This window comes from Nematostella vectensis, chromosome 8, assembly GCF_932526225.1.
Source record: "Nematostella vectensis chromosome 8, jaNemVect1.1, whole genome shotgun sequence".
Taxonomy (NCBI): Eukaryota; Metazoa; Cnidaria; class Anthozoa; order Actiniaria; family Edwardsiidae; genus Nematostella; species Nematostella vectensis.
This window is the reverse complement of record NC_064041.1, coordinates 9,110,336-9,222,354: the sequence shown is the minus strand read 5'-3', so window position 1 is coordinate 9,222,354 and position 112,019 is coordinate 9,110,336. Positions and strand designations below refer to the sequence as shown.

The 112,019-nt window shown below is 42.3% G+C and overlaps 6 protein-coding genes and 1 long non-coding RNA gene across 7 annotated transcripts; 6 read left to right on the top strand and 1 right to left on the bottom strand.

Moving 5' to 3' along the window:
* Positions 1 to 10,443: 10,443 nt before the first annotated feature.
* On the top strand, positions 10,444 to 16,068 carry LOC125570304 (fibrillin-1-like). Its single transcript, XM_048731849.1, has 7 exons — positions 10,444 to 10,577; positions 11,696 to 11,943; positions 13,252 to 13,369; positions 13,441 to 13,563; positions 14,911 to 15,033; positions 15,714 to 15,839; positions 16,055 to 16,068. Exons 1-7 carry the CDS (start codon positions 10,517 to 10,519, stop codon positions 16,066 to 16,068), a joined length of 813 nt encoding a protein of 270 aa, XP_048587806.1. The 5' UTR covers positions 10,444 to 10,516.
* A 20,529-nt stretch (positions 16,069 to 36,597) lies between these two features.
* LOC125570303 (transcription initiation factor IIB-like) lies at positions 36,598 to 37,524 on the bottom strand. Its single transcript, XM_048731848.1, has one exon. It carries the CDS (start codon positions 37,522 to 37,524, stop codon positions 36,598 to 36,600), a length of 927 nt encoding a protein of 308 aa, XP_048587805.1.
* Positions 37,525 to 43,228: 5,704 nt separating this feature from the next.
* Positions 43,229 to 44,886, top strand: LOC125570295. Its single transcript, XR_007312650.1, has 3 exons — positions 43,229 to 43,254; positions 44,574 to 44,691; positions 44,763 to 44,886. It is a non-coding gene; the product is annotated as an uncharacterized LOC125570295 (long non-coding RNA).
* A 1,281-nt stretch (positions 44,887 to 46,167) lies between these two features.
* LOC125570302 (EGF-like repeat and discoidin I-like domain-containing protein 3) lies at positions 46,168 to 50,040 on the top strand. The gene is made up of 6 exons (XM_048731847.1): positions 46,168 to 46,183; positions 46,284 to 46,409; positions 47,169 to 47,291; positions 48,044 to 48,130; positions 48,557 to 48,861; positions 49,900 to 50,040. Exons 1-6 carry the CDS (start codon positions 46,168 to 46,170, stop codon positions 50,038 to 50,040), a joined length of 798 nt encoding a protein of 265 aa, XP_048587804.1.
* A 5,026-nt stretch (positions 50,041 to 55,066) lies between these two features.
* On the top strand, positions 55,067 to 82,584 carry LOC125570293. The gene is made up of 2 exons (XM_048731831.1): positions 55,067 to 55,825; positions 82,226 to 82,584. The coding sequence occupies exon 1, from the start codon at positions 55,114 to 55,116 to the stop codon at positions 55,810 to 55,812; it is 699 nt and encodes a 232-aa protein (XP_048587788.1). The 5' UTR covers positions 55,067 to 55,113; the 3' UTR covers positions 55,813 to 55,825; positions 82,226 to 82,584.
* Positions 71,478 to 76,637, top strand: LOC116603119 (EGF-like repeat and discoidin I-like domain-containing protein 3). Its single transcript, XM_048731846.1, has 6 exons — positions 71,478 to 71,538; positions 72,398 to 72,645; positions 74,108 to 74,225; positions 74,302 to 74,427; positions 75,113 to 75,405; positions 76,497 to 76,637. The coding sequence occupies exons 1-6, from the start codon at positions 71,478 to 71,480 to the stop codon at positions 76,635 to 76,637; spliced, it is 987 nt and encodes a 328-aa protein (XP_048587803.1).
* A 6,061-nt stretch (positions 82,585 to 88,645) lies between the features above and the next one.
* LOC5519377 lies at positions 88,646 to 103,672 on the top strand. The gene is made up of 9 exons (XM_048731845.1): positions 88,646 to 88,782; positions 89,236 to 89,243; positions 89,453 to 89,800; positions 98,053 to 98,300; positions 99,655 to 99,772; positions 99,844 to 99,966; positions 101,331 to 101,456; positions 102,561 to 102,683; positions 103,001 to 103,672. The coding sequence occupies exons 1-9, from the start codon at positions 88,646 to 88,648 to the stop codon at positions 103,261 to 103,263; spliced, it is 1,494 nt and encodes a 497-aa protein (XP_048587802.1). The 3' UTR covers positions 103,264 to 103,672.
* Positions 103,673 to 112,019: the final 8,347 nt, after the last annotated feature.

Here is a 112,019-nt window from a genome sequence, read left to right as displayed (position 1 = left end):
AATACAATACAATCAATTAAATGTAATTAGCGAGTGCTTGCATAATATCAGAATAAAGTACTCCCTACTATTACAATAAACAAAGTTTGTTCATGTACAGCAGTCATTCTATTGGCATTTAAGTCGAGATGAAAAAAAAAAAGAAATGGTATGGTATTATGCGTATTTTAGATGGTTGATGCTTGGTGTCCCAGCTATTACAAATAAACAACGTTGACAGCCCTAATTAGATTTCTTGCCTGATATCAGGATTAAGTGCCCAAACTATTTAAAATAAACAAAGTGGTGGTTCTAATCGCGTGCTATTTTCCTAATCATTTAGTGAATTATATTACGTCTGGATGAGAATTGATGCGCCCTGACAGATTTCACATATTTTTTGCCCTTCTATGGTAAGGTCACGGCAGTAAGGGTCAAATATATTTTTTTAGATTCTTTTTACCGGGTGCTATTATTGGCAGGTACTTAATTGTTTAGTTATGAACCCGCTTTTATAAAAGTGGGAACGGTATATATTTTTTTATTTCACACTATTAGCGAGTCTTAATGGATATCGATAAGCCTTCATTACAAGAGTTACTAGAACTATTACCGAGTCCTGATGGTGACAGTCAGGACCCCATCGAAGAAGATGGAGAGCAGTATCTCCAAGAGCTATTAGCCTTACTCTTTTACTTACTCCCACCATGTAGTGATGATGATGGGGCTGGTGATTCACCATCAGAGTTAGAGCCGGACTTTTTCGAGGATGTGTTAGGCGCTCAGGATGAATTTGTAGCCCAAAATCAAGATGAGACCCCGGTGACTTACTCATCCCTTGGGGAGTTATTTAACGATTGTTATGGCAACGAAACAGCGCAAGCGGGTGGAAGTCAACGCTTTGTGAGTGGTGATGTGGACAGTGACTCTTTACAGGGGTATTCTCTACAACAAGTCTCTACGCGGCATAGCCGCAAATTCAACACCGACTTAACCGACTACTTTCTAACCATCAAACTGCCTGAGAGAGACGACCTTGAAAAGGCGCTTGAGGACTTAGAGCGCGTGCTTCAGCGACTCCTCGATGATGTTTTAGGAGATTTATCCCCGCAAGATTTCGCCCGCATCACGTTGGACGCGCCAGGCCTAACAAACCCGATCTCCCTACCCTATATGCCACGACAATATCTCACGCCTAAGCGCCTAATCGATGTGATGGAAACTGTGGCTCAGTCAAATGCAAATTTTGTACTGCACGGTCGCTTTTCTGTGCGCGTGTACCACACCCAAATGCCACGTGGTGGTAGCTGGAAGGTCCACAGCGGGTCCCTGGGGATCGCAGATTTGGAGACGTGGTTGCGGGAAAATGGGACGATTGTAAGAATAAAGAATACAGATGAAATGTGTGCCGCTAGAGCTATCGTGATGGGGTTGGCACACAAAACAGAGGATATACAGACATATCGACGGTTGTACCATACCGGGGATGGTGGGCGTTATCTGCTCGAGCAGGGCCGGCGTGCCAGGGCGCTCCACGAGGCCGCGGGGGTCCCTATTCGTAAATTCGGTCTCGAAGAACTGGCGGAATTCTAAAAGCTTTTCGCGGGTCAAGGTATTGAGATTAACGGGATCCCCCAGCAGTACCTTAACGTCGTTGTATACTCCGGTGACTTGGTGGACCCCAAGCATCACCTATGGCTATATCATACCGGTGACCACTACCAGTATGTGACCAAGGTACCGTGGCTACTGGGGCGCGCATATTTCTGTTTAAAGTGTAAGAAACCCTATTCAAACCGTGAGGCGCATAGCTGCGTGGAGCTGTATCGGAGTTGTGGCCGGGAGGGATGCTCACCTACCCCTACTTCTAGAGGAGATGCCCCCCGTTGGGATTGGATGTATTGTGGGGTATGCAATAAGTATTTCCGGACATTGACTTGTTACCAAAATCATAAGGAGATCCGGGGGAGGCGGGATAAAAAATTGGACGTTTTGTCAGCGGTACTATAAATGCAATGACTGCGGAAAGTCTGTTGACAAGTCAGCGCAGAGGAAAAGTGGTGATGAGCATGTTTGTGGGGAGTACCGCTGCAATATCTGTAAGCAGTTGGTACCCCAAGACCACCAATGTTTTGTGACGGTGGGGGAGGCGGTTGTACCAGCGCACAACGACGAAGACATGGATTCTCTCCTTATTTTTTATTTCGAGGCTATGCCTTTAACAAACAAGCATACGTCGAACTATGTAGCGGTTCAGAAACTCTGTAGACTTTGTAAAGACGCCCCAATGGATGTGATGGAGTGTATGAAGTGTGGCCAGCGAAAGCATGGTTTCCGGATTGTGGCCGAATTCTGCTCCTGGCTTTTTTCAGGGGCAAACCAAGGCTACACATGTCTTGCCCATAATTTCAAAGGGTACGACTGATTCCTTGTGCTGGAGTGGGTGTTTGTCAACGGGTACAAGCCCACTGTTATCTTTAACGGAGGAAAGACATTGTACATGAACTTTCCCGCATACAAAGTGGACACACTAAATTTTATGCCTGTGGATTGAACAAGATGCCAAAAACGTTTGGTTTCGAGCACATTGCATGCAAAGGTACTTTTCCACACCTCTTCAATACCCCCCGACCACCAAGATTACGTTGAAACCATCCCCCCTTTGGAATATTACGACCTCCCTGGAATGAAGGATGAGGCAGCACAGGCGCTAAGGACTTGGCACGCTGGCGAGGTGTCCAGGGGCGCCGTGTTCGACTTCCAACAGCAACTAGCAAGTTACTGCCACAAGGATGTCGAGGTGTTGACAAGGGCAGTGTAGCCTACGACCGGGAATTTCGTGAAGCTGGGGGGATCCCCGCGTTCAAGTCAGCTATCACTTTACCTTCCTTGTGCATGAAGATTTTGCGTTTGAACCACCTACCCGAGCAGAGTGTAGCAGTGATCCCACCCAGAGGTTACCGAGGGAACGATGTTCATTCATTAAAGCGCTACAATGGCTCGAGTGCAAGACACATGAGGATGGGGTGTTCATCCAGCATGCAGGGAACGGTGGTGAGGTCAAGATCGGGCGTTACAAAGTGGATGATTTCGCGCAAGAGACCAACACTTGTTATCAATACCATGGGTGCCTGTTTTACGGTTGCGCAATTTGTTATGACCCTGACACCAGGAACCCGCTGAACCATGTCCTAATGAGAGGCTTGCGCGAGCGTACTCGCGATATCTCCTTACACCTCAGCGATCTAGGTTTTAATCTGGTGGAGGAATCGGAGTGTCAATTTGACAAGCGACTGGCTAGCGAGGCTCACCTACAAGCTGTAGTGAGTGACGTTGAATGTAGCAAAGTACTTGAGGCGCGTAATGCTTTTTTCGGGGGTCGTACGAATGCTATCCAACTTCGCTGTGATGTTTCCGAGGAACCCGCTGGGACAATTATTGAGTACAAAGACTTTTGTTTACTTTATCCGCACGTCAATTCTCGCGAATTATCCAAAAGGCCACCCGCATGTCATCATTTGTGACTTTGGGCCGGTAACAGGGTATAAGGGGTTGCTCAAAGTACGGTTCCTGCCACCACGCGACCTCTACTTCCCAGTCCTCCCAATGAGGATTAATGACAAACTGATGTCTGTTTGTTGTCCACGTTGCGCTGAAGAGGAACGCCAGGATAGGGGCTGCGACCACACCGATAACGATCGAACAGCCGTGGGTACTTGGACCCATGTGGAGCTGGCCAAAGCCTTGGAGAAACGTTACCGTGTCCTCAAAGTATATGAGGTATGGCACTGGGAGGAATGGGGCCAGCTGTTCGGGGGGTACATCGCACAGTTCTTAAAAAACAAGCAAGAGGCCTCTGGCTGGCCTGCATGGTGCCGGACCGACGATGACCGGGAGCGCTACTTAAAAATTACCTGGAGCACGAGGGTATAAGGCTGGACCCCCAGCGTATCAATCGGAACGAGGGACGTCGGTGCGTTAATAAAATGGCGCTGAACAGTATGTGGGGGAAGTTCGGGGAGCGAGACAACCCCCGGCGTACCGAGTACATTATAGTAGGGCGGAGAAAGCTTTCAAAACCGCTAACAAAGACGAACGGTCATAAACAATCCCCAAAGGTCTCAAAGAAATCGTCCAAACAACGCAATGGTAGCTACTATGATCCCTCGGACCCGGCGGCCTATGGTGGCGTGGATAAATTGGCGCGGGCCATACGTAACAAGGGGTTAACTCGTCAGCAAGCCGAGTTATGGTTACGCTCGCAACCCACCTACACGCTCCACCGCCCTTACCGTCGACAATACAAACGCCAGCGTATCGCCACGATTTTTGCGGCGGTTGAACCCCGATGAGGAGTCCTTGGTGCCGGATATTCCAACGTTTGGCATGCCACCATGGTACGGGTCAGCAGAAGAAGCAAACCAGGAGTATGCTGTCTACGACTATATGGGATGGTCCCAATGCGCCGTTCTTCCTCGTTTGTCTCGACTGAGAATGCGCCTGGCCCAAAAGGAAAACCGTTCCAAGACTACTATTTATACTCGGGCACACAACAGAGTGCGTTGTACCCGGGGGTAACAACTCTGGCAACTTGATGCGGGTCTTCACACCAAAAGGCGACGATGGTGACATGCACGAAGAAAACTTCCTCAACCCCTTCTATTTCAAAATACGGTTCTCTTTTCTCGACACTTTTAGAATTCAAATTGCCGACGATAGTGGAAACATCATCAAGTTCCAATCGGGCGCTGTAAAAGTGGCCTTGCATATCAGGCCCCAAAAGAGGTGACTGTATTATTTAAAAGTTGGTCCCCTGAGCCCTCGCACCTCATTACTACGTACATACCCGGACACACGACATCTCCCCCAACACCTGAGATGGTGAAGGCACCCAACTGGTTAAAGCAAGTCGCTATGAGGTTGCAAGAGAATATAGCCAAGGAGTTACGTGAAGACATGGCTCAGGGAGGGCCAGATCAGAAAGGAATGGGAAGATTTCGGGGAGCGCCCGTAACACAAGGAGGAAGGGGAAGATTCCGTGGCTCTCAACTCACCCAAAGTGGCCGCGGGGTCTTTCGAGGTGCTCCTGTGACCCAGGGTGGCCGTGAGGTTCAATGGTCATTGGCGCTTAATGGTTCACCCCCATTTCTAGGGATACCCATGCCAGCGCAGCGCGGTGGTGGAGGTGGCGGGAGTGCCCCAAGGGGGATTGGCAATACTTTGAGCACTGCCTACCAGCCCTCACTTATCCGCATTCAACCTCCCTCTCCCTCACGCAAAAGACCAGGAACCACTGGGCCGTCTACTACCAAGAAAAGAAGAAAGAGATAAAAAGCCACCGCTATAACCGGCAGGCACCATTCAACATCAATACCATACACTGTCAGGAGCTCCGCAGCATGGCCGTCTCCGAAGCCACTGTTTACAAAACCTCCAAAATAGGTTATGGCAGAGAACTAGACTTATTTTCTTTACCCGATACCGACGTCACAGCCGCCAATGGGAAATACCTGAAGTACCCCCAAAAACCCAGGAGGGTGAAAAATACACGTTCATTATTCCGGCATCATCCAATAACATCGACCTGAAAAAGACGTTCATTTCCATGATTTTCAAAATCACAAAGGCCGACGACAGCAACATAGATAACAACCAATCAGTCGGTCTGGTCAACTACCCCGTTGGGAGCCTTTTCAAACAGATGAAGTATGGGTAAATGGTGTGCTTGTGGAGGCTCAGGGGGACCTTTATCCCTACAAAGCCTATTTCCAAGCCCTACTGAACTTCTCGAAAAGCGCCCACGAGACCTACCTGGCTGGTAGCATGTAGCACAAGGACACCGCAGGGCACATGAATATCCATGCGACCAGCGGGGCGGAAGCTGATAACCAGGGACTGAAAAAACGGGGAGCGCTAACCAACGCCGCACGGGCAACCAAAGGCGTGGGTATTGTTGGAAATGTGCACTCTGACCTGTTCTCCAGCGACCGGAATTTAATACCTGATGTAGAGCTCAAATTGGAATTCTTCCTAAGCGGGCCTAAATTCGCACTGATGTCAACTGCCCAAGACGAGAAAATAAAGATACATGAACTGGCCCTCAATTTCTACCACGTCGACCCAGCCGTGTCTACCGGCCTGGAAATCGAGAGAGGACTCAACACGGGGTACACAGCCGAGTACCTGATCGTGAGCACCACGATCCAGCCGCTGGTTATCCCTATAGGGTCGAACACCTTCCAAAAGTTCGACTTGTTTTTAAACAAAATTGGCGGCTGTGTTTGGAGGGGTACTGCCCAGTGACAAGCTGGGCAAGCAAAAAAGAAAAAGCGTTGGGGACACGGCCTACATCGTTAACACTGATCCTAGCAATAAACCTGGTATGCATTGGCTGGGTGTCTACAAGACTCCTGACCATCTTGAGTTTTTCGACAGTTTTGCTTTTAACCCCCGCACTTATGGGGGTGGTATCCAACAATTTTGTCTCCAGCACAATATTATCGTGAAGAACAATCGTCGCGTCCAAGCCCTAACATCATAGACCGCCATTGTCTTTTTTACCTCTATCACCGCTCAAGGGGGATCCCTATGCACAGAATTGTAGAACTCTACTCCAACGAAACACGAATGAACGACCGGTTAGTCACCCAATTTACAGATGCACACAAGCCCTACGACCATAGAGGGGGGACAAACTACATCCGCTACACTTAGCAACAGTGTGCCAAAAAAACAAAAAGACGTAATCAAATGTTTATGCCCAGGATAATAAGGTGCAAGAAACAATTTGTAACCATTAGCAGAAAGAGAGTAAAGCAACCTTAAACACTGCGTGTCTAAACCATTCCTTGCGGTCTATCATTGATGACCCAAGGTTTCGCACACCCTGTAGCATTCTTGTCGCCGGCCCAAGCCAATCCGGAAAAACCACCTTTGTTCACAGCCTACTAGAACAAAAAAAAAAACAGCATTTGACCGAACACCCCAGAAAATAGTCTATTGCTATGGCGCTCACCAACCTCTACTGGAAGCCCTGAAACAAACACTTGGTGTCGTGCTCCAAAGGGGGCTCCCCGAGTCCATAGAAAAACTCTTTGGACCGCAAGAAAACCCTGGAGTCCTCATCATCGACGACCTCATGGGCGACCTAAATCGCATGAGCGACATATTCACCAAAACATCCCACCACCATGACATCACTGCTATCCTGATCCTGCAAAATTTGTTTTCACCGCAAAAAGAAGCGCGCACCATTTCGTTAAACGCCCACTATATTGTAGTCTTTAACAACCCACGAGATCAGTTAGGCTGCCTTAACCTTGCTGCCCAGGCATTCCCCAGTAGGGTAGGTTTTGTCATGGATGCTTTCAGACAGGCGACGAGCGCCCCCTACGGGTACCTCCTTTTCGAGTTTCATAAAAATACCCGTCCGGAGTGCCGACTACGCTCCCACGTACTTCCTAGCGACCAGCGTAGTTACGTCTACGTACCAGTGGAAGACGTGGATCACATTTGCGTGTTCACGGATAAATACACACCAACCATCTAGGAACACCGTCATTCAGGGGTACCAACGGCACGTGAAAAGAGCGCCTGAAAATGTCTAACATTCGTATCCGGGGGAAAATACGACGCTTACCATACCAGTACTACTACAAACGTCGGGGGATAAACGCCCCACAGGCAGCGCTAGAGCGCGATGGGTAGCAGAGCGCGAGTTCGCTACCAGAGCGAACCTCACACCCCCTGAACGACCCTCCGGCCTGAGCGACGACGATACCGATGAAGAAACCAGCACGTCCGCTACCACCGCCACCACATCCCCGCAAGCACAGTAGAACAACCGCGGGAACAACTAAACCTACCCCCTATCCCCATAACGCCATTGAACAGCAGGCCTGATACAGGTACCGTCAAAGAAAGATTTAGCACAAACCCCCACCGCGAACACTCAGGTGTACGGATCTACCGAGCATTCCTTCACTCTCGCACTTCACTGTACACGGTACCCGACGCTGTGCCAGAAGTGAACCTTAGTGATTTTTTTGCAACCGTTGCTGGGTATGGCAGTAGCAGTGTTGGGGGTAATGATAGCAATGATAGTGCGCAACTGCCAACTACCCCAAGCATCCCATCGATGTCTCCTCGCAACCTCGGATGCACCCCACTACGTAACAATGGTAGCAGAGGAAGACCCCGACGCAAGTACCGCCGTTTGTCCCGTGTATGCGTCACCGAACACCTTGATGGGGAGGTGGTGACCAAATGCACCACCCGCCGGCGCACCACCTGACTCCAAACGGGCGATCTTTAAAAAGTATGAAAGACACAGGGCACTCGCAACTATGGACCGCCCACAAAAATGTGGACGCCACCGAGCGCCTCCCAGAAGGGGTCGGGGAAATTGAAAAGGGCTTCAACAATCTCTGCGCAAAATTGACCCCCTGAATCCAGGGACCGGTAGTAGCGTAGTCATTTTAGAGGTTTAGACAGGGTATGCCAAGAGCGCCTAGTAGACGTCTTTCGTACACCCCACACTTGTGTCCGACGATCCCGCCTTGCCCGTAAAACTTGTACCACGCAGAGACCACAGCCTTCAACCTCTCGTGTTTGATAGCCCTCGGGGCTCGATCCTGAAAAGCCAGCCCATGGACGTGTCTCTCCACGTTTGTCACACTACGACGCTGCCACGGTCTGAGATCGTGCATGCATCCTGATAGGGAGAATAAAATGGTGACCAAGGACCTCTTGGTGGTGGTGACAAAAACCCATCTTCTTTGTTTAAAACCCCTGCCCAATTTGGAACCCGTCCAGAACCAGCACAACAGTCACTTTCTCGATAGCAGTTTTTTTACCCTCAGGACTAGCCACAAACGTCCACTCAGGACCCGCCATAGTTTCACTAATCTTGGCAATGACCTCCTGCGGTCCGTTCAGCCTCTTTACTGTGCCGATCACGGAGAAACGTGCGAAGAGGTACTACAAGGGACCGCCAAATTACATAGGCACCTACACGTAGACCGAAACAAAGACAGAGACCGCCAAAAACACCACTCAGTAAACTCACAATAAAATGCTTGTACATTACCACTACAACCGCTGCACTGGGACAACAACTGGGAGCACCAGCCCTTGGCATGGCTATTTTATTAGCTAAACCATCCACCCGTATTACAGAGATATGACAACACCGTTAACAAGTGAAAAAGCACCTTTTTATTCCTGTCAACGCATCACACAACGATGCCGCTATGACCTTATACTACCCCCTGGATGATAAACACACAGCACTACGTCAACGCGGCCCGTTTAGCGGAACCCTGAGCGTAACAAGAAATTTGCCACCAATGCATTCCTTTCCTCCCCTAGACACCAGGGCAACTCATATACCGATCATTGATACGCACGCATTCCTTTCCCCCCTAGGTCCCAGCCCACACATACCGATACTTGACACCGGAAATCCTTTAAGCTAGGTGTGGCACATTCACCACATTCTACGCATTCCTTCCCTCCCCTATACCCACACCCCTTACTACTTATCTGTCCCCCCGGCTTTTGAATGCAATTCCAAAAGGACTTAGAAAAATCGAGGGTACCGCGCATTCAAGCGCAGTATAGATGAACTAGATCTTTCTGGCGTTTTATTGCCGATATTTTTATACCTTTGACATCCGTAATAATGTAAATAGTTAATTCCCAAAATTTTACACCATAGAAACTGTACATAGAATTTTATACTTATATATTTACATATTTATCTTTTATCTATTTTTATATATTTTATGTTCGTGAATTATCTGAAAACTAGCTTGTAGCTACGTATAATTTCACGTTAATAAAGTATTTATCTATCTAATCACAGCTAAAACGGAACAAGATCAATCTATGACAACAGCTTCAAGAAATTGGCTTTATTACAGATATATTGGGTAAACAAATTAAAAATAATATTCGATACACGAACATTTCGTCTGGTTTGTCCGTGATTTTCGTAATAATATCAATCGCGCGTTAAATAGGAGCACATTCTGCCGTGCTCCATAAAGTATTCTGAAAGACTTAAAGGCGCATTGTCACCAGTTAACTTCCGTCTGACAACTTCAGTCTGATTAAATATTGATTTATTTTGTCTGATATCTGGATATGATTAGAACAGAATAAAGCAAGATAAATTTCTTTCAAGCCATCTCAAGCTATGGTTAATGTTTAGAATAAGCGATTAATTATTGATAAAAGCGTTATAAACAATTATTGTTGAGCAAAACAATAATATTGAGGTCAGGAAGAAGCTATCACAGATAAAGTCTAAGAAGAAGTGATATGACTTTACCAATCTATTATCATACAAAATATAACCCTTTTGCGCCATTTTGTGATTGCATTGAACTGTCTGTGTACAACCCCTCTTTGTACAACTGATTAATTATTGATAACAGCCACATATGCAATTATTGTTTAGCGACACAAGTTTGCTTAGTGTATCAATATTGAAGTCAGGGTTAAGCTATCACAGATAAGTCGAAGAAGAAATGATATGACTTTACCAATATCGATTCTCCTTCTTGGTCTCGTGGCAAGAATGTGCCACACTCAAGGTAACCACACCAAACCTTTTCTAGACGAAAAACAAGGAAACGAATCCTTTAGAAAATGACCAAATTATCGATAATTAGATAAGGACTATATTAAATGGTGACTATAGGCTTTTCAATTTAAAGTGGACGTTCTGCCCTGAACGTCTTGCTTTTTAAATTCCCAGAGGGCACTGGGTGGTTTATTATCGAATACACCACTAGGGAAACAAAGCAACGCGTAAAGGAACTTTTATGAAAATTTTTTGCCAATGGAACACGAAAATCTGAAACTTTTAATCACTTTTTTGATAAATACTGCGAAAAAAAGTAGTTTTTCTAAAACATTTTACCAAAGAACTGTTATTTATTTATCCGTATTTTTTATTAAGACCGAAAAGTCATACAAACCAAAAAATCGAAGATCAAGTATTTTGATCAATTCCACATTTTTCAATTGCATATAATGCTTTCTTCTTTTCAATATTTCGGGGGCTTGAGAAATCACTTTTTTTCGGCAGCATAAAATTGCCTATGTTATTGGCTTGAAGTTCTTTGCAATTGCAACATTTATGAGATTCACTCAGCTACGTGAATACAAATAATTAATGTGACTCTTTCCAAGTCGAATGAAAGAAAGAAAATAAAGCACCCGAAAGACATGGCGTTTGGCCAAATTTCTTTTTTTGTCTCGTCGTAAGAGATAGATGGTTTATTTCAAAATCTCTTAGTTTCCAGTTTTTTTAGCCAAGTGGTTTGGAGCCCTTCAAAAGTCTCAGATGATATAAGCTAGTAGTATGTAAATTTGTCCCTACATTAACAACAATACCAGCGGCGTAGCCAGGATTTTTAACAGGAGGGTGTCCAAAAGGCCCTTTCAAGGCATTTTCTTCTGTAATTTAAATAATGTCTCATACATTTACAGTGGCTACGACCCATCTTTTAACATTTGAACCATGGAGATCAAAGCACTTAGAGAGTCTTACGCTTATTTTGTTATGCTTAAGACTCTTAATGAGAAGGCTTATTGAAGAATTTGGCTTTTAAAGGGATGTAGGGAGGCACTTTTAGGAAGAGCCTTACAGTAGATATCACGCGAGAAATGGTTTGCGCTTTTACTCACTTTGCCAATCCTTTTTCAGACCCCTGCCGCAACATGCATTTCCCTTCTCCAGTAGAGGACTACGCCCTCTTTAACCACACCCTTCAGAATATAACTGATATATCAGTGTGGAACTGCCAAGTAAAGTGCTATGTGAACCAAGCATGTCGTGCTGTGAACTATAAGAAAGGCGCGAATCTCGGGAGCTGTGAACTGCTGTCTGCCAAAGCTGGATCCTTCCCTATAGATCTGCTAAAGTTCCCAGGAATCGACTACTACGGCCCCAATGTATGTCCAAACAACCTCATACGCGCTTGATGTAAAGTGGTTGTTACAGAAACTTATAAGCTCTGGAATGTTTACCGTAATTTTCTGGGGGAGCGAAGCATTTACCCATTTAAGCAAAGTATTTAATTGGCCCTTTGATACAAATCCATTTGAGGCAAAAGCTGGCACTAGATAAGCAATGCCTTAATTTTTTAACCCTTTAACTACAACTTCATTTTAACCTTATCCAGACTTTGGGGGGGATGGGAGGGGGGGGGCTCTTTAAGCCCCCCTTCCCCCCCTCCGGGAAAATTGCTATAACTTCTGAACTATGGCAGCTGAGTAGCTTGAACTTGGCGACTTTTCCTAAAAACTATCTGCGGACGTTTTTTGATGCCATTGACATGCTTAGGAGACGCTCCATGTTACCATGGCAACCTTTTATTCACACAGTTTTTCAAAAACTAAAAAGTAGTGAATTTTTCATATTTTGGTCCTGTTTCTCACATTTAAATGCCTCTTTTGATTTCCAAATTTAAATAAGTGACAAGTTTCACAACAGCGCTAAAATGTTTTTACTTCGGATATCTGGGGGGAGGGGTGGATAAATTTAGCACTTTCAAAGCTGTTGTAAAAAATGTCACAAGATTTACAAGATGACACTTTAAAAGCTAATGTTGTGCATCTATCATTACTATGAGCAGTAATACATGCATGCAAATCGTTTTTTATTTCGCAAAAATCATAAGGATCCAAGATGGCGGACCCGGAAATTCTTACCAAAAAATGACAACAAATGTTTTCATGGCTTTTTTGCATTTTAAAACCGTTAAAAGGTTGATTTTGACATATCTGAATGATGCAAAATGATTTCAAACCGATATTTTATAATTTAGGCAAAATTTGAAAGAATATCTAAACACCGATTTGTTACCTCATTTTTACGTCATAATTGATTCGACCACACCCAAAATAAGGCGTTGCGATTCCTTGCACGGTGGCGATTATTGTCTGTAAGTTTGATGGTCATAGCCTAAGCAGTTCACGAAAAACGGAGGGGGCCCTGTTAGCCCCCCCCCCCCCCTAGTTACAGACAGCTCAAAATAGCCCAGTCTGAATAGGGTAGGCGCTTCATTGCAAACCGTCCTAATAAAGGCACAGTTTACGATCTGCTTAAATTTGATTAATTGATTATCTGTATATTAAAACGCCCCACCGTTGACGCTGCATCTATGCTAAGTCTACGAAGTTTATTCTGGAGTCACCACATTTATACGATAGCTAGGCTAAGGCTAGTAGAAATGCTGTGGGTTTTTTTCTTTTTCTTAGGAGGTTTGCGTTCCAAATCCTTGTCCCTCGGCCAACATGACCTGCGTTGAGTTAAAGGGGAATCCAAGATACAGATGTGAGTGTCCACAGGGATACATCGGTTCCGCATGTGAAACAGGTAAAAGCCTTATTCAGAGATTATAGAATATATAGAACATCATTAAAGCTATTTTTGTGCTTCTTTCGTAGATGTTGATGAGTGTTATCCTGGACATTACAATTGTCACCAGGACGCTACTTGTGCAAACACAATTGGCTCTTTCGCATGCACATGTAAACCTGGATATACAGGAAACGGAGTAAGCTGCGAAGGTAATGAACCACCAACCGATATTAGTAATAATAATACTGTTCATTCGCAAAATGTAATTTAAGTAAAGAACGCTAAAAGTTTCAACTGTTCAACGCGAAGTGCAACAAAATATTTAACGCCAAAGGTATTACGCATGATGTAATAAGTTAATCTATTGACTAAAAGCTAAAAGTAAACTAGTTTACTTTTCTTTCAGTCAAAAGAATATTTTAGTTTTGTCACATTTAGCGTTTAAGGTTGTTGCCTTTCGTGTATGATTACATTTTGCGTTGAAAAGTTATTACATTTTGTGTTAGAAGTACATTTTCCCTGAAAGTTATAACATTTCGCGTATAGATTACATTTTAAAGTGAAATTCATTACACTTTGTTTTAAGATTACATTTTGCGTGAAAATTTTTACATTTTGCGTTAAGATTACAGTTTGAAGAAAAACACGTAAAATCTACTACCTAGAAACGAAAAACAAAAAGGCAAACAAACCACATACAAGAGCAGTGTATATTCCACCATTAAACTTGTGTTTGATATTATCATAGGTTACTTCAGTTATATATAAGAATGAGACTGTCGTTGGTATTTTTGCTGTAAATCTTGACGTTTGGTGATAAAACTTGTAGTTTATAATGAAAGCGTAAACAGCGAATTCGGCTTTCTCTTCTACTTCCCCGCAACAAAATCACTGCAAGTAGACAAAAATAGCTTTGAAAACACATAAAAACATAGTACCTACCGAAGAGAGCACCGCTATATTTTATCATTCCCAAGTTTTCGTATTTTGAGCAGGATTTGTGCCGTTTTTATTAAACAATCAAAACTCGTAGTTTTCTATTTCTATGCTTCTCGACGACAAGATTTTCACCAAAAACAAGACGAGTTTCCTTCATGTTATGTGACCGTGTTTTATTTCCCAAGTCACAGGAAAACCCCTATAAAAATATTTATTTTAGATAAATTCCGGCAGGACTCACTGACCTCATCCGACATGTTCTACAATTTGTGGGTTGCACTTCGCTGGCTTCTATTTGCTGATTACTGATTGGATATTCGTGCGCGCGTTGGATCTTTGAATTACTATAGCATGTTCGAAACTCATACATTAAGTACAGTTTCAGACGATATAGGTTTGATCGACAGACTCCACCAATTATCACTTGCGATTATAAGATATTGATAAACTTATTACCCATATATTACTGCAAGAACTGCTCCTGCTAGAAGCGCGATGCGGAGCTTCATAGGTATAGCGAAATTTCATAGTTCGAAATATTCTTGACTTTGTGCTTGTGCTTGACTGATTGCGCTATGGGTAACACAATCATAATTTAGCTTGTGTTTCTTTCTTAGATATTGATGAATGCTCTTCTGGAAGCAACAATTGTCACCAGGACGCTTCTTGTGCAAACACCATTGGGTCCTTCGCATGCACATGTAAACCTGGGTATACAGGAGACGGAATAAACTGTGCAGGTAACGAAAACCATCAACCGATATCAGCATTGACATTGTTACTTTGCAAAATGTAATTTAAGTAAGGAACGCTAAAATTTACAACTTTTCAACGCGAATTGCAACAAAATATTCAAAGCCAAAGGTATTACTCATAATGTAAGAACTTTATCTATTGACTAAAAGCTAAAAGTTGATTTCGCTTTAAGATTACATTTTGCGTTGACAGTTATTACATTTCGCGTTAAGATTACATTTTGCGCGAAAGTTATTGCCTTTTGCGGTGTAATAGCATTTCTATAGCATGTTCGTAGCTCATATATTGAGTTCGGTTTAAGACGAAATCTCCAACAATTAACCCAGGCGATTATGAAATATTGGTAAAGTTATTTCCCAGTATCTATATCATCGAGCTCAATAACTGCTTCTTCTTAAATGGCTAATTTAGACAGCACAATTTAGTTGTATGCAACACCTCTACAACACGACTCGTAGAGTGTAAATCAACCTAACTCCGCTGCGACGCTCGACTACGGAAGTCGTAGTGTGTAATTCAGGGCTAAGACATGTCGTAGACAGGTTGTCTACGACTAAATCGTCCTGTCTAAATCCGCCTTTAGAGAAGCAAGCGCGGTGAGGAGCTTCATAAAAATAGAGATTGCGCTATGGGTAACACAATCGAGCTTGTTGTTCTTACTTAGATATTGATGAATGCTCTTCTGGAAGCAACAATTGTCACCGGGACCGCGCTACATGTGCAGACACCATTGGCTCTTTCGCATGCACATGTAAACCTGGGTATACAGGAGACGGTGTAAACTGTGCAGGTAAAGAAAACCATCAATCGTTATCAGCATTGACATTGTTAATTCGCAAAATGTAATTTAATTCAAAATATCGCTAAGTGTAACAACTGTCACATTTTTTCAATTACAAATAAAATTAAAATTTTATTACATCTTGCTGTGTAACAGCATTGCTCTAGCATGTTCGAAGCTGATACATTAATTTCATTTTAAGACAAAATAAAATTTATTGACAGACTCCAACACTTAACACGAGCGATTATCAAATATTGGTAAAATTATTACAGTATTTTTATCACCGACTGCAATAACTGCTTCTTTTAGAAGGGAAAGCTCATAGGTATAAAGAAATTTCATAGTTCCCAATATTCATGACTGTGTACTTGTGCTTGACAGATTGCGCTATGGGTATGGAATCGGGCGCTATAAGTGACTCTGCAATCACTGCATCGAGCTATTGGAATACACTACCGCCTAAACATGGCCGCCTTAATCGCGCAAGCGTCTGGGCGTCAGCAACTCAGAACCCTGGAGAGTACCTCCAAATCGACCTGGGGCGTGTGACAACAGTCACCAAGGTGGCCACTCAAGGAAACCCGAATTGGCCTGATAGGTGGACGAAGAGCTACAAGATTGGCTACAGCACCGATCTATCCACCTGGAAAGTGTACCGCGAGGGAGAACAAGAAAAGGTACGAGTCGGGGGCTGATCTAGCTTTTTGCTAAGGGAAAAGTAAAGACACCATCATATACTTACGTATTGTAACCCCCCCCCCCCCCCCCCCCCACGGGGGGCGTACTCAACCTAGGTTTGGGTATGGGGGTGCTGCTGGGGTTTTTAAAACCTTACCCTGTTTAAGACAAAAATTCTAAAAAAACATTCCCGTGTTTAGGACAACACCCTTGATTTTAGGACCCTGTTTAGGACAAAAAAACGGACAAACTTAATTGATTTATAACTTCTTTATTGAGTAAAAACACATACTTAAGACACGTTTCTTCAAGCCTAAAACTCCAATTACTAAGTCTAGGCCTTATGCGTAAAAGGTAACCTAGGTGGGGTATATGTTTCAAGAGCTCCGGTACAATTAAATTTTGACTTTGACCTCCCAGCTTGTGATTCTGTGAAGGGAACTTGAGACACACGTGACGCGCAACAATATCCCTTCAGGACAATGCTTTTTCGCGGCAGTCTTTTATCGCAAAATCGATCGCAGAACCAAGCACCCAGTTTGCACGTGACAGCAAGCAAAGTAATAAAATCGGTAACCTGTTTAGGACAGCCTTGCTTTAAATTATGTACCCTGTTCAGGTCAGAGAGGCCTGAAAGATATACCCTGTTTAGGACAGAGAGGCCTGAATTATATACCCTGTTCAGGACAGAGAGGTCAAAAACCATACCCTGTCCAGCGGGGTACGTCTATTTTAGATTTTATTTAGACATCTATCATATTCCGCTAGATTCACTTATCTTGGAAATCAAATTTCTATTTTTCATGCAAGTTATATGGAAGCAATACTTTTATATTAAAAAAAATCTCGAAATCTGCCCGATATTTTTTTTAAATTCACAGTAACACCTAACAATACTCCAGCTTGAAGCACCCGAATTGTTGGCTTTAAACTGACCTGTCAAACTTCGCGATTGATGAATCTTTATTTTTTGCCAAAATTTTCGTCGCAATCTTTGAAAAAAAAATGCACTCTTGCCTACAAAGATCCATCCCCGAATTTACGCCCCCTGCTAAGTCCACACCCTAAGGCAACTGTGTGAGAGGGAAGAGGACCAGCGTTACACAAGAATAAATTCCAGATAGATATTTTCAAGGGCACAAAACGGACCTGTTCCTCAAAATATTTGTTCCGCCGCCCGCAAATTTGTGGAGTCGAACTAGTCGTGCTTGGAACTTTCAACTCTATGATAGTCAACTCTAAGACACATTTCACAGTATCTCGTGCCCATTGTACAATAAGAGTCGAGCACTTGCCTTGCAAATTAAACAACTAAGGGATGTGTTGGGTTTGGTTTTGACTGATGTTTTGTTCTCTATTCCAGGTCTTTCCCGGAAACACAAACAGGAACACTGTTGTCTACGGAGTGTTGGCACAGCCCATTGTTGCACGTGGTATCCGGATCATCGCGGTTACTTTTGAATGGCGGCCTGCTTTGAGGGTGGAGGTCTACGAATGCATGTGAACATCCCCTCTTCCCCCCCACGGGAAAGGGTCGTAGCAGGGGTTGGGGTACTGGGGGCATGTCTTCCCCCCCTTCTATATTTTCAAAAATTACAAGGAAATGACCAATAGAGGCGTGGCTGAGCCCCCCCCCCCGCCCCCCCTCAGTATTTAGAGTCGTGCTACGGCCCTTCTATCGAAATGCTTGTTAAAACTTCATAAGGAGAGTGCTGGGGATAGATGACGGGAATAACTACAACACGGATAATAAGCCATTTTCATCGGTGACTATGAAAATATTGAGAGTCGCTTTAATGGCCATGATCAGGGAGTAGGATGAAAGCTTCTTATAAACATGCACAGAAATTTATTTATTAAATGGCGGGATTAAAATACCCTTATTTTCTTTGTCATTTTTTTTGTAGAGTTAAGATTGATTAATTTAATTAATTGAGGTATCTGCAAATTGTATTTATTCGCTAGATGTACTACCTTAAAACTTTGTCGCCCTTTAACACCGCATGATGTGATAAATTAAGCCAAATATGTAATCTTGACGCAAAATCTAATGAATTTCAATGCAAAATGTAGTCTTGGAGCGAACTTGGGGCAAATGTTTAACGCGAAATATTATAACGCAAAGGGTAATAACTTTATCTTATATGAAGATTGACGCACTACCTAAAATCAAAGATAGAATACATTCAATATCTGAGCCATACACTTATTTCAATCAAAGTTGTCAGTGCAAATGACGTACGGCACACCGTGACGTTAGAATGTCACGAAAGTTCGATTGATATTTTAAGTCACGTGATCAGTTTACACGCTTGTAGTTGAAACTCGTTTAGTCATTGCCGACTCTTGTATTTATTGCAGGAATAAAAATAATAAAGAAATATAATCACAAAAGTTATTCAAATTTTTCTACATTCAGCAGACGACTCCCGTGGTATTTTTAATAGCAGAATATTTTCAAATAGGTGTATATAGATTTGTTTTCGTTTTTGTTGTTGAAAATGTCAAATATTGTCTAAGGCACTGACTCCCTCGTAGAGAGCCATGGACACACTAGACCCCTATATTGAATATCAGGGGGTTCATGGTCAGAATTGTCAGAAAACAGATGAGGTCAGGGAATTTTAAGAGGACCGCAATTGATTCAGGAATACTGAAAATATGCTTATATGCTTTTAGTGCTCTTAGTTTTTAAAGTTAGCTTCGACCACACCAATGTACTATCTCTTAGGGTTAAGAATTGCTATTGATTATAATCTCTATTAGGAATAACACGAAGACGATGAAAACGCAAATAAAAGTAATCCCAAAATTTACAAGAAACCAATGTTTATTACATTATGCGGCAAACAACAAGATGTAAATGCCAAAGCGCGTGGGTAGGGTGAGTAAAAATGCTCATGCGCCGTGAAGGGGTGGTGGTTACTTAAAATTGCCAGATTCGGAATCGACATGGCGCGCGGGTAATACCAAAGTGTCCCTTTTTTATCTTATGCTCTCTTGTTGACATATGATGTTTCGTTTAGGAGATAAGAATATAGGTATGACATCGGGATAATTTTGCTTAAAGTGACGTCACCGATGACGTCACGCATCACGTGACCATATCTTTGCACCTTCCTTGACATATACATGACACCTACCAAGTTTGGTTGTTATACAATATTTCTTTCACGAGATATAATTGTTTATTTATATTTTGATGACGTCAGCATATCTGGCTTCTAGTGACGTCATTGATGAGGTCACAATCACGTGACAATATTTGAACACCCCCTTGACACCAACATGACACCTACCGAGTTTCATATCAATATTTGGGTTACCTTAAAACCTGCTCGGTCAATCTTTTAGAGGCCTGGGTCTAAGGACTTTATAGGATTAGTAAGAAAATTATTTCACCAAGAAAGCAAGTTTTGCTTAATAATTATTTCCGGGAGTCTCAAATTGACAGGAATCAGTATTTTTCACCATGTTTTCTGGAGATCGGGGAGCGGGAAAACTTAAGCTCTTCTAAATATGGGCATCTATGTTAATATAAGACAATACATACGAAGGACACTCCGTGGGGAATATGTTTGATATGGGTTGTGAAACAATGTCTCTCTTAAGAGATATGAATGATTTTGCTTTTAAACACGTTTTTGCTTTAAGTGACGTCATCGATGACGTCACACAACACGTGATCATATTGTCGCACCACCCTTGACACCAACATGACACCTACCAAGTTTGGTTGCAATACGATGTTTCCTTCGTGAAATATAAATATTTTTTTTATTTTGATGACGTCGTCATATTTTGCTTCTAGTGACCTCATCGATGACGTCACAAGGCAGGTGACCACAGTTTTGCACCTCCCTTGACAAATACATGACACCTGCCAAGTTTTGTTGTCATACGATGCTTTTTGGGGACGGACGGACGGACATCGCGTCACCAAAACTCGAGTCGATGGGTTACCAATATTTGTTACCACATTTTTCGTATATACCACTTTTTCTTAGGGAAGGGGCTCCGCTCACGCGGCGCTTCGCTAAAAAATAACTTGCTCTCATCTGCAAACGCTGATCCGGCTTTCACGCGCAATGGTTTTAGCAACTGGAAGCACGCAATGGACGCGAAAAAGGGATTTCGTAAACATTAGACCTCCCATTCTCACCTCGAGGCGGTTGAACGTTTCGTTTCAGCCCCTACGACACCCCTTGGCGATGTTGGCGAGTTATGAGATCGAATGTGAGATATTTGGCTCCCCAGGCCTTGCCTTTGCGGGATGAATGGAACACAGACACAGCAAGCGAGGAAAACTCGATTTTCTACCAACAGCCAAAATTGCGATCCCAAGAAAATCAGTGGCTGGAAAGGAAAGACGACAAGTACACTGCTCCAGTAATACAGAACGAGATCCTCCAAGCCTTGGAACTTGGCAAGCTACGAGATATATGACAAAATATCCAAGATGCTGTTTTCTACACCATCATGGCCGATGAAACAGCAGATATCTCAGGCAAGGAACAGCTAGTTATTTGTATCCGTTGGGTAGATGACAATTTTATAGTGCACGAATACTTCATAGGGATGTATCCCCTAGAGAAAACGACGGCAGATGTTGTTGGGGTGCTAAAGGGTGTGCTGGCTACCATGCACCTCAACATACAAAACGCACGAGGGCAGTGTTATGGTGATGCTGTGACCATGTCTGGACAAAGAACAGGGGTGGCTACCCAGATAAAAGCTTTAAATGGCAAGTGTTTGTACACTCATTGCTGTGGCCACGCATTGAATTTGGCGGTCGGCGATGCTGCAAAATCTGTAAAATGCATCAAAGACTCACTTGAGACAGTCGAAAGATCGGAGCGATGGTGCTTTCGATCTTTTCTGGTCTTGCCTACTACAACGAAAAAATGCAGAATTTTCGAGTATCGAGGACCCAACCCTTCCCAGACAGAGACGAGTACCAGCAAGGCAAAAGATTGGTAGACAAGGAACCAACTATTACCCAGCTTCCGCAAAGGACCACTACAGGCAGATATATTTTTCCACCATTGACGTGGCCACAGAATGCATAACCTCGAGGTTCAATGAGACTGATTTTCAAATCTATGTGAATATCCAAGAGGTACTTTTAAAATATGTGAAAAGAGGAAGCTATGGCGAGGAGCTAGCTCAAGTGGTGTCAATGTATGGTGACTCAGATGTTTACTCGTATAAACTGGAGAGTCAGCTTTCCCTCATGCCGCAAACTACAGAGTCGATGGAATTTGACAAATCTAGATTTGATATTCATAATCTGCTAACACTCCTAGAAAATGTCGGTGAAGAGCGGAAGTTCTTGTTATCTGATATCTGCACACTTGGAAAGATTATACTTGTTATGCCGGCAACGAATGCCGTGAGCGAGCGATCATTTTCGGCACTCAAAAGAATCACGACCTATCTCCGTTAGTAGTAGGATTTTGGCGCAGCTGGCGCAACTTTTTGATCTCCCCAAATTTCATTCCAAAAGTGGCGCAAAAGTCTCCGCGCACCTCCGCCAAGCCTCGCGACCTGCGCATGCGCGAGTTTGCCAGAGATCTCTTGCACGACCAAGCCCACCTGTCAATCACTTTGTCAAAAACCTGTCAATCACTTTGTCAAGAACCTGTCAATCACTTTGTAAAAAACCTGTCAATCACTTTGTCACGTGATAGCCAAGCCCACCTGTCAATCACTTTGTCACGTGATAGCCAAGCCCACCTGTCAATCACTTTGTCAAGAACCTGTCAATCACTTTGTAAAAAACCTGTCAATCACTTTGTCACGTGATAGCCAAGCCCACCTGTCAATCACTTTGTCACGTGATAGCCAAGCCCACCTGTCAATCACTTTGTCACGTGTCGCATCTAGGGGGAGCTCGAGGGGGCTAGCCTCTCAGCTTCACATCTAAAAAAGCTTTTGAAAAGTGGTTTAAAGACATGGCTGGTTTGATAGAAATGGAGAACCTGAAGGTGAAAGATCTGAAAGCCCTCGCCAAGGAGCGGGGTATCCCAAGATATTACTGGATGCGGAGAGACGAGCTCGTCGGGGCGCTGACCAGCACTTCACCACCACCACCACCCCGACGGGTTCCTTTACCCAAACTTGTCAAAGGGCTGCCACGACCACCCCGCATTACCCCGTCCAACACGTCGGAGAGTATTCTCGACGGCCCGATACCTGAGATTAATGTCCCTATTCTAAAACCCTCCCAACCCCCACGGAGTTCCCGCGTCCAATCACTCAAGCATTTTGCAAACAGGGCGGCCAACTTGATCAAGAGCGAGTTAGACAAGTTTGCGGATTGGATACTATCTTATGTCCCTGAGCCCATCAAAAAGACCGTCAAAGAGGCTGCAGATAAACGGGTCGAACGTCTGAAGGAGAGGATTAAGCGTCTACACGAGGAGGTGGAAGATCGCTTCACACCCAAGGAACAACAGACGGCGTTGAAGGGGTATCTTAAAACCCACGGAATAGCCGGGCAGAGAGGTTACGACCCCAAGACATTCATCGCCAGAATCAAACCGAAAGTCTTAGAGCTCATCAGTCAACAAAAAAAGCCTATCAAAGTGAAGTTTATCTTTACTTGCGGGTTTATAAAAGAGGATCCGGCTACAGCTCAGATCGAAGAAGAACTGGGATATTTTCATACAGAAAAGCCCGAGATTGTGACAGAGTCGACTGATCTCTCTGATTTGTTCGATACGATGACAAATTATTTACTCGGATTAGTTGAGCTGTTCCAGAAGCAAGGCTCCGGATGGCAGTTTGACCAAGTGGAATACTTTGACATCAACATAGACCCCTTTGAACCGCTTTCTGGGTCTTCCTATTTTCCGCTGCCGCCGAAACTAGCGTCTAAGAAGGCGATCATCAATGTTAAGAACGAGAATGATCACGAATGTTTCAAGTGGGCAGTAACCTCTGCTGTGTATCCTAGGGAGAAAGATCCTCAAAGGTTCAGTAGACAAATGATAGAGGACTCTGAGAAATTCGACTGGTCAGGGATAGAGTTCCCCGTCTCACTAAAACAGATTGACAAGTTCGAGAAACAGAACCAGTATACGGTTAATGTGTTTGGATACGAAACCAAAATATATCCATTGAGAATCAGTGAGAAGGATCCAGATAATGCAATCAACTTACTTCTCATCTCGGATGATGAGACGAATCATTACTGCTGGATAAAGAATATGATGAGATTAGTATCTACTCAAATTGATGAGTTTCATCATACTCGTTTTTTATGCTGTAGATGTCTGAACTCGTTTCGGTGCAAACAATCATTAGAAAAACATTCTGAATGCTGCGGCAATCATGAAGCGGTTGGAATAGAGATGCCTAAGATAGATAAGGATGGAAATCTACCCCACATTAAATTCAAAAACTACAACAGAAAAATGCGCGTCCCCTTTGTTGTCTATGCCGACTTTGAGAGCTTCACAGAGAATATAGACACTTGCTCCCCAGATGGGAGTAAAAGCTTCACTAAGCAATACCAGAAACACAAACCGTCTGGTTTCTGCTATCTCATCAAGTGTTTCGACGGAGATATATCCCCACCCGAGCTTGTACGGTACACAGCTGAATCTCCAGACGAAGATATCCCACAGCTTTTCGTAGAGTCTTTGGAGTCAGACATTAAGAAAATTTACGATAAGTTCAGGTTCCCTAAGAAGGTGAAAATGACTCCGAAGGACAAAATCGCCTATAACGACGCCACTCACTGCCACATCTGTGAGGGTGAATTAGGGGGAGACAAGGTTTTGGACCATTGCCACCTCACCGGAAAGTACAGAGGTGCTGCTCACAACGCATGCAACTTAGATCACAAAATTCCAAAGTTCTTTCCTGTTATCTTTCACAATCTGTCTGGGTACGACAGCCATCTATTTATCAAGAACCTTGGTACATCGGAAGGTAAAATAAACTGTATACCTAATAACGAGGAAAAGTATATTTCTTTCACAAAACAGATTGTAGTCGACAGTTTCACGAACAAGGAGGGCAACAAGATTGATGTTAAACGTGATATCAGATTTATCGACAGTTTCAGGTTTATGTCGGCCAGTCTCGACAGTCTAGTGGGTAATATGTCAAGGGAGTGCTTCAAAAACCTGGCGGAGTACTATGAGGGGGAGGAGCTCCAGCTGTTGTTGAGGAAGGGTGTTTTCCCTTACGACTGGTTCGACGGCTTTAGCAAGCTCGACGCAACACAGCTCCCACAGAGAGAGGCATTCCACTCCAAACTCAACGACACCGACATATCGGAGGAGGATCACCTGCACGCGCGGAGAGTGTGGGAGGTCTTTGGGATGGGGACCATGAGGGATTACCACAATCTGTACCTAGAGTCGGATGTGTTGCTTTTAGCTGACGTTTTCGAGAACTTTAGGGACGTTTGTCTCAAGAATTACGGTCTGGACCCCGCTTGGTACTACACAGCGCCAGGGTTGGCTTGGGATGCAGCGTTGAAGACCACCAAGGTGAGGCTAGAGCTTCTGACGGACTACGACATGTTGCTCATGATTGAGAAGGGCATCCGTGGGGGTGTCTCCATGATAAGCAACAGACATGGGGAGGCAAATAACCCTTACATGAAGGAGTATGACCCTGACCTACCCACAAAATATATCACCTACCTTGATGCTAACAATTTGTATGGCTGGGCGATGAGCAACCCTTTACCGACTCACGGTTTCAGGTGGATGGGTGACCAAGAGCTGTCAGGTTGGAGAGACCGCCCATGCATTCTGGAGGTTGACTTGGAGTACCCTCACCACCTACATGACTTACACAACGATTACCCACTAGCCCCGGAATCTATCGGGCTAGGCAATGTGGACAAGTTGGTCCCCAACCTTAACGACAAGACAAAGTACGTTATCCACCATGAGACTCTGAGACTTTATGTGAGTTTTGGGCTAAAAGTCACTAAGATTCACAGGGGTGTCACTTTTGAGGAGTCTGCTTGGCTGGAGCCCTACATTGACTTGAACACCGATCTGAGAGCCAAGGCGACAAACGATTTTGAGAAAGATTTTTTCAAGTTAATGAACAACTCCGTCTTTGGTAAGACTATGGAGAACATTAGGAACAGGGTGGACATTCGGTTGGTGACGGACGAGAAGCAGGCTAAGAAGCTCATATCAAAGCCGAACTATCAACATCGCACCATCTTTTGCGAGAATCTAGCCGCCATCCACATGAAGAAGACAAAGCTGATCTTCAACAAGCCTGTCTACTTGGGCATGTCCATTCTGGACCTGAGTAAGACGCTCATGTACGATTTCCACTACAACTTCGTCAAGCCCAAGTACGGTGAGGATGCAAAGCTCTTATTCACTGATACTGACAGCCTGATGTATGAGATCGAGACGAAAGACTTTTACGAGGACATCAGCGGGGATGTGAGGTCCATGTTCGACACCAGCAACTTTCCGAAGGGTCACCCATCTGGTATTGAGGTGGGTGTGAACAAGAAAGTCATCGGAATGTTTAAAGATGAGGCTGGGGGCCAGCAAATCACAGAATTTGTAGGACTGAGGGCCAAACTTTACTCGTACAAGATGGATGAAGGTAAAGAAGAAAAGAAATGCAAGGGCGTCAAGAGAGCAGTCGTCAAGAAGAGCATCGGTTTCGATGACTACAAGGATTGCTTATTTGGTAAGAAACCTCAGATGAGACTTATGAATGTCATCAGAAGTCATAAGCATGATGTTTACACTGAAACGGTGAACAAGGTCGCTCTATCTCATGAGGATGATAAACGGGTCATCTGTGATGATGGTATTCACACCTTCGCTCACGGTCATTTCAGAACGCTATTAGGTGGTGGCTCAGTATCTTCAGGGACGACTTGAAGTTCTTCCCTAACGAACGACCTCCTTGGAGCACCTTCGGAGAGGTAATACAACACAGGCTGCCCAACCGAAACAACACTGCGTGATAGATCAAACACTTTCAAACTCCAAATGGGGTCTGTGGCTCGTCTGCGTTCACCTCCTTCCTCTTCTCCAGGAGCTAATAGATATCTAACTCTAACCCCCGGTGGTAGTCTAACTTCATCAAGTCCAACAGGCCGCTTATACGTTGGAGGATCAATATCAACCTCTTTCAAACCAATAGATTTTGCAGGCTCTTTGCCAGTGATTCTTATGGGTTGACTATTCAGAGTTTTCAAAACATCTGGCAATCGTTTCACCCAAACTCTAGATCGATCATCACTAATCATTTCTTGAGCATACTGATGAGAAAACAACCTCTCCGCCAGTGTTCTATTGGCGCGTTCGACAAAAGCCTGTGCGCGATGGTTCCCAGCCTCGCTTCGCTGGATGGTGACACCCTTCTTTTTCATAATCTTCGTTACCTCTCCCCTAAATTCTGTCCCCGGATCGACAATCACCGTATGAGGCCATTTAAGTTTTCTGGAGTATATCTTTTCAAACCCTTTAGCAATTCCACTCGAATCCTTGGTAGTCAGTGCTTCTGCATCTTTATATCTCGAGGCAATATCAATCACAACCAACGCGTAACGGTAGGTTTTTCTGCCTACGTTATCGTGGGGCATAAACAACAGATCGGCTTGGTGAATCTGATTAGGTTTATTCACAGTCCAATGCGGTCTGGGGACATACTTTGGAGCTGGGAGATAGATCTGCCACAACGCCTGTTTTTCAAGCCACCTCTTAGCCTCGGCTTCACTGACTTTAGCGACACTAGCTAACTTAGAAATGGCTGAATACCCTTTCCAGTATCCATCGGTGGAATAGTATATTTTTGATAACCTGCTTTCGTTACTCATTTAAAGATTATCTCTCTTTTCTTAAAATAAAAGATGGCACAAGCGATATCAGAAAAAATTAACCCAAACAGGATCCCACGGGAACCCTTCGGCCTGAAAGCGGAATCGTCGCTGAATCGGATTACATTCAATCCCTCATCGGCAAGTCCTGGAGAAACCCTCTATATAAATATTCCAAAACTTGCTGAAAATGTAGTGATTGTTCCAGGTAGTGTATCCTTACTATTTGACTTAAACGTCACAGGACACGCGAATAGTACTCTCGTCAACAACGTTGGCCGGAACCTAGTGTCAAGGCTCAAGATTCTTTTCGGTGGAGAAACACTACAGGATACTCAAAGATACGATCTCTTCCAAACCTATCACGACTTATACTTACAAGCTGAAGATCGTGAGGATAGAATAAAACAAGGTATCTCCTCTGAAAACATGAGGAAGCTCAGGACAAATGCAGGTGACAAAGCGACATCAGATGCTAAGGAAGTAGCTCTTGCAGCAGTTCACAACACCAAGTACTGCATTCCACTCGACCATCCTATTCTCGGCGAGCATGGGGTCTTTTATCCAAAGGCGTTACCTCATCCGCTAATCTTTGAAATTACTCTAGCCCCAGTTTCCGACGTCGTTGTTTATGCTGACACGGTCAAGACTCCAACGTACACAATCACAAACCTCGAGTTGGAATATGCTTGCATCTCGAGTGAATACTTGGCTAGTGAGGCGTTGTCGGCTTATCAGGTTGGTAGAGGATTCTTTTACGAGAACGTCATTCTCCACAAAACGTTCACCATCTCCAAACCTAATGATGGTGTCATAAACGAGCACATTAATCTGCCGAGGAGGTCAATGACAGGGATATTGTGCCTGTTCACAGAGAGCTACACCGGAGGAGCAAGGGATTCCGAAAAGTTTGTCAATCCAAGCATCACATCGATCAACATTAATGTGGATGGCATGCCAAACCGTCTCTACTCCAAGGGGATGACACCGCCGGACCTCTGGGAGTCGGTAAAGAAACGTTTCGGTAGAGAGGGTGTTAAGCAAAAGGATTTTTACGCTAATAACAAATTTGCTCTGTGGGTCGACTTGAGGGCACACCCGGATAACAGCATTCACGGAGGAGGTCTGGTCTTGAACAACACGCGGGACGGAGTAAAACTCGAGATGAAACGAAAAGTTGGAGGAACGGGAAACATCACCTGCTACATGTTTGTAGTAGCCGACGCGTTGATGGAGGTTATGAACTCGGATTTGAGAGCAATCATGTATTAAAAAAGACTTGTGTGATAATACAAAAAAGAATGGAAGAATTACGGGAGAAAGTTCCTTTTCATTGTATTATCACAGGACCTACTAATTGTGGGAAGACAAAGTACCTCACGGAACAGCTTCGAGGGCCGTTCCGGCATGTGTTTGAATACATTGTGTTGATTTGTCCGACTTATGCGAAAAATAAGTCCTATCGTGGATTTGCTCACGGGGATAAACGTTTCTTGGTATTATCACCGGATTCTAGTAACACCGATGAGATTAACGAGTTACTAACAGATTGTGCGGTGCTGTTTTCTGGTACAAATACGTTACTCGTTTTGGATGACTGTGCTGTATCGAAAGATCTAAAGCAACGCTCGAACAAGTTTATCAATCTAGCGTTCTCAGGTAGACACGAAGGATTATCAGTGTGGGTATTGACGCAACAATTAACATCCATAGCAAAGCCCTTCCGTGATAACGTCGCCTGTGTGGTTACATTCCATAATCCATCTCAAATCGGTACCAAAACACTGTTTGAAGATTATGGGGGTGACTTAGACGTCGAGACTCGTAAAAAGTTCGTAGAACTGCTGAAAACTGAAAAGTATTCCAGACTCTGTTTCTGCCTACGGCATCCATTCCAACGTTATTTGGAGATTCCTGCGACGCGGTGAGCTCGAGGGGCTGACCCCTCGAAGTGGTTTAAAAACATCTTGGTCTACTTACAAAATAAGATGACAAGCATTGAGGATTATATGGAAGAGGAGCCTAAGTCTAAGGGGAGCTCGAAGGGTGAGCCTCTCGAAGACGATGTTGAAGTCAAACGAGAATCGCTGGCTATTCTCGCATCTCTTGGGACTACGAAGGAATTTCTTGGTGTGGACATGAGTTTAGGGGATATCAAGAAGCTCTCGGCGAAAGACGTCGAAAAGTACTTTGTTCGCTACCAGACTGTCTTAGGCAAACAAGTTACTGATGGATTAGTAGAATCAGCACTTCAAGTGGTGTCTCAAGTCATTTCCTACGTGGTTCCTGTAGATGACACCGAAGCGCTTAGCAAAGACTTACAGAACGACGAGTTGGTTAAACGCGAATTGTCAAACTTTGCAGGTCTCTTGGTATTGAAGGGAGGAAGGATGGTAGCACTTGCTAGTGCCCTCTTTCGGGTCGCTAAGCATGTTAAACTAACACCTTCACAGGAGACTTCCAACAAACTTCAAGAAGTTCCAAGCACAACTGAGCAAACTCTTGAGCACACCTGAGCACACCTGAGCAAGCTCTTGAGCACACCTAAGCAAGCTCTTGAGCACACCTGAGCAACCTCTTAAGCATGATGTGATTTAAAGATTCTTTATTCAGTGAGTAAAGAATCATGTCTGACGAAAATCAAGAGGTTGAGCAAATCACAAAGGACCCTCCCCCCAGGAAGAAGAGTGCCGCTAAGGAGAAAGATCCTATAAAAGTCGCTTCTGGTAAGAGAGTTGCCGAATATAATAGGAGGTGTAGAGAAGCGCTCGCTAGGGAGATGAAACGCGAGGCGGAGGCGAGTTCAGAAGACGCTGCACGGGTAGAGACACCCCACCAAGAGGGAGCTCGAGGGGATAGCCTCTCGGACGCTTGGATTCCAGAGCTATCGTTTACAACTGTACTGGCTCTAGTCGGAATAGGGCTCACCGCATTGGATATGTATATGCGTTTTTACAAAAAGACGCCTAAGATCAACGCCAACGAGGCCGAAACTCTTGGGAGACCCACCTCCCACCTAGGGGGAGCTCGAGGGGCTAACCTCCCGAACGCGGCGCCGAAAATAGGAATGTTGTGATTTAAAGATTATCTGAATCTGTAATAAATAAAATCATGTCAACTGAAAACAAACTTGTGAAAACGATCACCGACTCAGCAGTCATCATCGGATTAGCCGCCGGTATTGGTTATGTTGTTAAAAAGGCTATGAAAGAGTCATTCATCAACGACCCTTCGTCAAGTGTTACAAACTACGCTAAATGGGTTGCTGTCCTGTCCGGTAGTATGTATCTGAAAGATTATCTGGAAACACAAAAGATTTTGCCAAAACCGCTGTAGGCGACTTAAAGATCTTATAGATTGATTAATAAATGGCGAGTATAGCATTTATGATTGGTGGAGCTATTCTTAATGCGACGGCATTCGTTGGAGGGAGTTACCTAGCGAGATACTTATCTTCTGACGCTACTCATGTTGATAAAGAAAAAATAAGACACGATAAAGCGCTTGAAAAGTATCAACAAGCAATGGGTGATTGGCAGAAAAAAAGACAGGAATACCAGGATTGGTTGGAGGAAGAATATAATAATAAACTTCGTGCAGACCAGAATGATGAGGAGACCGATCAGGCTTTCAAACTATACGCTCAAACACATCCAGATTTTGATTTGAAAGAGCCTGAGCTCTCAGATTACTACAGACCGAGTAGCAACCAAAAGATGGGAGAGATGGCATATGTTGGAGGTGGAATGTTAGCCCTTGGCTATGTAGCGAGCAGGTGGATATGAGCCGGCACGACTTAAAGATTTCTTATTTTCAAACAAAATAAGAAATGGATATAGATTTTGATCCCACAACAGAAGAAGGTAGAGAAGATTTGAATACTACTGTAGACGAAGATTATGACTCTCTTATTCCAAACGATGGTGAGGGAAGAGAATCATGGAATGAAAGGATTTCAAACAGATTTGGTAGAGGTGCAAGCTATGTGAGTAGGAGGTTGGCCGACTTATGGAAAACACGAAACCCCGGGAGGGCTGTCCCCGAGTACATGAAGTTACAGAATATGGGAGGTTCTCCTTCAACGGACACACTTAGGGTAAACCTTTTGTTATCGAAATATCCAGATCTTGATGAAAATTTAGTTCAGATTTCAACGGATGAGAGAGGAAAACAATTCATTTCCTTCTATTCTGCGAGAAAAGGTGGTTGGACTAGACCAGAAAGGTTGTATAATGAGGATGGAACGGTGCGGAAGAGTGTTGACGACAAAATCAGATCCGGAAAGTACAAGCAAATTCAGATTCAACTCGATGAACTAGACGCTACAGGTAATACACTCAGAGAAGAAGAAGAGAGAAACACCGAGCAAATGAGAAAAAATAATGAGGAACGAAGTGAAACAACTAACCAAGAAAGACTAAGAGCTATAGATCGTAAAAATGAAGAGCTCAGCGAAAGAAATTCTGTCATAGATGAGACTTTGGAAGAGAATCAATTGGAGAGAGAAAATCTCGAAGAGAGAATGTCGTTGAAAGATCGTGTTAAAGCGATTTTTAAGAAATACGGATTTACAGTCGCTGCTGTCGTTACCGCTGTGGGTGTTGTTATCGGTGTTATCGTCTCTAACCTGAAGACGGGTTTGACAAATGTCGCAAAAGGCGTTGGAGACGGTCTGAAAACAATAGGCAAAAAATTAGGAGAAATACTCCCAGGAATGGTTGGTGCTATAGCTAGTTTCATATTTAGAACGGCAGGTGAAGTTGTTGGCTTTTTAGCTAAAAACGCATGGCTTCTCATCGTCGCTGTCGTCCTGTATTCCGTAGAACGATTTAAAAGGAGACGGAAATCATAACAAATGGTATTACTCTACATTGAAGGAAACGTTGGTGACTTTACTGTCTATTTAGAACAACCTATTGAAAAGCCGCGGTTTATCGCGCTGCGAGGATGTGCGTTTCATAATCGTTGTAACAGTCTCTCAAGCGAGGGAACGGTCTCCGACGGTGAGAACATTATCCTTAGGATCCCCGCGGGGCAGTATACGATCGAGACGCTAAAACGTCAAATAGATGGGGGTATGCGTCTTGGTGAAAAGTCAGTCTCTATTAGAGACTCGTCACTCGAAGTTCATCGGAACGTCGTGTTGAATGAGCCGCTCGCCTGCCTGTTAGGGCTCAAGACCAGGGAGCTGGAAGCAAACACTCGCCATGAGATAAAGATGATAGGTCACGAGGCTATTTTTATCCACTGCGATCTTGTGAACGCGTCTGACTCCCTCCAACAAGGGGCGCCCTCACAAATCCTAGCAAGTGTAGAGCTTGATGAAGGAAAGATATACCTCAATCCAAGCGATCCGGTACGGGTTAGCACCACATCAGTCGGTTACGTGAGTAGTCTCCGTCTTAGTATAAAGGGCGGTGACGGAAACACAATAGAGCGCGGTCTCTACCCGATACGTCTAATTTTAGAAATCACTTAAAGAATAAACTCTCCCCATAATAAAGCTATGGAAGAGTACAACTCAATCTACCCGAACGTACCCCGAGGGGTCAGCCCCTCGGGTGATAACTTCAGACTCCAAAAGACCCACGATGTTTTGGGAAGTTTGGAGCAAGAAGTTAAACATTACGAGAACGTGAGGAAAAAGTATAAACGAGGGCAGAGCGTGTTTTCAAAGTTAAGTGTGGTCTTAGGACTCTTATCCGTCATTCTTGGGTCTAGTGGTTTGGGGACTTCTCTGTCGGGTTTTGGTATCGTCGTCGGAGTTCCGTTGGGTGCTTTGGCCGGTGTTTTCGGTCTTACGTCTGTAGGCTGTGCGGCGGTTTCTAAACGGCTGTCGCAAAAAGTCTCCAAGCACGACCAAACAGCGGCGATGGCAAAGGCAAAAGTAAATAGCATACGCGACCTGGTCTCTAAAGCTTTAAAAGACAACAAAATATCAGACGAAGAGTTCTCTTTAATCTTGAACGAGGTGGATAAGTTTGAGGCTCTAAAGCTCCAGATCCGTCAAAAGTCGGTAAGGGAGGACGAAAAAAACGTAAACATTACCAAGCTGAGGGAAACAGTAAGAGAAGAGATTTTGAAAGACCTGGCGAGTCGACCCGCTCGGTGAAATTTCTGTACGAGAGAACTCCCGTCGGATGGATCTATGAATTGAGATGCGTAAAGGACTGATTTAAAAACATCTTATATGTCATATAAGATGAAGTTTACAGAATTTGTGAAAAGGTACCCTTACTATTCACGCTTTAGGTTCTCTGCCGACGAGCACGGCAATGTGCAATTCGTTTTCAATGGGGACGAATACGATCCATTCGACAAGAATGGGAATCTAGTCAAGACGTTATACCACTTCCCCGGTGACAGCTGGAAACCCGAGAATATCCAGGATTTTCTAGTCGCCGACGACACACAAGCATACAAGGAAACGATCCAGCAACTGTTTGGGTTCCCAAAACAATACAGACTAGACGCGCGTGCAGAGTACAAGATATCGCCGTGGGACGAAAACCCTACGAGAAATAATTACGTCTCTTTCGATGTTTTTATAACACCAAAGCTGAAGACACACTTTGTTTTTAGGGACATATTCACCGACAGCTTGCTAGTATTCAGAGCAGCAAAGGAGGCTAGTAGGTGGCTCGACGCCCCGAACCTCAGTTATTGGAGTCAAGCCTTAAATTTTGCTATGTTTTGCGCGACTGCTGGATGTGGTGTGACGCGTGACATGATTGACGACTCTCAAGTGGGGTCATTCTACAGATTTCACATCATTTTCACTATCAGACGAATATTAAACGAGCTACAATGCCCTCTTCCAAAAGATAGGCTCTTTAGTTGGAATAAAAACTTCTACAGCGAAGCAGCTTACCAAAAATTAAGGACAGAGTTCCGAACTGGCGGCGATTTCCGGTTCCTTGGACCGATAAATCATGGGTTGGGAAATGTTTATAACTATGATTATCACGGCTTGTCATCTTCTAACGACGAGTATAAGCCTTATGGCACCATTGATCAATTACACGACGAATGGGACGCTGCCAAAAGCGACCACGAACACATGAATCACTTTGAGATTGAGTACCTGAAAGACCTTAGAACTGGGTTTCAGTATGAGTGGTTCTTTCCGGAAAAATCACTGGGGTTAACCAAAGCTGGGTTGTCTAGGATAAACCAGAGCATCGAAGCCTTTGTTTACTGTATTCTAGGCGCGCAAGTTCAGACCCGGTCGTCGATCGTCGGTGATAGCGGTTCAGCTCAGGAAACGAAACAGGTCTTCACGAAACTCTTTGAAAGCGCGGTGGTGGAAAACAGTATATCGAAGAGTATACAACGGTATCAGTTTGCTTTACAACAGGCGAGACAAAAACTAGACTTGGCTTTCGCCCTCGGCTGTTGGTTAAGTCCATCGTATCTTGTGATAAATAACAACACTTCGATCGCTGGCTATAATAACAAGTTACAAAAAGCCACCACAGATATGAAACTGGGGCTGAATCCGATAAATAACGAGATAAAAACGATCCCAAAACATAATATGGGTCATTCAAAGATTGTGTTACCTCATACCGAGTCAGTCACGGCTCACAAACCGGAACCGGAGGCGAAAACTAACCCAAAGCCGGACGTGATTAAACCCACGAACACGCAGCATGAAAATAACCTTGTCACGATCACAGTCTTCACGGCTGGTTTAGCTTGGTATCTATTCCGGTAACATGCGGGGTGCATGTGAGCGGATGTGACGCACCGCAAGAAGACAATACCTGTTCACGCGCATACCAGACCACCCTGGCGACCGCGAACTCTCAATGTAAATACAAAACCTATTTTCAGAATCGCTAGTTGTCAGGGTGATTAGGAATGTATGTGTTTTGTAACGTGAGACGCGTTACAAAACTGAGTGTGTCAATGTTAATTTCCGTTACACGTTCTGCAATGATGCTTTTGTCTATTGTGTTCGCATATTTGAGACCCTCCGCATAACTTACAAAAGGGTCTCTGTTTGCCGTGTTCACACATCCCTTTCCCCTTGCATTCTTTACAGACATATCTTGCTCGTCTGTGCTCACAAATGCTACCGCCGTTACATTCTCTGCACCGCGTTTTTCTCCGGTTGTGAGGGCAGATTTGCGATCCGTGACAATCTTTGCAATAATATTTCACTCTACCATGAAGACACTTATAATCCGTTGTTCGCTTTACGGGGGATACTTTCGAGTCTTTCACCGTTTGGTTCTCCATTTCTATCAAACCGGTCATGTCCTTAAATCACTTTTCAATCCAACACGCGATACCCGCCTTCTAGCCGGTCAGCGTCTACCTGGCGAAGCATTCTCCCAACATTTCCTTCTCTTGCTCATCCATACACCAATCCCAAAACCTGTCCGGATGCCAAGCTACTGGCATTAGTTCGTCCTCCAGCTTTCTACGGAATCTCATCTTGTGTAGCTTCTCCGGGAGCTCCTCGTGCACAAGACCCCACCCCCACGCCGCACGTATCACCGCGAGAATCTCGTGTAGACCTAAGAACCGTGCGCGGCCCATAGACCAAACGAGATCGGTCGCGCCCCACTCCAAGCACAACCTCACAGCATCAATGTTACCGGATTCGATGGCCGGTCTTATAGCATAGTTCGGGTCAAACTCCCAGAAGTTTTCTCTAAGCAACTTTAGAACCTCGACGTGGCCATTGTATGCCGCCTCAGCGGTGGCCCAACCGACATCGACATCGGCACCTAGATCTATCAACAACTCAACAACCCCCACCTGACCTTCCCCCACCGCAGTACCCATAGCTTCGATCATAGCCTCTTCGTCGTCACAATACTCGTCCATCACCTTCAAAACCTCTACGTGCCCGCCTTTCGCTGCCATGGACGCTGGATACACGAAGTCACAGGCGCCCAACTCACAACACATCTTAACGATCTCGGCGTGCCCATTCTCCGCCGCGCTCGCCATGGTCTCGTCGAAATCCGACGCGCCCCACTCTTTACATAACCTCACGGCCTCGACGCACCCCTCCGCCGCCGCGCGCGCCATGGCGGTGTCAAAGTCTGCGGCTCCCCACCTCGCTAAGGTGGCGGCTTGATCCTCCACGGTGAGATTTGTAAGACCTCCAGCACTTTGCATATCCATTTTGTTATTACATCCACGTCTTTAAACCACTTTTTTCGAATTTTTTTAAAACGTGTTAATTCACATCTACTCCGAACTGACAGTTTTTGTGGAAATCCTGATTTCTCTGGAAATCAGGAAACATCATACCACGCCAGGCGTACCCAGGACTGTGGCCACTTCTCTCGCTTTCCTACTGATGGTTAACTCGGAGACGCCCGTTCTTTCGGAGAATTTTTTAAGTGTAATATCGACCCCCTTTAGCCGTACCCAGTAATAGGTTAAAGCGACCGCAAAGGATTGTGGGCGAGCGCGATTCAACTCAGACGAGCGGTTCTTAGATCTGTAGTAGAGCTGGACCACCTCTCCCTTCTGTGCGGGGGACGCTGAGAATCTATCCATCACATCGCGAATGTGGTCCACAACGGTGGGAGACGTTCCGTGTAGTAAGTAATCTTTAGGCATGTTAATACTGAAGATTTTCAGACCCTTAAGGCAACTCTTCTTGCTCAATCCAAAAGTTTCCATCAAGGTTTTCGGTGTCTGACACTTACCAGACATCTTGTAGGCGTAGTAAATACACGCAAAGACGATCGCCTTCCGTGGGTCGCCGCGAAAAATCTGGCCTTTCGTCACCTGAGTGTATATCTCGTTAGCTTTGGCTACAATTACCCCGCTAAAACCCATGCCCTCCACATCCTTGTCAATATTTCTATCCTCAGACCTACGTACCTGGACCCGACTTGGATCCGAAGACCGTTTGCCGTCGGAATGTCCGTAAAAACCCCATTCCCTTTCGTGCGCGATCACGCGCTGCATCTGTTCCCCGCACTCTAAGCAACTAGTGACCCCGTCTTCTGTGACTAGGTCGTCATGATTGCAAAGGGTGTTACCACTATCCCCGTCTCCCAAGGAGGCTCTACTAGTCTCGTATTCGGTGAGGGCTCGGTCAAACAGTGCAAATTCCAGCATGAGGGTGGGGATGTCAACCCTGGGTACAGGTCCGCCGGGGATATTGTATGGTGGTGGTGACCGATCTTCAGCCGTACGTTGAACTGTTCGTTCCTCCATTTTATTAAACTGTTCATGTCTTTAAGCCACTTTTCAAAGGCATTCTAGATGTGAAGCCGAGAGGCTAGCCCCTCGAGCTCTCTCTAGGTGTGATGTGTGTGGTTGCTAAGACCTCCGAAGGGGTCCGCGTGGGGGCGGTGCGGTCTAAAGTCTCCACACCTCATTCGTGGACTAGTATCTCACCCATCTTTTTTCGCCATACCGTGGCATGGAGACTAACATTGCTAGAACACCAAGGACAATTGTCGCCGCTCCGGCCACAAACCCAACGGGGTCGAAGCTTCCGTATTCTGAGTCTTCATAGTAATCAGCGTCACAACAGCAGTGTTCAGGCTCCGCATCCGCAGTGTTACTCACATTCACCTCCAGCACCGAACAACCGCCGGCTGTAGCCGCATCGTTTTTAATCTTCACCTCCGTCTTTAATGTCATTTTATCTAGGACCCCACACGTCTTTAGACCAGAATAGCCCCGAGCTCCCCCTAGATGCGACACGTGACAAAGTGATTGACAGGTTTTTGACAAAATGATTGACAGGTGGGCTTGGCTACCACGTGACAAAGTGATTGACAGGTTTTTTACAAAGTGATTGACAGGTTCTTGACAAAGTGATTGACAGGTTTTTGACAAAGTGATTGACAGGTTTTTTTACAAAGTGATTGACAGGTTGGCGTGGTAGTCACGTGACAAAGTGATTGACAGGTTCTTGACAAAGTGATTGACAGGTGGGCTTGGTCGTGCAAGAGATCTCTGGCAAACTCGCGCATGCGCAGGTCGCGAGGCTTGGCGGAGGTGCGCGGAGACTTTTGCGCCACTTTTGGAATGAAATTTGGGGAGATCAAAAAGTTGCGCCAGCTGCGCCAAAATCCTACTACTCCGTTCTACAACGTGCGAATCCAGGCTAAATCACCTAATGATGCTTCATGTACACACGGACATGACAGACAGGATTGACCAGTCAAAGAAGAAATAATATGGCTTTACCAATATCGATTCTTCTTCTTGGTCTCGTGGCAAGAACCGTGCAAGAACACTCAAGGTAACCACACCAAACCTTTTCTAGACGAAAAATAAGGAAACGAATCCTTTAGAAAATTACCAAATAATCGATAATTAGATAAGGACTAAAGCGGTGACTATAGGCTTTTCAACGTAAAGTGAATGTTCTGCCCTGAACGTCTTGCTTTTTAAGTTCCCAGAAAGCACTTAGAAGAGTTGTTTATTATCGAAATCACCACTAGGGAAACATAGCAATGCGTAAACAAGGAACTTTATGAAAATTTTTGCCAAACCTTTTCTAGACGAAAAAAGGAGACGAATCCTTTAGAAATCCTTCCGTCATCAGATTGTCAATAACTAGTGATGGTGACTTTAGGCTTTTCAATGTAAAGGGAACGTTCTGCTCTGTATGTTTTACTTTGCAAATTCCCAGAGGGCACTAGAAAAGTATGCGTAACTATTAAAAACACTGCAAGAGAAGCACAGCTACCCGAGAAAGAACTTGTCCTCGCCATGGGAGTTACGGCAATCCAAAATTTTTAATTAGTTCCTCGATATTGCGTAAAGAGAGTGGCTTTCTTATAAATTGCTTTCATTTTCAATCGTATTTGAGAGTTTTCTCTTTTCAATATTATAAGATTTTTCGGAGGCTTATCATAGCAGCATAACATTGATTTTGCTCTTATTAATGTTTATAAGACTTACTCAGCCAACACATAAACACATAAACACATGAACACATAAATAATGTAACTCTTTTGAAGTCAGAAGAAGAAATAAATAAAATAAAAAATCCAAAAGAGATAACGTTCAGCTAAATACCGTTATAGGCCTCTGTGTTCTAATTTTTTTAACTCGAAAAGGGGAGCGTAAGAGATAGATGGTTTATTTCAATTCTCCTTTTCCATGTTTTTTTTTTTTTTTTTTTTTTTGATCTAGAAGTTTGGGGCCCTTCAAAAGTATCAGATGCGTGATCCGTGATCGGACCCCAATTTGCTTGTGACACGTGATTGAGCACACTTCTTTTGCGTGAATCGTGATTTCAAACCTCGAAATTCGTGAAACGTGACGACCGGTCTATTATCATACAAAATATAACCCCTTTGCGCCATTTTGTGATTGTATTGCATTGTCTGTGTAATTAGTTTCTATCGCTATTTGTTGATATTTGAATTTTTCCCCTATCATTTCGCAGCGATTTTCAACTCATTATTTCCGTGATTCGTGAAAACACCTTTATCTAACTCAGTGATCCACGAAAGTGCGAAAACTTGGTTCGTGATTCGTGATTGCTACCCCCCTGTTTCTACGATTGATTAATTATTGATAAATGCTTTTTATACAATTATTGTTGAGTAAAACAAGTTTGCTTAGTGTATCCATATTGAAGTCAGGGTTAAGAAGCTGTCACGGATAAGTCAAAGAAGAAATGCTATGACTTTACCAATATCGATTCTTCTTCTTGGTCTCGTGGCAAGAATTTGCAACACTCAAGGTAATATTTTCGGCAAACCTTTTCTAGACGAAAAACGAGGAAACGAATTAACAAATTATCGATAATTAGATAAGGACTAAAATGGTGACTATAGGCTTTTCAATGTAAAGTCAATGTCCTGCCCTGAACGTCTTGCTTTTTAAGTTCCCAGATTGTACTAGAAGAGTGGTTTATTATCGAAATCACCACTAGGGAAACATAGCAATGCGTAAACAAGGAACTTTATGAAAATTTTTGCCAAACCTTTTCTAGACGAAAAAAGGAGACGAATCCTTTAGAAATCCTTCCGTCATCAGATTGTCAATAACTAGTGATGGTGACTTTAGGCTTTTCAATGTAAGGGAACGTTCTGCTCTGTATGTTTTACTTTGCAAATTCCCAGAGGGCACTAGAAAAGTATGCGTAACTATTAAAAACACTGCAAGAGAAGCACAGCTACCCGAGAAAGAACTTGTCCTCGCCATGGGAGTTACGGCAATCCAAAACTTTTAATTAGTTCCTCGATATTGCGTAAAGAGAGTGGCTTTCTTAGAAATTGCTTTCATTTTCAATCGCATTTAAGAGTTTTCTCTTTTCAATATTATAAGATTTTTCGGAGGCTTATCATAAACAAGGAACTTTATGAAATTTATTTTACCAAACCCTTTCTAGACGAAAAAACAAGGAAACGAATCCTTTAGAAATCCTTTCGTCATCAGATTATCAATAACTAGTGATGGTGACTTTAGGCTTTTCAATGTAAAGTGAACGTTCTGCTCTGTATGTTTTACTTTGTAAATTCCCAGATGGCACTAGAAAAGTATGCGTAGCTATTGAAAATACTGCAAGAGAAGCACAGCTACCCGAAAAAGAACTTGTCCTCGCCATGGGAGTTACGGCAATCTGAAACATTTAATTAGTTTCTCGATACAATATTGGAAAAAAGAGTGGCTTTCATAGAAATTGCTTTTATTTTCAATCGTTTTTGAGAGTTTGCTCTTTTCAATATTATAAGATTTTTCGGAGGCTTAACATAGCAGCATAACATTGATTTTGCTCTTGTTAATGTTTACAAGACTTACTCAGCACAGTGAACACATAAATAATGTAACTCTTTTGAAGTCAGAAGAAGAAATAAATACAATAAAAAATCCAAAAGAGATAACGTTCAGCTAAATACCGTTATAGGCCTCTGTGTTCTATTTTTTTTTTAACTCGAAAAGGGGAGCGTAAGAGATAGATGGTTTATTTCAATTCTCCTTTTCCGTGTTTTTTTGTTTGTTTTTTTTTTTGAGCTAGAAGTTTGGGGCCCTTCAAAAGTATCAGATGCGTGATCCGTGATCGGATCTCAATTTGCTCGTGACCCGTGATTGAGCACACTTCTTTTGCGTGAATCGTGATTTCAAACCTCGAAATTCGTGAAACGTGACGACCGATCTATTATCATACAAAATATAACCCCTTTGCGCCATTTTGTGATTGCATTGCATTGTCTGTGTAATTAGTTTCTATCGCTATTTTGTTGATATTTAATTTTTTTCCCTATCATTTCGACGCTATTTTCAACTCATTATTTCCGTGATTCGTGGAAACACCTTTATCTAACTCAGTGATCCAAGAAAGTGCGAAAACTTGGTTCGTGATTCGTGATTGCTACCCACCTGTTTAAACAACTGATTAAATATTGATAAAAGCTTTTTATACAATTATTGTTGAGTAAAACAAGTTTGCTTAGTGTATCCATATTGAAGTCAGGGTTAAGAAGCTGTCACGGATAAGTTAAAGAAGAAATGCTATGACTTTACCAATACCGATTCTTCTTCTTGGTCTCGTGGCAAGAATTTGCAACACTCAAGGTAATATTTTCGGCAAAACTTTTCTAGACGAAAAACGAGGAAACGAATCCTTTAGAAAGTTAACAAATTATCGATAATTAGATAAGGACTAAAATGGTGACTATAGGCTTTTCAATGTAAAGTGAATGTTCTGCCCTGAACGTCTTGCTTTTTAAGTTCCCAGATTGCACTAGAAGAGTGGTTTAAACTATGTGTAATTAAGGAACTTGATGAAAGTTTTTTTTGCCAAACCTTTTCTAGACGAAAAACAAGGAAACGAATCCTTTAGAAATACTTCCGTCATCAGATTATCAATAACTAGTGATGGTGACTTTAGGCTTTTCAATGTAAAGGGAACGTTCTGTTCTCTATGTTTTTCTTTGCAAATTCCCAGAGGGCACTAGAAGAGTAGATTAAATGCGAAACTTTTGAAAATACTGCAAGAGAAGCACTGCTACCCAAGAAAAAACTTGTCCTCGTCATGGTTACGGCAATATGAAACTTTTAATTAGTTTCTCGATACAATATTGGGAAAAAGAGTGGCTTTCTTAGAAATTGCTTTTCTTTTCAATCGCATTTGAGAGTTTTCTTTTTTCAATATTATAAGATTTTTAGGAGGCTTATCATAGCAGCATAACATTGATTTTGCTCTTTGTAATGTTTACAAGACTTACTCAACTCAGTGAACACATAATTAATGTCACTCTTTTGAAGTCAGAAAAAAAAGAAAGAAAATAAAGAATCCGGAAGACATGACGTTCAGCTAAATACCGTTATAGGCCTCTGTGTTCTATTTTTTTTTAACTCGAAAGGGGAGCGTAAGAGATAGATGGTTTATTTTAATTCTCCGTTTCCCTGTTTTTTTTTGGATCTGGAAGTTTGGGGACCTTCAAAAATATCAGATGCTATAAACTACTAGTTTTAGATGGTGTAAATTTCTCGCTACATTATTAATAACTTTTGGTATTCTTTTTTACATTTTAACTTGGAAAGTGTTACGCTTATTTTGTTGTGCTTCTAAGGGGAAAAGGGGCTTAATAGACAGAGAGGAATATTCTGGCTTAGAAAGGGGCTTAAAAGAGATGGAGGGAAGCACCTTTAGAATAGAGTCTTGCGGTGGGAATAAAATAGGAATAGCTTTTTGCTTGTACTCAATTTGTCAATCCTTTTTCAGATCCCTGCCGCAACATGCATTTTCCTTCTCCACTAGAGGACCACGCCCTCTTTAACCACACCCTTCAGAATATAACTGACATATCAGTGTGGAACTGCCAAGTAAAGTGCTATGTGAACCAAGCATGTCGTGCTGTGAACTATAAGAAAGGCGCGAATCTCGGGAGCTGTGAACTGCTGTCCGCCATAGCTGGATCCTTCCCTAAAGATCTGCTTAGGTTCCCAGGAATCGACTACTACGGCCCCAATGTATGTCTAAACAACCTCATACGCGCTTGATGTAAAGTGGTTGTTACAGATACTTATAACCTCTGGGATGTTTACTGTAATTTTCTGTAGGGCGAAGCATTTACCCATTTAAGCAAAGCATTTAATAGGCCCTTTGATACAAATTCATTTGAGGCAAAATATGGCGCTAGATAAGCAATGCCTTACTTTTTTTTAACCCTTCACCTACAACTTCATTTTTAAACCTTTTCAGGGAAAATTGCTATAACTTCTGAACCATAGCAGCTAAGTAGCTAAAACTTGGCGACTTTTCCTAAAAACTATCTGCGGACGTTTTTTTGATGCCATTGACATGCCTAGGAGACGCTCCATGTTACCATGGCAACCGTTTATTCACACAGTTTTCCAAAAACTGAAAAGTAGTGAATTTTTCATATTTTGGTCCTGTTTCTCACATTCAAATGCCTCTTTTGATTTCCAAATTTAATTAGGTGACAAGTTTCACAACAGTGCTAAATGTTTTTTACTTCGGATATTTGGGGGGAGGGTTGGGTAAATTTAGCACTCTCAAAGCTGTTGTAAAAATGTCACTAGATTTACAAGATGACACTTTAAAAGCTAATGTTATGCATTTATCATTACTATGAGCAGTAATATATATTCATGCAAATTGTTTTTTCTGTGATAATTCAAAAGTTTTTTTATTTCGCAAAAATCATAAGGATCCAAGATGGCGGACCCAAGATGGCGGACCCAAGATTCCAAAATGGCGGACCCGGAAATTCTTACCAAAAAAATGACAACAAATGTTTTCATGTCTTTTCTTGCATTTTAAAACCGTTAAAAGGTTGATTTTGACGTATCTGAATGATGCAAAATGATTTCAAACCGATATTTTAGAATTTAGGCAAAATTTGAAAGAATATCTAGACACCGATTTGTGACCTCATTTTGACGTCATAATTGATTCGACCACACCCAAAATAAAGCGTTGCGATTCCTTGCACGGTGGCGATTATTGTATGTAAGTTTGATGGTCATAGCCTAAGCGGTTCATGAATAACGGAGGGGGCCCTGTTAGCCCACCCCCCCTAGTTACAGACAGCTCAAAATAGCCCAGTCTGAATAGGGTAGGCGCTTCATTGCAAACCGTCCTAATAAAGGCACAGTTTTACGATCTGCTTAAATTTGATTAATTGATTATCTGTATATTAAAACGCCCCACCGTTGACGCTGCATCTATGCTAAGTCTACGAAGTTTATTCTGGAGTCACCACATTTATACGATAGCTAGGCTAAGGCTAGTAGAAATGCTGTGGTTTTTTTTTTCTTTTTCTTAGGAGGTTTGCGTTCCAAATCCTTGTCCCTCGGCCAACATGACCTGCGTTGAGTTAAAGGGGAATCCAAGATACAGATGTGAGTGTCCACAGGGATACATCGGTTCCGCATGTGAAACAGGTAAAAGCGGTATTCAGAGATTATAGAATATATAGAACATCATTAAAGCTATTTTTGTGCTTCTTTCGTAGATGTTGATGAGTGTTATCCTGGACATTACAATTGTCACCAGGACGCTACTTGTGCAAACACAATTGGCTCTTTCGCATGCACATGTAAACCTGGGTATACAGGAAACGGAGTAAGCTGCGAAGGTAATGAACCACCAACCGATATTAGTAATAATATTACTGTTAATTCGCAAAATGTAATTTAAGTAAAGAACGCTAAAAGTTTCAACTGTTCAACGCGAAGTGCAACAAAATATTTAACGCCAAAGGTATTACGCATGATGTAATAAGTTTATCTATTGACTAAAAGCTAAAAGTAAACTAGTTTACTTTTCTTTCAGTCAATAGAATATTTTAGTTTTATCACATTTAGCGTTTAAGGTTGTTGCCTTTCGTGTATTATTACATTTTGCGTTGAAAGTTATTACATTTTGTGTTAGAAGTACATTTTCCCTGAAAGTTTTCGCGTATAGATTACATTTTAAAGTGAAATTCATGACACTTCGTTTTAAGATTACATTTTGCGTGAAAATTTTTACATTTTGCGTTAAGATTACAGTTTGAAGAAAAACACGTAAAATCTACTACCTAGAAACGAAAAACAAAAAGGCAAACAAACCACATACAAGAGCAGTGTATATTCCACCATTAAACTTGTGTTTGATATTATCATAGGTTACTTCAGTTATATATAAGAATGAGACTGTCGTTGGTATTTTTGCTGTAAATCTTGACGTTTGGTGATAAAACTTGTAGTTTAGAAGGAAAGCGTAAACAGCGAATTCGGCATTCTCTTCTACTTCCCCGCAACAAAATCACTGCAAGTAGACAAAAATAGCTTTGAAAACACATAAACACATAGTACCTACCGAAGAGAGCACCGCTATATTTTATCATTCCCAAGTTTTCGTATTTTGAGCAGGATTTGTGCCGTTTTTATTAAACAATCAAAACTCGTAGTTATCTAGTTCTATGCTTCTCGACGACAAGATTTTCACCAAAAACAAGACGAGTTTCCTTCATGTTAGATGACCGTGTTTTATTTCCTAAGTCACAGGAAAACCCCTATAAAAGTATTTATTTTAGATAAATTCCGGCAGGACTCACTGACCTCATCCGACATGTTCTACAATTTGTGGGTTGCACTTCGCTGGCTTCTATTTGCTGATTTCTGATTGGATATTCGTGCGCGCGTCGGATCTATGAACTACTATAGCATGATCGAAACTCATACATTAAGTACAGTTTTAGACGATATAAGTTTGATCGACAGACTCCAGCAATTATCACTTATCGAAACTCATACATTAAGTACAGTTTCAGACGATATAAGTTTGATCGACAGCAATTATCACTTGCGATTATAAGATATTGATAAACTTATTGCCCATATATTACTGCAAGAACTGCTTCTGTTAGAAGCGCGATGCGGAGCTTCATAGGTATAGAGAAATTTCATAGTTCGAAATATTGTTGACTTTGTACTTGTGCTTGACAGATTGAACTATAGGTAACACAATCGAGCTTGTTGTTCTTACTTAGATATTGATGAATGCTCTTCTGGAAGCAACAATTGTCACCTGGACCAGGCTTCTTGTGCAAACACCATTGGCTCCTTCGCATGCACATGTACACCTGGGTATACAGGAGACGGAATAAACTGTGCAGGTAACGAAAACCATTAACCGATATCAGCATTGACATTGTTACTTTGCAAAATGTAATTTAAGTAAGGAACGCTAAAATTTACAACTTTTCAACGCGAATTGCAACAAAATATTCAACGCCAAAGGTATTACTCATAATGTAAGAACTTTATCTATTGACTAAAGGCTAAAAGTTGATTTCGCTGTAAGATTACATTTTGCGTTGACAGTTATTACATTTCGCGTTAAGATTACATTTTGCGCGAAAGTTATTGCATTTTGCGGTGTAATAGCATTTCTATAGCATGTTCGTAGCTCATATATTAAGTTCGGTTTAAGACGAAATTGATCGACAGTCTCCAACAATTAACTCAGGCGATTATGAAATATTGGTAAAGTTATTTCCCAGTATCTATATCATCGACTGCAATAACTGCTTCTTCTTAAATGGCTAATTTAAACAAAACGATTTAGTTGTATGCAACACCTCTACAACACGAGTCGTAGAGTGTAAATCAGCCTACTACTCCGCTGCGACGCTCGACTACGGAAGTCGCAGTGTGTAATTCAGGGCTAAGACATGTCGTAGACAGGCTGTATACAACTAAATCGTCCTGTCTAAATCGTCCTGTCTAAATCCGCCTTTAGAAAAGCAATCGCGGTGAGGAGCTTCATAAATATAGAGAAATTTCGTAGTTCGAAATATTCTTGACTTTGTACTTGTGCTTGCCAGATTGCGCTATGGGTAACACAATCGAAATTGTGGGTTTTTTTTACTTAGATATTGATGAATGCTCTTCTGGAAGCAACAATTGTCACCAGGACGCTACTTGTGCAAACACCATTGGGTCCTTCGCATGCACATGTAAACCTGGGTATACAGAAGACGGAATAAACTGTGCAGGTAACGAAAACCATCAACCGATATCAGCATTGACATTGTTACTTTGCAAAATGTAATTTAAGTAAGGAACGCTAAAATTTACAACTTTTCAACGCGAATTGCAACAAAATATTCAACGCCAAAGGTATTACTCATAATGTAAGAACTTTATCTATTGACTAAAAGCTAAAAGTTGATTTCGCTTTAAGATTACATTTTGCGTTGACAGTTATTACATTTCGCGTTAAGATTACATTTTGCGCGAAAGTTATTGCATTTTGCGGTGTAATAACATTTCTATAGCATGTTCGTAGCTCATATATTAAGTTCGGTTTAAGACGAAATTGATCGACAGTCTCCAACAATTAACTCAGGCGATTATGAAATATTGGTAAAGTTATTTCCCAGTATCTATATCATCGAGCTCAATAACTGCTTCTTCTGAAATGGCTAATTTAGACAGCACGATTTAGTTGTATGCAACACCTCTACAACACGAGTCGTAGAGTGTAAATCAGCCTACTACTCCGCTGCGACGCTCGACTACGGAAGTCGTAGTGTGTAATTCAGAGCAACCTGTCGTAGACAGGTTGTATACGACTAAATCGTCCTGTCTAAATCGTCCTGTCTAAATCCGCCTTTAGAGAAGCAAGCGCGGTGAGGAGCTTCATAAATATAGAAAAATTTCATAGTTCGAAATATTGTTGACTTTGTACTTGTGCTTGACAGATTGCGCTATGGGTAACACAATCGAGCTTGTTGTTCTTACTTAGATATTGATGAATGCTCTTCTGGAAGCAACTATTGTCACCGGGACCGCGCTACATGTGTGAACACCATTGGGTCCTTCGCATGCACATGTAAACCTGGGTATACCGGAGACGGTGTAAACTGTGCAGGAAACGAAAACCATCAACCGTTATCAGCATTGACATTGTTAATTCGCAAAATGTAATTTAATTCAAAATATCGCTAGTGTAACAACTGTCACGTTTTTTGAATTACAAATAAAATTAAAATTTTATTACCTCTTGCTGTGTAACAGCATTGCTCTAGCATGTTCGAAGCTGATACATTAAGTTCAGTTTAAGACAAAATAAAATTGATTGACAGACTCCAACACTTAACACGAGCGATTCTCAAATATTGGTAAAATTATTACAGTATCTTTATCACCGACTGCAATAACTGCTTCTTTTAGAAGGGCAAGCGCGGTGCGGAGCTTCATAGGTATAAAGAAATTTCATAGTTCGCAATATTCATGACTGTGTACTTGTGCTTGACAGATTGCGCTATAGGTATGGAATCGGGCGTTATAAGTGACTCTGCAATCATTGCATCGAGCTATTTTACAATCGGAATTTTTACACTACCGCCTGCAAATGGCCGCCTTAATAACGAAAAAGCCTGGGCGTCAGCATCTCAGAGCGCTGAAGAGTACCTTCAAATCGACCTGGGGCGTGAGACAACAGTCACCAAGGTGGCCACTCAAGGACACCCGGATTGGTATGAGTGGACGAAGAGCTACAAGATCGGCTACAGCACCGATCTATTCACCTGGAAACTGTACCGAGAGGGAGAACAAGAAAAGGTACGAGTCGGGGGCTGATCTAGCTTTTTGCTAAGGGAAAAGTAAAGACACCATCATATACTTACTATTGCAACCATAATTTAAAAAGAAGCCAAGAAACTTGTATTTTAAGGTGGCGCGGCGGAGGTTGTTGTGGCTAAACAGCTTTTACCAAGTTCCCTATAGAAGACTCATTTTTGTCGCGATTTGTTTAGATTTTATTGAAACATCTATGCTTTATCAGATTCCGCTAGATTCACTTTTCTTGCAAGTAAAATTTCTATTTTTCATGCAAGTTAAATGGAAGCAATATTTATATTAAAATAAAAATCTCGAACTAACACCTAACAATTCTCCAAAGCACACGAATTTTTGGCTTAAAACTGACCTGTCAAACTTCGCGATTGATTAATATTTATATTTTCGCCAAAATTGCCGTCGCAATCTTTGAAAAAAAAATAAGTGCACTCTTACAAAGATCCATCCCCGAATTTACGCTCCCTGCTAAGTCCACACCCTAAGGCAACTTGTGAGAGAGGGGCAAGAGGACCAGTGTTACACAAGAATAAATTCCAGATAGTCAATTTGAGAGTATTTTTGTATTATAATCTGAAAACTAGGGAAATTATTTCTTTTCAACATTTGACCACAAGCCGTGCATCTTTTAAACTATTACCTGACCCTATGGCTAAAATAGTCGAGTGTGCGTTTATGAGAAATTAAAATCAAAAGTTGAGTATCTGGACGCTCTTCAAACGAAGCCCACGCCAGCGCCATACATGGTAATCGACGAGCTGCCTTCTGAGGAGGCTAGATATTTTCAAGGGCACAAAACAGACCTATTTATCCTCAAAATATTTGTTCCGCCGCCCGCAAATTTGTGGAGTCGGGCTTGGAACTTTCAACTCTATGATTGTTATCTCTTTCAACTCTAAGAAACATTTTACAGCATCTCGTACCCATAAATGTACAATGAGAGTCGAGCACTTGCCTTGCAAATTAAACAATAAAAGGATGTGTTGGGTTTGGCTTTGATTGATGTTTTGTTCTCTATTCCAGGTCTTCCCCGGAAACACAGACAGGAACACTGTTGTCTATGGAGTGTTGGCACAGCCCATTGTTGCACGTGGTATCCGGATCATCGTGGTAACTTTCCAGCACTGGCCTGCTTTGAGGGTGGAGGTCTACGAATGCATGTGAACATCCCTGCCTGTTATACAAGATAAATCTAGCTGTGACAGTTAACAACAAATAGTTCACCGATTCGACTTCTTGTGTCTTTCGGACCGACTCGCAAAATATCACGTTAAATTTACTCTTGCGCCTTGAAAATCAATTACCAATACCAGGATCAGTTGAAGTAAATTTATATCTCCTTAGTAGTAAGATATATGTGAATTCGTACTGTACTCGACTTCGATCAAGCGCTCGATCAACGATTTCATGTTTAAACGCTAAGATAACAGTTTCCCTCGGAACGTCGATTTGGCGAGTGTTTTGCCAGACTCCATGGTAAGTGGCAAATCAAAAGTGGCGTCACTAACCGACAAGCCGCTCAGCCAATAGAAGCCAGGGGAAGAGGTTCGGGGAAGGGATGCGCCACTATCGAAATGAGTGGGTGATAACTACGACGGATTATTTCCATTGGTGACTATGAAAATATTGAGAGTCGCTTTAATGGGCATGATCAGGGAGTAGGATGAAAGCTTTTTATAACCATGCACAGAAAGTATTTTATTCGGTGGCGGGAGTGAAATGTCTTGTTCTCATTTTCTTGTATAATCAAGACTGATTGATTGAGTTATAAGCAGATTTGCATTGATTTGCTAGATGTACTAAGTTTTATACGACGATAAAGCATAGCTCTGATTAATGCCGGGTGCACACTAGTGACATAACGACATGAGCGCGCTCATTTTTAGCTTAGTATGTTCAAGTGTGAATGGTTTGACATTTTGACAAAAGGCCGAGATAACGATAGAAAATTACGACATAATAAAAAAACTGTGTACACCAGGCATAAGTGAGCTCTTCCCAACACTAGCTTGTAAAGTAAGAAAACAGTTAAATTAGTTTGGCGCTATAGGCGGCCCGAATAGGATTGTGGGTTGCCTGTGTTATGATGCTAGTGAGTTATGAGGCTAGGTTACCCATGTATAGTGTGGAACCAACCTCGTCCTCAGGGTCTTGTGAGTATTTTTCAATGAAACGTGCTACCCAAGCTTCTCGCTTCAAGCTTCAATCACGTCCCTGCCTCAATAAATTTTAAAACAAGTCAGAAGAAAAAGTACCAAGGAGGGATATTACTGTATACAGCAAGAAATTATGCCTACAACGCACAGATTCACACGCCAACCAATCGGCGCAAATGACAATCGAATTCGCCGTTCCATGATGTGTTCCTACTAGCCAACTAGCCCGACTTCATGCTGAACTGAGCGTCTAGTTGTTGCATGAAACAAATATCTGTTGAGTATACGGCAGCGTGTAAATCCTTTAATAAACTTATTGCACCAGAACAGTGCTCTAGATCTTATCTAGATTGGTCACTTTCGATTTATAGCCGCTCTCGAATACACAACGCACTCGTGGACTTTCCTCGCCAAAACGTCGTTATCCTTCTCGACTTTTCTTGAAACAGGGGACTTGGAAGTTTAAAGGGTCGGTAAAACATCCAGAGAATTAGAGAATGTTTAATACCCGGGCTGGGAAAGGGGAGAAAAGATATCGACTCAGGACGACCCAAGCTCTTATCTGCCTTCTCCACTTAATGTTAGAAGCCCTAGATAAGGGGAACTGTGCCGTAAGGCTATTTTTCGCGGACTTTTGTCAGGGTTTCGATCTGATCTACCACAAAAACCTTATCGAAAAACTCTCTAATATGGTTAGATGCGAGTTTGTTGCGGTGGGTTGTTTCATTTTTGCTGGGACGATCCCAGGTAACGCGAATCGGAACAGCTTGTTCTCAGTCTCGTGTTCTTTAAGGAGGCATACCACAGGGTACTCGGTTAGGGCCAATTTTGTATGGTTAATGTCATCCTCGGGCCCACGCGTTAAATTTGTTGATGATTTGTCTATTATGGAAATACTTTCTAGGAATTCACCATCAGTTTTGAATTTCCTTGTTGACGATATCAGAGCTTGCGCGTGTGTAAATAATATGCGCCTTATATTGTAACCTGAAATATCCATCATTTTCATCCATCCGGTTTTGTAGACCCTGTAATGGCGTTTCGTTGTTGGGTTTCCTGTGGTAAACGGTAAATAAAAAGACTCCCGTCACATTTAGAAAATCGAGATATGAGGCTTGAAGAGCAATTTTCAAATGTTCAAAGTATAAATTCTCCTCGTTTTTAGGGAGAACTCGGGCCCTGATCAGAAATTAAGCCAACTTTGCTCGCTAATATCTAAATTTCATATCTTCTAAATTTTTTTAAAATTTGGAATTAAGCTTTTGGTCAGAGGAACCTCTTGTATGCGGAATCTTGAGCTTATATATTGAGAATTGGAAAATTTCATGCCATTTTTTTGCTCTGTCCCCCCCCCTTCATTTAGGATACTGCACTTGGGGCTTTACTTGATGAGTCCCCACATGAGTTTTATTTTCTAGCTAATAAGTTGCTTTTTCAATCTGTGAGAATTGCGCAATGCGCAAAAGACGTCGTATTTAATATCTTATTCCTCTCCACCAAATGCGATCTTTTTGGGTGTACGTCGTATTTAATATCTTATTCCTCTCCACCAAATGTGATCTTTTTGGGTGTAGAGGGTATAGGCTAGCAAAGAAAAAAAATGTCACAGTTGAGCTGAAACCGTGATGGAATATAGGAAAACTTTAAATATATTTCGTATAATGGTAAATTTGCTGTTACACACCAAATATGCCACTTTTTAAGTACTGTCAAGAGAGCATAAGATCCCTATTTGCACAAATATCATCGAAAATTTCATTTCTAGCATCAAGGATACAGACAGTTGCGGTGTATTAATGGTATGTAGTACTTTGAGGATTGCAAGATTTCGAAAACGTTTAAAAAGAGGCTTCATTCAAAATTGAGAGCGGAAAACCTCGTGCTTCAAACACCGTTTCCGCTCTAACTTGCTGCCTCTTCGTAGTTTTTTTTAACATTAATTATCTTCCTAATGGTCAAACGAAATCTGTAAGTTAGACATTAGATACGATATTGATTTTTGTGAATATTCCGGTGAATTGAAAATGAATCCAAGAAAATACATTTCATAAAGCTATCCTTGTAGCGAGGGTATGCATTTTTGAGAAGATCAAAGCCAGCAAGCTGAAGTATCTGAACTTTTCTAATAGCGAGAAAATAACGAGTGATACATTACTGTACTTCTTTGATGATGTTTTTGGAAATTTCTATAACTATTAAGTATATTATACAAGCTGGAGTCAGGATTTGAATCAAACGCGGTATCACAGCCATTTTACATGATCTCATTTCATTCCTATCGAGTTGGCAAAACAACAACACGCAACCCGCGGGGATGTAGGACAAAATAAAAGGAGCAAATCCTCACGCGCAGTGGTAGGGTGGTGGTTACTAAAAATAGCCAGATTGGGAATCCACATGGCGCGCGGGTAATACCGGTACAGTTGGTACAGTTTAATTGTTTTCATTTTTCATGCCAATTATTTCATTGTAAGTGCTTTATTTCATATGTAAGTACAAAAAAAAAAAAACAATAAGATCTACTGTATTTATGCAGAGGCTTATAAGTAGGGGCAATCATCTGTATTATATAAGTGTCACGGCGTTTTCGGGGATCAGGCTATATTGAGACGCGCGCGCATGAACGGGCAGTTACGTCGACGTTGGTAGCCCACGCGAGTGACGTGAGGCTGCACGCGCAAATTGCAGTTAGGAAGAATATTTTTTATCCATCCTCCGTCGGTTTTGTTTGTTTAACAAAAGAATTCAAAGTCGTAGGTAGGGTTGGATTCATATAAAAAAGAGAGAGCAACAAAAGTCAAAGTACCGAAGAGAGAACAAAGCTTTTTGTCTGAGACTGAGCGTGCAGTTGAGCTCAGCCCAAACGTCAACACAAAGGTCGAACCTGATTGGCTCATCGGCGCGTCTAAAAATAGCCTGATCCTAGGAAACGCCGTGACACTTATATAGTACCAGAACATAGGGAAGTTGATTACCCTTACTTATGAGCCCTTGATTTATGCCATCATACTGTTTGTATAGAACATCAAAGACAACAGAATCCTCTAGTTCTTATTGCATTAAAATGTTTTATTAAAGAATATGACATAAAAGAAGAGCTAGAGAATTTATCTAAGAAAGAAAAAAACAATCAACAAATCAAAGGAAGTGTTATTGTTAGCAACAAAAAGTTTTATATCGCTATGGTATTTCGAGTTTCACCAGGTTTCACCAGGAGGACACTGTTTATATCAAAATTTATTCAAACCTCAGATCTAGAGTGGACAACGTAAATATAGGCAATTGAGAATTGCCCTCTAGTTCATTCCTGAGTGCACAGAGTATTTTAAGGCCTTGAAACAGGCTATATCTGACTACAGTAGTTTGGATTAGTCGAGTCTCCCCGTCTCGTGTGGAATCGAAAATCCTCCTTAAAAAATCCAATTTGAGTACTTACGACTTTCCTCAGCGACATTATAGATGGAAAAGCTTTGATTGCATTTCTAGTAATGACATTGTCAATCTTGCCTTTTCAACTTCACAAATGCAAGCGAGTCTCCGGTGAGATTTCAAATTCATATATGGCGGACTGTCAGCTGGAGAAGCCTTACCAAGAATCGGAGCTCGGGCTTCCTGTGCATTGCGCAAATTTGCAGAATTGTATTTTATGACTGGGTTACGACAGGTATCCCGGTATGCAAAATCACTTATTTACATCCCACATGAAGATACTTTGCGATGGGCTTCCGTATCTAAATTGCGTTTACGAAAGAGTGTTCGAGTGAGTGATGGTGGCCCACCACGATAACTCTTTGGCTTATGCTTCGCATAGCCACAGGAATAACAAAGAAAAAAATAAGGGGGGGGGGGGGGGGAAGAGGAAGGGGAGCGAGTATGACCCAGACGAATGAAAGGCTATTGTCACTGTAGATGTTATGTTGTGACGTATATATACATACACTATATATAATGCGTGAGTGCAGGTGTTCAGATAACAGTGCTCAATACATAGGTGTATTGAGCACTGTTATATGAACGCCTGCACTCTCGCATTATCATAGCTCCAAGTTTCAGCTTGTCGAGCACTCTACGGCTACCCATAATGGAAAAATTCAGCATCAACTACTCGTCCAAGAATATCCCACTACCATCACGTAATGACTACCTTCAACGCCTCATCGAAAAGACCGAGCACTTTTTACGCAGAATGCGCTGGAAAGCCCACTTCTTTCTCAACCCCGATCCCACTTCGTCTTCAAAAGAAACGTACGGCTTCAAATCGACCAAAAACCCTCCTCCTATTGATGAATTAAAAGACTTTGAAGACGACATGCTGAAAATGATCCAGTCCGTAAAATTCAAAGAAACGAGCAGCCCATTCCTCAACAAACTTAAAGAAGACAGCGACCGCATAAAAAATAAACCGAAGCTCCTAGTCGCCGCCGACAAAACTACCAACTTCTATAAACTAGAACCGTCAGCCTACAAGAATCTCCTCGAAAAAGACATAACAAAATCCTGCAAGAAAGCTCTACCCGAGACCACGCAAGCCATCCACAAAGAAAACAAAAACATCGCGACAAAACTAGGAATCGACGATAGAATGGACACCACCGCCAACAAACAAGCATTTATAACACTCAAAGACCACAAACCGAACTTTGCTAATAAACCGACCTGCAGACTCATCAACCCTACCAAGTCCGAAATAGGCAAGATCAGCAAAAGTATCCTCGACCGCATCAACACCACATCGCAACAAAACGTAACTTTCACCAATGGAAAAGCACTAAAGCCGTAATCGACTGGTTCACATCAACAAAGAACATAGTGGAATTCTACCCATCCATCAGCCAAGAACTCCTAAAGAAAGCCCTCGACTTCGCCGCTAACTACGACTGCATCACCGCTGAAGAAAAAAACATCATAACCCACGCCAAGAGCTCTATCCTAGTTCACAACCAAACACCCTGGCACAAAAAAGGCAACTCGACATTCGACGTGACAATGGGAAGCTACGACGGCGCTGAAACATGCAAACTTGTAGGCAACTTCCTCCTCTCCCAAGACCTCCAAGACCTTAACATCAACGTAGGACTCTACCGCGACGACGGACTAGCCATCACAAGCGCCACACCTAAAAACACAGAAAATATCAAGAAAGAACTATGCCGCATCTTCAAAAACAACGGACTGCGAATCACCATAGAAGCCAACAAGCGAGTAGTCAACTTCCTAGACGTCACATTCGACCTGAACCGCAACACCTACCAGCCTTTCACCAAACCGAACGCCCCACTAACAGTACGTCCACCGCGAGAGCAACCACCCACCTACCATCACAAAGAATATCCCTGCCAGTATCAACAAACGCTTATCTACACTATCATCAGACAAAGAAACCTTCAACCAAGCCGCCCCGCCATACCAGAAAGCACTCGACGAAAGTGGATATAACTACACGCTACACTACGAACCAAACACCACAAACAAACGCAAGAACCGCCAGCGCAACAACATCATCTGGTACAACCCCCCTTTTAGCAAGAACACAAGCACCAATATCGGTCACAAATTCCTCTCACTCATAGACAAGCACTTCCCTAAAGACCACAAACTCAAAAAAATGTTCAACCGGAACACAATCAAAATCAGTTATAGCTGCATGAGCAACACCAAGCAGATAATTGACAGCCACAACAAACGCATAATCGCCTCATCAATAACAACCGAAGACGCCCCCACCTCCCTCGCCACCGCCAATAACAAAACATGCAACTGCAGACAAAAGAACACGTACCCCCTTGACGGAAACTGCCTCCAATCATCTGTTATCTACCAAGCCACTGTAACAAGAAAGGACAACAACACCTCCGAAACCTACGTAGGACTAACCGAGAACGAATTAAAGACAAGATATAGAAACCACACCACCTCATTCCGACACGCTAAACACAGAAACTCGACCGAACTAAGCAAGTACATATGGAGCCTTAAAGACAACGACATAGAACACTTTATTTCATGGAAAATCCTGTCATCTCACTCCACCTACAACAGCTCTAGCAAAAGATGTAATCTCTGCCTCAAAGAAAAACTTATCATTATCCGCCAACCCAAGCTATCAACTTTAAACAAGCGTAACGAGCTAGTGTCTTCGTGCCGCCACAGGAACAAAGCCTTGTTATGCAACAGCTGAACTATTCAATTTCATCATAACAGCCATTCAAATTTCACGCCCTATTTTCATGTTAATTTTATACATAGATAGTATATAAGTGATGGTAGTAATATATTCTTAATAAATCTCCTGATGAGTGGGCAACCACGAAACAGGCTTGTAGAGATGAAACGGTAGTTCGCGTGTTTTTTTTTTCCTACAAACCAAGATATATATATATTTATATATAAAATGATGGTTGAAGGTTTTCATAGAAAGTGCTCAATACTCGAAAGTAGAGCGGTGTATAGTGTTGGTTTGAGAAAAATACAAACTACATAGGTTTGTATTCCGCACTGTTAGTTTTCGCCCCGCATATTTAATGTAACTCGCTATTGTTCCTCTTACCGCCTTAGCTAGAACTATCAGTCTATTATTATGTAAATTTCAATGTTAATAGTATATATACGATGGTAGGAATATTCTCATTAAATCCCCTGATGAGTGGGCAACCACGAAACAGGCCTGTAGGGAAACCTATGTAGTTTGTATTTTCCTCAAACCAACACTATATATATATATATATATATATATATATATATATATATATAGTCATTCACCTGTTTTCCGTTTGTCTCTCCTGTTAACTTAGATCTCCTTAACATCCGCATTTAAAATTCAAATTTGATTATTGTTTTTGCGTGTTGACCTGCGCTAAAAGATATGAAATAATAATGAAAATTTAGTTTAGACTATCGGGACTAGAACAAGTCATCTGGTAGAGGGAGTACAGTCAAATATATGGAAAAACAATGATCTCGCTTCTTCTTTTTTATGTTATGGCGGGAATGTGCTTCAGCAAAGGTATGTACGGACAGTAGATATTTTTTTATATTTCTGAGGTGCTCAAGTTCGATAAAACTCGGGTAATATTTGGTAGAGTCGATAAGAGTTCCATCTGATTAAGGTTAGAGAAAGCTCTTTTTCTTCCTAATTTCCGTTTTGCTATTTTTTGTTAAGGTATTCTCAGGAATTTAGGATTATATAAAGAGAAGCAAACTATAGATGAATAAGTGTCGGAATCTAAAGCAATATACATACACGCTCAACTACTTTTTTCCTTTTTGTTTAAGTACAAAAAAATCTTTCGTTTTAGTCCTTATGTAAATTATTCAGTATATCAACCGAACTGTTTGAACCAAAAATCGAGCCATAGTATTCCAAAACTTTGGCATTTTCTGTATACAATTGTGTTCACCATTGTTGAAGTCTTTCCAAATCGTGCACAACATTTGAGTTGTTTGTATTCATATTAAGAAAAATTTCTGTAAAATTACTTATTATTAAAAATAAACCCTATTCAGACTCGCCTTTTAGGCAATTATTTAGATATACTAGAATCAACCTTTTAACTCATTTAAGACAAATTTAATTTATTATTTTGTAAGAATTAATTTACTCCATTTTCAGTCCAACATCTTCGATCATCAATTTTGTATGAATTATGTATTTCTCTTAAAAAACAAAAACAAAAAAAGATTCTAACAAAAAAATACAAGTTAAACTCGTAAAATAAACAATTATTGCATAAATATGTGCTTCAAAAGTATTAGCAGTAAACTTAGTGGCTGTTTTGACAGAGAGCAAAATGTACCCCTCTCCTTAAAAAAAATCCTTTGTATAAACTTTTTGACGCATTTTTGAACTGTACCCTTTTCGCATCGATGTTCTGAATGACAGTTGTCATTTAATGACATGATCTGTAGATGGAAAATAACAGCGTCGATTCAGGAGTTGGGCCTCAAATTTTGATTCAGTGTTTAGGGGAAGGACTTATTTTTTGAACACTAGGTATTCTTATCAATTTCCGGCCTCCTAAAAGTCTGGAATTTTTCTGGTAAGAACCACCTACAAAATTGATAAATAAATTTGATGCGCCTTCTGCTTGCACTTTCATGACTTGTTTTTCGCTGGCGTTGAAAGCCATTATCCCCTAAAGAGTGGTACTTTTTTATATTTTGCAGTTTTGGTTTCATTAACTTCCAACTTTCATCACTGAATTTGCGAATTTTAATTCATGTCGAAGTCCCCCTCCGCACTAACTTTTCAGATTGGCTGAATAAGAAGATAGATGTAAAAAAATGACTTCAGTTCGAAAGGAGGTAACGATCCTATTTCCCATTTACATAGGTTTTAACAATAATGACAATTTCATATATAAGAAAAAAATGGCAAAATGTCAAGGGGGAGCATGCCACTAGACCCTCAGTATTTACACCCCTGAAACATTGGGCTCGAAACAGCACTACTCCTGACTTGGTGGTGTTTAAGGCCAGCTCCGCCGCCCCTTCATGGGCATGTCAAAGTCATTCCCCCCTCCCCCCCCCCCGCGACGTCTGCGACATTCAGGCCATATTCTGGTTAACAAATATAAAGCATGTATTTTTATTCTTGGCAAAGTTCTCTATCCCCTATTTGTACTGCACAGATTATTCGTTATAGTATAATAGGGTTTATTGAATAATAGGGTTTATTAAATGTGTGGGCGTTTATTACATTTGCGGGCTCTTCACCCGTACGGTTATAGAATTTGCTGGTGCTAATGGAAGAACGTGCCGTACGTAGAGCATCTTAAGACTAGAGTATAATTTCAATAAACTGACCAATACGCTTTTTTTGCTTTTTTGTCTTTGGTTCTGGGGGAGGGCCTTAATTTTTGGTCGCCCGTTAGGGGGAGGAGTTTTTGTGCTCTAGATTTGGGGGGGGGGGGGGGGGAGAGTCGCAATATTTGAACCAGAAACTTTCGACTTAGCAGCCTCAACCCTCACCCCTCACCCCCCCCCCCCCCCCCACCCCCGTAAACCTCCAGTAAACGTTTACCTGAAATTTGCTTTTACAAATTTTTGCTTTTACAATTTTCATCCAGGGGCAACCCAGTTCTCAGATGGGATTGTCCTGAGTGGAAATCTGCCACCTTCGTCAATTTCCTCATGTAAATAGACGTTCCTAGCCAACCCGGGCTTTTATTTTCTCCATTAACGTAGCCAAAAGCTAACACGGGTTGAGGGCATTAAGGGAAACCGTAAGGATCGACTCGACTCATGCAAAACCGAACAAGTCTTGACTCGAGTAAGGCCTTGTTTGTCGCTCATCCAGATTGCCTCGCCGCCCTTTCTCAACAGTTAAAATAGAATACTTTGAACTTAGTGGGTCGAAAATTTACTGAGATAATTAAATAAATTGAAAACTGTCGGGCATTTAGTCCATTTAGGACCTTTCCCGGCTGTCGGACATATACAAGTTACCTTTTCAACCTTGTGTTGATTCATACCTTCTCTACACCACGCCTACGCAGACCATCTAGTTTTTCTACAGCTTGCCTGTAGTCTTTCTAGTTATACCATGTCGGGCATATAGCCACTGCGGTTTTTTTACGCGTTCCTATAAGGTCACACTTTGTCTATTTTTCAGACTCCTGCCGCAACATGCATTTTCCTTCTCCACTAGAGGACTACGCCCTCTTTAACCACACCCTTCAGAATATAACTGACATATCAGTGGAAAACTGTCAAGTAAAGTGCTATGTGAACCAAGCATGTCGTGCTGTCAACTATAAGAAAGGCGCGAATCTCGGGAGCTGTGAACTGCTGTCCGCCAAAGCTGGATCCTTCCCTATAGATCTGCTAAAGTTCCCAGGATTCGACTACTACGGCCCCAATGTATGTCTAAACAACCTCATGCGCGCTTGATTTAAAGTGGTTGTTATATAAACTTAAAAACTTTAGGATGCTTACTGTATTTGCTTAAGAATTAACCTTTTATACAAGAAAGGGGCGAATATCGGGAGCTGTAAACTGCTGTCAGCCAAAGCTGAATATTTTCCTAATGTAAAGATTTGCTGAAATTCCAAGAAATTTGTTACTGCAACACGCAAGTATTTCTGCAAAAATCGAGCACAGGAGGCATTAACTCCTAAAAATAACAGTTACGCAAAGCCCCTTCGAATCAAATCAATCACTGTATGAGAAAAAGGAAATGCATGAATGATAAAGCACCTTGCGTTAATTTTTCAGAAATCATAAGCTCGAGTTGAACACCGCATTATTTTATTTTTTTTTAGGAGATATGTGTCCCGAATCCTTGTCCATCTGCCAACATGACCTGCGTTGAGTTAAAGGGGACTCCAAAATACAGATGTGAGTGTCCGCAGGGATACACCGGTGCCGCATGTGAAACAGGTATGCAACGATACTCTTTGATACAAATACCAAGGTAACTGAAATTGAGGCCGTTCTGTAAATATATGCTTAGCGAAAGTCTGACCATTACCACGTCTCGGTAATATTTAGCGAGTTTCAAAGAGGTGTACATTAATTTCACATACGATTGAATCTGCAAAGTGTTATCAACACTCAGATATCGACGAATGCTCTACTTGAAGTCACAACTGTCACGCAAACGCCACTTGCAGCAACATCGCGGGCTCCTTCACATGCCTTTGCAAGCCCGGGTATACCGGCAAAGGAACAAGTTGTACAGGTAGGGGTTACATCGACAAGAAAGTAAATCAGTTCGAGGCGCAACTATGTAATAATAAAGACGTGATAAAGACCTGCTTATTGCCCCTACCCTTTATTTGCCTGATGCTGGAACACTTGAGACGAGTAACCTCTAGACGCCATCCGTTCACGGTGAAGTTCATTTGTATTTTAAGTATGGTATGAAGTTTAAAGAAAGGCAAAAATTGTCAAAATTCTTTTATATAAATTGTGGTGCACCCATTATAGACCCCCTCCCCCCTCAGCCCAATTTTCTGAACATGATTTTAATTCCTCTGGTTCACTAGGGCACACTAGTACGCATATTGACCGTGCCATAAATGGTCGAATACCTCCGTTCAAGGGGAAACCCATTTGTTTTTAAATAATTTTATGAGGTCTAAAGACATGATTTTTAAAATCCCCTCTAATATGTTTTTCATATTGGTGTAACCAACTTATTTTCCCTTATCTAGATTTTTAGATTTTCTCGACTGTGTTTCTTTTTACTTCTACTTTTCTTTAGAGCTCACTAGCGCGCATCTTGGGTGTTATAAAGACACAAATGACCGTGCCATAGATGGTCAAGTACGCGGGGTTGATTCATTCTTGGGATGCTTTCACTACGCTAGCAGCCGAGATTACAGTGTCTTCGCGATGCAGTACCGTACCCAGTGCTTCACCGGTCCGCTCGCGCACGTGACCTATAGCAAGTACGGCCCTTCATCTGCTTGCAATAATGGCACCGGGGGAACCTGGGCTAATGACGTCTATTCAATAGTCCTGGTCGCAAAGTAATAAAATTCAAGATCAGTCGTGATCCAATTCTCTGGAACCCACTACCAAACTACCGCACCGCTGCTGAAAGTATCCATAAATGGTCACGCGAAAAAAAAAAAAAAGAGAGAAAGAAACAGGCTACGGGCCAGATAGTCAAACGTTTGTATGCAGGCAGGCAGATTGATTGATTCACCTTTATTTTACTGCGGTAGTTTTATAAGTTCGAAAACTTCTTTGCATGAAAGCCGTAACTATAATATAAGCAAAATATATACAAAAATTAGTGGGTAGTCTGGTGCATATAGGAAAGCTTAGATTTGAATATAGACATTGAATTAGATGTTTTTGATACTAAATGTTTTGACACTTAATTGCAGACAGACGGACAGATTGATTGATTGATTCACCTTTATTTTACTACGGCAGTTTCATAAGTTAGAAAACTTCTTTACATGAAAGCTGTAACAAGGTTAATCCCTTAAAATAGATACATTAGTAAATGCCACTATAATATATACAAAATATGTACAAAAATAAGTGAGTAGTCTGGTGCATATTTGAAAGCTTAGATTTGAATATAGACCTTGAATTAGATGTTTTTGATACTTAATGTTTTGATACTTTTAAGTATCAAAAGACGAGTTAAAACTCGTCAACAAGCCGAGTTATGGTTACGCTCGCAACCCACCTACACGCTCCACCGCCCTTACCGTCGACGATACAAACGCCAGCGTATCGCCACGATTTTTGCGGTGGTTGAACCCCGATGAGGAGTCCTTGGTGCTGGGTATTCCAACGTTTGGCATGCCACCATGGTACGGGTCACCAGAAGAAGCAAACCAGGAGTATGCTGTCTGCGACTATATGGAATGGTTCCAATGCGCCGTTCTCCCTCGTTTGTCTCGACTGAGAATGCGCCTGGCCCAAAAGGAAAACCGTTCCAAGACTACTATTTATACTCGGGGCACACAACAGGGTGCGTTGTACCCGGGGGTGACAACTCTGGCAACTTGATGCGGGTCTTCACACCAAAAGGCGACGATGGTGACATGCACGAAGAAAACTTTCTCAACCCCTTCTATTTCAAAATACGGTTCTCTTTTCTCGACAGTTTTAGAATTCAAATTTCCGACGATAGTGGAAACATCATCAAGTTCCAATCGGGCGCTGTAAAAGTGGCCTTGCATATCAGGCCCCAAAAGAGGTGACTGTATTATTTAAAAGTTGGTCCCCTGAGCCCTCGCACCTCATTACTACGTACATACCCGGGCACACGACATCTCCCCCAACACCTGAGATGGTGAAGGCACTCAACTGGTTAAAGCAAGTCGCCTTGGGGTTGCAAGAGAATATAGCCAAGGAGTTACGTGAAGACATGGCTCAGGGAGGGCCAGCTCAGAAAGGAAAGGGAAGATTTCGGGGAGCGCCCGTAACAAAAGGAGGAAGGGGAAGATTCCGTGGCTCTCAACTCACCCAAAGTGGCCGCGGGGTCTTTCGAGGTGCTCCTGTGACCCAGGGTGGCCGTGGGGTTCAATGGTCATTGGCGCTTAATGGTTCACCCCCATTCCTAGGGATACCCATGCCAGCGCAGCGCGGTGTTGGAGGTGGCGGGAGTGCCCCAAGGGGGATTGGCAATACTTTGAGCACTGCCTACCAGCCCTCACTTATCCGCATTCAACCTCCCTCTCCCTCACGCAAAAGACCAGGAACCACTGGGCCGTCTACTACCAAGAAAAGAAGAAAGAGATAAAAAGCCACCGCTATAACCGGCAGGCACCATTCAACATCAATACCATACACTGTCAGGAGCTCCGCAGCATGGCCGTCTCCGAAGCCACTGTTTACAAAACCTCCAAAATAGGTTATGGCAGAGAATTAGACTTATTTTCTTTACCCGATACCGACGTCACAGCCGCCAATGGGAAATACCTGAAGTACCCCCCAAAAACCCAGGAGGGTGAATAATACACGTTCATTATTTCGGCATCATCCAATAACATCGACCTGAAAAAGACGTTCCTTTCCATGATGGTCAAAATCACCAAGGCCAACGACAGCAACATAGATAACAACCAATCAGTCGGTCTGGTCAACTATCCCGTTGGGAGCCTTTTCAAACAGGTGAAGTATGGGTAAATGGTGTGCTTGTGGAGGCTCAGGGGGACCGTTATCCCTACAAAGCCTATTTCCAAGCCCTACTGAACTTCTCGAAAAGCGCCCACGAGACCTACCTGGCTGGTAGCATGTGGCACAAGGACACCGCAGGGCACATGAATACCCATGCGACAAGCGGGGCGGAAGCTGATAACCAGGGACTGAAAATACGGGGAGCACTAACTAACGCCGCACGTGCAACCAAAGGCGTGGGTATTGTTGGAAATGTGCACTCTGACCTGTTCTCCAGTATTCGATACCTAGTATTTGATTCCTGATGTAGAGCTCAAATTGGAATTCTTCCTAAGCGGGCCTAAATTTGCACTGATGTCAACTGCCCAAGACGAGAAAATAAAGATACATGACCTGGCCCTCAATTTCTACCACGTCGACCCAGCCGTGTCTACCGGCCAGGAAATCGAGAGAGGACTCAACGCCGGGTACACAGCCGAATACCCGATCGTGAGCACCACGATCCAGCCACTGGTTATCCCTATAGGGTCGAACACCTTCCAAAAGTTCGACTTGTTTTTAAACAAAATCCCAAAAAGGTTCACCATTGGGCTAGTCACAGGTAACGCGCTTCTCGGCAGCTATCAGCACAACCCCTTTGATTTTGGCGCACTCGACCGGGAAGCCGAAACCATGGTGAGAGTCAAGGGCGAAACACGTCCATACAGCGAAGCCCTTATCTCGACCTCACCAGGGGACGCCCTCATGTACCGCTCCCTACACAATTCGGTGCTTGGCGACCTCGTGGGTGATGGTGTGGACATTACCCTGGAAGAATTTAAGAACGGGTATGCGATCTAGGTCATCGACCTCACTGAGGGCCATAACGCTGCAAAAGGTAGCTGACCTCCAGCTGCGGTTCAAACAGCCCACCACCTCAAACTTGTATTTGCTGGTCCTAGCTGTGTGGGACAATTGCTTGAAAATTAACAAGGATCGACAAGTCGTCTTCACCTCAAACCTCTAAGCCATGTACACCGATGAGCTGGAGGACGTCGCGTGCAACGATGAGCCATTTGCGGCTGTGTTTGGAGGGGTACAGCCCAGTGACAAGCTGGGCAAGCAAAAAAGAAAAAAGCGTTGGGGACACGGCCTACATCGTTAACACCGACCCTAGCAATAAACCTGGTATGCATTGGCTGGGTGTCTACGAGACTCCTGACCAATTTTTTGTTTTTCGACAGTTTTGCTTTTAACCCCCACACTTATGGGGGTGATATCCAACAATTTTGTCTCCAGCACAATATTATCGTGAAGAACAATCGTCGCGTCCAAGCCCTAACATCAGAGACCGCCATTGTCTTTTTTACCTCTATCACCGCTCAAGGGGGATCCCTATGTACCGAATTGTAGAACTCTACTCCAACGACCCGCGAATGAACGACCGGTTAGTCACCCAATTCACAGATGCGCACAAGCCCTACGATCATAGAGGGGGGACAAACTACATCCGCTACACTTGGCAACAGTGTGCCAAAAAAACAAAAAGACGTAATCAAATGTTTATGCCTAGGATAATGAGGTGCAAGAAAAAAATTGTAACCATTAGCAGAAAGAGAGTAAAGCAACCTTAAACACTGCGTGTCTAAACCATTCCTTGCGGTCTATCATGGATAAAACACGGTTTCGCACACCCTGTAGCATTCTCGTCGCCGGCCCAAGCCAATCTGGAAAAAACAACTTTGTTTACAGCCTACTAGAACAGAAAAAAACAGCATTTGACCGAACACCCCAGAAAATAGTCTATTGCTATGGCGCTCACCAGCCTCTGCTGGAAGCCCTGAAACAAAAACTTGGTGTTGTGCTAAATAGGGGGCTCCCCGAGTCCATAGAAAAACTCTTTGGACCGCAATAAAACCCTGGAGTCCTCATCATTGACGACCTCATGGGCGACCTAAATCGCATGAGCGACATATTCACCAAAACATCCCACCACCATGACATCACTGCTATCCTGATCCTGCAAAATTTGTTTTCACCGCAAAAAGAAGCGCGCACCATTTCGTTAAACGCCCACTATATTGTAGTCTTTAACAACCCACGAGATCAGTTAGGCTGCCGTAACCTTGCTGCCCAGGCATTCCCCAGTAGGGTAGGTTTTGTCATGGATGCTTTCAGACAGGCGACGAGCGCCCCCTACGGGTACCTCCTCTTCGAGTTTCATAAAAATACCCGTCCGGAGTGCCGACTACGCTCCCACGTACTTCCTAGCGACCAGCGTAGTTACGTCTACGTACCAGTGGAAGACGTGGATCACATTTGCGTGTTCACGGATAAATACACCCCAACCATCTAGGAACACCGTCATTCAGGGGTACCAACGGTACGTGAAAAGAGCGCCTGAAAATGTCTAACATTCGTATCCGGGGGAAAATACGACGCTTACCATACCAGTACTACTACAAACGTCGGGGGGTGAACGCCCCACGGGGGGGGGGGGGGGGGGTTCACCCCCCCCCCCCCCCCCCCCATGTAGAAGACATTGATTTCATTGTGTGCCCCACGGCAGCCCCCCAGGCAGCGCTAGAGCGCGATGGGTACCTATGAAAAAAACCAGCACGCCCGCTATTACCGCCACCACATCACCCGCAAGCACAGTAGAACAACCGCGGGAACAACTAAACCTACCCCCTATCCCCATAACCCCATTGAACAGCAGGCCAGCTACAGGTACCGTCAAAGACATATTTAGCACAACCCCCCACCGCGAACACTCGGGTGTACGGATCTACCGAGCATTCCCTCACTCTCGCACTCCACTGTACACGGTACCCGACGCTGTGCCAGAAGTGAACCTTAGTGATTTTTTTGCAACCGTTGCTGGGTATGGCAGTAGCAGTGTTGGGGGTAATGATAGCGATGATAGTGTGCAACTGCCAACTACCCCAAGCATCCCATCGATGTCTCCTCGCAACCTCGGATACACCCCACTACGTAACAATGGTAGCAGAGGAAGACCCCGACGCAAGTACCGCCGTTTGTCCCGTGTATGCGTCACCGAACACCTTGATGGGGAGGTGGTGACCAAATGCACCACCCGCCGTCGCACCACCTGACTCCAAACGGGGGATCTTTAAAAAGTATGAAAGACACAGGGCACTCGCAACTATGGACCGCCCACAAAAATGTGGACGCCACCGAGCGCCTCCCAGAAGGGGTCGGGGAAATTGAAAAGAGCCATGAAAAAGAACCCACGTTGTCGACTGTACCTTCCTGTGGCGAGGCTACGGCAGCAACGTAGCGGCCTCACCTTCCACAACCCCCATGGATTAGATAATAAAAGGACAGAATGCTATAAAAATACCACCTACCCATGCTCGGGAACTTATTAGGCGGTAAATGATATAAAAAGCGCCGCTGGCTAGCCACAACCCTCATTCACACCATACCGGTTACTGGGAAAAGAGGAAACCGTAAAAGCGGGAGGCGTCCGCGCCGCTGCAAGGACCGCTTAATTAGAAACGCACCTTTTCTCGAGATGGTACGTACCGCAAAACCGCCGCTCAGACACCACCTCCTGGCCGGCGCCACCCCTGAACAAGTGAACAGCGTAAACGAGATCGCACGCAATATTGTTGAGGAAAATGTTGTGCTCTCGCCTTACTACTACAAAAAACTCAGGCCGCATCGTGCCCGGTTAGGAAACATTGCCAACCGTTCTCTAGGAACCGCCACCCGGAAAAGGATTATGAACAAGCGTGGTGGTTGGGCAATCCCCCTCCTTATCGGTGCCCTGGGAAGCTCAACAGCGGCCCCTGTCCTCATATCAAAAATCAAAAACAATTGGTGGTTGGGAGGAGACGCGTATAAAAGCATCATCCCCACGAGAGCTAGCACCATTTTAAAAGTACTACCATGCCAGCGCGGAGGCAACGCCAGTCAAGCGATGAATACTACAACAAGGCACGGCGATGTGTACTGATTCCCGAAGACATGACCCCTATCTTGGACAGCCTAAAAGTCAAAAATCGTATAGAGTCACCACCACAATACGGAACCATGTCACAACTCGCCAAAAAGATGTCAGCCACCCTGGATGACCACAACCTCCCACAGGATATCAGGCTACGGGAATACCAACGACTCCACCGAGAGTTTTTAACATTGGCAGAGCAAACAATATCAGGAAGCCCCACCGTCAGCAACACTGTCGAGGGGGAGATCATCAACACTCTTGCTAGCGCACCTACACCACCTCACGAGACCCCCCGACCACAATCGCTGCCCACTCTACCATCACACTCACCGGCAAAGATCCCACTACCCACTAAGATAAAACAACTCCCTCCACCGCAGGAAGCCCCTCACGAACGATACCCACACCACCAAACTACCCGCCACGACTACCAAACCCACGTCGACTTAAGACCCTGAAACAGTTAACCTCAACCCCCAGAAGATGGACTACTTTTCAGAAACGCAATAAAACAATCACAAACCACACTCTTCATTGTCTGTTTTTATTTCCCTTTTTATTTACAGTCTTTTTTACAACCACTGTCACGCTTCCAAACCTCGGAAATCACGATACTGTCCAGACAAGAGTCAGTTTTACAAACAATGCGGCGCACAGCCGTTGGGTCTTTAGTTCTTTACTTTTATCGCACACCCAGCGCATAAAAGTAAACGCCTCGACCCGTGGGCAATGGGGATCGACTAAATGCTTAGCGTGGCGACCACAATCCGCTTCAACAATCTCTGCGCAAAATTGACCCCCTGAATCCAGGGACCGGTAGTAGCGTAGTCATTTTAGAGGTTTAGACAGGGTATGCCAAGAGCGCCTAGTAGACGTCTTTCGTACACCCCACACTTGTGTCCGACGATCCCGCCTTGCCCGTTAAACTTGTACCACGCAGAGACCACAGCCTTCAACCTCTCGTGTTTGATAGCCCTCGGGGCTCGATCCTGAAAAGCCAGCCCATGGACGTGTCTCTCCACGTTTGTCACACTAAGACGCTGCCACGGTCTGAGATCCTGCATCCTGATAGGGAGAATAAAATGGTGACCAAGGACCTCTTGGTGGTGGTGACAAAAACCCATCTTCTTTGTTTAAAACCCCTGTCCAATTTGGAACCCGTCCAGAACCAGCACAACAGTCACTTTCTCGATAGCAGTTTTTTTTACCCTCAGGACTAGCCACAAACGTCCACTCAGGACCCGCCATAGTTTCACTACTCTTGGCAATGACCTCCTGCGGTCCGTTCAGCCTTTTTACTGTGCCCATCACGGAGAAACGTGCGAAGGGGTACTACAAGGGACCGCCAAATTACATAGGCACCTACACGTAGACCGAAACAAAGACAGAGACCGCCAAAAACACCTCTCAGTAAACTCACAATAAAATGCTTGTACATTACCACCACAACCGCTGCACTGGGACAACAACTGGGAGCACCAACCCTTGGCATGGCTATTTTATTAGCTAAACCATCCACCCGTATTACAGAGATATGACAACACCGTTAACAAGTGAAAAAGCACCTTTTTTATTCCTGTCAACGCATCATACAACGATGCCGCTATGACCTTATACTACCCCCTGGATGATAAACACACACCACTACGTCAACGCGGCCCGTTAAGGGGAACCCTGAGCGTAACAAGAAATGCGCCACCAATGCATTCCTTTCCTCCCCTAGACACCAGGGCAACTCATATACCGATCATTGATACGCACGCATTCCTCCCCCCTCCCCCTAGGTCCCAGCCCACACATACCGATACTTGACACCGGAAATCCTTTAAGCTAGGTGTGGCACATTCACCACATTCTACGCATTCCTTCCCTCCTCTATACTCACACCCCTCACTACTTATCTGTCCCCCCGGCTTTGGAATGCTATTCCAAACTGACTTAGAAAAATACAAGGGTACCGCGCATTCAAGCGCAGTATAGATGAACTAGATCTTTCTGGCCTTTTATAGCCGATATTTTTATACCTTTGACATTCGTAATAATGTAAATAGTTAATTCCCAAAATTTTACACCATAGAAACTGTACATAGAATTTTATACTTATATATTTACATATTTATCTTTTATCTATTTTTATATATTTTATGTTCGTGAATTATCTGAAAACTAGCTTGTAGCTACGTATAATTTCACGTTAATAAAGTATTTATCTATCTAATCACGGCTAAAACGGAACAAGATCAATCTATGACAACAGCTTCAAGAAATTGGCTTTATTACAGATATATTGGATAAACAAATTAAAAATAATATTCGATACACGAACATTTCGTCTGGTTTGTCCGTGATTTTCGTAATAATATCAATCGCGCGTTAAATAGGAGCACATTCTGCCGTGCTCCATAAAGTAATAAGTATTCTGAAAGACTTAAAGGCGCATTGTCACCAGTTAACTTCCGTCTGACAACTTCAGTCTGATTAAATATTGATTTATTTTGTCTGATATCTGGATATGATTAGAACAGAATAAAGCAAGATAAATTTCTTTCAAGCCATCTCAAGCTATGGTTAATGTTTAGAATAAGCGATTAATTATTGATAAAAGAGTTATATACAATCATTGTTGAGCAAAACAATAATATTGAGGTCAAGAAGAAGCTATCACAGATAAAGTCTAAGAAGAAGTGATATGACTTTACCAATCTATTATCATACAAAATATAACCCTTTTGCGCCATTTTGTGATTGCATTGCACTGTCTGTGTACAACCCCTCTTTGTACAACTGATTAATTATTGATAACAGCCACATATGTAATTATTGTTTAGCGACACAAGTTTGCTTAGTGTATCAATATTGAAGTTTGAATATTGAAGCTATCACAGATAAGTCAAAGAAGAAATGATATGACTTTACCAATATTGATTCTCCTTCTTGGTCTCGTGGCAAGAATGTGCCACACTCAAGGTAAACACGCCAAACCTTTTCTAGACGAAAAATAAGAAAACGAATCCTTTAGAAAATTACCAAATTATCGATAATTAGATAAGGACTATATTAAATGGTAACTATAGGATTTTCAATTTAAAGTGGACGTTCTGCCCTGAACGTCTTGCTTTTAAATTACCAGAGGGCACTAGAAGAATGGTTTATTATCGAATACACCACTAGGGAAACAAAGCAACGCGTAAAGGAACTTTTATGAAAAATTTTTTGCCAAACCTTTTCTAGACGAAAAAACAAGGAAACGAATCCTTTAGAAATCCTTCCGTAATCAGACTATCAATAACTAGTGATGGTGACTTTAGGCTTTTCAATGTAAAGGAAACGTTCTGCTCTGTATGTTTTGCTTTGTAAATTCCCAGAGGGCACTAGAAGAGTAGATTAAATGCGAAACTTGCGAACATGACGTTCAGCTAAATACCCTTATAGGCCTCTGTGTTCTATTTTTTTTTTAACTCGAAAGGGGAGCGTATAAGATAGATGGTTTATTTTAATTCTCCGATTTTCCTGTTTTTTGGATCTGGATGTTTGGGGACCTTCAAAAATATCAGATGCTATAAACTACTAGTTTTAGATGGTTTAAATTTCTCGCTACATTATTAATAACTTTTGGTATTCTTTTTTACATTTTAACTAGGAAATTGTTACGCTTATTTTGTTGTGCTTCTAAGGGGAAAAGGGGCTTAATAGACAGAGAGGAATATTCTGGCTTACAAAGGGGATTAAAAGAGATGGAGGGAAGCACCTTTAGAATAGAGTCTTGCGGTAGGAATAAAATAGGAATAGCTTATTGCTTGTACTCAATTTGTCAATTCTTTTTCAGATCCCTGCCGCAACATGCATTTTCCTTCTCCGCTAGAGGACCACGCCCTCTTTAACCACACCCTTCAGAATATAACTGATATATCAGTGTGGAACTGCCAAGTAAAGTGCTATGTGAACCAAGCATGTCGTGCTGTGAACTATAAGAAAGGCGCGAATCTCGGGAGCTGTGAACTGCTGTCCGCCAAAGCTGGATCCTTCCCTATAGATCTGCTGAAGTTCCCAGGAATCGACTACTACGGCCCCAATGTATGTCTAAACAAATTCATGCGCGCTTGATGTAAAGTGGTTCTTACAGAAACTTATAAGCTCTGGGATGTTTACTGTAATTTTCTGTTGGAGCGAAGCATTTACCCATTTAAGCAAAACATTTAATAGGCCCTTTGATACAAATTCATTTGAGGCAAAATATGGCGCTAGATAAGCGATGCCTTACGTTTTTTAACCCTTTACCTACAAATTCATTTTTAAGGCGCTTCATTGCACCCGTCCTAATAAAGGCACAGTTTTACGATCTGCTTAAATTTAATTAATTGATTATCTGTTTATTAAAACGCTCCACCGTTCGCGTCGCATCTATGCTAAGTCTACGAAGTTTATGCTGGAGTCACCAAATTTAGACTGACCTGAGTATCAGGCCCTCCTATGTTTCTATCGCGCCAGCAAGACAAGGGCCTGATACAAGTACTGTTAAAATCGCATGTTCTCATGCCGGATTCCGGCATGGCTCCTGATTGGTCAAAAGAACAAAGGGCAATCGAATGGGACGCGCTGATTGGTTCAGCTGTATATAGTACCCTAACCCGTCGACTGCTCGTTCTCAGAGTAAGGGCGGACTCCAAACGTGCTTTTGACCTTGCGTTAGCAGAATAAGAGAAATCGTTTTCTATAACATTTAAAAATTACAGTTTCCTCTCCTCGTCTTCTTCGGAAAAATTCCGCCTGATACTCATGTTAGATGCTCAAGTGTCTTATCCAGGCCGGCTATTGCGTGTATTTATTTCTCATTGGTATCGTTTTTCGAAGCGAAGATCTACTAGTTATATCAAAGGCGCTGGATGTCATAGAAGCTGCTTAATACTACGGACATCATTAGAAGTAGCTATCAAAACCAGGAGCCGAATATTCGGGAAATTTGTCTGTGAGAGCACGAAGAATGCTTATTGTTTGCGGCACTTCCCGCGAGTTGTTGATTGAGTGAGCTTATCAATTAATGGCATTTGCGTTCAAGCAGCGGTTTGTCTATTTAGACGAAAAGCATGTAGTAAATTGGTGATGTGAATATCCTGTAGTAATTTCGTGATGTGTGGATCTACGGTCATATACTTAAACCGTAAATCTTCTGAGCCGTGAACTATCTGTGCGTTTCAAATCATTTAGCATAAAGTTACCCTCACCCGGGTTCGTCGTTACAAAAAATAATTACCCTTGCATAAACACCAATGTAGTTTTGTTTTACATAAATGCTGTTTATAATTTGATTTGGGCATTTGATTGTGCCACCATGCGAGTCATTGGAAAATTGACAGCCGACGTATTTTGACAGTGGCCTGAAAAGGGGCGGCAGGCGTCGCGTCTAGTATTTGTGTCAGATGTACTTTTATTTTTCCTCTCCAACTTTTGAAAAATAAAATCGCCTGATACTCATGCTACATTTAGACAATAGCTAGGCTAAGGCTAGTAGAAATGCTATTTTTTTCCTTTTTCTTAGGAGGTTTGCGTTCCAAATCCTTGTCCCTCGAGCAACATGACCTGCGTTGGGTTAAAGGGGGCTCCAAGATACAGATGTGAGTGTCCACAAGGATACACCGGTATCGCATGTGAAACAGGTAAAAGAGGTCTTATGAGATCATAGAATACTGTATATAGAACATCACTAAAGCTATTTTTGTGTTTTTTACGTAGATATTGATGAATGCTCTTCTGGAAGCAACAATTGCCACCGGGACCGCGCTACATGTGCAAACACCATTGGCTCCTTCGCATGCACATGTAAACCTGGGTATACAGGAGACGGAATAAACTGCGCAGGTAATGAAAACCACCAACCGATATTAGTGATGATATTACATGTACACCTGGTTATAAAAGTTCTACAACTATTAATAGAAGATAAATGTTAACCCTTTTCGGACTGGGCTATTTTGAGCTGTCTGTGACTGTTTACCTCCGTATTTCATGAACCGCTTGGGCTATGTCCATCAAACCTACAGACAATAATCACCAGTATGCAAAGAAACGTCACGCTACATTTTGGGTGTCGTCCAATCAATTATGACGTCACAATGAACGTCATAATACGACGTCTAGATATTCTTTCAAATATTGCCAAAATAATTATTTACATCATTTAGATAGCCTCTTAGCTTCTATGGTTCAGAAGTTACAGCAATTTTAGCAATTTACAGCTTAAAGAGCCCCCCCCCCCCCCCCCCCGCAGTCGGAATAGGGTTAATGCGTAGGCACAGACGAAAGTAATCTTGTAGTCGATATAATTTTTTAGTTTTATAACATTTTGCGTTGAAGGTTTTTGCATTTTGCTTTAAGACTACATTTTGCGTTGAAAGTTATTACGCGTTAAAATAAATGAATGTTAGTACATTTTAATTTTGTTGTTCTTACGTAGATATTGACGAATGAGAGATTTCGGTAAATTTAACTGTGAGAGAAATTTCATAGTTCCCACTATTCATGACTGTGTACTTGTGATTGACAGATTGCGCTATGGGTATGGAATCGGGCGCTATAAGTGACTCTGCAATCACTGCATCGAGCTACTTAGAAACCCTGCGACCTTCACATGGCCGCCTTAATCACGCAAGCGTCTGGGCGTCAGCATCTCAGAGCCCTGAAGAGTACCTCCAAATCGACCTGGGGCGTGCGACAACAGTCACCAAGGTGGCCACTCAAGGAAACCCGATTCGGTATGAGTGGACGAAGAGCTACAAGATCAGCTACAGCACCGATCTATCCACCTGGAAACTGTACCGCGAGGGAGGACAAGAAAAGGTACGAGTCGGCGGCTGATCTAGCTTTTTGCTAAGGGAAAAGTAAAGACACCATCATGTACTTACTATTGCAACCATGATTTAAAAAAAGAAACCAAGAAACTTGTATTTTAAGGTGGCGCGCCGGAGGTTGTTGTTGCTAAACAGCTTTTACCAAGTTCCCTATTGAAGACTCATTTTTGTCGCGATTTGTTTAGATTTTATTGAGACATCTATGCTTTATTAGATTCCGCTAGATTCACTTTTCTTGCAAGTAAAATTTCTATTTTTCATGCAAGTTAAATGGAAGCAATATATATATTAAAATAAAAATCTCGAAATCTGCGCGATGATTTTTTTTTCTTAATTCACACAAACTAACACCTAACAATTCTCCAAAGCACACGAATTTTTGGCTTAAAACTGACCTGTCAAACTTCGCGATTGATGAATATTTATATCTTCGCCAAAATTGTCGTCGCAATCTTTGATAAAATAAGTGCACTCTTACAAAGATCCATCCCCGAATTTACGTCCCCTGCTAAGTCCACACCCTAAGGCAACTTGTGTGAGAGGGTCAAGAGGACCAGTGTTACACAAGAATTAATTCCAGATAGTCAATTTGAGAGTATTTTTGTATTATAATCTGAAAACTAGGGAAAGTATTGTTTTTCAACATTTGGCCACAAGCCGTGCATCTTAAACTATTACCCGACCCTATGGCTAAAATAGTCGAGTGTGCGTTTATGAGAAATTAAAATCAAAAGTTGAGTATCTGGACGCTCTTCAAACGAAGCCCACGCCAGCGCCATACATGGTAATCGCAGAGCTACCTTCTGAGGAGGCTAGATATTTTCAAGGGCACAAAACAGACCTCAGACAGACTATTTATCCTCAAAATATTTGTTCCGCCGCCCGCAAATTTGTGAAGTCGGGCTAGTCGTGCTTGGAACTTTCAACTCTATGATTGTTAACTCTTTCAACTCTAAGACACATTTCACAGCATCTCGTGCCCATAAATGTACAATAAGAGTCGAGCACTTGCGTTGCAAATTAAACAATAAAAGGATGTGTTGGGTTTGGCTTTGATTGATGTTTTGTTCTCTATTCCAGGTGTTCCCCGGGAACACAGACAGGGACACTGTTGTCTACCGAGTGTTGGCACAGCCCATTGTTACACGTGGTATCCGGATCATCGTGGTAACTTTCCAGCACCGGCCTGCTTTGAGGGTGGAGGTCTACGAATGCATGTGAACATCCCTGCCTGTTATACAAGATAAATCTAGCTGTAGCAGTTAACAACAAATAGTTCACCGATTCGACTTCTTGTGTCTTTCGGACCGACTCGCAAAATATCACGTTAAATTTACTCTTGCGCCTTCAAAATCAATTACCAATACCAGGATCAGTTGAAGTAAATTTATATCTCCTTAGTAGTAAGATATGTGTGAATTCGTACTGTACTCGACTTCGATCAAGCGTTCGATCAACGATTTCATGTTTAAACGCTAAGATAACAGTTTCCCTCGAAACGTCGATTTGGCGAGTGTTTTGCCAGACTTCATGGTGAGTGGCAAATCAAAAGTGGCGTCACTAACCGACAAGCCGCTCAGCCAATAGAAGCCAGGGCAAGAGGCTCGGGGAAGGGATCCGCCACTATCGAAATGAGTGGGTGATAACTACGACGGATTATTTCCATTGGTGACTATGAAAATATTGAGAGTCTCTTTAATGGGCATGATCAGGGAGTAGGATGAAAGCTTTTTATAAGCATGCACAGAAAGTATTTTATTCGGTGGCGGGAGTGAAATGTTTTGTTCTCATTTTCTTGTATAGTCAAGATTGATTGATTGAGTTATTAGCAGATTTGCATTGATTTGCTAGATGTACTAAGTTTTATACGACGGTATAGCATAGCTCTGATTAATGCCGGGTGCACACTAGTGACATAACGACATTAGCGCGCGCACTCTTAGCTTAGTATGTTCAAGTGTGAATGGTTTGACATTTTGACAAAAGGCCGAGATAACGAAAGAAAATTACGACATAATAAAAAAAACCTGTGTACACCAGGCATAAGTGAGCTCTTCCCAACACTAGCTTGTAAAGTAAGAAAACAGTTAAATTAGTTTGGCGCTATAGGCGGCCCGAATTGGATTGTGGGTTGCCTGTGTTATGAGGCTAGTGAGTTATGAGGCTAGGTTACCCATGTATAGTGTGGAACCAACCTCGTCCTCAGGGTCTTCTGAGTAATTTTCAATGAAACGTGCTACCCAAGCTTCTCGCTTCAAGCTTCAATCACGTCCCTGCCTCAATAAATTTTAAAACAAGTCAGAAGAAAAAGTACCAAGGAGGGATATTACTGTATACAGCAAGAAATTATGCCTAGAACGCACAGATTCACACTCCAACCAATCGGCGCAAATGACAATCGAATTCGCCGTTCCATGCATGATGTGTTCCTACTAGCCAACTAGCCCGACTTCATGCTGAACTGAGCGTCTAGTTGTTGCATGAAACAAATATCTGTTGAGTATACGGCAGCGTGTAAATCCTTTAATAAACTTATTGCACCAGAACAGTGCTCTAGATCTTATCTAGATTGGTCACTTTCGATTAATAGCCGCTCTCGAATACACAACGCACTCGTGGACTTTCCTCGCCAAAACGTCGTTATCCTTCTCGACTTTTCTTGAAACAGGGGACTTGGAAGTTTAAAGGGTCGGTAAAACATCCAGAGAATAAGAGAATGTTTAATACCCGGACTGGGAGAGGGGAGAAAAGATATCGACTCAGGACGACCCAAGCTCTTATCTGCCTTTTCCACTTAATGTTAGAAGCCCTAGATAAGGGGAACTGTGCCGTAAGGCTATTTTTCGCGGACTTTTGTCAGGGTTTCGATCTGATCGACCACAAAAACCTTATCGAAAATCTCTCTAATATGGTTAGATGCGAGTTTGTTGCGGCGGGTTGTTCCATTTTTGCTGGGACGATCCCAGGTAACGCGAATCGGAACAGCTTGTCCTCAGTCTCGTGTTCTTTAAGGAGGCATACCACAGGGTACTCGGTTAGGGCCAATTTTGTATGATTAATGTCATCCTTGGGCCCACGCGTTAAATTTGTTGATGATTTGTCTATTACTTTCTAGGAATTCACCATCAGTTTTGAATTTCCTTGTCGACGATATCAAAGCTTGCGCGTGTGTAAATAATATGCGCCTTATATTGTAACCTGAAATATCCATCATTTTCATCCATCCGGTTTTGTAGACCCTGTGATGGCATTTCGTTGTTGGGTTTCCTGGGGTAAACGGTCACATTTAGACCCCTCGGTCACATTTAGACCCCCCTTCGACTGAGAAAAAAAAGGCAAGTTTTCCCAAAATAAGCTCTGGTTAACTTCGGTAAGCTTGAATTTTTGCATAGAGGCTTCTTATGTTATGTAAACTAACATATCAAAAAGCGTTTTTTTTTTCTACTGGATTCGTCTTCAAGATATTAGGCTTGAAGAGCAATTTTCAAATGTTCAAAGTATAAATTCTCCTCGTTTTTAGGGAGAACTCGGGCCCATATCAGAAATTAAGCCAACTTTTCTCGCTAATATCTAAATTTCATATCTTCTAATTTTTTTTTAAAATTTGTAATTAAGCTTTTGGTCAGAGGAACCTCTTGTATGCGCGCGAAATCTTGAGCTTATATATTGAGAATTGGAAAATTTCATGCCATTTTTTTGCTCTGTCGCCCCCTTCATTTAGAATACTGCACTTGGAGCTTTACTTGATGAGTCCCCACATGAGTTTTATTTTCTAGCTAATAAGTTGCTTTTTCAACCTGTGAGGATTGCGCAATGCGCAAAAGACGTCGTATTTAATATCTTATTCCTCTCCACCAAATGCGATCTTTTTGGGTGTACGTCGTATTTAATATCTTATTCCTGTCCACCAAATGTGATCTTTTTGGGTGTAGAGGGTATAGGCTAGCAAAGAAAAAAAAATGTCACAGTTGAGCTGAAACCGTGATAGAATATAGGAAAACTTTAAATATATTTCGTATAATGGTAAATTTGCTGTTACACACCAAATATGCCACTTTTTAAGTACAGTCAAGAGAGCATAAGATCCCTATTTGCACAAATATCATCGAAAATTTTATTCTAGCATCAAGGATACAGACAGTTGCGGTGTATTAATGGTATGTAGTACTTCGAGGATTGCAAGATTTCGAAAACGTTTAAAAAAGAGGCTTCATTCAAATTAGAGAGCTGAAAACCTCGTGCTTCAAACACCGTTTCCGCTCTAACTTGCTACCTCTTCGTAGTTTTTTTTAACATTAATTATCTTCCTAATGGTCAAACGAAATCTGTAAGTTAGACATTAGATACGATATTGATTTTTGTGAATATTCCGGTGAATTGAAAATGAATCCAAGAAAATACATTTCATAAAACTATCCTTGTAGCGAGGGTATGCACTTTTCTAATAGCGAGAAAATAACGAGTGATACATTACTGTACTTCTTTGATGATGTTTTTGGAAATTTCTATAACTCTTAAGTATATTATACAAGCTGGAGTCAGGATTTGAATCAAACGCGGTATCACAGCCATTTTACATGATCTCATTTCATTCCTATCGAGTTGGCAAAACAACAACACGCAACCCGCGGGGGTGTAGGACAAAATAAAAGGAGCAAATCCTCACGCGCAGTGGTAGGGTGGTGGTTACTAAAAATAGCCAGATTCGGAATTGACATGGCGCGCGGGTAATACCGGTACAGTTGGTACAGTTTAATTGTTTTCATTTTTCATGCCAATTATTTCATTGTAAGTGCTTTATTTTATATGTAAGTACAAAATAAACAATATAATAATCTACTGTATTTATGCAGAGGCTTATAAGTAGGGGCAATCATCTGTATTATATAAGTGTCACGGCGTTTTCGAGGATCAGGCTATATTGAGACGCGCGCGCATGAACGGGCCAAACAGTTACGTCGACGTTGGTAGCCCACGCGAGTGACGTGAGGCTGCACGCGCAAATTGCAGTTAGGAAGAATATTTTTTTATCCATCCTCCGTCGGTTTTGTTTGTTTAACAAAAGAATTCAAAGTCGTAGGTAGGGTTGGATTCATATAAAAAAGAGAGAGCAACAAAAGTCAAAGTACCGAAGAGAGAACAAAGCTTTTTGTCTGAGACTGAGCGTGCAGTTGAGCTCAGCCCAAACGTCAACACAAAGGTCGAACCTGATTGGCTCATCGGCGCGTCTAAAAAGAGCCTGATCCTAGGAAACGCCGTGACACCTATATAGTACCGGAACATGGGGAAGTTGATTGCCCCTACTTATGAGCCCTTGATTTATGCCATCATACTGTTTGTATAGAACATCAAACACAACAGAATCCTCTAGTTCTTATTGCATTAAAATGTTTTATTAAAGAATATGACATTCAAGAAGAGCTAGAGAATTTATCTAAGAAAGAAAAAAAAAAACAATCAACAAATCAAAGGAAGTGTTATTGTTAGCAACAAAAAGTTTTATATCGCTATGGTATTTCGAGTTTCACCAGGTTTCACCAGGAGGACACTGTTTATATCAAAATTTATTCAAACCTCAGATCTAGAGTGGACAACGTAAATATAGGCAATTGAGAATTGACCTCTAGTTCATTCCTGAGTGCACAGAGTATTTTAAGGCCTTGAAACAGGCTATATCTGACTACAGTAGTTTGGATTAGTCGAGTCTCCCTCTCTCGTGTGGAATCGAAAATCCTCCTTACAAAATCCAATTTGAGTACTTACGACTTTCCTCAGCGACATTATAGATGGAAAAGCTTTGATTGCATTTCTAGTAATGACATTGTCAATCTTGCCTTTTCAACTTCACAAATGCAAGCGAGTCTCCGGTGAGATTTCAAATTCATATATGGCGGACTGTCAGCTGGAGAAGCCTTACCAAGAATCGAAGCTCGGGCTTCCTGTGCATTGCGCAAATTTGCAGAATTGTATTTTATGACTGGGTTACGACAGGTATCCCGGTATGCAAAATCATTTATTTACATCCCACATGAAGATACTTTGCGATGGGCTTTCGTATCTAAATTGCGTTTACGAAAGAGTGTTCGAGTGAGTGATGGTGACCCACCACGATAACTCCTTGGCTTATGCTTCGCATAGCCACAGGAATAACAAAAAATAATAATAATAAAGGGGGGGGGAGAGGAAGGGGAGCGAGCATGACCCAGACGAATGAAAGGCTATTGTCACTGTAGATGTTATGTTGTGACGTATATATACATACACTATATATAATGCGTGAGTGCAGGTGTTCACATAACAGTGCTCAATACATAGGTGTATTGAGCACTGTTATATGAACGCCTGCACTCACGCATTATCATAGCTCCAAGTTTCAGCTTGTCGAGCACTCTACGGCTACCCATAATGGAAAAATTCAGCATCAACTACTCGTCCAAGAATATCCCACTACCATCACGTAATGACTACCTTCAACGCCTCATCGAAAGACCGCAGAATGCGCTGGAAAGCCCACTTCTTTCCGATCCCACTTCGTCTTCAAAAGAAACGTACGGCTTCAAATCGACCAAAAACCCTCCTCCTATTGATGGATTAAAAGACTTTGAAGACGACATGCTGAAAATGATCCAGTCCGTAAAATTCAAAGAAGCGAGCAGCCCATTCCTCAACAAACTAAAAGAAGACAGCGACCGCATAAAAAATAAACCGACCTGCAGACTCATCAACCCTACCAAGTCCGAAATTGGCAAGATCAGCAAAAGTATCCTCGACCGCATCAACACCACCATCGCAACAAAACGTAACTTCACATCAACAAAGAACAAGACAGCATCCAACTTTATATGTTTCGACATAGTGGAATTCTACCCATCCATCAGCCAAGAACTCCTAAACAAAGCCCTCGACTTCGCCGCTAACTACGACTGCATCACCGCTGAAGAAAAAAAAACATCATAACCCACGCCAAGAGCTCTATCCTAGTTCACAACCAAACACCCTGGCACAAAAAAGGCAACTCGACATTCGATGTGACAATGGGAAGCTACGACGGCTCTGAAACATGCGAACTTGTAGGCAACTTCCTCCTCTCCCAACTCCAAGACCTTAACATCAACGTAGGACTCTACCGCGACGACGGACTAGCCATCACAAGCGCCACACCTAAAAACACAGAAAATATCAAGAAAGAACTATGCCGCATCTTCAAAAACAACGGACTGCGAATCACCATAGAAGCCAACAAGCGAGTAGTCAACTTCCTAGACGCCACATTCGACCTGAACCGCAACACCTACCTGCCTTTCACCAAACCGAACGCCCCACTAACAGTATGTCCACCGCGAGAGCAACCACCCACCTACCATCACAAAGAATATCCCTGCCAGTATCAACAAACGCTTATCTACACTATCATCAGACAAAGAAACCTTCAACCAAGCCGCCCCGCAATACCAGAAAGCACTCGACGAAAGTGGATATAACTACACGCTACACTACGAACCAAACACCACAAACAAACGCAAGAACCGCCAGCGCAACAACATCATCTGGTACAACCCCCCTTTTAGCAAGAACACAAGCACCAACATCAGCCACAAATTCCTCTCACTCATAGACAAGCACTTCCCTAAAGACCACAAAATCAGAAAAATCTTCAACCGGAACACAATCAAAATCAGTTATAGCTGCATAAGCAACACCAAGCAGATAATTGACAGCCACAACAAACGCATAATCGCCTCATCAATAACAACCGAAGACGCCCCCACCTCCCTCGCTACCGCCAATAACAAAACATGAAACTGCAGACAAAAGAACACGTACCCCCTTGACGGAAACTGCCTCCAATCATCTGTTATCTACCAAGCCACTGTAACAAGAAAGGACAACAACACCTCCGAAACCTACGTAGGACTAACCGAGAACAAATTCAAGACAAGATATAGAAACCACACCGCCTCATTCCGACACGCTAAACACAGAAACTTGACCGAACTAAGCAAACACATATGGAGCCTTAAAGACAACGACATGGAACACTTTATTTTATGGAAAATCCTGTCATCTCACTCCACCTACAACAGCTCTAGCAAAAGATGTAATCTCTGCCTCAAAGAAAAACTTATCATTATCCGCCAACCCAAGCTATCAACTTTAAACAAGCGTAACGAGCAAGTGTCTTCGTGCCGCCACAGGAACAAAGCCTTGTTATGCAACAGCTGAACTATTCAATTTCATCATAACAGCCATTCAAATTTCACGCCCTATTTTCATGTTAATTTTATACATAGATAGTATATAAGTGGTGGTAGTAACATATTCTTAATAAATCTCCTGATGAGTGGGCAACCACGAAACAGGCTTGTAGAGATGAAACGGTAGTTCGCGTGTTTTTTTCCTACAAATCAAGATATATATATATATATATAGTCATTCACCTGTTTTCCGTTTGTCTATCCTGTTAACTTAGATCTCCTTAACAACCGCATTTAAAATTCAAATTTGATTATTGTTTTTGCGTGTTGACCTGCGCTAAAAGATATGAAATAATAATGAAAATTTAGTTTAGACTATCGGGACTAGAACAAGTCATCTGGTAGAGGGAGTACAGTCAAATATATGGAAAGACAATGATCTCTCTTCTTCTTTTTTATGTTATGGCGGGAATGTGCTTCAGCAAAGGTATGTACGGACAGTAGATATTTTTTTATATTTCTGAGGTGCTCAAGTTCGATAAAACTCGGGTAATATTTGGTAGAGTCGATAAGAGTTCCATCTGATTAAGGGTCGAGAAAGCTCTTTTTCTTCCTAATTTCCGTTTTGCTATTTTTTGTTAAGGTATACTCAGGACTTTAGGATCATATAAAGAGAAGCAAACTAAAGATGAATAAGTGTCGGAATCTTAAAGCAATATACATACACGCTCAACTACTTTCTTTCTTTTTGTTTAAGTACAAAAAAATCTTTAGTTTTAGTTTAAGCTATGCTTTGTAAAGTCCTTATGTAAGGTACTCTCAGGAATTTAGGATCATATAAAGAGAAGCAAACTAAAGATGAATAAGTGTCGGAATCTAAAGCAATATACATACACGCTCAACTACTTTCTTCCTTTTTGTTTAAGTACAAAAAAATCTTTCGTTTTAGTCCTTATGTAAATTATTTAGTATATCAACCGAACTGTTTGAACCAAAAATCGAGCCATTGACATGTCTTAGTATTCCAAAACTTTGGCATTTTCTGTATACAATTGTGTTTACCATTGTTGAAGTCTTTCCAAATCGTGCACAACATTTGAGTTGTTTGTATTCATATTAAGAAAATTTCTGTAAAATTACTTATTATTAAAAATAAACCCTATTCAGACTCGCCTTTTAGGCAATTATTTAGATATACTAGAATCAACCTTTTAACTCATTTAAGACAAATTTAATTTATTATTTTGTAAGAATTAATTTACTCCATTTTCAGTCCAACATCTTCGATAATCATTTTTTATGAATTATGTATTTCCCTTAAAAAACAAAAACAAAAAAGATTCTAAAAAAAAATACAAGTTAAACTCGTAAAATAAACAATTATTGCATAAATATGTGCTTCAAAAGTATCAGCAGTAAACTTAGTGTCTGTTTTGACAAAACAAAATGTACCCCTCTCCTTAAAAAAATCCTTTGTATAAACGTTTTGACGCATTTTTGAACTGTACCCTTTTCGCATCGATGTTCTGAATGACAGTTGTCATTAATGACATGATCTATAGATGTAAAATAACAGCGTCGATTCAGGGGTTGGGCCTCAAATTTTGATTCAGGGTTTAGGGGAAGGACTTATTTTTTGAACACTAGGTATTCTTATTAATTTCCGGCCTCCTAAAAGTCTGGAATTTTTCTGGTAAGAACCACCTACAAAATTGATAAATAAATTTGATGCGCCTTCTGCTTGCACTTTCATGACTTGTGTTTCGCTGGCGTTGAAAGCCATTATCCCCTAAAGAGTGGTACTTTTTTATATTTTGCAGTTTTGGTTTCATTAACTTCCAACTTTCATCACTGAATTTGCGAATTTTAATTCATGTCGAAGTCCCCCTCCGCACTAACTTTTCAGATTGGCTGAATAAGAAGATAGATGTAAAAAAATGACTTCAGTTCGAAAGGAGGTAACGACCCTATTTCCATTTACATAGGTTTTACAATAATGACAATTTCATATATAAGAAAAAAATGGCAAAATGTCAAGGGGGAGCATGCCACTAGACCCTCAGTATTTACACCCCTGAAACATTGGGCTCGAAACAGCACTACTCCTGACTTGGTGGTGTTTAAGGCCAGCTCCGCCGCCCCTTCATGGGCATGTCAAAGTCATCCCCCCTCCCCCCCCCCCCCCCCCCCCCTCACACACAACAATTTGACGTGGGGAGGGGAGGGGGCGACGTCTGCGACATTCAGGCCATATTCTGGTTAACAAATATAAAGCATGTATTTTTATTCTTGGCAAAGTTCTCTATCCCCTATTTGTACTGCACAGATTATTCGTTATAGTATAATAGGGTTTATTAAATAATAGGGTTTATTAAATGTGTGGGCGTTTATTACATTTGCGGGCTCTTAACCCGTACGGTTATAGAATTTGCTGGTGCTAATGGAAGAACGTGCCGTACGTAGAGCATCTTAAGACTAGAGTATAATTTCAATAAACTGATCAATAAGCTTTTTTTTGCTTTTTTGTCTTTGGTTCTGGGGGAGGGCCTTAATTTTTGGTCGCCCTTTAGGGGGAGGAGTTTTTGTGCTCTAAATTGGGGGGGGGGGGGAGAGTCGAAATATTTGAACCAGAAACTTTCGACTTAGCAGCCTCAACCCTCACCCCCCACCCCCCCCCCCCCCCCCCCCACCACCACCGTAAACCTCCTGTAAACGTTTACCTGAAATTTGCTTTTACAAATTTTTGCTTTTACAATTTTCATCAAGGGGCAACCCAGTTCTCAGATGGGATTGTCCTGAGTGGAAATCTGCCACCTTCGTCAATTTCCTCATGTAAATAGACGTTCCTAGCCAACCCGGGCTTTTATTTTCTCCATTAACGTAGCCAAAAGCTAACCCGGGTTGAGGGCATTAAGGGAAACCGTAAGGATCGACTCGACTCATGCAAAACCGAACAAGTCTTGACTCGAGTAAGGCCTTGTTTGTCGCTCATCCAGATTGCCTCGCCGCCCTTTCTCAATAGTTAAAATAGAATACTTTGAACTTAGTGGGTCGAACATTTACTGAGATAATTAAATAAATTGAAAACTGTCGGGCATTTAGTCCATTTAGGACCTTTCCCGGCTGTCGGGCATATACAAGGTACCTTTTTAACCTTGTGTTGATTCATACCTTCTCTACACCACGCCTACGCAGACCATCTAGTTTTTCTACAGCTTGCCTGTAGTCTTTCTAGTTATACCATGTCAGGCATATAGCCACTGCGGTTTTTTTACGCGTTCCTTTCCGGTCACACTTTGTCTATTTTTCAGACTCCTGTCGCAACATGCATTTTCCTTCTCCACTAGAGGACTACGCCCTCTTAAACCACACCCTTCAGAATATAACTGACATATCAGTGGAAAACTGTCAAGTAAAGTGCTATGTGAACCAAGCATGTCGTGCTGTGAACTATAAGAAAGGCACGAATCTTGGGACCTGTGAACTGCTGTCTGCCAAAGCTGGATCCTTCCCTATAGATCTGCTAAAGCTCCCAGGATTCGACTACTACGGCCCCAATGTATGTCTAAATAACCTCATGCGCGCTTGATGTAAAGTGGTTGTTATATAAACTTATAAGCTTTAGGATGCTTACTGTATTTGCTTAAGAATTAACCTTTTATACAAGAAACGGGCGAATATCGGGAGGTGTAAACTGCTCTCCGCCAAAGCTGAATATTTCCCTAATGTAAAGATTTGCTGAAATTCCAAGAAATTTGTTACTGCAACACACAAGTATTTCTGCAACAATCGAGCACAGGAGGCATTAACTCCTAAAAATAACAGTTACGCAAAGCCCCTTCGAATCAAGTCAATCACTGTATGAGAAAAAGGAAATGCATGAATGATAAAGCACCTTGCGTTAATTTTTCAGAAATCATAAGCTCGAGTTGAACACCGCATTATTTTATTTTTTTTAGGAGATATGTGTCCCGAATCCTTGTCCATCTGCCAACATGACCTGCGTTGAGTTAAAGGGGACTCCAAGATACAGATGTGAGTGTCCGCAGGGATACACCGGTGCCGCATGTGAAACAGGTATGCAACGATACTCTTTGATACAAATACCAAGGTAACTGAAATTGAGGCCGTTCTGTAAATATATGCTTAGCGAAAGTCTGACCATTACCACGTCTCGGTAATATTTAGCGAGTTTCAAAGAGGTGTACATTAATTTCACATACGATTGAATCTGCAAAGTGTTATCAACACTCAGATATCGACGAATGCTCTACTGGAAGTCACAACTGTCACGCAAACGCCACTTGCAGCAACATCGCGGGCTCCTTCACATGCCTTTGCAAGCCCGGGTATACCGGCAAAGGAACGAGTTGTACAGGTAGGGGTTACATCGACAAGAAAGTAAATCAGTTCGAGGCGCAACTATGTAATAATAAAGACGTGATAAAGACCTGCTTATTGCCCCTACCCTTTATTTGCCTGATGCTGGAACACTTGAGACGAGTAACCTCTAGACGCCATCCGTTCACGGTGAAGTTCATTTGTATTTTAAGTATGGTATGAAGTTTAAAGAAAGGCAAAAATTGTCAAAATTCTTTTATATAAATTGTGGTGCACCCATTATAGACCCCCTCCCCCCTCAGCCCAATTTTCTGAACATGATTTTAATTCCTCTGGTTCACTAGGGCACACTAGTACGCATATTGACCGTGCCATAAATGGTCGAATACCTCCGTTCAAGGGGAAACCCATTTGTTTTTAAATAATTGTATGAGGTCTAAAGACATGATTTTTAAAATCCCCTCTAATATGTTTTTCATATTGGTGTAACCAACTTATTTTCCCTTATCTAGATTGTTAGATTTTCTCGATTTTGTTTCTTTTTACTTCTACTTTTCTTTAGAGCTCACTAGCGCGCATCTTGGGTGTTATAAAGACACAAATGACCGTGCCATAGATGGTCAAGTACGCGGGGTTGATTCATTCTTGGGATGCTTTCACTACGCTAGCAGCCGAGATTACAGTGTCTTCGCGATGCAGTACCGTACCCAGTGCTTCACCGGTCCGCTCGCGCACGTGACCTATAGCAAGTACGGCCCTTCATCTGCTTGCAATAATGGCACCGGGGGAACCTGGGCTAATGACGTCTATTCAATAGTCCTGGTTGCAAAGTAATAAAATTCAAGATCAGTCGTGATCCAATTCTCTGGAACCCACTACCAAACTACCGCACCGCTGCTGAAAGTATCCATAAATGGTCACGCGAAAAAAAAAAAAAAAAGAGAGAAAGAAACAGGCTACGGGCCAGATAGTCAAACGTTTGTATGCAGGCAGGCAGATTGATTGATTCACCTTTATTTTACTGCGGTAGTTTTATAAGTTCGAAAACTTCTTTGCATGAAAGCCGTAACAAGGTTAAACCCTAAAATAGATACATAATTAAATGCCACTATAATATATACAAAATATATACAAAAATTAGTGGGTAGTCTGGTGTATATAGGAAAGCTTAGATTTGAATATAGACATTGAATTAGATGTTTTTGATACGAAATGTTTTGACACTTAATTGCAGACAGACGGACAGATTGATTGATTGATTCACCTTTATTTTACTACGGTAGTTTCATAAGTTAGAAAACTTCTTTACATGAAAGCTGTAACAAGGTTAATCCCTTAAAATAGATACATTAGTAAATGCCACTTTAATATATACAAAATATGTACAAAAATAAGTGAGTAGTCTGGTGCATATTTGAAAGCTTAGATTTGAATATAGACCTTGAATTAGATGTTTTTGATACTTAATGTTTTGATACTTAATGTTTTGATACTTTTAAGTATCAAAAGACGAGTTAAAACTCGTCAACAAGCCGAGTTATGGTTACGCTCGCAACCCACCTACACGCTCCACCGCCCTTACCGTCGACGATACAAACGCCAGCGTATCGCCACGATTTTTGCGGCGGTTGAACCCCGATGAGGAGTCCTTGGTGCCGGGTATTCCAACGTTTGGCATGCCACCATGGTACGGGTCACCAGAAGAAGCAAACCAGGAGTATGCTGTCTGCGACTATATGGAATGGTTCCAATGCGCCGTTCTCCCTCGTTTGTCTCGACTGAGAATGCGCCTGGCCCAAAAGGAAAATCGTTCCAAGACTACTATTTATACTCGGGGCACACAACAGGGTGCGTTGTACCCGGGGGTGACAACTCTGGCAACTTGATGCGGGTCTTCACACCAAAAGCCGACGATGGTGACATGCACGAAGAAAACTTAAATTTCAAAATACGGTTCTCTTTTCTCGACAGTTTTAGAATTCAAATTTCCGACGATAGTGGAAACATCATCAAGTTCCAATCGGGCGCTGTAAAAGTGGCCTTGCATATCAGGCCCCAAAAGAGGTGACTGTATTATTTAAAAGTTGGTCCCCTGAGCCCTAGCACCTCATTACTACGTACATACCCGGGCACACGACATCTCCCCCAACACCTGAGATGGTGAAGGCACTCAACTGGTTAAAGCAAGTCGCCTTGGGGTTGCAAGAGAATATAGCCAAGGAGTTACGTGAAGACATGGCTCAGGGAGGGCCAGCTCAGAAAGGAAAGGGAAGATTTCGGGGAGCGCCCGTAACACAAGGAGGAAGGGGAAGATTCCGTGGCTCTCAACTCACCCAAAGTGGCCGCGGGGTCTTTCGAGGTGCTCCTGTGACCCAGGGTGGCCGTGGGGTTCAATGGTCATTGGCGCTTAATGGTTCACCCCCATTCCTAGGGATACCCATGCCAGCGCAGCGCGGTGGTGGAGGTGGCGGGAGTGCCCCAAGGGGGATTGGCAATACTTTGAGCACTGCCTACCAGCCCTCACTTATCTGCATTCAACCTCCCTCTTCCTCACGCAAAAGACCAGGAACCACTGGGCCGTCTACTACCAAGAAAAGAAGAAAGAGATAAAAAGCCACCGCTATAACCGGCAGGCACCATTCAACATCAATACCATACACTGTCAGGAGCTCCGCAGCATGGCCGTCTCCGAAGCCACTGTTTACAAAACCTCCAAAATAGGTTATGGCAGAGAATTAGACTTATTTTCTTTACCCGATACCGACGTCACAGCCGCCAATGGGAAATACCTGAAGTACCCCCAAAAACCCAGGAGGGTGAAAAATACACGTTCATTATTCCGGCATCATCCAATAACATCGACCTGAAAAAGACGTTCATTTCCATGATTTTCAAAATCACAAAGGCCGACGACAGCAACATAGATAACAACCAATCAGTCGGTCTGGTCAACTACCCCGTTGGGAGCCTTTTCAAACAGATGAAGTATGGGTAAATGGTGTGCTTGTGGAGGCTCAGGGGGACCTTTATCCCTACAAAGCCTATTTCCAAGCCCTACTGAACTTCTCGAAAAGCGCCCACGAGACCTACCTGGCTGGTAGCATGTGGCACAAGGACACCGCAGGGCACATGAATACCCAGCGGGGCGGAAGCTGATAACCAGGGACTGAAAAAACAAGGAACCGCTAACTAACGCCGCACGTGCAACCAAAGGCGTGGGTATTGTTGGAAATGTGCACTCTGACCTGTTCTCCAGTATTAGATACCTGGTATTTGATACTTGAAAATTAACAAGGATCGACAAGTCGTCTTCACCTCAAACCTCTAAGCCATGTACACCGATGAGCTGGAGGACGTCGCGTGCAACGGTGAGCCATTTGCGGCTGTGTTTGGAGGGGTACTGCCCAGTGACAAGCTGGGCAAGCAAAAAAGAAAAAAGCGTTGGGGACACGGCCTACATCGTTAACACCGACCCTAGCAATAAACCTGGTATGCATTGGCTGGGTGTCTACGAGACTCCTGACCAATTTTTTGTTTTTCGACAGTTTTGCTTTTAACCCCCACACTTATGGGGGTGATATCCAACAATTTTGTCTCCAGCACAATATTATCGTAAAGAACAATAGTCGCGTCCAAGCCCTAACATCAGAGACCGCCATTGTCTTTTTTACCTCTATCACCGCTCAAGGGGGATCCCTATGTACCGAATTGTAGAACTCTACTCCAACGACCCGCGAATGAACGACCGGTTAGTCACCCAATTCACAGATGCGCACAAGCCCTACGACCGTAGAGGGGGGACAAACTACATCCGCTACACTTGGCAACAGTATGCCAAAAAAAACAAAAAGACGTTATCAAATGTTTATGCCTAGGATAATGAGGTGCAAGAAAAAAATTGTAACCATTAGCAGAAAGAGAGTAAAGCAACCTTAAACACTGCGTGTCTAAACCATTCCTTGCGGTCTATCATGGTTGAAACACTGTTTCGCACACCCTGTAGCATTCTCGTCGCCGGCCCAAGCCAATCTGGAAAAACCAACTTTGTTTACAGCCTACTAGAACAGAAAAAAACAGCATTTGACCGAACACCCCAGAAAACAGTCTATTGCTATGGCGCTCACCAGCCCCTGCTGGAAGCCCTGAAACAAAAACTTGGTGTCGTGCTCCACAGGGGGCTCCCCGAGTCCATAGAAAAACTCTTTGGACCGCAAGAACGCCCTGGAGTCCTCATCATTGACGACCTCATGGGCGACCTAAATCGCATGAGCGACATCTTCACGAAAACATCACACCACCATGACATCACTGCTATCCTGATCCTGGCAAAATTTGTTTCCACCGCAAAAAGAAGCGCGCACCATTTCGTTAAACGCCCACTATATTGTAGTCTTTAACAACCCACGATATCAGTTAGGCTGCCGTAACCTTGCTACCCAGGCATTCCCCAATAGGGTAGGTTTTGTCATGAATGCTTTCAGACAGGCGACGAGCGCTCCCTACGGGTACCTCCTTTTCGATTTTCACAAAAATACCCGTCCGGAGTGCCGACTACGCTCCCACGTACTTCCTAGCGACCAGCGTAGTTACGTCTACGTACCCGTGGAAGACGTGGATTACATTTGCGTATTCACGGATAAATACACCCCAATCATCTAGGAACACCGTCATTCAGGGGAACCAACGGCACGTGAAAAGAGCGCCTGAAAATGTCTAACATTCGTATCCTGGGGAAAATCGGACGCTTATCATACCAGTACTACTACAAACGTCGGGGGGGGGGGGGGGGGGGGGTGAACGCCCCACAGGCAGCGCTAGAGCGCGATGGGTAGCAGAGCGCGAGTTCGCTACCAGAGCGAACCTCACACCCCCTGAACGACCCTCCGGCCTGAGCGACGACGATACCGATGAAGAAACCAGCACGTCCGCTACCACCGCCATCACATCACCCGCAAGCACAGTAGAACAACCGCGGGAACAACTAAACCTACCCCCTATCCCCATAACGCCATTGAACAGCAGGCCTGCTACAGGTACCGTCAAAGAAATATTTAGCACAACCCCCCACCGCGAACACTCAGGTGTACGGATCTACCGAGCATTCCCTCACTCTCGCACTCCACTGTACACGGTACCCGACGCTGTGCCAGAAGTGAACCTTAGTGATTTTTTTGAAACCGTTGCTGGGTATGGCAGTAGCAGTGTTGGGGGTAATGATAGCGATGATAGTGCGCAACTGCCAACTACCCCAAGCATCCCATCGATGTCTCCTCGCAACCTCGGATACTCCCCACTACGTAACAATGGTAGCAGAGGAAGACCCCGACTCAAGTACCGCCGTTTGTCCCGTGTACGCGTCACCGAACACCTTGATGGGGAGGTGGTGACCAAATGCACCACCCGCCGTCGCACCACCTGACTCCAAACTGGTGATCTTTAAAAAGTATGAAAGACACAGGGCACTCGCAACTATGGACCGCCCACAAAAATGTGGACGCCACCGAGCGCCTCCAAGAAGGGGTCGGGGGGATTGAAAAGAGCCATGAAAAAGAACCCACGTTGTCGACTGTACCTGCCTGTGGCGAGGCTACGGCAGCAACGTAGCGGCCTCACCTTCCACAACCCCCATGGATTAGATAATAAAAGGACAGAATGCTATATAAAATACCACCTACCCATGCTCGGGAACTTATTAGGCGGTAAATGATATAAAAAGCGCCGCTGGCTAGCCACAACCCTCATTCACACCATGCCGGTTACTGGAAAAAGAGGAAACCGTGAAAGCGGGAGGCGTCCGCGCCGCTGCAAGGACCGCTTAATTAGAAACGCACCTTTTCTCGAGATGGTACGTACCGCAAAACCGCCGCTCAGACGCCACCTCCTGGCCGGCGCCACCCTTGAACAAGTGAACAGCGTAAACGAGATCGCACGCAATATTGTTGAGGAAAATGTTGTGCTCTCGCCTTACTACTACAAAAAACTAAGGCCGCATCGTGCCCGGTTAGGAAACATTGCCAACCGTTCTCTAGGAACCGCCACCAGGAAAAGGATTATGAACCAGCGTGGTGGTTGGGCAATCCCCCTCCTTATCGGTGCCCTGGGAAGCTCAACAGCGGCCCCTGTCCTGCAAAAACTCATATCAAAAATTAAAAACAATTGGTGGTTGGGAGGAGACGCGTATAAAAGCATCATCCCCACGAGAGCTAGCACCATTCCAAAGGTCCTACCATGCCAGCGCGTAGGCAACGCCAGTCAAGCGATGAATACTACAACAAGGCACGGCGATGTGTACTGATTCCCGAAGACATGAACCCTATCTTGGACAGCCTAAAAGTCAAAAATCGTATAGAGTCACCACCACAATACGGAACGATGTCACAACTCGCCAAAAAGATGTCAGCCACCCTGGATGACCACACCCTCCCACAGGATATCAGGCTACGGGAATATCAATGACTCCACCGAGAGTTTTTAACATTGGCAGAGCAAACAATATCAGGAAGCCCCACGGTCAGCAACACTGTCGAGGGGGAGATCATCAACACTCTTGCTAGCGCACCTCCTCACGAGACCCCCCGACCACAATCGCTGCCGACTCTACCATCACACTCACAGCAAAGATCCCACTACCCACTAAGAGAAAACAACTCCCTCCACCGCAGGAAACCCCTCGATCACGAACGATACCCACACCACCAAACTACCCGCCACGACGACCAAACCCACGTCGACTTAAGACCCTGAAACAGTTAACCTCAACCCCCAGAAGATGGACTACTTTTTAGAAACGCAATAAAACAATCACAAACCACACTCTTCATTGTCTGTTTTCATTTTCCTTTTTATTTACTGTCTTTTTTACAACCACTGTCACGCTTCCAAACCTCGGAAATCACGATACTGTCCAGACAAGAGTCAGTTTTACAAACAACGCGGCGTACAGCCGTTGGGTCTTTAGTTCTTTACTCTTATCGCACAACCAGCGCATAAAAGGAAACGCCTCGACCCGTGGGCAATGGGGATCGACTAAATGCTTAGCGTGGCGACCACAATCCGCTTCAACAATCTCTGCGCAAAATTGAACCCCTGAATCCAGGGACCGGTAGTAGCGTAGTACTTTTAGAGGTTTAGACAGGGTATGCCAAGAGCGCCTAGTAGACGTCTTTCGTACACCCCACACTTGTGTTGGACGATCCCGCCTTGCCCGTAAAACTTGTACCACGCAGAGACCACAGCCTCCAACCTCTCGTGTTTGATAGCCCTCGGGGCTCGATCCTGAAAAGCCAGCCGATGGACGTGTCTCTCCACGTTTGTCACACTACGACGCTGCCACGGTCTGAGATCGTGCATCCTGATAGGGAGAATAAAATGCTGACCAAGGACCTCTTGGTGGTGGCGACAAAAACCCATCTTCTTTGTTTAAAACTCCTGCCCAATTTGGAACCCGTCCAGAACCAGCACAACAGTCACTTTCTCGAAAGCAGTTTTTTTACCCTCAGGACTAGCCACAAACGTCCACTCAGGACCCGCCATAGTTTCACTACTCTTGGCATTGACCTCCTGCGGTCCGTTCAGCCTCTTTACTGTGCCGATCACGGAGAAACGTGCGAAGGGGTACTACAAGGGACCGCCAAATTACATAGGCACCTACACGTAGACCGAAACAAAGACAGAGACCGCCAAAAACACCACTCAGTAAACTCACGATAAAATGCTTGTACATTACCACTACAACCGCTGCACTGGGACAACAACTGGGAGCACCAGCCCTTGGCATGGCTATTTTATTAGCTAAACCATCCAACCGTATTACAGAGATATGACAACACCGTTAACCAGTGAAAAAGCACCTTTTTTTTATTCCTGTCAACGCATCATACAACGATGCCGCTATGACCTTATACTACCCCCTGGATGATAAACACACAGCACTACGTCAACGCGGCCCGTTTAGCGGAACCCTGAGCGTAACAAGAAATGCGCCACCAATGCATTCCTTTCCTCCACTAGACACCAGGGCAACTCATATACCGATCATTGATACGCACGCATTCCTTTCCCCCCTAGGTCCCAGCCCACACATACCGATACTTGACACCGGAAATCCTTTAAGCTAGGTGTGGCACATTCACCACATTCTACGCATTCCTTCCCTCCCCTATACCCACACCCCTTGCTACTTATCTGTCCCCCCGGCTTTTGAATGCTATTCCAAAAGGACTTAGAAAAATCGAGGGTACCGCGCATTCAAGCGCAGTATAGACGAACTAGATCTTTCTAGCCTTTTTTTGCCGATATTTTTATACCTTTGACATTCGTAATAATGCAAATAGTTAATTCCCAAAATTTTACACCATAGAAACTGTACATAGAATTTTATACTTATATATTTACATATTTATCTTTTATCTATTTTTATATATTTTATGTTCGTGAATTGTCTGAAAACTAGCTTGTAGCTACGTATAATTTCACGTTAATAAAGTATTTATCTATCTAATCAAGGCTAAAACGGAACAAGATCAATCTATGACAACAGCTTCAAGAAATTGGCTTTATTACAGATATATTGGGTAAACAAATTGAAAATAATATTCGATACACGAACATTTCGTCTGGTTTGTCCGTGATTTTCGTAATAATATCAATCGCGCGTTAAATAGGAGCACATTCTGCCGTGCTCCATAAAGTAATAAGTATTCTGAAAGACTTAAAGGCGCATTGTCACCAGTTAACTTCCGTCTGACAACTTCAGTCTGATTAAATATTGATTTATTTTGTCTGATATCTGGATATGATTAGAACAGAATAAAGCAAGATAAATTTCTTTCAAGCCATCTCAAGCTATGGTTAATGTCTAGAATAAGCGATTAATTATTGATAAAAGCGTTATATACAATTATTGTTGAGCAAAACAATAATATTGAGGTCAGGAAGAAGCTATCACAGATAAAGTCTAAGAAGAAATGATATGACTTTACCAATCTATTATCATACAAAATATAACCCTTTTGCGCCATTTTGTGATTGCATTGCACTGTCTGTGTACAACCCCTCTTTGTACAACTGATTAATTATTGATAACAGCCATATATGTAATTATTGTTTAGCGACACAAGTTCGCTTAGTGTATCAATATTGAAGTCAGGGTTAAGCTATCACAGATAAGTCAAAGAAGAAATGACATGACTTTACCAATATTGATTCTCCTTCTTGGTCTCGTGGCAAGAATGTGCCACACTCAAGGTAACCACGCCAAACCTTTTGTAGACGAAAAATAAGGAAACGAATCCTTTAGAAAATTACCAAATTATCGATAATTAGATAAGGACTATATTTAATGGTGAATAAAGGCTTTTCAATTTAAAGTGGACGTTCTGCCCTGAACGTCTAGCTTTTAAATTCCCAGAGGGCACTAGAAGAGTGGTTTATTATCCAATACACCACTAGGGAAACAAAGCAACGCGTAAAGGAACTTTTATGAAAAATTTTTGCCAAACCTTTTCTAGACAAAAAAAGGAAACGAATCCTTTAGAAATACTTTCGTCATCCGATTATCAATAACTAGTGATAGTGACTTTAGGCTTTTCAATGTAAAGTGAACGTTCTGTTCTCTATGTTTTTCTTTGCAAATTCCCAGAGGGCACTAGAAGAGTAGATTAAATGCGAAACTTGCGAACATGACGTTCAGCTAAATACCCTTATAGGCCTGTGTGTTCTATTTTTTTTTAACTCGAAAGGGGAGCGTATAAGATAGATAGTTTATTTTAATTCTCCGTTTCCCTGTTTTTTGAATCTGGAAGTTTGGGGACCTTCAAAAATATCAGATGCTATAAACTACTAGTTTTAGATGGTTTAAATTTCTCGCTACATTATTAATAACTTTTGGTATTCTTTTTTTACATTTTAACTAGGAAAGTGTTACGCTTATTTTGTTGTGCTTCTAAGGGGAAAAGGGGCTTAATAGACAGAGAGGAATATTCTGGCTTACAAAGGGGCTTAAAAGAGATGGAGGGAAGCACCTTTAGAATAAAGTCTTGCGGTGGGAATAAAATAGGAATAGCTTATTGCTTGTACTCAATTTGTCAATCCTTTTTCAGATCCCTGCCGCAACATGCATTTTCCTTCTCCGCTAGAGGACCACGCCCTCTTTAACCACACCCTTCAGAATATAACTGATATATCAGTGTGGAACTGCCAAGTAAAGTGCTATGTGAACCAAGCATGTCGTGCTGTGAACTATAAGAAAGGCGCGAATCTCGGGAGCTGTGAACTGCTGTCCGCCAAAGCTGGATCCTTCCCTATAGATCTGCTGAAGTTCCCAGGAATCGACTACTACGGCCCCAATGTATGTCTAAACAAATTCATGCGCGCTTGATGTAAAGTGGTTCTTACAGAAACTTATAAGCTCTGGGATGTTTACTGTAATTTTCTGGGGGAGCGAAGCATTTACCCATTTAAGCAAAACATTTAATTGGCCCTTTGATACAAATTCATTGGAGGCAAAAGCTAACACTAGATAAGCAATGCCTTACATTTTTTAACCCTTTACCTACAACTTCATTTCTAACCCTATTCAGACTTTTTTTGGGGGGGGTTCTCTTAAAGCCCCCCCCCCCTCCGGGAAAATTGCTATAACTTCTGAACCATAGAAGCTAAGTAGCTAAAACTTGGTAACTTTTCCTAAAAACTATCTGCGGACGTTTTTTAATGCCATTGACATGCCTAGGGAACGCTCCATGTTACCATGGCAACCGTTTATTCACACAGTTTTTCAAAAACTAAAAAGTAGTGAATTTTTCATATTTTGGTCCTGTTTCTCACATTTAAATGCCTCTTTTGATTTCCAAATTTAATTAGGTGACAAGTTTCACAACAGCGCTAAAATTTTTTTACTTCGGATATCTAGGGGGAGGGGTGGGTAAATTTAGCACTCTCAAAGCTGTTGTCAAAAACACTAGATTTACAAGATGACACTTTAAAAGCTAATGTTATGCATTTATCATTACTATGAGCAGTAATACATGCATGCAAATCGTTTTTTCTGTAATAATTCAATAGTTTTTTTATTTCGCAAAAATCATAAGGATCCAAGATTGCGGATCCAAGATGGCGGACCCAAGATTCCAAGATGGCGGACCCGGAAATTCTTACAAAAAAAAATGATAACAAATGTTTCATGGCTTTTTTGCATTATAAAACCGTTAAAAGGTTGATTTTGACATATCTGAATGATGCAAAATGATTTCAAACCGATATTTTAGAATTTAGGCAAAATTTGAAAGAATATCTAAACACCGATTTGCTACCTCATTTTGACGTCATAATTGATTCGACCACACCCAAAATAAGGCGTTGCGATTCCTTGCACAGTGGCGATTATTGTCTGTAAGTTTGATGGTCATAGCCTAAGCGGTTCATGAAAAACGGCGGGGGCCCTGTTAGCCCCCTCCCCCCCTAGTTACAGACAGCTCAAAATAGCCCAGTTTGAATAGGGTAGGCGCTTCATTGCAAACCGTCCTAATAAAGGCACAGTTTTACGATCTGCTTAAATTTCATTAATTGATTATCTGTATATTAAAACGCCCCACCGTTGACGCTGCATCTATGCTAAGTCTACGGAGTTTATTCTGGAGTCACCACATTTATACGATAGCTAGGCTAAGGCTAGTAGAAATGCTGTGTTTTTTTCTTTTTCTTAGGAGGTTTGCGTTCCAAATCCTTGTCCCTCGGCCAACATGACCTGCGTTGAGTTAAAGGGGAATCCAAGATACAGATGTGAGTGTCCACAGGGATACATCGGTTCCGCATGTGAAACAGGTAAAAGCGGTATTCAGAGATTAGAGAATATATAGAACATCATTAAAGCTATTTTTGTGCTTCTTTCGTAGATGTTGATGAGTGTTATCCTGGACATTACAATTGTCACCAGGACGCTACTTGTGCAAACACAATTGGCTCTTTCGCATGCACATGTAAACCTGGGTATACAGGAAACGGAGTAAGCTGCGAAGGTAATGAACCACCAACCGATATTAGTAATAATAATACTGTTAATTCGCAAAATGTAATTTAAGTAAAGAACGCTAAAAGTTTCAACTGTTCAACGCGAAGTGCAACAAAATATTTAACGCCAAAGGTATTACGCATGATGTAATAAGTTTATCTATTGACTAAAAGCTAAAAGTAAACTAGTTTACTTTTATATCAGTCAATAGAATATTTTAGTTTTATCACATTTAGCGTTTAAGGTTGTTGCCTTTCGTGTATGATTACATTTAGCGTTGAGGGTTATTACATTTTGTGTTAGAAGTACATTTTCCCTGAAAGTTATAACATTTCGCGTATAGATGACATTTTAAAGTGAATTTATGACACTTCGTTTTAAGATTACATTTTGCGTGAAAATTTTTACATTTAGCGTGAAAATTTTTACATTTTGCGTTAAGATTACATTTTGCAGAAAAACACGTAAAATCTACTACCTAGAAACAAAAAACAAAATGGCAAACAAACCACATACAAGCGCAGTGTATATTCCACCATTAAACTTGTGTTTGATATTATCATAGGTTACTTCAATTATATATAAGAATTAGACTGTCGTTGGTATTTTTGCTGTAAATCTCGACGTTTGGTGATAAAACTTGTAGTTTAGAAGGAAAGCGTGAACAGAGAATTCGGCTTTCTCTTCTACTTCCCCGCAACAAAATCACTGCAAGTAGACAAAAATAGCTTTGAAAACACATAAACAGATAGTACCTACCGAAGAGAGCACCGCTATATTTTATCATTCCCAAGTTTTCGTATTTTGAGCAGGATTTGTGCCGTTTTTATTAAACAATCAAAACTCGTAGTTATCTATTTCTATGCTTCTCGAGGACAAGATTTTCACCAAAAACAAGACGAGTTTCCTTCATATTAGGTGACCGTGTTTTATTTCCCAAGTCACAGGAAAACCCCTATAAAAGTATTTATTTTAGATAAATTCCAGCAGGACTCACTGACCTCATCCGATATGTTCCACAATTTGTGGGTTGCACTTCGCTGGCTTCTATTTGCCGATTTCTGATTGGATATTCGTGCGCGCGTCGGATCTATGAATTACTATAGCATGTCCGAAACTCATATACATTAAGTACAGTTTTAGACGAAATAAGTTTGATCGACAGACTCCAGCAATTATCACTTGCGATTATAAGATATTGATAAACTTATTACCCATATATTACTGCAAGAACTGCTTCTGTTAGAAGCGCGATGCGGAGCTTCATAGGTATAGAGAAATTTCATAGTTCGCAATATTCATGACACTGTGTACTTGTGCTTTACAGATTGCGCTATTGGTATCATAATTTAGCTTGTGTTTCTTTCTTAGATATTGAGGAGTGCTCTTCTGGAAGCAACAATTGCCACCGGGACCATGCTTCTTGTGCAAACACCATTGGCTCCTTCGCATGCACATGTAAACCTGGGTATACAGGAGACGGAATAAACTGCGCAGGTAATGAACCAACAACCGATATTAGTAGTTATAATACATCTTGTGTGAAATCTATTACATCTCGATATTTGAGATTACATTTTGCAGGAAAAAACACGTAAAATTTACTACCTAAAAACGAAAAAAAAGGCAAACAAACCACACACAAGAGCACTGAAAATTACACCATTAAACTTGTGTTTGATATTATCCTAAGTTATTTCCATTATCTATAAGAATATTATACTGATTTAGGCACTGCCTAAAAGCGGAGCCAGCATGACCTTTTTTCAGCATAAACTTGTGTAGAACCCCCCTTCCCTGCACTTTCATTATGCATCATGTTCCACCACCCACAAAAAGGCACCATATGTAAAACATATAAAGATTGCATGTTATAAATACTGCAATTATTATTTAAATGTGTATTAAAAAGTATTTATTGACATTACTAAGATATTGATGAATGCGCAGGTAACGAAAACCATCAACCGTTATTAGTAGTGATATAACTGTTAATTCTCAAAATTTAATTTAAGTAAGGAACGCTAAAATTTACAACTTTTCAATGCGAATTGCAACAAAATATTCAACGCCAAATGTATTATTCATAATATAAGAACTTTATCTATTGACTAAAAGCTAAAAGTTGATTTCGCTTTAAGATTACATTTTGCGTTGACAGTTATTACATTTCGCGTTAAGATTACATTTTGCGCGAAAGTTATTGCATTTTGCGGTGTAATAGCATTTCTATAGCATGTTCGTAGCTCATATATTAAGTTCGGTTTAAGACGAAATTGATCGACAGTCTCCAACAATTAACTCAGGCGATTGTAAAATATTGGTTATGTTATTTCCCAGTATCTATATCATCGACTGCAATAACTGCTTCTTCTTAAATGGCTAATTTAGACTGCACGATTTAGTTGTATGCAATACCTCTACAACACGAGCGCCACGTGCAAAAACACTATTGCCTCATTTAGCTGCGCGTGTAAAGTTGGGTTTGCCGGTGAGTTCTGAGTACAGAACTGCTTAGGTATGCAACAGCAATACATAATTTTTTTAAAATAATTACATATCACAGAACATTTGTCTCTTTTTTGTTTCTTTATCTTTCAGACATCGACGAGTGCTCTCTTGATGTACACAATTGTCATGCGAATGCCACGTGCGCGAATACCGCTGGTTCCTTCACCTGCACTTGCAGATCTTGGTATACTGGAAACGGCGTAAACTGTACAGGTAAAGAATTATTATATACTGTCATTGGTTAAAACATAATAAAAAATCAGACGCAGATGAGCTTGTGGCTACTAATTAGACATTAACGAATGTTCTCCTGGAAACAACTTAGGTCAAAAGAGCGCTACTTGTGCAAACACTATTGACTCCTCCAAGTGTAATAAGCACCACCACGTAGCCATGATTTCTCATAGTTATAGGGTTGCTGGAAGTTATTTGCTGACATTTTTACAGTTTTCTGGCAGTTATACATATCATATCCCAAACAATTATATGGACGTATGGCTTTAATAACATCGTGATTTTTTTCCCTTTAGGTTTAACCTATTCGCATGTTGGATGTTTCAAAGACAAGGATGATCGGGCCATTGCGTTAACTTGGATTTATCCATCAACTCTAGAGGAGTGTTTTAAAGAAGCCCTTAGACGCGAAAACATAGTATTTTCAATGCAGGCAGAAAAACATTGCTTTACCAGCCCAGACGCACATCAGACTTACAACAAGTATGGTCCCACAACTGGCTGCAGCGGCGGGAATGGGGGAGCCTGGGCCAATGACGTATATCGCATCAATTACTAAGTCACTGTGACATTTGTCACGTCATGTTAGGGATAGTAGAAAGGGTCAGAAGCACTCTCTAACCCAATTTTTTTTTTAATTTCGAATTGATTTGGTAACAAATAAACTACAATTTCCAAAAAGAATTTTCTTTTTATTTCAAAAGAATCGCGAGTTAAAAGGAAAGTTCGTTTTCCGTCGAATATAGACATAACACGAAAGGTGTCACAAATCCCTTAATCCTTTTAAGACACAGCATCTCACAACTAATTTGGTGCTCGTTATTCAGCTTTAAAACGATATATTATTCGCAATATTTCGTTAAATATTAGCCCGTCAAGACGCATTCTACGAGAGCCGGTCGACGACACTTTCCACTATCCTTAAATTCAACTCACACAGCACTTGCGTACATACACTATATGATAGGTTTTATGGTATACCAAAAACTGGAAATCGACTCTGCCAAATTTTCGTCTTTAATAAGACTTCTTCAGGGCAGAGGGCAGAGTCTAAAATTTGGCAGAGTCGATTTCCAGTTTTTGGTGTATTATATTCATTGTTCTGGTACGAGATCGCGACAGTTTGGGCTTTTGGATTCTATTCTAGGTTTTATGGTATATATTAATGTATCTCACTGGTAATTGTTTTAAAAACTTCGCTCAAATTGAAACCCGCTTAGTAGCCCCTTTGAAGCTTGCGACAGATGTGATGTTTGGGAAACATAATCACCAATGTTTATAGTTTGCAAATCCTAAAATAAAAATTAGATATTTATAATCAGCGACCGCAACGCACGCGCAAATGAAGTCGCAGATTTGGGGGTTTAGTACAAAATTAAAAAAAAAAATGTAGTTGCAAACCAAGAGATCAAGAGATGCAATTTAAAACTCAAAGGCATTTTGCATGAGTATCATTTTTGGCGTCCAAAAACGCATTCTATCAATATCACGTTTAATCACTTACAGACTCTTGCTAACCAACTCATTAAGGTGGTGTAGATTATGGATGCAGTGATGCTAATAAATAGAACTTACATATTGTTTTCGCTGCAGAAAGAAGGATACTATATAATATGCATTAATGAAATGAAATGTAATGCACATGCTGAAATAAAAAAAATAATTTTTTTACGACTTTCACATTTGCTCTTAGGGTCGCTAAACTCAAGCGCGTTCCCAGTTAACCGTGATGATGGTGGTGGTGCTGGTGGGGGGGGGGGGGAGCGCAGTCATAGGTATCCCATGTGAAAAGGATCCGCCCTTAATAAGAAATGGCCCACATTTTGGCCGCAAAGGGGGGGGGGGGGGGGGTGACATGACTCAAGCGCGTTCCCAGGATTAGCCGTGATGGTTATGGGGGGGGGGGGGGGGTTCGCAGTCATAGGTATCCTATGTGAAAAGGATCCGCTCTTAATAAGAAATGGCCCACTTTTTGGCCGCAAAGGGGGGATGACATGACTCAAGCGCGTTCCCAGGATTAGCCGTGATGGTTATAGGGGGTGATGGATCCCTTAATAAGTAATGGCCCACTTTTTGGCTGCAAAGGGAGGGGGGCGCACACTGCGCACCCCCGTTTGAATCCCCCTCGACCCGTTAACCCGATCACCAAGCGAGTTTTCAAACCGTCCCGGTAGTTTAAAATACAACTGGATCACAGACTTTTTGAAGCCTTAGGTAACTCGATCCTCAGTGATGTCTGATTATGAAGTATACTTCACTTTAAGTACTGCAAGTACTAGGGGATTTTCTGAAGGAGTGCACCGTCTCAAAGTATGGGCTACGACACCAATAAGGGCAATGGCCGGAGATAGATGAATTCTAAGTTTTAAAATGTTTACCTCGATAAGCCAAACTCCCTTTATTAACTTTTAATGGAGGTTTTGGCTATCTGGTGTCAATTTTATTAAAACAGTGTGGTTCTATTTTTTATGTATTTTATGCATCACATTCTGCTGTGCCACGTGACAGCTTCCTCAACAGTACATTTATGTCCCACTACTTGGGTAAAATAAGACATGGGTCGTAACGTCCTCCCCGAGAGCTCTACTATGCCAAGAATAGACACGGGGTTGGGTTTTTCTACTATTGCTCCCAGGAGCAAGTGTGAGCACACGCTCTGGGATCCAGCGTACTTTGAGGGCGCTCCCAATAAAGGTCACTGCTACGGCTGGGAGCGCCCGCAAGTACGCTGGATCCTCGAGAATTTAGTAAGCAAGCACTTTGCCTTGTGTGTGTGTGTTTTCCAGGGTTAAAGCGGCGAGCCTGTGCTCGGTACTTTACTATCTTCACTGCTCTCGAGAGTTCCTTTGTCTTATTTTAAATCTCGAATGTCGTAAGTAAACGTTATCTGTATTGTATAAATGCGGCCGAGCTGAGACTTTTCATCGATCTATTGCTATGGATGGTGGGACACACGGACGGATCCAGGTCTTTTCGAAGGGAGGGTAGAGGGTAGAGGAAGAGCCTAGAGAGGGGGGGGGGGGGCAATGAATAAAGCACATGGCGGAGGTTAAAGTGGAGAATTTTGCTCCATCGACCCCTATGGCCATCCCCCTAGATACGCTAATGGAATTTGGCTGAGCAAATATAAAGTTACCCACTGACCAACCATACCTTTTTCCAACAAGTAACACAACGAAAACTCACAAATAATCGAGACAGACAGAAAACAATCAAACAAAGTAAGCCTACCACCGGCGCATAATAATCGCATAATAATGTATTACTTACCTGTCGTTCCGCCAACTGAAAATGTCTGAATTTTAGATCTTGAAAAAGTATGGAATCCGAATCAAATGCGCCGGTGATAGGCTCGCGTGTTTTCCACCTGGCGGGGAGGGTACAATACACCAAAAACTGGAATTCGACTCTGCCAAATTTTCGTCTTTAATAAGACTTCTTCAGGGCAGACTGAAGAAGCTTATTTACATCAGAATAGTGGCGAAAGACGCAAAAACATTACAACTGACAAAAACGCGCATTTTCTAGAATATCGCGCGCTATAGATAAAAAGAATTTACACATCTCTACGTGGGTTCCTACTACAAAAAAAAGTCATCACTATTAAGACCCCGCGGGTTGATAGACTTAAGCCGATAAGTCTATTTGGCCTTCCCTTTCCCTAAGCTGAGCCTCAGAGTTACACTTATCTATAAGTTGTACCATAACATTATTAAGACCTAAATGCTTGTCGCAATGAAAATGTTGATAGATAAGGTCATCCTTAACTCTTTCACTAATCGGTAAACTAGGGTGCTTATTTAACCTACTTTTATGATTATTAAAACGCTTCCTAAAACTATTGATAGTAGACCCTACGTATTGCTTGCTACACATAGAGCAAGTAATGAGATAAACAACAAAATCTGAGTTACAGTCCAATTCAAAATTAATGACATATTTCTTATTAGTAACCGTACTGCGAAACTCCCGCCCTGTCTTAAAAAAAGTACACACCCTACACCTTTTACTGCCACACTTACCACAACCTCTAACCTGAGTACTATCCTCTTTAAGAGAGGAGTGCACCAACATACCCTTTAAACTCCTAGTTTTCCTATAAGCCACCATAGGTACCAATAGCACCCCTACATCTACTAGAAGATTCTAGAACTGGCTGTAAATTACGAAGAATACCAGGTAAATTAGGTAAAGCTGGATGAAAAGTGACTACAAAAGGTACACGATCACTCTTACCTTTACGCCTGTCTTTCAATGTGTCGTCCCTAGGAATACGTCTAACCCGGTCAACTTCCCTCGCTACAAATCTGCTGTCATAACCCCTATCAACTAAATAACCTTGTAACTCTAATACCCTCTTTTCGAAAGAAGAGTATTCTAACATATCCTACGAATACGTAGTGCCTGCCCAAAAGGAATGCCTTTCTTACAAGCAGACGGATGACAGGACGTATGAAAAAGATATTGATGCTTATCAGTAGGCTTACTATACAGATCTGTATATCCCTAGGAGTAAGTGAAACATCCAAAAAATTTACCTGACTAAGAGACCACTCAAACGTAAATTTTATAGTTCTATGTATAGAGTTCATGTGAGCCATAAACTCTCTCAGAGCGTCCTCACCTTCGGTCCAGACCATGAAAATGTCATCGATATACCTACGCCATGAAAAAGGCTTAACTGGAGAAGAGTCTATGATTTCCTTTTTCACTTAAGCCATAAAAAAGATGAGCATATGATGGTGCCATCCTAGTACCTATAGCCGTACCTAATACCTGTAAATAATGCTTCTTATTAAATACTAAGTTATTATTATTTATTTATATTATATTATATTAGTTATATTATTCTCCAGGACAATGCGAGCTAAGTCCACAAGGTTCTCAGTAGGAATATAATTACCTGTTAACTTACCACGTTTGTCCAAAGCGGCTTTAAGAGCCTCCAACCCCTCAACATGGGGTATGTGGGGGTAAAGCCCAACCACATCTGCTGTGACTAAGATAGCCCCCTGAGGTAAAGTTCCGATATCCCTCACTATATTAAGAAAATGTTTAGTATCCTTAATATGGGATGGTATAGATGGCACCAAATCCTTAATATGATAATCTACAAACTCAGATATCTTTTCAGTGCAAGTATTTCACCCCGATATGACTGGCCTACCTGGGTTACCCTTCTTATGTATTTTAGGAAGGAGATAAAAACGACCTGCCCTAGGCTTACCATTGATGATAAGATAATCTAGAGTCTTATCATCTATAAATCCATCAGCAGACATTAACGTACGCTTCTATTTACTAGCTCCGTAGTATACTGAGGGTAGGGGAGGGTAGTATAGTTTGCTCTCGTCTCCAGTTCGGCCGAGCGCGGCTAACTGTCCAAAAGCACCGGTCACCGTTCAAGGGTGCACGTGCAGCTACTGACCCGTTTTGAAGAATGGCTAGCGGCCTCGGGCCGGTTCCTGAAAAGTCAGATAAATTTATTTGCCGATAAGACTTATCCGCGGGTTAAATTTGCATAGAGGTGGATAGCTATCCGACCGATAAAATCTGGTTCTTGAAAGCAAATTTATCCCTCCGATAGCTATTGATAGATAAGCGACAAGGAAACTGGTTTGATGAGTGAATTGTACACAGTAAACGCGGTAAATCAGCAAATATGAGCACAGTTTACCTTAACTTTCGTTTTCTTTCACCAGAGAATCCTCATAACATTTCTATGTTGTCTGCAATCGCCTCCATTCAGTCCCAACTTTGTTTTTAACTGGTTTAAAAAGCGCTCGTTCGACATGCTAGCAATTGAAGTCTCCCATTGACGCCAACTTGAAATTAAGAGCTTCAGTTTCACATATTGGACGTCGCTCAATGTCTCGAGATTCTTCGAGTTCTTAAAAAAAGTACGAAAAACGCCAAAACCCACCGAGCGCCATTTCGAATCACCACAGGCTTTCCAACTTGTTATTTGCAACCAATATGTTATAAGCGCTAATGATCATCTTCGAGCGACACCCTAGCACTTATATGACTAGATAATTGTTGGAGAGTTTGAAATCTATGTTAATTTGACGTTTCTCTAATACCCCAATAGTACGAGTTTTGAGTTTTATTCCCAAGCTTGGGAGATCTGTGCTCTCCCAATAACCATGGCAACAGCTCATCCGCCATCTTGAATTACATGACTTATCGGCAGATAGCGACTTATCGGGTCCTCCCGACCTCTGCTAACTTTATCTGCTACTTTATTAGAGGATAACTTTATCGGCTGTTTCAGGAACCCAATTTATCTACGAATACATTTATCTGGGGATAAAGTGCATATTTATCAACCGATAACTGCTAACTAAGCTTTCAGGAACCGGCCCCTGGACACAATAGAGAATACAATGGTCTCAGTGGTTGCCATGGCATTGCAATGTATTTTCTATTGTGTCCAGACCCCGACCGCGCTCTGTGGACCGACCGTTTTTCAGCACTCTGGAAGAACGATAAATTTCGACTTTGCAGTGAAAAATTGCAGGAAAATTCTGGTCTTTTGGATTATTTTCTCCAAAAGATGTGTTTATAAACTATTCTTCCATGGCATATAGGATTTTGAAGGGAGAAGGTGTCCGTTTTCTGCCAAAAAAGTTGCCTCGAAGAGTCAAAGTTGTGATTGCCAGCCCGTGAACCTTCCTAAATTGTGGTATTTTATTACGAGTTGGGAGGAGGTGAACCGAGATGAGGGTGGAAAATCGCCTAAATTGTTATGAATCACGAAAATGCTGTTAGTACTGCTTAGTAACTACCTAAGTGACCGGAAACAGCAGGTAAAACTCGGAAATACATGTTCCTCTTGGCAAACCATTTCCAAGGTAATCCCCCAGGGGTCAATAATGGGCCCGCTATTTTTTAACATATTTATGAACAATTTACAGCACGTCATACCACGCTCTCCACCTACGCGGACGATACCCAGATATTCTACGCGGGAAACACAATCCACCAAGTGGAACAGGCTATAAATTGCGACCTCAGCAAGACTGATGCATGGTATGAGAAAAACGACATTAGGAAAAATCATGAAAAATATATAGCTATGGTTATTGGCAAGACAACAGACAACCCCGTATTTAAATGCGAGGGCACTGCCATCCCCACTGTAAAGGAACTATAGCTGCTTGATAATCAGTTGGAATTTGAAGGCAAAGTTGCAAAAATCTGTCGGAAGGACAGCCAACAAACAGCAGTTCTACGACAAATGAGAAAGATGCTCCAACTGAACATACATGTCAAACTTCACCAAGCTTTTATCGCCCCCCATTTAAACTCCGAAACGTGGCATTCCTGCAGCAAGCGTCTGTCTGACAAATTAGAAAAAGTAAATGAAAGGGCGCTTCGCTTCGTATACTGTGACCACCAGCCAAGTTACAAAAACTGCTAGAATCAAATGGCCATAAAACTGCAGCAAATCAAAGGCTAAAAAATGTGATCTAAAGTTTTCAAAATTAGTTCTAAAAGTAGTAAGGTCCCTTCAAGTATTTCTGAGCTGATCAATATCAGGGACTCCAGTTATAACCTCCGAGGAGATGCAAAAATGACTTTACCTAAAGTAAACACTACTACATATGGGGTGAAATCGTTTAGATATCTGAGTAGTAAGGGGTGTGAGTATAGGGGACGGCAGGAATGCGCAGAATGTGGTGAATGTGCCACACCTAGCTTAAAGGAAGTATCGGTATGTGTGGGCTGGGACCTAGGGGGGGGGGGGGGGGGGAAGGAATGCGTGAGTATAAAGTATCGGTATTTGGGGTGCTCTGGTGTCTAGGGGAGGAAAGGAATGCATTGGTGGCGAATTTCTTGTTACGCTCAGGGTTCCGCTAAACGGGCCGCGTGGACGTAGTGCTGTGTGTTTATCATCCAGGGGGTAGTATAAGGTCATAGCGGCATCGTTGTATGATGTGTTGTCATATCTCTGTAATACGGTTGGATGGTGCATATGTTATTAGCTTTTATTTCCGTTTTGAAAAAAAAAAGGCGGGGGGGGGGGGGCTATTTAAGGTTTTATTTTCTGTTCTTTTTAGGGTTATCTCCAGACTACGTTTGTGCTTAGCGTTACCTCTTGCATTCATGCTTTTTATCGAGGTGGTGGGCTTTACTGATGTTTATGTATCCTCACCACTTTCTCAATACGATGATGGCACGCCCCAACATCAAATCAGCCAGGTCCTCTAAAATGGTTCACGGGATTGGCGCAAGGCTTGTTCACTGGTAGAGAGGAATGCTCTGCTAGCTTCCCTCCCAGTGTTTATAGAGGCCTATCACGCTCTCGACGTGGTACATACCAAACTAGCCAGTTGTTTATCTGTGTTTGGAGCGAGTTTATGCGTACCGCTAGGTTTGAGAACGTGGTTGAGGTATTTTTTCCTTCAGCGTAGGTCCATTTCTAGTGGTTGTACTATTTTGTTTCTTATCGTAGAGGGCTGCCTAGAAGTCTGAACATTGTTTCCTTATGATGGGAAAGCAATGGTGGCTTGTGTTCGAGTAGGAATCGGAGTCATTTTTAATGAGTTTCGTTTGGGATTATGCGTTTTAAGACGCTGTTTTTGTTTATACAAGGTCACGCAAGGAATGGTCGCCGTGTTTGATCGATATGCTAAGGGTCTGGGATCTAGGGGTTGGTTGCTATGTAAGGAATGCTAGATATCTGGGTCTGGGTTCTAGGGGATGGCAGTTATGTGTGGGACACAGTCAAAAGTCTATAAGAATGCAAAATTATTTTTAGCCCAAAGGTATAGCATTGTGCAGCTAGACTAGTCATTATGGCTTCCTCTATGCAATGTTTCTGCGAAGTTGGCCTTAAAGAGGTCGGTCGAGGCGTTTTTAAGTGCGGTACAGTGCTCAATTATGAAGCTGACCCACAGGTCATTGGGTGCGGGCTGTATTGCTCAAATACTCAATACCAGAAGCTTCGCGAGGCCATTCCGCAAACAGCAGACGCTGTTTGCATAGCATAATATCGCGCTAGGATCTCGTGTAAAAGCAAAAACAAACAAATATTCGCTAGTGAGTGTTTAACTGATATCAGCATTAAGGTTTTATAAGCAGGGCCTTCAATTTTTTTTTTTTTTGGTTTTTGTTTCTGTTTTGTATTTAAAGGAAAAAACAAGATTCATGTTGGGCAAGTTAACGTTGAAAACACGGGACGACCGTAACAAAATTCCATATCGTGCTTGTGTCAATACAATACAATCAATTAAATGTAATTAGCGAGTGCTTGCATAATATCAGAATAAAGTACTCCCTACTATTACAATAAACAAAGTTTGTTCATGT

Bases quoted from the DNA above. Each gene is read 5' to 3' on its own strand.
- LOC125570304 (XM_048731849.1), top strand. From the start codon at position 10,517: ATGACTTTACCAATATCGATTCTCCTTCTTGGTCTCGTGGCAAGAATG. The intron at 13,564-14,910 runs GTAATGAACCAC...TTTCTTTCTTAG, and splicing joins AAACGGAGTAAGCTGCGAAG to ATATTGATGAATGCTCTTCT. The intron at 15,034-15,713 runs GTAACGAAAACC...GTTCTTACTTAG, and splicing joins AGACGGAATAAACTGTGCAG to ATATTGATGAATGCTCTTCT.
- LOC125570303 (XM_048731848.1), bottom strand. From the start codon at position 37,524: ATGGAGGAACGAACAGTTCAACGTACGGCTGAAGATCGGTCACCACCA.
- LOC125570302 (XM_048731847.1), top strand. The intron at 46,410-47,168 runs GTAACGAAAACC...TTTTTTACTTAG, and splicing joins AGACGGAATAAACTGTGCAG to ATATTGATGAATGCTCTTCT. The intron at 48,131-48,556 runs GTAAACCTGGGT...TGTGCTTGACAG, and splicing joins TGGGTCCTTCGCATGCACAT to ATTGCGCTATAGGTATGGAA.
- LOC125570293 (XM_048731831.1), top strand. From the start codon at position 55,114: ATGGAAAAATTCAGCATCAACTACTCGTCCAAGAATATCCCACTACCA.
- LOC116603119 (XM_048731846.1), top strand. From the start codon at position 71,478: ATGACTTTACCAATATTGATTCTCCTTCTTGGTCTCGTGGCAAGAATG. The intron at 74,226-74,301 runs GTAAAAGAGGTC...TTTTTTACGTAG, and splicing joins CGGTATCGCATGTGAAACAG to ATATTGATGAATGCTCTTCT. The intron at 74,428-75,112 runs GTAATGAAAACC...TGTGATTGACAG, and splicing joins AGACGGAATAAACTGCGCAG to ATTGCGCTATGGGTATGGAA.
- LOC5519377 (XM_048731845.1), top strand. From the start codon at position 88,646: ATGCAGTACCGTACCCAGTGCTTCACCGGTCCGCTCGCGCACGTGACC. The intron at 101,457-102,560 runs GTAATGAACCAA...TTTATCTTTCAG, and splicing joins AGACGGAATAAACTGCGCAG to ACATCGACGAGTGCTCTCTT. The intron at 102,684-103,000 runs GTAAAGAATTAT...TTTTCCCTTTAG, and splicing joins AAACGGCGTAAACTGTACAG to GTTTAACCTATTCGCATGTT.